The sequence below is a fragment of the Eretmochelys imbricata genome, chromosome 3, assembly GCF_965152235.1.
Source record: "Eretmochelys imbricata isolate rEreImb1 chromosome 3, rEreImb1.hap1, whole genome shotgun sequence".
NCBI lineage: Eukaryota > Metazoa > Chordata > Testudines > Cheloniidae > Eretmochelys > Eretmochelys imbricata.
In genome coordinates this window covers 210,040,854-210,185,032 of record NC_135574.1, presented here as the reverse complement: position 1 = coordinate 210,185,032, position 144,179 = coordinate 210,040,854, and the positions used below count along the sequence as shown (strand labels likewise).

The 144,179-nt window shown below is 49.1% G+C and overlaps 1 protein-coding gene across 1 annotated transcript; it reads right to left on the bottom strand.

Moving 5' to 3' along the window:
* Positions 1–36,890: 36,890 nt before the first annotated feature.
* SYNDIG1 (synapse differentiation inducing 1) lies at positions 36,891–116,910 on the bottom strand. Its single transcript, XM_077812088.1, has 3 exons — positions 116,446–116,910; positions 100,600–100,737; positions 36,891–37,049 (listed from the first exon to the last, which is right to left on the bottom strand). The coding sequence occupies exons 1-3, from the start codon at positions 116,908–116,910 to the stop codon at positions 36,891–36,893; spliced, it is 762 nt and encodes a 253-aa protein (XP_077668214.1).
* Between the last annotated feature and the right edge of the window lie 27,269 nt (positions 116,911–144,179).

The following is a 144,179-nucleotide window of genomic DNA, read 5'->3' as shown; positions in this document are numbered from 1 at the left end:
AGCTTTTGGACACCTGTACAAAATTCTCTCCCCTTTTTTTTTTTTTTTTTTTTTTTTAATTCAGGCATTTTTCCAAATGACTCTAATTTTCTGGTTTTTGCCCCCAAAATCCAGTCCCTTTATCTCTTAATGGCTTCTGATTTAATCAAGCAACTTATCAAAGTCAAGAGTTAAACTACAATTCTCATCAGTATAGCGCAAAAGCCAAATTCCGGTCCCCAGGGTGCATTCTCTGGGCTGGCTTTCTACTCCCAGGGAGCGTACACAGGGCAAGGGGACTCGGACCTGGGCTAGGCTGTGCCAGGTCCTGGATGGGTGCTGGGGGAGAGGAGCTTCCCTCCCGGTGCACCCCTGTAGGGGCCAGGCACAGGGCCCGACGCCGCTCACGCTGGTGCGGGCCTGCCACCTTGCAATCAGTGAAGTCGCTCCGGGGGTAGATGCAGGAGCAGGGAGCAGCGGAACTTGCCCCATGGCCCCAGCCAGGGCCCTGCTGCAGGGGGAGGGCAGGATGTCCCAGGCAGAGCTACCCCCCCACCCCATAGGCTGGGTGGCCTGCGCAGGTGAGTCAGGGGATGGAGGAGCAGGGCTGGCCCCACCGCCCAAGCCACCTAGTGCCACTGCTTGCCCCCTAAATGTTCCTCTGCCCACGCTCTGAAAATCTCTGTGGGGCAGTCATGTGCCCCCTGGAACCTTTAAAGTGCGTACCCTGGGCCCCCCCTCCCCCATCAACTGTTACGTGTCACCTCTGCCCCCTACCGGGTTTTTTTCTGTCTTTTGTCCACCCCATCTTTCTGCCCCTGTGGCTTTGTGCCCTGGGCAGCTGCCCCTCTCCCCCTGCCCTGGTTACAGCCCTCGTGCACTGTACAGAGCTCACATAAGAGGCTTCTGTGCACTGCTCATTTTCCAAAAATATCACTTAGGTAAATGAATATGGAAATCATGCTTGGGATAAAATTTGAATATTTTAATTTCTGCAGCTGATTTATATTATGCTGTAATTAAACTATATTCCCATGACATGTGTAACGTGAGGATGGTAGTAATATGAAAAATTAGTAATTAAATCTAATTAGTTCAGTTAGCAAACGGCAGATTCCAGGTGAGGAAAGGCTTTGCAAGTTGCCCAGGGAAAACAGAAAGGCGAGAGTCTGTTAGGAAAAGCTCCTGGCTAGCTGTATAGACGATGGGAAATGGTAGGAAACTAATTTGGGAGGATTCCAGGGACGGGGGGTGTGGAGTGTAATTTTATTGAAATAGCCTTCACAAAACAAGCAGCCCTGATGATTCTCTCCACCCCCGTCTCAATTACTGCCCCATCCTGTTCTCTGGTCCTGCTGACTGCATCTTGTGCTGGTTAGATCTGCTCAGAATGCTGCTGCAAAGCTGCTTTTCCTAGCCTGGTGCTTTGACCCTGTCGCCCTGCTCTTTGCACCCCTCCATGGGGTCCCCCTTCTCTGGTGCATCAAACAGAAGCTGCTGGTCATTGCCTTCAGGGCCCTTTTCAGCCCATCCCCAGCGTTTGGATCTTTCATTCACTGGCGAGATGTCAGTCCCTGCCTCCGCTCTGCCAGCGAGGCCAGCCTTCACCCCCCACTTGCTCCATTTCAAACAAGCCCCAGCTGCAGTCCCTGGTGCTTTGGAGAAGCTCCCCAGACACCCCAGAGCTACCTGGTTATTCTTCAAATCCTTCCTCCAAACTGTCCTTTGCTCTGGCACCTCCAACCCACTTGGCATTAGGTAAGCTGTTTGGTGTAAAGCAGTGGTTCCCAAACCTCTCTTTTGCGGACCACTTGAAAATTGGTGAGGGTCTCGGCAGACCACTTGATGATCTTTCCAAATGTTTGTACCTGTTGTAAAGCGCTTTGCATAAAAGCGCTATATAAAAAAACCCTTCATAATAATTCACATTTTTTTTGTTCTACAAACAAAAGCACACAACTCATATTTTAATATCTGTAGTCTTACCTTTCTAATGCGGTGGATGTGCCCTCTCTCCCCTGCCGCGGCAGCCCCCGAACTGGGGCTGGGAAGGATGAGGGGGGGTCCTACCCCGCTGCGGCAGCCACCGAGCCAGGCTGGGAAGGAAGGGGGTCACTCCTTCTCACCCCTGCCGTGGCAGCCCCTGAGCTGGGGAAAGTCGCCTCTTTCTCTGGCTGCTGCAGCCCTGCACATCCCAAATTCTCCCCACCTCCTCTTCTCACCCAACCTTACATGTGTATCTAAGTAGGTGGGTGGTCCTTCAGTCTCTCATGTGCGGCCACGCAGGTGTGCACCTTAGAGGGAACTATCCGCGGACCACCTGAGCGGAGCTCGTGGACCACAGTTTGAGAACCTCAGGCTGTGGTCTTTACACCAATCAAGATGACCAGTGTTGTCTCACTGTTTCTTTGTACTCCCCACCTGTATCCATCTATTGTCTCTCATTTTATACTTAGATTATAAGCCCCTTGGGGGGCAGGAACCATCTTTTTGCTCTCTGTACAGCACCTAGCGCAGTGGGCTCCTGGTCTGTGACTGGGGCTTCTAGGTATGTAACTTTGGATTTTAAATGTTTTCAATTAATGTAATTGAATTTGGGTATTGGTGTTCTAATTTCTTTAGGTTTCAGCCTCCGGGGCGGTTACAGAAACTTAATTTAGTGGAGAAGGCTGAGTGGCACAGTGAGTGATAGAATTCAAAACAGTTAAAGCAAACGGGTATCGCAATGTAACCGTGCACTGCATTTTTATACTCCTTTCTGAGATGAAATGGTGCATCCGGAGTGATCGGTACCTGGATGCGACGAATGGGTCACAATCCGTCCTCTAATGGTATCTTGATGGTAGCCGAGCACACTGAGCTTCACTGAGCAGCCACCCTTTTTTAATCCTTTACAATAACACTCTGTAATTAATTAGCATTAAGCCTGCCTTTTACCATATCTGTATTTCTGCTACCCTAATTAAAATACCTTCTACTCCCTCACTGGCTAGTTGATATTTAACATTGCCTTTAATTAACATCTGCATAAATGCCATTCCAATGACTATCAATACAGATCGCATTCTTCCAAAATCCTCCATGTTGCATCTGAAACTCTTGTTAAGCCAGGTCCTGTTGTAAGCATGCTTGGTTCGATCTCCTAACTTATTTCTCACTTGCCCCTGAGCTGGCTCACTTCACCCAGAATTTCTCCTGCCTCATTATCAAGCTTAAACTTCAGCCCAAAAACCTTTACTCTGCTTACATTTTAGCATAATAAGATAGTAAAGAAACATCACTTTTACAGGTTAGCTGCTGCTGTACAATACCAATAATTACTATTGAAAACCCGAGAAAACAAGCAAGCAAACATTCACACGGTTTGGGGGTTTGTATCTCTCTAGTGATTGGACCAGGAAAGACGTTGGAGACTACTGGTTGACAGCTACTAGACTTGGGGCTTGGCTTGATGTACAGTGCTGTCACGCTTTAATGAAGACCCTCTAAGCCAAGGGGAAAGCTTCTCCCGTCAGCGTAGCTAACCCACCTCCCCGAAAGGAGGAAGCTACGTCGACTGGAGAGCTTGTCTTTTGGCACAGTGCTGTCGACACCAGGGGTTAGGTCGGTATAACTACGTTGCTCAGGGGGTGGCTTTTTCACGCCCTCGAGCAACGTAATTATACCAATAGAAGTCTATAGTGTAGACCTGGCCTTCGTCCCCTACCTCAAGTGATGGAGGCTTCTGCTCTTAGACTGAGGTTCATTTCCCTGTGGACAACCCGGCTGGGTTTGTGATGCGTGAGCTAGGCAAAGTAATTTGGAAATCTCAGACCTCCTATGCTACACCCATTTTTCTCTACAAGAGAGTAGCTGCCTGGTGAGGCAATTGAACTGTGTCTCAGAAATAGGTACTAAAGCCAGGTCCTGTGAATTAGAACCGGTAATAGCCAGGCCAGTGAGAGACTGCTTTATCTGCAGTGATCAGGTCAGCACCAGGTTATCCCCAAAAGCAAACTGCCCATTAGAATGGATGCTGGCTATTTGCAGGGCTAGTGAAAATTGTGCTCCCCCAATGAAGAGGTTAGCAAAGGGCAGAAGAAACGAAGTGCATTTAACTGGAAATACCCACCAAGGTATGAAGATGGAATATAGGGAGACACAGTTAGCAGGGACCCCATTTGTGTTTACAAAAAGAAAAGGAGGACTTCTGGCACCTTAGAGACTAACAAATTTATGATGCATCCGATGAAGTGAGCTGTAACTCACAAAAGCTTATGCTCAAATACATTGGTTAGTCTCTAAGGTGCCACAAGTCCTCCTGGTCTTTTTGCGGATACAGACTAACACGGCTGCTACTCTGAAATTTGTGTTTAGTAACTGTGGAGGCAGATACAACACAATTCAAAAGGGTGAGGTGTCATGCTTGCAAGAAAAGCAATAATTTTGCATGTGGGTTTTTCTCTTGCATAAATTGCAGAAGCAAGATATGTGCACAAGCATACCACTGGAATGCAAAGCTCTGACAACAATGATGTGGGAACAGAATTCTTTGTTGGATCCTTTACCACATCTGCAACACTCAGCTAGGGACTTTGGGGATAAACACAGATAAAAGATCCGAACTGATACTCCAGGTCTTAAAATTCCATGGCATATTTAAAACTGATAATTAAGCTTGCTTGATGTAGCAGACACACAATGAATCCAGTTGCAAAGCTGCTATGTCTGTAATTATTATTTATAGTCCCATAGCACTTAGACAGCTCAGGCTGCTATCAGCCCTCATGGTGCTAGGCACTGTACAAACACAGAACAAAGAGATGGGAGGAGCTTAAGGACCTACCGCTCAGTAAAGTGGGAAACCACCCCGAGCTGTGTGTGCTTGGGTTGAAGAGCAAGCTGAAAATGCAGATGATCATCCGAGTGTATAACCTGCCCATGCAGCAAGATGCAAAAGACCTTCCTGAAGAACTCAGCGAGGCTGTGCCCCAGCGACACACGAAGGATGGAACACACGACACTGACACAGATGCCAGGGCACCCTCAACAATCCACGCACCACGTTGTCGTGTCGTTAACACAGAGAAAGCACACCCTGAACTTGACCTAGTACAATTAGAGCTTATTCAGTGACTTCAGATACCAGCTGTATGGTCACTGCCCAGTTTTATTGCAGGCTAAGAAATTGTAGACATTGGCAGGATGCCATCAGCTGGGAGCTCTGCTCTGTCCGATCAGCTGAGGAGGTCATGTCTAGACTTCAAAATGCAGGCATGACTTCAGATTTGGATGCAAGCCAAAGGTTTGTTGGGCTGACTTGCTAGCGAAAGAGTAAAGCTCGGCTCCTTCAGCTCTCCTGTGGGGAAATGTGCTCTCAGCTGCTGCTCTTTGGATCGGTGTCCGGGCACTGGAAAACCCGTCCCCTTTCTGGGACTCCAGTTCCCTTTCCATACGTTGAGTTTTGGGGCAGGGACTGTCTCTTGCTGTGTGTCTGTACAGGGCCTAGCACATTGGGGCCTGTAAGTCCTACAGTAATAATAATAATCCATTACCTGTGCTGTGCTCAAGCATCACGACCCATCTCTGGGAGGATCAGGCTGAGGTGGGAGTAGTTGCAGCCTGTGGGCTGCTCTGTGGCGTTAGCGATGATCACCACAGGAAGAGCAGTGTAATGGGCCAAGGAAAAGAAGCTTACATTGGCCAGGAATGACCGATCCGTTGGGCTGAACGAGATCAGTCTCTGGCATGCAGGAGATAGACGCAGTGACCGAGAAGTCTGGCTGGATCCAAGGAGGGTTGAGGTCATTGTACCCATGGAAATGCCCCCAGAACCAGGCGCTTGGCTGAGACGCAGGGACATGTTAGCATAGCCAAGCAATAGCTTAAAGTGGGAATCGATTTAGGATCTGCTTTAGGGGCTGTCTACGCTGCCCCTGGCAGTGAGCCTCCGGCCTGATTAGACACCTAGGCGCCAGCTCTGCTTGAGCTAGTGCGCTAAAAATAGCAGTGGGGACCGGCTGCCTGGGTACAAGTGCACCCGACCTCCTGGGTCCGCCCCCAGGTGGGCAGCCCCCGTTGCTGCCCACGTGGCTACCGTGTCCACGCCACTGTCTTCAGTGCGCCAGCCCGAGCCAATCTAGAGCATCTCTGCCCACCTGGGCTGCGAGGCTTGTGCCCAGCTGTGGTGTAGACGTAACCGTCGAGTCTGGGATCTGAAGTGGAGCCTGGAGATCCCGTCTCTCCATTTGCATCCCTGCCAATGCAAGGGAAAGTTGTGGGGTGAATATGGAATTGAAGCATTAGAGTTAACTAAGTTTGGTTAATGAAATACGTGTGTGTGTGTGTTTCTAAAAGGAGGCCCTGCCTAGCTACTGGAAGGAAGGCCTAGAAAATAAGCACTAAGGGCAGAAGAAATGAAGTAGGGAAGATGTCTGAGTCAAAGTGTAACTAATGAGATATGGGGAAGTGCCTAATAATGACTCTGATCAACAGGTTTCAGAGGAACAGCCGTGTTAGTCTGTATTCGCAAAAAGAACAGGAGGACTTGTGGCACCTTAGAGACTAACCAATTTATTTGAGCATGAGCTTTTGTGAGCTACAGCTCATTCATCGGATGCATACCATGGAAACTGCAGCAGACTTTATATATACACAGAGATCATAAAACAATACCTCCTCCCACCCCACTGACCTGCTGGTAATAGCTTATCTAAAGTGATCATCAAGTTGGGCCATTTCCAGCACAAATCCAGGTTCTCTCACCCTCCACCCCCCCACACACAAACTCACTCTTCTGCTGATAATAGCCCATCCAAAGTGACAACTCTCCACACACTTTGGATGGGCTATGAGTTTGTGTGTGTGGGGGAGGGGGGGGTGGAGGGTGAGAGAACCTGGATTTGTGCAGGAAATGGCCCAACTTGATTATCATGCACATTGTGTAAAGAGTTGTCACTTTGGATGGGCTGTCACCAGCAGGAGAGTGAATTTGTGTGAGGGGGTGGAGGGTGAGAACCTGGCTTTGTGCTGGAAATGGCCCAACTTGATGATCACTTTAGATAAGCTATTACCAGCAGGACAGTGGGGTGGGAGGAGGTATTGTTTCATATTCTCTGTGTGTATATAAAGTCTGCTGCAGTTTCCACGATATGCATCCGATGAAGTGAGCTGTAGCTCACGAAAGCTCATGCTCAAATAAATTGGTTAGTCTCTAAGGTGCCACAAGTCCTCCTTTTCTTTTTCTGATCAACAGGGGTGACTGCAGATGGTTTTAAATAAGGCAAAGAGAGAATCTGTCTTAAAATGAGCCAACATGCCATTCTCACCCACACGCCAGCGCTAAAGCCTGTGTGAGCCCAGGTACAATGGGAACACTGGGCAAGGAGGAGGGAGGAAAGGCCTTGGGGAGAAAGGGGGTTGTAAATCTAATCTGGATTCAGACTGGAAATAAGGATAACCTGTCTCTGGTCTTCATCTGAAGTCAGTAATTGGCAATGACATAACTTGTTTGTTAAAGGGTATAAAAAAGTGAACTCCTAAAGCATTCATTGCTAACGTCTGCCTCACCACCTTGGGGCCGACCCATATGGCTCTAAGCACCCTGAGTTTAGCTATTTGTAAGTATCTTGATCAAATGATTAGAAATGTTTCGTTACTGTTTGGATGTAGTAAATGCTTATTATTCAGGCATGTTTTCAGCGAGTGTATAAGTACCATTTGGTGTTTGGATTTAATGAGGAATGTATGGTTAAATTAGTGTTTGGTGGTTTCCCATATTAATAATTTCCAAAAAAGTCAATAGAAATTTGTCTGGAACACTTATTCCTCTCGCCCTGTGAGATCCTGCAGTCTGACACTTCTTTTATTTTTAAATGCAAAGGAAAGAAAGGGGTGATTTTATCGTTAGTCCTGGGTCCATAGCTCTGTCTAAAAGTATCTACACTGCAGTAAAAACCCCCTGGCTTGCCCGGATCAGCTGACTCTGGCTCACAGGGCTCGGGCTGCAGCGTGATAAAATTGCGGTGTAGACACTGCAATAAAAAACCCATGGCTCTACAGCATAATTAAACAGCCTCTTCGCCCGAGCCCAAGTCAACTGGGATGGGCCAGCCGTGGGGTCTACTTGGCCCTGTGAGGTGGGAGGGTCCCAGGCTCCAGGCCGAGCCTGGACATCTATGGTTTTGTAGCCCTGCAAACCTGAGTCAACTGACCCAGGCCAGCCGTGTCTGTGCGGTGGGTCTCTTATTACAGTGTAGATGTGCCCTCCGACTTCCAATGGCAGGTTTGTGGTTTCTTCTGTAAAAGCTGGGTGAGGTAATCTTTATTGGACCAACTTCTGTTACATATATTTCTTCTCGACAGCAGTCACATGGGAGACCCCAGCTGGCCCATCTGTGGGTCTCCTGGCTTGCTAGGTCACCGTGGCAGGTTTTCTTGAATGCTCTATTTATAGCACCCAAAATGAGCCTTCCGCATTGGGTTCCAAAAGCTGATTTGACTCTTGGATCCAAATGTCATGGGCCTTGAGGACTTTAGCCATTGCTCCAGGAAAGGAGGATGAATGATGTTCTACAGAGATGCAGCCTGTCCGGCTCTCTCTCACACAACGACCTTTAGCAGTTCAGCTTTCAGGCTGGTCTCTTAGAAGTCATTAATTACAGGATTTTTCTTTGTTCTTGTGTCAGAAGGAGAAGAAAAGACATTTGCTCTAGGGTAGAAAGACTGGACTAGCAGCTAAAGCACTGGGATCGAGGGCTGGGTTTAGTTCCCAGCTCTGCAACAGACCCTGTGACTTGGGGCAAGTCACATCATTGCTTAGTGCCTCAATTTCCCTGTCTGTAAAAGGAAGATCATAGTTCTTCCTTTCTCCTGTGTTTAGACTAAGCTCCATGGTGCAGCCACTGCCTCTTACTAGGGGTGTGTACAGTCCCTTGCACGTGGGTTGATGTGAGATGGGTCTTCCAGGGGCACCCGCAATATAAACAATGGCGGAAAGAGAAGACACTTGAAAGAGGGAGTGAGAGGCCAGGAGTCGCTCTGACCCATTGGCTGGGACTAGCTCCAGGTGCTCTGCCTGGCTTTGGGAAGTGGCCCAGCGGGTCTGTTGGCTGGCTGGCCGAAGGGTACCAGAGGGGAGAGGCCAGCTGACTACATCCAGCCACAGTAGGTGACCCAGCTGAGGATTTGCAGCCCACAGTAGCAGAGCGCTGGAGGGGAAGACTCCAGTCCCCCGGCCCATGGCGTAGGCGATGGTGGCTAAATGCAGAAAGGGCAAGTTCAAGAGGGGCTCGTTGGGAGCTGGATGGCTAATGCGAACTGGCTGAGCTGCAGCAGTCCGGCTCACCCTCCTGGATTCATGTGAGCCAGCCCGCTGGGGAGAATGGGGCGTTTCCTTGCTAAGCTTCGGGTTAATGCTCCATGCACAGCACCTTGTGCACTGGGGGCACAAGCAGGCAGCCTGGCAGCCGCAGACCTGACACTCATGGCGGGGAGACCACTTCCCCCCCAGGCAACAACTTTATTCCCCAAAGCTCAGGCAAGAGAAAAATGAAGTCCCCAAGAACCAGCCTCCCCTGTAACCTAGTGTGTCTCTTCCGCCCCCTCCAACTGGGGCTGGCTGCTGTGACCAGCGCAGGGTCGGGGAAAAGAGCTAGATCTGACTCTTCTCCCCCCCACCCAACCCCCCAATAAAACTGCCTTTCCCCACACCGTCTGCCTGGCTCGTTCAGCAGCCCCTGGGCTGCAGAGGACCCCTCCAGACACAGCAATCAATCCATTCCAGATCAGCACTCTGCCCCACACCCTCGCTGTCCCGCTCTCCCGCAGCCTTTGCTTCAAGCTTTTTCTGTCTCTCCCGGAGGGTGCTCAGATACCGCGGGTGTGGTCATGGTCTGAGAATCAAGCAAAATCCTGCCCTGTTTTACAAGGATACACCAGATGCATAAAGGGACCCAGGGACCATATGGCTGTGATGAGTTTAGCAGAAAAGCCTGTGTCGAATTGAATACAGGTTTCAGAGTAACAGCCGTGTTAGTCTGTATTTGCAAAAAGAAAAGGAGGACTTGTGGCACCTTAGAGACTAACCAATTTATTTGAGCATAAGCTTTCGTGAGCTACAGCTCACTTCATCGGATGCATACTGTGGAAAGCATAGATCTTTTTATACACACAAAGCATGAAAAAAATGGGTGTTTACCACTACAAAAGGTTCTCTCTCCCCCCACCCCACTCTCCTGCTGGTAATAGCTTATCTAAAGTGATCACTCTCCTTACAACGTGTATGATAATCAAGTTGGGCCATTTCCAGCACAAATCCAAGCTCTGCGATACAACCGCATTTGCTCCAACCCCTCAGACAGAGACAGACACCTACAAGATCTCTGTCAAGCATTCTTACAACTACAATACCTACCTGCTGAAGTGAAGAAATGGATTGATAGAGCCAGAAGAGTTCCCAGAAGTCACCGACTACAGGACAGTCCTAACAAAGAAAATAACAGAACGCCACTAGCCGTCATCTTCAGCCCCCAACTAAAACCCCTCCAACGCATCATCAAGGATCTACAGCCTATCCTGAAGGATGACCCAACACTCTCAAATCTTGGGAGACAGGCCAGTCCTTGCCTACAGACAGCCCCCCAACCTGAAGCAAATACTCACCAGCAACCACTTACCACACAACAGAACCACTAACCCAGGAACCTATCCTTGCAACAAAGCCCATTGCCAACTGTGCCCACATATCTATTCAGGGGACACCATCACAGGGCCTAATAACATCAGCCACACCATCAGAGGCTCGTTCACCTGCACATCCAGCAATGTGATATATGCCATCATGTGCCAGCAATGTCCCTCTGCCGTGTACATTGGTCAAACTGGACAGTCTCTACGTAAAAGAATAAATGGACACAAATCAGATGTCAAGAATTATAACATTCACAAACCAGTCGGAGAACACTTCAATCTCTCTGGTCACGCGATTACAGACATGAAAGTTGCGATATTACAACAGAAAAACTTTCAGTCCAGACTCCAGCGAGAAACTGCTGAATTGGAATTCATTGCAAATTGGATAAAATTAACTTAGGTTACCTTGCATAATGACTTAGCCACTCCCAGTCTCTATTCAAGCCTATTTCCCCTTGTTTTTTCCTCCCTCCCCCCAGACATTCTTGTTAAACCCTGGATTTGTGCTGGAAATGGCCAACCTTGATTATCATACACATTGTAAGGAGAGTGATCACTTTAGATAAGCTATTACCAGCAGGAGAGTGGGGTGGGGGGAGAGAAAACCTTTTGTAGTGGTAAACACCCATTTTTTTTCATGCTTTGTGTGTATAAAAAGATCTTCTATACTTTCCACAGTATGCGTCTGAAGTGAGCTGTAGCTCATGAAAGCTTATGCTCAAATGAATTGAATACAATTTGTCCACCCCAGGCAGACCCACGGAGCAGCCAGGCAGAATTCCCAGCCCAGCCCTCCTTCCCTGAGGCTGGGCGAACATGCCCACGAGGGTACGGGCGTGGCAGAAAAGCAGGGCCATGCCTCCAGCCTCCCTTTTCTGGACACTGAGGTTGGTGGGAACATGCACTGCTCCTTCCTTTCTGCAGCCAGCCTTGCAAGCATCTTTGCCTTCCTTACCCACTGTTACAGAACTGAGTCCGAACCCCAGAGGAGAAAGCTGCACCTCTGCCTGCCAGAAGATGTGACCCTTTAGCTCCAGCGTAGAGATGCCAGCTCTTCTCTCTGAAGACGAGTGTGGTCACTGCTGGAGGCAGGAAACTAGACAAGGTGACTCCACTGTGGCTATTCCTGAAAGCATCGGCTAAAATCTGTCTCACAGTCGCGCTGTGTGCAAATTGGGATATCCTGTGTGTGGGGAAATTCCATGATTTTTGTTCTGTTTGTACAGCTCTTAGCACCTTTGGGACTACAACTAATAATAACCATTTCAGAATGTGGCTTGGTTCCAAACTGGAACAAAATATCAAATTTTTGAAATTTTCCACAAAATGAAATTTTAAAAAAATGTTCCTTTCGGGTCACTCAAAACATTTTGTCTCAATAAAACTGAAATGTGTTTCAGTTTGATTATAAAACCCCCCAAAATAAATAGCCAAATACATTTCTAAATGAAAAGTTGAAATGTTCTGTTTCAATGTGATCAAAATGCACCCTTTTGACTCTTTTTACAATGAAATTTCATCAAAATTGACATGAATCTGCAGAAAGTTTTGATTTAAATGGAAACACCATTTTCTAAGAGAAACGTTCTGTCTGAAATTTTTCAACCAGCTCTAATTACTGCTATGTGCCAGGAGCAAGATGGCAGATAATTCCTGCTGATTTTTGCCCATTTTCTGTTAATCCGACTATGCTGGTGAGCAAACTCAATAACTGCTAAGGAACTATTGACTGAACTCAAAGGAAAGCTACAGGAACAATTTGATCAAGCAAGAAGATAAAGATAACCTTTGTGACACGCATTGTCTCTGACTGGTTTCAGAGTAACAGCCGTGTTAGTCTGTCTTTGCAAAAAGAAAAGGAGTCCTTGTGGCACCTTAGAGACTAACCAATTTATTTGAGCATGAGCTTTCGTGAGCTACAGCATCTGATGAAGTGAGCTGTAGCTCACGAAAGCTCATGCTCAAATAAATTGGTTAGTCTCTAAGGTGCCACAAGTACTCCTTTTCTTATTGTCTCTGTCACTCCAAATCCTCTTCCAACACTCTTGTCATTCTGATCCTTACTGAGAGGAGCAATATGTACAAGAACGGAAAAACGCTTTGTTGTCGGGCTACAATAATTAAAACCAATTAGGGTGTTTGTGGTGTGAGCCGTGTGTGCAGCACCATCGAATGTAATGAACATGAACTTATCAGGATGTCAGCACATGTCCTCGAATGTAAATGAGGATTGCAACTGTAAATCATTCTCCCCAAGGGCTTGCAGAGTACATGTGTGTTTCTGTCCTTAAATATTCACTAAGGACATTTACATTCTGTAGGCCAAATGCTGTGCTCCCATTGGTTTGAAATCAGTGCATTGAGGTGATGCAGGAGCATTGGAGTACATGGGGTTGCAGTAGCTCAGAGGAATGTCTTGTTATAATTCTGCCACCCACCTAAGACAGCTGATGCTTAACCTTACCTGATTTCTGCCAAAGATAACTTATTCCTGAGACTCATTGTTATTACTCTTATGACAGGAGTCATCCTGGGGCCAGTTTTGTTCAATATCTTCATTAATGATCTGGAGGATGGTGTGGATTGCACCCTCAGCAAGTTTGCAGATGACACTAAATTGGGGGGAGAGGTAGATAGGATACAGAGGGACCGCGACAAATTAGAGGATTGGGCCAAAAGAAATCTGAGGTTCAACAAGGACAAGTGCAGAGTCCTGCACTTAGGACGGAAGAATCCCATGCACCGCTACAGACTAGGGACCGAATGGCTCGGCAGCAGTTCTGCAGAAAAGGACCTAGGGGTTCCAGTGGATGAGAAGCTGGATATGCGTCAACAGTGTGCCCTTGTTGCCAAGAAGGCCAATGGCATTTTGGGCTGTATAAGAAGGGGCATTGCCAGCAGATCGAGGGACGTGATCGTTCCCCTCTATTCGACATTGGTGAGGCCTCATCTGGAGTACTGTGTCCAGTTTTGGGCCCTACACTACAAGAAGGATGTGAAAAAATTGGAAAACATCCAATGGAGGGCAACAAAAATGATTAGGGGACTGGAACACCTGACTTATGAGGAGAGGCTGAGGGAATTGGAATTGTTTAGTCTGCAGAAGAGAAGAATGAGCAGGGATTTGATAGCTGCTTTCAACTACCTGAAAGGGGCTTCCAAAGAATCATAGAATATCAGGGTTGGAAGGGACCCCTGAAGGTCATCTAGTCCAACCCCCTGCTCGAAGCAGGACCAATTCCCAGTTAAATCATCCCAGCCAGGGCTTTGTCAAGCCTGACCTTAAAAACTTCCAAGGAAGGAGATTCCACCACCTCCCTAGGCAACGCATTCCAGTGTTTCACCACCCTCTTAGTGAAAGTTTTTCCTAATATCCAATCTAAACCTCCCCCACTGCAACTTGAGGCCATTACTCCTCGTTCTGTCATCTGCTACCATTGAGAACAGTCTAGAGCCATCCTCTTTGGAACCCCCTTTCAGGTAGTTGAAAGCAGCTATCAAATCCCCCCTCATTCTTCTCTTCTGCAGGCTAAACAATCCCAGCTCCCTCAGCCTCTCCTCATAAGTCATGTGTTCTAGACCCCTAATCATTTTTGTTGCCCTTCGCTGGACTCTCTCCAATTTATCCACATCCTTCTTGTAGTGTGGGGCCCAAAACTGGACACAGTACTCCAGATGAGGCCTCACCAATGTCGAATAGAGGGGGACGATCACGTCCCTCGATCTGCTCGCTATGCCCCTACTTATACATCCCAAAATGCCATTGGCCTTCTTGGCAACAAGGGCACACTGCTGACTCATATCCAGCTTCTCGTCCACTGTCACCCCTAGGTCCTTTTCCGCAGAACTGCTGCCTAGCCATTCGGTCCCTAGTCTGTAGCGGTGCATTGGATTCTTCCGTCCTAAGTGCAGGACCCTGCACTTATCCTTATTGAACCTCATCAGATTTCTTTTGGCCCAATCCTCCAATTTGTCTAGGTCCTTCTGTATCCTATCCCTCCCCTCCAGCGTATCTACCACTCCTCCCAGTTTAGTATCGTCCGCAAATTTGCTGAGAGTGCAATCCACACCATCCTCCAGATCATTTATGAAGATATTGAACAAAACCGGCCCCAGGACCGACCCCTGGGGCACTCCACTTGACACCGGCTGCCAACTAGACATGGAGCCATTGATCACTATCCGAGGATGGATCTAGACTGTTCTCAGTGGTAGCAGATGACAGAACAAGAAGTAATGGTCTCAAGTTGCCGTGGGGGAGGTTTAGGTTGGATATTAGGAAAAACTTTTTCACTAGGAGGGTGGTGAAGCACTGGAATGTGTTACCTAGGAAGGTGGTGGAATCTCCTTCCTTAGATATTTTTAAGGTCAGGCTTGACAAAGCCCTGGCTGGGATGATTTAGTTGGGGATTGGCCCTGTTTTGGGCAGGGGGTTGGACTAGATGACCTCCTGAGGTCCCTTCCAACCCTGATATTCTATGATTGAGGCGGCACTGTTATACAAAGTCTTACAAACGCTTTCTCTTAGCAGATGAGCTGATGTTCAGTCTTGGGAAGACATCTTGTGGTGTTAGTTTTCTGGTGCAGTTTCTTTGAGGGTGCTGTAGCTAGCAACCAGGAAGAATCCTAGAATATCAGAGTTGGAAGGGACCTCAGGAGGTCATCTAGTCTATCCCCCTGCTCAAAGTAGGACCAATCCCCAATTTTTGCCCCAGATCCCTAAATGGCCCCCTCAAGCATTGAACTCAACCCTAGGTTTAGCAGGCCAATGCTCAAACCCCTGAGCTATCCCTCCCCCCTGCTCCCTCCTGTTTGCACTCTGTGTTACCTGAGGCAAAGGTGCTCTCTGGGAACCGGGTATTGGTGCTGGGCTGAGAGAGCCCTGAAAGAGGGGTTTGTCCAGCATGATGCTTGAATGTTGTGTCTGTGTAAACTAAACAAGCTATACCAAACACAGACCCAGACTCTGCGTCACTGATTTCTTCCCCTGGTGGGAAAGCCGACCTACAAGGCCTGAGATCTGTTACAGCTAAGCAGGGGATCAACATTATTATTATTTATTTCTATTATAGAAGGACCCCATGCTCGGCCCTGTGAAACACGCCGCCCCTGAGGAGCTTACACCTGCAGCCTTGCCTACAGGGGAAGGGTTTTTGTGTATAACCCAAGGTCTGAATTTAAACAGACATGGTTACGCCAGTATAACCCTCTGGCTGGACGTGCATTCTGGTGTCAGTGGCCTTTTTTGCTCTTTGGGAATAGGGGCTAAGCTAAACTGGTGAACGTTATGCTCAGACAGAGTAAGAGCGGGCAGGGTTGCACCTGTATAACTATATTGGCATTTCCCATTCACATGGCCTTCATAGAGAAGACAAAGGTGGGAGAAAGGAAGTGGTGGTATCCCTGTTCTGCAGGTGGGGATTGAGGCACAGAGGTATTAAGTGACTGGCTCAAGGTCACACACAAAGTCTGTGGCAAAGCCGGGAATTGAACCCAGATCCATAGTCCAGGGCCTCGACTGCAACACCATCCTTGTCAAAATCTCTCTCTTAAGGGCTGTGGCTGGGGAATGTCTCCATTTCCCCAGAGAGAGGTGCTCAGGGGAAAGCCAGTGCTCTGGGAAGGATGTTCTCAGAATCCCTTACAAGGTCTTTGACCACCAACGGAGCCAGCTGACCACTGCGTTATACTGCCAGAGGGCAGAGATCCTTGTAAAGGGCCAATTGTCAGACTAACCCAACTAATTTCAATGTCCCCACTCAGCTAGGCCCTTGCCATTGGTGACCTTGGCCATTATGGGGCTCTGACTGTTATAAAACGTTTTGGTTTTGTGTGTTTTTTTTTTTTTTTGGTAAATCCCACTGCTGACCTGAGACCTTTTCATTCCCAGTCAGCATCTCTCTCAGTGCATTTCAATTTTCCACATGCCCCTCTGACTTCACTGTTACTGTGCTCCTCAGCTGTGGGCTGCTGGGGGCAGGGAATGTGGGACATTTGAACTCTCTGCTAGAGGACACCAAACAGTAATTGGCTAGAGATACAAAGGTTCTATTCATGTCTTCAGCAAGGCAGCTGTGTTGGATATGTAGCCCCCAGGCAGGGCTACTCTATGCCATCTGAGGGCAGCAGCCCTACACGGCAGATTATTAGCTAAGGAAATTTTTGAAGTGATGGGCGGGCAGGCATTGGCGACATGCTGCTTTGATAATCAAATCTGCCCAGAGAGTGGAGTACTTTTGTAATGCCGTGTTCCCGTGTGGTGCTGGGAGCAGGGCTTGAACCTGGGACCTCTGATTCCAAAAGACCCAGCTTTTTTAAGCCAACACTATAGCAGGCTAATCTGCCTTTATATGTATCCCAGCCACCAGGAACAGGGGAGAGAGTATCACCTGGAGCTAGTTATACTTTCACCTTGTGTGTGTGTGTGTGATAATCTTCAGGAGCAAAACACCTGCATTCTGGCCCTGGTTTACATCCCCTGGGAACCTGTTCGAGTAATGGTGCCTCCCTGTTTTCACTGTTGTAATTGTGTATGAATTTTTTCATCTTTATGGGAAGAGAAATGAACAGAGCAGTTGAGCACGGGGAAGGTTCCCCCCGCAGCAAATTTCTCTGCTATGAGGGATTGAGCATCAAATTTCAGGGATATGTTTGGGTTAGAATCCTGTGCCAAAATATTGGCATCATGTCCCTGATTCAAGTGGGGCCCTACATACGCGCTGGGGGGGGGTGGGGTGGTGCATGATGTGTAATGAACCGAGTTGGTCGGGAACTTTTTGGCAAAATAGTTTTTCATTTGGAGGGAAAAAACTATTCATTGATACTGAAACTCTGGGTGAGGCCATGCCAGGTTTGAAGAAAGTTTTGTCAGGAGATGCTTCTCGGGCCCAGCATAGACTTCCTGCTCAGAAGGGGAGACAAAGCAGCCCCCTTCACTTCAGAGCAGCCAAGACCTGGTGGTTAGAGTTAGAACTGGCCTTGAAAAGCCAGCTCTCCCACAGCCCAGCGGAGTGCTGGGGCTACCAGCCTAGTCTCCTGCTCAAGCCATTCTACTCAGTGGAACAGGGACTTGCACTGGGATCTCCCAGGGATGCCCAAAGCACCAGGCCCTTGCGAGATCTTGCACTGTTTTTCCCCTGAAAAACTTCAAGCGGTCACTGTTTCATCCTGATTGGGGTTTGCAGGGGGGGTCCACCATCTCAAAAATATTTGTGGGAAGGGAAAACCTCTTCCCGCCCAGCTCTAATCATTAATAGCTGTTTGCTCTCTGTAGTCTCACTTCCCTCACTGCCTCGAATCACCTATAACTCTGTCTCTGCTGTACAAAGTTAGTCATAACCGAAGCACTTTAATTATAACACAAGTTGATTCCTCGTGCATTCACATTTGAAAGAAAATCTATATTACTTAGCCCATAGATTGATTCATCTGCCCATTTATGTCAGTGCTCTAGATCAGCCCGGCATCCTGCGAATGTCTCAAATGGTTAGAAAATAACAAAGAACAGGTCATCACTGGATTGGTAGCTCCAGGAACTATACTGGGCAATCCAATTCCGTGTGCTAACAAGGAAGTCTGGCCCCAGTCCCATAGTTGTTGCTATCAAACTCTCCTGATCTTTCCTATCAGTCCTTATGAGGGAGGAATGTCAAAGAACACTAACACCACCCTGCTCTTTCGGGAAGAGTAGCTACAAAATGAATTAGAGATGTGTGTCTGGGTACTTCTATAGATCCCTCATCATGGTATCATTCTAGAGCTGGAAACTCAAGGCACAGGGAGATTAAAGGCCAGATTCTTAGAGACAAGAAGCCACCTAACTCCCATTGAAAGACACTGAAATACCTTTGAGCCTTGGGCCGAAGTGCCTTGGCCAAGGTCATCTGGGAAATCCACAGCCACCCTGGAATTGAACCACATCTCCAGAGTCCCAGTCCGGAGTCTGAACTACACGGCTGGCTTCCACTGTAGCGCATCATTTCTCATCCGGGAATTGGGCCAGGGCAAACCATTCCCGTAAAACTGATTGTGGGCACTTTTCTCACTTCACGTGTCCAGCACCTCGTGTCTTATGCTCCGCCCAGAAAGTCAGCACCCGTGATATCCCTCTGCCCCCAACCACCATGCGAGGGAAGCATGCACCTCCTGCGCCAGACACACCACTTGCTGCAGTTAGCCGCCGCTGGTCCTGGGATACTGCCCCACAGACTACTGGCCCAGCCTTCCGGTCAGCCAGTGTGAGCGCAGAGGGGTGGATGGGGTGCAAGGGTGTGTGGGGAGAAAGGATTGAGAGGGACGGATGTAGAGAAAGGTGAGATATTTTTAGTAGTATGGTAGCACCTAGCGGTGTCCCCCAAGAGTGGGGCCCCATCACACTAAGGATGTGTACAACCTGCCCTCAAGAGCTTACAATAGAGCGAGCAGAGAAAGGGTGGGAGAGGGAAAAGGGGATGAAGTGACCTGCCCTAGGTCATCCAGCTGCTCAGTGGCAGAGCCAGGATTAGCCCCCAGCTCTGCTGCCTTGGTCCAGGCCACTGGCCATCAACCCAAGAGGACTATTTTGTGGTACCTCTTTTCCAGTGAAGTTTGTTAGTGATCGTTCCAGGGTAGTGTGACTGATCCCTCAGGGTGACAGTTCATCCATTACTGGGAGTAGGGTTGTTTTATTTTCATTAGCCAGCTTGAAAAGCAGCTGCAACTCAAAGAGCTTCCCTGCATGCGTGGTAACTGCATAATTCCCCCCGCCGAGCAGCAGACAGCTCAGCGCAGGACAAGCCGGTGTGCTGTGCTCTGCTGACGCCTTTCAAAAGCCAGAGCTAGGTTACTTTTTCAAAGCTAGCCGAGGCTACCTGTACAACAGACAGACAAACTGCCCTCCTGTCAAGGGGCGTGACGGCGGCCTTTCTACCCGCTGCACTGTTTGCTGCTTGACCATGGGATTCCTGCAACCTGATGAACTAGTTATGACCCATAAATTATGGGTCTCCCGAGACCGCGATCTTGGTGTGTGAGATTTGGCATCGCTGGGAAGGGAAGGACAGGCTCTGGACTAGTAAACAGCGCTTTGGTTTCCTCTCAGTGCTTTGCTATTACCTGGGCTTTGGATGAAACTCCTCGATGCACTGACCTCCAGTGCCTGGTTCGCTCTCTAGTCCTGCTACCCTCCCCTCATCTTCAGTAACCACAGAATTTACGGACAGCGCTGGACTTCATTATTCTGCTTGCGCTTTGTCCTAGCACCAGGGGTCATGTTTATACAGACTGTCAGTCTTCCGGGTATTTGAAGTGTTTCCAGCTATGGCCACGCATCACTCACGCACATGATCGTGCATGGTCTCACACGTGTTGGCCCCTCATCTCGGTTACGCTGTTCCTGTACGTGGGGTGTGAACAGAAGGCAAGAGGGAAAGTGAATTTAAGCCACTGTCAGAACAGCTTCAGGGCTGCTCTAATAAATGTACTGGCAAGCCAAGAATAGTCACAATGCAGTGGGCTCCAGCAACAACCCCCTCCCAACCCTCTCCCCAGTGGGGCCACTGCGGAGCCCTTAGACCTCAACCCTTCCCCTAGGGCCTACAAATAGCACCAGCCCCCCCAGCGAGCAGCACCATGCACTGCAGAAGCAAGTGACCTGATAGCAATAGGAATGACATGAGACCACTCCGGGAGCAAGAGCTGGAGCAGGGGTGGGCATGCCCACACAGATTGCGTTAGTCCAGTGAGCGTGGCCGAGAGGAGGAGATGCTGCTAATTGACAGGTCAGCTTTATGCTGCAGAGAATGGCCTCCTGGTGCTGGAGCGGGGAAAGAGCTGGTGGCCTAGTTTACTGCTTCTCTCGCTGTTCGCCCGTGTCTGGGGAAGGGCAGATGTTAATGCAGAACATTAGTCACACCTCCCCTTGGATCAGGGTTACAATTCATCATGAAAACAGAAGCAGATCGACAGCTTATCCCCGCGCCGTCCCCAGGCTTCACAGTCTGCGTCTCGGTAAACAGACGTGCAGTATCATTTGAAAGCCACTCAGACCCATCGCACGGGCCATGATAAATTTCAGAAGCCACTGCTATTCATTACACCGAGCAAAGCCCTGGCGGTTTCTTTGTTAGTGCTGCGTGCCTTGTTACGGCCGTTTTGCTGCGCGCGTGTTGTGTGCGCCCCCCAAAGGGGGTGAAATCGTCTCTTGGTCCAAGGAACAGTGCAGTTCACTGGTGCTGACTTTTATTTTTCCCTATGGATGCTCCACCCCTGCCCCATCCTGAGGCCCCGTCCGTGCCCCGCTTCTTCCTGCCCCTGCTCTGCCCCCTCCCCCAGGCCGCCTGGGAACTGGCGGCAGGATTTTACGATGCTCGGCCACAAGGGGAGAATGCCGAATGGTCTCGTTTGATGTGTGTGTACTGAACACCTGAAGCCCTGAGCTCACGGGGGGTCCTCAAGGCACTTGTAACAGGGTGCAACATAAATGGGCCATTGGTCTAATCCACTGTGGTGGTTCTGATGTTCTTATGCTGGCCCTTTACGGAGGGGCCTGGGGCAGTATAGGCCTGTTATTGATGTCAGCCCAGGCTGGGGCAGCAGGACATGCTGGGAAAGGGAGTGGGGGTGTAAAGACAGCCTCCTTCCCCAAAGTAAGAAGAGCCCCCAAAGTGGGTAATTTATTAGCTCTCTCCTGGCACCTCTGACAGGCTTTGGAACAGGCCAAGGAAGAAGCCAGACATGGTGTGGGTCTGGGTGCAAAGACTGGCTGATGGATCTCTCTGCTGATGGATGAGGAGCAGTTTGTAGACCCTGCTGCAAAGGGAGCCCAGCAGAGGGTCTACCCGGCCTTGGGAACATTGCTTGCTTAAGGGACACTGGAGTAAATGCTATATGTAGTCTGGAAAGCTGAGATTAGGAACATAAGAGTGGCCAAACTGGGTCAGACCAATGGTCCCTCTAGCCCAGTATCCTGTCTTCTGACAGTAGCCGGTGCCAGATGATTCAGAGGGGCAATTAGTGAGTGATACATCTCCTGCTGTCCACTTCTAGCTTCTGGCAGTCACAGGTTTAGGGACACCCAGAGCATGGGATGGCCTCCCTGACCATCTTACCTAACAGCCATTGATGGGCCTATCTCCGTGAACTTAGCTAATTCTTTTTTTTTGAACCCCACTATGGTTTTGGCCTTCACAACATCCCCTGGAAAGGAGTTCCACAGGTTGACTGTGTGTTGGGTGAAGAAATACTTCCTTTCGTTTGTTTTAAACATGTTACCTATTAATTTCATTGGGTGACCCCTGGCTCTTGTGTTATGTGAAGGGGTAAAGAACATTTCCCTATTCACATTCCCCACACCAGTCATGATTTTATAGCCCTCTACCGTATCCCTCCTTAGTCGTCTCTTTTCCAAGATGAACAGTCCCAGTCTCATTAATCTCTCCTCATACAGAAGCCATTCCATACCCCTAAGCATTTTTGTTGCCCTTCTCTGAACCTTTTCCAATTCCAATAGATCTTTTTTGAGATGGGGCAACCACGTCTGCACACAGTGTTCAAGATGTGGGCGTACCATGGGTTTACACAGTGGTATTATGATATTTTCTGTCTTATTATCTAGTCCTTTTCAAATGATTCCCAATGTTCTGTTCGCTGTTCTGACGGCTGCTGCAATGTGTGGATGATTTCAGAGAACTATCCACACTGACTCCAAGATCTCTTTCTTGAGTGGGAACAGCTAATGTAGACTCCATCATTTTGTATATATAGCTGGGATTATGGTTTCCAATGTGCATCACTTTGCATGTGTCAACATTGAATTTTATCTGCCATTTTGTTGCCCAGTCACCCGGTTTTGTGAGATCCCTTTGTAGCTCTTCGCAGTCTGCTTTGGATTTAATGTAACTAGTCACCTGACTCCAGGAGCTGAGGCTTTCAAACGCACCAAACATTGCAACACTTGGGATAAAATGAGGAGAGTTGGCAACCGTGGTATGTGGAAGTGACGGTATGGACAAAACAGACTCTGTCTGGGTCAAAATCACTGTGGGGAAGGATTTTATAAGATTCTGTTGGGATAGAGTTGGGGTCTTCAATAGACACCCCCTTCCCTCCCCCGTCAGACTCAGCTATGGGTAGAGATCTCTTTAATATTATTAGAGAGAAGTACTATTGGGAATTGTGATCATGGGGTATAGATTGGAGAATAAATGCTACTCAGTTATTTCTGGAGGTGATAGATGACCATTTTCTTCATCAAACTGTCACTGAACCAAAAAGTGGTGATGCAGTTTTAGATTTGGTTTTGGTAAGTAGTGAAGACATCACAGAAGAGCTGGTGATAGGAAATAATCTTGGCTTGAGTGATCAGTGTGAATTAAATGGAAGGATTATCCAAACCAGGTCATCAGCTGTGCTTTTTATGTCAAAAGGGAAGAGTTGGGGAATTAAGGTAATTAATTAAAGAAGTCAACTGGCCAGAAGAGCTGGAGGGCTTAAATTTGGAGGAGGCTTGGCATTTCTTCAAATCAACTCTACAAAAACAATCTCAAATCTGCATTCCAAGCAAGGAGAAAAAAACCTGTAGGGAAAGGCCCCAGACCCAGTTGGATGAATAACCACCGCAAAAAGTTTATTAGGAGTAAGCAGAGAGCCCCTAGGGAATGGAAAAAGGGATCAGCAAAGGAAGCTACATCATGGAAGTTAGAAAATGTAGGAATAAAGTGAGAGTTGGTAAAAGTCAAGCTCTTGCCAAGGCTATTAAAATAAATAAGAGGTTTTTTATTATATAAATAAACAGAGAATAGGGAAGGATGAGGCTGGGCCACTATGCAGTGGGGATGGGCAGGAGGTTAAAGATAATCTAGGTATGGCCCCAAACCGAAATGAATACTCTGCGTCATTTACGGGGTAATGATCATATGGATCATGGGCATGAAGGCGGGACAGCTGATGAAATGGAAATGACCACATCTGAGGTGGAAGAACAACTTTAACGAGCTTAGTGCACTCAAATCAGGGGGACCAGATAATTTCCATTCCAGAATACGGAAAGAACTGGCACATGAGATTGCTAGTAGCAAGAATTTTTAATAAATCTATTCAGGGGTATTACCATATGGCTGGAGAATAACTAACATATCTGTATTTAAGAAAGGGAAGTAAAGTGATCCAGACAATTACAGACCTGTTAGTCTGACCTCAGAAATATGCAAGGCTTTAGAGCAAATTGTGGTGGAAAGAATAATTAAAGGAAATTAGGTAGCCAGTAAAGCAGACATAATGCAACAGGGATTTACCAAAGGCAGATCAGGCCAGACTAACCTGCTTTTCTTCTTTGAGAAATAACTGGTCTTTTTAGATCGGGAAAGTGCAATACACCTAATATACTTGGACTTTAGTGAAGCATTTGACAGGGTACCACCTGGGAAATAATTAGTTAAATTAGAGAAATGAGGATCAGCACAAGAACTGCAAGGTGGATAAGGAACTGGCTAAAGAGGAGAAGACAACAGTTTGTGCTGAAAGATGAACTAGCGGGCTGGCGGGAGGTTACTAGTGGAGTTCCTCAAGGATCAGTCTCGGGGCCAATGTTTTTACTGATGACCTTGGCACGTTCGAGGGAACTCAGATGCTTTGCTTAGATGGACTCTGAGCAAATAACACAGTCAGTTCAGAGACTAATTACACATTACAGCTACTGGTTGATAGGATTTCATAACCACTGAGATACTTTCATTGATTCTCAGTGTCTTAGAGTGGAGACCTCGGTAGCTTAGAGCATCATTTACTGCTCTGTCAGTCGAAGATAAATTCCCCAGTTCTCCCTGGGAAGTCTGGAGTGTGACTCGCTTGCAGAAGCTCTGCTCAGAGGCAGCGAGAGGCCAAGCTAAACAACCAGAAACAAGGCATGAAGCACGCTAACTGCTGACTGTTCCCAGATGGCTGCTGAAGAGCGATGCTGCCCTTGTAGCACAGATCCAGCTTCCAGTCTGTTGTTTTTTTTGTCCCTCCTTAACCTGGGGACACTCCCATGATAATAACGGTGCCAGTCACTGCAGTATCTAGGGCCCAGGTCTTCACAGATATTTAGGTGCCTAACTCCCACTGAAACCAAAGAGGAGTTAGGCACCTAGTTAGTTTTGAGGAGCTTGAATCTAAATGCCTCTCAGAGAGTTAAAGAGACCAAATTCACAAATAGCCAGTGGCCTAGTTCTCCTCCCAGCTTCCACTTTAATCTCTGTTGGCCTCATTTCCTCATTTGCAGAGTGCCTGATGAGAGATGCGTTTGGCATTTCTATATGGACAGCAACGTCCCAGCCTGGAATGTGTTCAGCACACAGCTAGAGTAGGGCTGGATCAGTGGGTTAATCATTAAATAAGAATAGGTCCAAACCTCAGCCTCTCTCCAGAACCAGACTTGGGATTCTTTTGGTTATGCCAGTGAGGAAGCACCAGCCTTCGCTCCAGATCACCTTGAGGCTTCTGTGGTCATAGCCCAGAAGGGACCAGCAGGTCACCCTGCCTGATCTCCTATATATTACAGGCCACCTCCACCTGCACGTTAAACACATCCTGCCCAAAGTGTTGCAGCCCACCGGAGAATAGACTAGTATGGGCCACAGGCAGAACAGGCCTGTGCTTGAGGCCACCGCAGTGGCAGGGAAATGCTGACGTGAGAGAGCCTCCGATATCCCCGGCAAGTGACCCGCACCCCATGCTGCAGAGGACAGCAAAAACTCACCAACGTCACTGCCAACCTGAGCTGGGGGAAAATTCCTTCCCAACCCTAGCTGTGGTGATTGGTATGGCCGTGAACATGGGAGCAAGCACCAGACAGCTCAGCACCACCTCACAGCCCTGGTGTTTCCTGGCCAATGTCCCATCTCCAGCCATGGCCACCTCTGATGCCTCCAAGGAAGGAGATGCAACCAATCAATCAAGAAAGCAGAACACCTGGCTTGTACGCATGACCCTTTGATAGTACTTTACGTTACAAGAGTCAATCAGTGCATTCCCTTGCTGGCAGAGACAGGTTTGTAGTCACTCATTGTGGGAACTCTGCTGAGCAACGTGGAGTCTTGGCGGTGGGAGGAGCGAAGGCCCAGAAACGCCGGCAGGGCCCAGGTGGAGTGCGGCAAGGCAAGTGGTGTTCCAAGGGGTCAGAGGGGAAAGCAGGAGGCATAGCTATGTATGCTAGGGAGGATGTCGCAGCTATGCCATATGAACTGGGGTCTGTGTTCCCTGGGTACTCATATTTGGGGGAGGATTGTTCGGTGGCTAGGGAGGAGATGGGGAAGCTGATGACAATAAGGGATCTTGGTGTCTTGGCACTAGAATTGGAAAACCCTGGCTTCTGTGAATAAGACTCATAATTTTGCCCACTCCTGGTCTGTATCTCGGGTCTGGACCATGTACAGGTGCTAGCCATGTCTCCATATAATACTAGTATTTGGCACTTCTGCAGCAGCATCTGCCACCCGAGTTCCTCAACGTACTTTACACGTATTAATGAGTCCAGGCTCTCTCTCAGCTAGAGCTGGGGCAATAAACGGTTTTTTGTTTGTTTGCTGGAAGTTGAAGAAAAATGTTAGTTTGCGTCAATCCAACTATGAAATGTTTTGGAGTTGTTGGTTAATTGACAAAGTCTGCTTTGGTCCTGGTCCAGAGCAGGGATGTGACTCAGGATCTTTCACACCCCAAGGGAGAGCCCTAACCACTAAGCTAAATGTTATAAATGTGGGGGGCGGGAGGCGGGCTGTGGGTCGTCAGTGGCACCAACATCTCCTACCCCTCCCCTAGCCTCTAACTGGCTTGTGAATTGCTGAAACTATTTGTGTCAAATTTGTGAATAGTTTTGTCCAAAAAATTTCACCTAGCTCTAGTCTCAATGCACTTCTAAAGTAGATTAGCGTTAGCCGGATCCAGCTCACGGCTGGGGAATGAAATGGCATTGTTTAAGCCACACGACAAGCCAATAGCAGCACTCCTGATTAAAATCCAGATCTCCTGCTCACCAGTACGCAGCATAATTATTGGGACAGTCTTTGCTTGGTGTGGAGTCATGGGGCAGATCACTGATGCTTGAAGGCAACTTGGCTGACTCAGGGGCTATCAATATTTTTCTGTAGTAGGCAATTTGTGCGTCTCTCAGTGAGTTCTGTTTGCAGTGGTCCTGGCTATGTATGCACACAGGTGAAGTGTACAGTGACAGGGCATTTGATGCTTTTGCTCGGTGGTGAACATATGCAATGAGGTTAAGGAACAGCTGGTACTATGGGGAGAGCAATCATGCTGCTCCACGTTGCTGCATCATCACTCCAGGTAAAGCTTGTTTGTTGCAGATCATTTACACAATGGAGCTGATCCTTAGCTCATGTAAATGGTCCTAGCTCCGTTGAAGGCAAGTTAGGAACGTTTCTATTTGCACAGCAGTCCCCCGTTTGTTTTTATGTCGTTCTTTGTTCAGTATTTGCTGGCTAGTCTGAACTTGGTTTTCATAATTCGAGTTGGTTGTAATGGTCTCACTTTGATTGTTTGCTATTCATTATTCATGTGTGATTGGTCATGTCAGGCATATGGCATTTCTTAAACAGGAGACTAATAATGAATGACAGAAAGCAAACAACGAAGAATTTTCAGCTATTAATTCAGGCTACAGTTTTGTGGAACTTCTAAGGCTCATGAATATTCTCATAAAGTAACTAGCAGTGGCTCAGGTAGTAACATAATGACTAGTCTGACCCCCATCAATCATAGAATCATAGAATATCAGGGTTGGAAGGGACCTCAGGAGGTCATCTAGTCCAACCCCCTGCTCAAAGCAGGACCAATCCCCAATTAAATCATCCCAGCCAGGGCTTTGTCAAGCCTGACCTTAAAAACTTCTAAGGAAGGAGATTCCACCACCTCCCTAGGTAACGCATTCCAGTGTTTCACCACCCTCCTAGAGAAAAAGTTTTTCCTAATATCCAACCTAAATCTCCCCCACTGCAACTTGAGACCATTACTCCTTGTAATGTCCTCTTCTACCATTGAGAACAGTCTAGATCCATCCTTTTTGGAAACCCCTATCAGGTAGTTGAAAGCAGCTATCAAATCCCCCCTCATTCTTCTCTTCCGTAGACTAAACATCCCCAGTTCCCTCAGCCTCTCCTCATAACTCATGTGTTCCAGTCCCCTAATCATTTTTGTTGCCCTTCGCTGGACTCTCACCAATTTCTCCACATCCTTCTTGTAGTGTGGGGCCCAAAACTGAACACAGTACTCTAGATGAGGCCTCACCAATGTCGAATAGAGGGGAACCATCATGTCCCTCAATCTGCTGGCAATGCCCCTACTTATACAGCCCAAAATGCCATTGGCCTTCTTGGCAACAAGGGCACACTGTTGACTCATATCCAGCTTCTCGTCCACTGTAACCCCTAGGTCCTTTTCCGCAGAACTGCTGCCGAGCCATTTGGTCCCTAGTCTGTAGCGGTGCATTGGATTCTTCCGTCCTAAGTGCAGGACTCTGCACTTGTCCTTGTTGAACCTCATCAGATTTCTTTTGGCCCAATCCTCCAATTTATCTAGGTCCCTCTGTATCCTATCCCTACCCTCCAGCGTATCTACCTCTCCTCCCAGTTTAGTGTCATCTGCAAACTTGCTGAGGGTGCAGTCCACGCCATCCTCCAGATCATTTATGAAGATATTGAAGAAAACCAGCCCCAGGACCGACCTTTGGGGCACTCCACTTGATACTGGCTGCCAACTAGACATGGAGCCATTGATCACTACCCGACGTTGAGCCCGACAATCTAGCCAACTTTCTATCCACCTTATAGTCCATTCATCCAGCCCACACTTCTTGAACTTGCTGGCAAGAATACTGTGGGAGACAGTGTCAAAAGCTTTGCTAAAGTCAAGGAACAACATGTCCACTGCTTTTCCTTCATCCACAGAGCCAGTTATCTCATCATAGAAGGCAATTAGATTAGTCAGGCATGACTTTCCCTTGGTGAATCCATGCTGACTGTTCCTGATCACTTTCCTCTGCTCTAAGTGCTTCAGAATTGATTCCTTGAGGACCTGCTCCGTGATTTTTCCGGGGACTGAGGTGAGGCTGACTGGCCTGTAGTTCCCAGGATCATCCTCCTTCCCTTTTTAAAAGATGGGCACTACATTAGCCTTTCTCCAGTCGTCCGAGACCTCCCCCGATCGTCCTGAGTTTTCAAAGATAATGGCCAATGGCTCTGCAATCACAACTGCCAACTCCTTTAGCACTCTCGGATGCAGCGCATCCGGCCCCATGGACTTGTGCTCGTCCAGCTTTTCTAAATAGTCCCGAACCACTTCTTTCTTCACAGGGGGCTGGTCACCTCCTCCCCATGCTGTGCTGCCAGTGCAGTAGTCTGGGAGCTGACCTTGTTCGTGAAGACAGAGGCAAAAAAAGCATTGAGTACATTAGCTTTTTCTACATCCTCTGTCACTAGCTTGCCTCCCTCATTCAGTAAGGGGCCCACACTTTCCTTGACTTTCTTCTTGTTGCTAGCATACCTGAAGAAACCCTTCTTGTTACTCTTAACATCTCTTGCTAGCTGCAACTCCAGGTGTGATTTGGCCTTCCTGATTTCACTCCTGTATGCCCGAGCAATATTTTTATACTCTTCCCTGGTCATTTGGCCAATCTTCCACTTCTTGTAAGCTTCTTTTTTGTATTTAAGATCAGCAAGGATTTCACTGTTAAGCCAAGCTGGTCACCTGCCATATTTACTGTTCTTTCTACACATCAGGATGGTTTGTCCCTGTAACCTCAATAAGGATTCTTTAAAATACAGCCAGCTCTCCTGGACTCCTTTCCCCCTCATGTTATTCTCCCAGGGAATCTTGCCCATCAGTTCCCTGAGGGAGTCAAAGTCTGCTTTTCTGAAGTCCAGGGTCCGTATTCTGCTGCTTTCCTTTCTTCCTTGTGTCAGGATCCTGAACTCGACCATCTCATGGTCACTGCCTCCCAGGTTCCCATCCTCTTTTGCTTCCCCTACTAATTCTTCCCAGTTTGTGAGCAGCAGGTCAAGAAGAGCTCTGCCCCAGTTGGTTCCTCCAGCACTTGCACCAGGAAATTGTCCCCTACATTTTCCAAAAACTTCCTGGATTGTCTGTGCACCGCTGTATTGCTCTCCCAGCAGATATCAAGGTGACTGAAGTCTCCCATGAGAACCAGGGCCTGCGATCTAGTAACTTCTGCGAGTTGCCGGAAGAAAGCCTCGTCCACCTCATCCCCCGGGTCGGTGGTCTATAGTAGACTCCCACCACGACATCACCCTTGTTGCTCACACTTCTAAACTTAATCCAGAGACACTCAGGGTTTTCTGCAGTTTCATACTTGAGCTCTGAGCAGCCATACTGCTGTCTACATACAGTGCAACTCCTACAGCTTTTCTGCCCTGCCTGTCCTTCCTGAACAGCTTATATTCATCCATGACAGTACTCCAGTCATGCGAGTTATCCCACCAAGTCTCTGTTATTCCAATCACATCATAATTCCTTGACTTTGCCAGGACTTCCAGTTCTCCCTGCTTGTTTCCCAGGCTTTGTGCATTTGTGTATAGGCACTTGAAATAACCCGCTGATCGTCCCTCTGTCTCAGTATGATATCAATGATAGAGGAGTCTCTTGCCACAATGACAATGAGTCATGAAGCTATTCACAACTCGCTCTCTGCATGTGTGACCCAGGCTAACAGAATATGGCTTTGTCCCACTGTAGTGGTAGGCTATGTATATAGGGCCATGAATGTGAGGGGGAAAGGAGTCCAGGAGAACGGGCTGTATTTTAAAGAAATCTTATTGAGGACGCAGGAACAAACCATCCCGATGTGCAGAAAGAATAGCAAATATGGCAGGCAACCAGCTTGGCTTAACAGAGAAATCTTCGGTGAGCTTAAACACAAAAAGGAAGCTTGTAAGAAGCGGAAACTTGGACAGATGACTCGGGAGGAGTATAAAAATATAGCTCGAGCATCAGGGGTGTAATCAGGAAGGCCAAATCACACCTGGAGTTGCAGCTACCAAGGGATGTGAAGGGTAACAAGAAGGGTTTCTACAGGTATGTTAGCAACAAGAAAAAGGTCAGGGAAAGTGTGGGACCCTTAATGAATGGGGAGGCAACCTAGTGACAGATGATGTGGAAAAAGCTGAAGTACTCAATGCTTTTTTTGCCTCAATCTTCACAGACAAGGTCAGCTCCCAGACTGCTGCACTGGGCAGCACAGTATGGGGAGGAGGTGAGCAGCCCTCAGTGGTGAAAGAACAGGTTAAGGACTATTTAGAAAAGCTGGACTCTCACAAGTCCATGGAGCTAGGTCTAATGCATCCGAGGGTGATGAGGGAGTTGGCTGATGTGATTGCAGAGCCATTGGCCATTAGCTTTGAAAACTCGTGGCGATCAGAGGCAGTCCCAGACAATTGGAAAAAGGCAAATATAGTCCCCATCTTTAAAAAAAGAGAAGGAGAACCCAGGGAACTACACACCTGTCAGCCGCACCTCAGTCCTCAGAAAAATCCTGGAGCAGGTCCTCAAGGAATCCATTTAGAAGCATTTGGAGGAGAGGAAGGTAATCAGGAACAGTCAACATGGATTCACCAAGGGCAAGTCATACCTGACCAACCTGATTGCCTTCTCTGATGAGATAAATGGCTCTGTGGCTATGGGGAAAGCGGTGGATGTGATATATCTTGACTTTAGCAAAGCTTTTGATATGGTCTCCCACAGTATTCTTGCCAGCAAGTTAAAAAAGCTATGGATTGGATGAGTGGACTATAAGGTGGATATAAAGCTGGCTAGATCATCGGGCTCACTGGGTAGTGATCAACGGCTCAGTGTCTAGTTGGCAGCTAGTATCTAGCGGAGTGCCCCAGGGGTCGGTCCTGGGGCCGGTTTTGTTCAACATCTTCATTAATGATCTGGATGATGGGATGGATTGCCCCCTCAGCAAGTTTGAGTATGACATTAAGCTGGGGGGTGAGGTACAAACATTGGAGGGTAGGGATAGGGTCTAGAGTGACCTAGACAAATTGGAGGATTGGGCCAAAATAAATCTGATGAGGTTCAACAAGGAGAAGTGCAGAATCCTGCACTTAGGAAGGAAGAATCCCATGCACTGCTACAGGCTGGGGACCGACTGACTAAGCAGCAGTTCTGCAGAAAAGGACCTGGGGATTGCAGTGGATGAGAAGCTGGATGTGAGTCAGCAGTGTGCCCTTGTTGCCAAGAAGACTGACGGCATATTGGACTGCATTAGTAGGAGCACTGCCAGCAGATAGAGGGAAGTGATTATTTCCCTCTATTTGGTATGGGTGAGGCCACATCTAGAGTATTGCGTCCAGTTTTGGGCCCGCCACTACAGAAAGGATGTGGACAAATTGGAGAGAGTCCATCGGAGGGCAACAGAAATTATCAGGGGGCTGGGGCACATGATTTACGAGGAGAGGCTGAGGGAACTGGGATTGTTTAGTCTGCAGAAGAGAAGAGTGAGGGGGGATTTGGTAGCACCCTTCAACTACCTGAAAGGGGGTTCCAAAGAGGATGGATCTAGACTGTTCTCAGTGGTAGCAGATGACAGGACAAGGAGTAATGGTCTCAAGTTGCAGTGGGGGAGGTTTAGGTTGGATATTAGGAAACACTATTTCACTAGGAGGGTGATGAAACACTGGAATGCGTTACCTAGGGAGGTGGTGGAATCTCCTTCCTTTGACGTTTTTAAGGTCAGGCTTGACAAGCCCTGGCTGGGATGATTTAGTTGGTGTTGGTCCTGCTTTGAGCAGGGGGTTGGACTAGATGACCTCCTGAGGTCTCTTCCAACCCTGATATTCTATGATTCTATGAATGTGCTAAGGGCTGTTTTTCTTGCTCAAATGGTAGTGGCTTCTGCTATGAGACCCTGCAGATGCCCTATCCTGTGGTGTCTTTCACATAACCCCATTACTGTTTTTGAGATGAACTTCCATTCCCTGTGTGATGCTGACAGATCAGGTGCCAGCTCACGGCAAGGTCCCTAGGTCCCAGCTGGACATGGACAGATGCATAGCTGGAGTCTGGCCGGCTCCCCTAAGAGTTAATAGTGCTAGGGTGGGTATTAGGATGATAGGAAGTGAGTAGTGATCAGCCTCTACCGAATGCTTTTTTAGTGCTGCCTGGGTTAATTTGACTTGCAATAGCTGTTCCATACGGTCGTGTAATATCTGAGCAGGTGTATTGAGAGCCTCTGGGACCGCATGAATCAGCCACACAGAAGAGTTATTTCGTGTGACACACTGCCAAAATTGGAGACCCTTCGATGTCACACGAGCTCTGGGTGGATCTTACAACTGGAAAATCCCTATATCTGGACTGATAAACCAGCAACAAAAGACTCTCACTGCTGTTCTGCGCCCCACCCTGTGATGAAGAGGCGGGGAAGTGCACTCCTTCCATCAACTCAATTTGCAGCTCAGAGCATGTGGTAGGAGGGGGATTAAAACCCCCAGACAAAATGAACTAAGCATGTCTATATCTCTTGGACTATGTGTGGAGTGCGGGTGCAGGGGGACGGGAAGGTGTTTCTAGACATAAGCAAGAGATCCCCAGCTGCTTAGCCTGGATTAGCCCTGAAGATCAACTAGCCCTTGCTGATTATAGAAGCTGATATTACCTTTTGAATCCTAGGACTGTAACTCATTCGTGTGTCTGTTTGCTTGCTTTAACCTAGTAAATAACTCTCTCATTTTCTGTTCCTATTTAATACATCTTCACATCGTTTACTATAGGATTGTACTATAGCTTTCCTTTTCAATAAATCTCCAGTTTGCAAGAGGTCTGGCTGGAAGCATTGTGTTTGGTGTGAGACATAACGTGCACTTGGCCAGGGGTAAGGGACCGGTCCTTTGAGATCAGGAGTAACCGGAATGTCGCTGTGATTCTTGGGGCAAGGGGCCATCTATCCCAGAGATACACTGACACCCCCTCCCAAGGGAGGGATCAACAGCCTTTCCCTACAACACACACATATGGCCCCCATGGGGATTCCCCTGAGGAGACCACCTCCTTCCACACCAGGGAGGGACCAACAGACCCCTCCCCCTCTGGACAAACGTGGCAAACCCCACTTTGGTCACCAGGAAAGGGGTAGGACCCCAATGTGTGACTCCCCCACCAGCCTGCCCCATGGGGGATTCCCCCTGCTAGGCAGCAGGGAGGTGGTGCAGACCTGAGAGCTCTCCTCCCGGACCACCACCCCCAACTCTTCCACCCCCTCCTGTCCTGCTACTGGGAGAGAATCTCCTGTGCCCCCATTGGGGGGGGAGGTGACACCCCACCAGTCCCTGCCCCATTGGGGGAGGGGAATGTTCCCCCCCACACTGTTCCCTCTTAGCCAAGCGTGATGCCTCCCCACCAGTCCCTTTCCCCTTCCCTAACCTGAGGATGATCCCCCCAGCCCAAGTTCCTGCCCAACCATATGGGGGGGCTGCCCCCTATTGCCCCCCCTATAACCTAGAGATGACCCCCCCCAATAGCTGGAATAATGCTCCCCCCATCCCTACCCCCACAGTGCCTGGGGGGGGGGGCAGCTGAGACGCGCTCTATAGCCCCCCCTCTCCAGGGATGATGTCATCGCTAGGGTGACACCTCTCCAGTCCTCTCTCCTTGCGGCCATCACTAGAGCGTCTCTGCCTCTCCATCCCTCCCAGGGGTGGCAGCCGCCGCACGGGAGCCCCCAAGGGGGCACTGGTCCCGAAGGACTCGCTGCCCAGGACATGGGAGCACAGCTTGCGCGGAGATAGCTGCAGCTGCCGGGCATGGGGCGGGGGCAGGGGTGCGGGAGGGTGTGTGTGGGGGGGGGGTTGCTAGAGCCTGTGGGTGGAGTGGCTGCAGCCCCCCCCTTGCAGAAAGGGTGTTCTGCCACCAGCATGAGCCTCCTGCTGCCTGGGTCGGGCTCACTGTAGTTTGGGGGGACGGGGGCCTTGCCCCCCCATCACTGCCTGTGCGTAAAATGTCAGCAAGAGGCTTTATCACCAAGGCTGACTCCAAAGCCAAACCCCAGCACTGCCCCTTTTGTCTGCCCAGGGGAACCAAGGAGCCACACAGCTGAAAAACCCACCACTGGGTGGGTCAAAAATTGCCATCCCGAGGCGAACATCCCCAGTGTTGGGGTGCTCCGAGCTGGCGGAGCAAGAGGGGCTCCGAGTACGGATGGGCCATGCTACGAATCCTGAGCTGAACGTAGGGCCGGAGCTGGGGGCGTGCATCCCCTCCCGCCTGAGCGCTTTGCGGAGCGTTAATGGGTGTGCTGGGCTAACGCTGGCTCACGGACCACGTAGCACCCAGGGGACACCCGTATGGAAGGGACTCGCCCCCAAGGGTTTGTAGCACGGCTGAACGCACTGTTCAAACGCTACACCTGGAGTGTATGTCAGCGCAGTGCTCGTGGGGGAGAGCCCAAGCCCGGGCTCCATCACCGTCACGCCGTTCGCTTGGCCAGGGGTAAGCCAAGTCTCACTTATTCCCACTTCAGCTTTCGGCCCCTCTTCCTCTGACCTCGCCCTTGCTAACTACCCTTCCTGCCCAAGAGGGGCCACACCCGGTCCCTTACAGCACGCAGTGGTGGTGCTGTTAAGGTTTTGCACCTACACGTTAGGGTGTGTGTTGCCGCACACTCAAAAAATCCATGTGGTCAGGGTGTAATGAAGCTATAGCCTAAACGGCTGTGCGTTTATCTTGCACTCTCACTTTTGTTTTTTGCCCCGCTCTTAGAGTGGGTAAAAAGGACGAGGAAGACACTGCTTTACGCCTCGGGCCTGGTGCAGTGGGAGCATTATCTTGGCCTTCACCGTCTACAGTGCAGAATCAGATCTTCTTCCCTGATTGCATGAACTCTGGCTTGAGAGAGCCTGGGCTGCTACCCCTGCACATTACAGGGCACTGACAGCTGCAGCTGTCCAAAGAAAGCTCCAGCACTTGCCCTAGCTGCTGAATGCTGCGTGTTTTAATGAACTGTAGAACTAGCCGAAAACTAGTCCTGAACGGGGTTGTACTCCTCCCCAACTCCCCTCCCTCCCAAAACAAAGGGAGAAACCAGACAAGAAATACAGAATTGGAACAAATGATCCTCACGGGCCTTCTTCGATAAATAAATGGTGCTGACAGAACCCCAATGAGTGAATATTAAAACAGCCATTTGCAATGATCCATGTTCCGACATTATTATGTACAGATCTCTCGCCAATGAACCCACGCTCTGGAAAGGAATGCGAGATTTGAAAAGGAAAAGGTGGTGGGGTGTCAGAAAGCAAATAAGCCTCTTGTGAAATGAGGAGAACACTTAGTTCCTTTCCCGTGTACCCGTCCAGCTGTCTGGCGGGACAGCACAGTGAGAAAATGATTTCTACAAATGAGCTGGGGTGCCATGATGTAGGAATTTGAGTGTCCTCCTTTGCTGTTCTCTGTCTGAGTCTGCTCCAGGGTGGGCTACAAAGTGTTCTCTCCCTTTGTTAGTCCCCTGCGTGCCCAGGACATATTTCCAAGGGCTGCTCGTCTTTAGCTGCTGCATCATCCCCGCAGGGAGGCGAAGGCTGCCTGACTGCGGTACGTGGCTCAGGAGCGTCACCCATGCAGCATGACTGACGTGAAGGATTAATTTTACAACAGAGCCCATGCTAGACGAACCTCATGTTCCGTGCACTGAGCGTGTTCGTGCTTAGCCGTCGCTATGCACGGCCTCGCCCCATTAGTTTCATTTGAAAATGAAACAAAAGCAGGAAAGGAAAATCGTTTTCTCTTTTTTCCTCTTACGGCAGCCTACTGAATGCAAGAAGATTAGGCAACACAGTTCTATGCTGAGGCCTCAATCTCACCCTTCAGCAAACGCGTCCTACTGTCCAAAGAAAAACTTCCCCTTTGAGGGCTCGCTCCTCTAAGAACCAGTGGCTGAGTGTGCTCCTGCAGAGTTCAGTGCAGTGTGGACTAACGTATTAACGAGCAAGCCGGGGCAAACCAGGGGCGGGGGCAAAGTTCTAGGTCACCAGCAGGAGCTAGATTCTTGTAAACACAGTATTGTGTAAAACAGAGAAGAGTTGGAGGATGAAAAGATGCAGGACTGGTGCATCATAAACCATCAACCCACTTTCCTGTCTTTCCAGTATCCAACACCAGCACGTGTGTCTCATGGGTGCCTTGGAAAATTGCAGTCCCAGCTGCTGTGGTTTTCTGCACTGCAGAGAGCTGCACGGGTGGTTCTTCCTCTCTCCTGAGCCTCACAAGTGGTTGTTCTTGGACAGGTAGGCGATCAGAGCCACAGCAACCCCCACATAGATGCCAGTTCCAATCGTGATTGACAGCACGGCCAAGAAGAGTGCTCGCCGGGAGCTGGAGCTTGCTTGGTGGAAGTCTCCCTTGGCCACTGCTTTGTTCGTCTGCAAGATAAACCGACAAAAACTGTATTTATCGACCCTGAAAATGAAGTGGACACACTCCTACAATACCAAGACAAATCTTACTATTCATAAATCAGCAACAGCTTCTGTGTGGAATGTAATGGAGATAGGCCCAGATTTTGCAAGATATCTGGGTGCTACTGTGGTCACATCACAGCACCTAACTAATTTAGGAGATCAAATCTCATTTTCAAAGGGGGCCTTTTTTGGCTTTCACTTTGGCCTCGCCCTTAACAAAGCAAGGCAAAGCAGCCTGAATGTTTTCATTTCCGTATCGCTGTTGAGCCCAACCACCGGAATGTATTTATTACTGGCAAATGATTACCATAAATGATTACCATAATTAGTGGGTAAAACAGAAAGAAGGTTACCCGCCCCCCATCTCTCTTACAAGTGAGTTGTACCATTCCACAGTGAATATCCACACTGGAGACATGTAAGGTATGGGGGTGGGGGAAGGATTTGTGGGCATCAAATGGAACATTTTATGGGACTCGCCCTGAGGCCATTTCTCCATTTCCACATGCAGTGTCTGAGGGGGAGTTTAAGAGCTGGGAACCCAAAAATCTACCGAAACGTGGAAATCACAACTGGCTCCTCTCGGATGGCCTTCAAATACCCGACGCTCTTCCTGCTTCCCATGCTCGCTGCCAGCTGCCAGACAAACATTCTCGCCAACCTGGCCAAAGCTGCTGCAGACAGTCACTCAACATGGTTTGGGGACAAGAGCCAGAGCCATGCTGCTGAGGGGCAGCAGGTTTGCAGCTGGAGGCTTTGGGTGTTCCCACTAATCACCAAGGTTACTGCTCCTACGCTTAGGTGCTTTGCGGAACTGGGGCCATTTATACATTCAGGGGCATATGGGTGCTTCTCCCTTGGTTTGGCTGCACAAAGCTGTATTTAGCAACTTGATCCCCACCCCCAGGGACTTACAGGATGAACCTCACCTTGATCCCCACCCTGACAGTGGCGGGGAAGGCACGGAGTATGCTCGGACGTCTCGTTCCCTAGCTGACTCGATGGCTCATACACACAGTCCAAAGCTGTCTGAAGCTGATGGGAACCATCCCACTGAAACCAGTCCGTTGAATTCTTCCCCTGTCTGCCCTAGAAAGCTACATGACAAGGATGCTGGATGGGAAACTGCAAGGTTGAAAAGCTCTCCTTTGGTTACTGCAATTCCATTTGCTAACAATGAAAACCAATGTCTCAAACAGCATCCTTTCCCCGTTTGGAGTACTACCCATGTTCACCTCATGCCAGTGACACACGTAGGCCAAGATCCTCAAAGCCATGGGAGTAGACTCCTAGAGACCTGTGATGATGTGGGACTTTGCCTCATTGACCGCAGTGGCATTACTTGTGTGCTTAACATTACACATGTGCTTAAGCGCTTTGCTGGGTTGTGACCCCAGTCAACCATTAGTTTGTACTTTAAAATTACCTTACTCCTGGGAACCCTGGATATGAAATGGTGCCATGCATGGGCTGTCCTCACATGCAGAATGTTAACAATATATTTATTAGTAGAATTCAATTTTGATTTAAAAAAAATTTTGACAGACAATATCAATGGTTATTTTTAAGCATTTTTTTCTATTTTTATCTATTTAAATGTTCACAGTTGTGGGAAATTACTTGGGGGCGGGGAGACAATTATTTAATGACAGGAGATGCTGAGAGTCAAAAAGTGAAAGCTTTATAACTGTTAAAACACAAATTGTCATCATCACGTGTCAAAATATACAAAATAAATCTCCTTAAATCAAACTCTAATACATTCGCAAACAGCATTTTGCTTACTGTGCCTGTCTGTACATTTCAATGATTAGCGATGGAAATATTTTTTGGTCAGTGTTTGGTGAAATTAACATTTACCAATAAAAATAAAATCCTTCCAAGTCTAGTGATGATCACACTATTATTTATACTGCCCTACCACTTAGGAGCAGCAGTAAAGAATGAGACGCTAGACACTGTGCAACCATGGAACAAAAAACCCCAGTCCCTGATCCAGGTCAGTAAATAGTTAGAAAAGGAATAATATCACAGGGCTGATTCATAACAATAGCTACCTCTTATCTAGTGCTTTTCGTCAATGGATCTCAAAGTGCTTTACAAATGAGGTCAGTGTCGTTATCCCCATTACACAGATGGGGAAACTAAGGCACAGCGCAGTGAGGTGACTCATCAGACCAGTGGCAGAGCTGGGAATAGAACCCAGGTCTCCAGAGGCCCAACACTGTATTCTATCCACTAGGCCACCCAGCCTCCCAAATGGCTTCTGTCACTCTGTGGGCTTCATATGGTCACTGGCAGACCTACTCTTGTCAGTTAACTACAATATATCAGTGGGTGGGGGGAAGGGGCATCATGAATGCTTTCATAATATTTCTTGGTGCACAGTCAGTCTGGTTTTGACACTCCTCTGCCCATCTCTAGCTTTCGAACCGGTTCCCGCTACGCCGGTATTTGTCTTTTTACCATCTTGCTCCCCAAAGCAATTTCGAGCAGCCGAATGACAATCCCGGAAGCCAGAAAGGCTGCTGGCCATTACGTAGTGACTCTATTAGGAGAACTGTCTCTTCTGATTTATCAGCCTAATTCTTCTTGAGCATAATGGCTTATGAAAGCGAAAACAACCCTAAACAATACGTTAGCAGGAATCGGGGTGGGCCGGCGGTGGAGGAGGATAATTCTTGGGAAAGAGTGACAAATAAACAGCGGCCATGATGAGATTAACCCCTCCTCCGCTGCCACTCAGGAGAAGCTGCCGCTGACTTCCTGAGCAGCACACGGTATTTCCCCAGCTTTGGGAATCTGGCTGAACACACAGGCCAAAAGTTTCCAAAGCGACGAGTGATTTCAGGGGTCTCCCGTTAGCCCAGCATGGGCTACGGCCAAACAGGCCTGCCTGAAAGGCAGGGCCTGTTGAAGGGTCTCAGGTTCACTACACGAACGTACTAGTCACTCTTAAGGCTTGGCCATAGGACCTGATCCCGAGCTCAGATCCCCAAAGGTATTCAGGTGCGTAACCTAAATTTAAACCAATGTGAGTTAGGTGCCTAAATACCTTTGAGGATATGGACCTGGGAATCTTTCCATTCAATGGACTTTGGAGCTGACCCATAGCAAGAGGAGTTTCCATTTACACGTTACACTTTATTCCTACAGAAAGCTTCAGAGATGGTCATTCCTTCCTTAGGGGACTGTGATAGCTTCAACTTCTTTTCTCTCTCCACCCCCCCACCCCCTGCATGCCCTGCCTATCTGCAGCAGTCTTAACAAATGGCCTGATCCAAAACTCGCTGAAGGGAATTAAAAAAACTCCTACTGAATTTAATGGGCTCTGGCTCCGGTCCATACTCCCTTGGGAAATCTGTCTGGAATGCCCCAACTGCCGTGCTCAGATCTGCCCTCGGTAGCCCTTCATACCCTACACACCCCTGTAATAATCTTTGTACAGAATATGCCTGATGATGTATCATTTGAAAACTAATAACTCGCCAATCATATCATGGTGCCATATGATAGCAATATGATATGTAAGGTTACGAATGCCCCCATAGGATGTCACTAGCACACGTTCCAGACCAGACAGCCCTGCCAAGGCAAAAAGGGTAAAACTGGTCTGTCCTAACCAAGTAGTGTGGGTTTACCTCAATTTATATACAAGCAGTAAACAGGGCCATCAAGCTATCAAGGGGAGGAGATTGCAGGAGAAAGAACAATTTGCATTTAGCAAGCAGGGGATGGGGCACGGAGGAGGGAACATCAGGGAGCTTCCTTCACTGCCAGACTCCACCTGACCTTCCTCACAGCTTGAATAAAACTTTACTGTGAGGGGGAACCTTCGGAAGAATCCATTTCAAAGGTTCACTGGACTATAAAAGAATGGGACAAAGAACCCCAAGTTCTCTCTTTCAGTGAGGACAACAAAGGGACCAGCACATTGGGCTTCTGGAGGAGATCCTGACCGAGGGGATGGGGATGACATCCATCTTCCTGGAAAACTCTGGGTGAGAAAAGCCATCTTGAAGAAAGACTTCTCTTGCTAGGGTAAGCTCAGGCACTAGAAAGCATAGGCAGAGCGCATTATTTTCTTGTCCACACTGTCCTCGGTTTACAGCTCTCCACTGTCACCTTTTAATTTCCGGATGATTTTGGTGTTCAGTTAAAAATAATGATTGCATCATATGGCAGGGTGAGCAGACAAGATCTGAACTCACACTTGGCATGATCGTTGCTCGAATCACATTGCCTGCAGCTTCACGAGTGATCGTTCGCTTTCAAGCAGGTCACTTTTCAACTCACAGGGAAATTCTTTTGCACTGTACACCTCAACTTCAGTCTCTCTTTCTCTGTAGGTGACGTATGTTCCCTTTATCAGGCAGTCATTCATATACTGTTGTGTTTCCTCTTTGTGCTGGATCCTGTTAGAAACTGCCATACCAGATCAGAGATGTTGGAAAGGGTTCAGAAGAGAGCTAGGAGAATGACCTGAGGTCCGCGAAAACTGCCGTATAGCAAGAGACTAAAAGAGCTCATCTATTTCACTTATCCAAGAAAAGGCAAAGAGGTGATTTGACCAAGTACCTACATGGGGCAGAGATGACCGATAGTTGATGGCTCTTTAATCTAGCAGAAAAAGGCATAGCGAGATCCTGTGGCTGGAAGCCGAAGCCAGACAAATTCAGATTAGAAATAAGACGCATTTTTAATAGTCTGGTAATTAACCACTGGAACAAGTTACCTGGGATGTGGAGGATTCTCCACCAGTGGGCATGGTTTAATGAAGATGGGGTATCTTTCTCAAAGATAAGCTCTAGCTCAAACAGAAGTTATGGGCCTGGCGCAGGAATGACTAGGGGAGGTTCCACAGCCGCTCTTAGAAGAGCTCGCTCACGATTAGCAACATCCTCCCCCTCTCCTTTTTAAAACTTAACAACAACAGCTCCCCAGCTCCAAACTCTCACTATATACAAATGATACTTTGTAGCTTTTAAACTAGGAGCCCAAAAAGTCATGAAATGCAGAAGGCGATTGGGGCCAATTTTTGATGGATTAGAATTTGGAAACTTGTGAATTTTCTTGAAACTTCTCCCAAATTCCAGCTTTACCCAGACTATGTGCTGAAACTTTGGGACAGATACACTGATTGGGTTTTCCCCATAAGATGATCAGGTTCAACTCCCCCCTAAGTGTGAATCAGAACGTAACTTTTAGCTACGGCATCACAAAGCCCTTTCACAAATATCGTGCAGTTCAGCTTACTAAAAAAATTATAAATATACACAGAAGTGATACAAACATCTGGTTCTAAGATCAGAACCACCTGGTAGTGTCTGACTGCCAGGATTCAGGAGGACATGTTAAATCCACTATGAAAATAAAGAGAAGCCTGTTAATTGGTATACATCTTCATTTCAGCCTCAGTTAGCCAGAAGTGCTACGTTTAGTAAAGGCAGCCCTGATTTGAAGAAATCTATGTCATGGCTGTGCAATTTTAGCCGATGAGCCCCGGGGGAAGGTAAATGGGCACGTTCTCTGTCTAACTCTGCTCCCTTTTGCCTTGCTCCTGAGGCACAAGTGGAATGGGAAGCTTGTTTCTCTCTGCTGGCTGCTCTAACCTATGCCAGTGTCAGCACAGATCAACCCACAGAATCCGGGAGAGGGAACCAGCTGCAGGTACCCCTCTTGAGGTGTCAGCACAGGAAAGAAGCTGAATGGATCAGACATCATCTCTGCTTTAAGCTGTAAGGGAAGAAGGAATTAAATCTAACACAGGCCAAGGCTTCTAAATGAAGACACAGTGACTGAACCATTTGTTACTGTTCTCGTATACTCTACCTCCGACACTATTAGCTTAAAGTGAAAACAAGTAACTTCCTTACCTGGCAGGCTTTATGGCCACTGTGCTGCAGATCTATCTAGTTCCACAGCCAAGCATCAAAGAGGGATAGAAAAGCACATTCACACCATGATAAACTACAACAGAGACAGGATTCAGGGATAGAATATCGCTCCCCACCCTTGAAAATTTCCACTGGCCGTGAGAATGGGAGCCAACGTCATCGCAAAAATCTAATCTCCCTTTTCGCAGAACCCTCATTATGGTCAAATGTATAAAAGCTTTCACAGCACTGCATTGGTGAAAAACTGGGCCAGATTCTCAGCTGGTGTAAACCACTGTAACTCCACTGGAGTCAATGGGCCAGATCCCCAGGGGGTATCAATTGGGGTAGTTCAACTGAAGTCCCTGGAACGACACTATTTTATACCAGCTGAGGATCTAGCCCACAGCGTTTGTACCTCCCAGCCACGAATGAAGAAAATTGCATTTTACAGGTAAAAGTAAAAACTGCCCCATGTTAGGTTACGCTAACAAGTGACTTCGTCCATCCATGCAGGGGCTACAGGATTGAAAATCATAACTATGAAAATAGCATGATCGGGCCTCTGCTGAGCCACTTGGGCTAAAACAACACAGAGCGGAAGTGCAATTCTTCCCAAGCCACTCAGACTGGCTCCTAAGCTGGTGTAACCTGGCCCAGCTCCCCGGGTAATCAGATACAGCCCAATGCCTCTGCAAGGATCTCAGTGCTCATTTAAGCACAGTTAACAAAGTCTCAGACTGAGGAAGGTATGTAGGCAGGAGCCCAGTTTTAAGAATGTGAGCAGCGCTCTTGTGCTTAAAATTAGGCACAGGCCGAAGTCCCATACTGATCCGCAGCCAAGACAGAGAGAGAATCGTGTCAGACTTCCCTCAGTTTCCTCCTTTCCTCTTGCATGGCAAGATGGGGGTTGGCACCCAGGTGAGTGCTAAGCCAGTTTAACTCCATCTTTAGGCTGCAGGTGCTGCAGCAGCAGGGCCAGCAGGTTTGATAAATAAAAGATGTGACCGGCACAGAACATTGAAAGAATTATGAGTTGGGGATAGTTCTTCACTCATTGGACTGGGCACCATTGCAAAGAGTTCGGAGCCTGGCCCTCCACCGATTCTCGATTGTCCTTACATTCAAGCAATCCATAACAGGACTCGCAAAAAGAAAAGGAGTACTTGTGGCACCTTAGAGACTAACCAATTTATTTGAGCATGAGCTTTCGTGAGCTACAGCTCACTTCATCAGATGCATACCGTGGAAACTGCAGCAGACTTTATATATACACAGAGAATATGCATCTGATGAAGTGAGCTGTAGCTCACGAAAGCTCATGCTCAAATAAATTGGTTAGTCTCTAAGGTGCCACAAGTACTCCTTTTCTTTTTGCGAATACAGACTAACACGGCTGTTACTCTGAAACATAACAGGACTCTGACTCACGTGCCTTGGATTTCCCGGGTGACCGCATGGGCTTGAGAGTAGCTGTACAGTACTGGACAGGTCCCGGAGCAGGCTGTGGACACAGCTGGAAGGACTCCAAGTTGAGGGCAGTGTGGCTGGAAGGACAACATTTAACCACGTACTCCCTCTAGACGCTACGGTGGTTGCAAGGTATTTTCTGCAAAGCTGTGGAAAAGCTATGGGAAAATTCCGATTTTGCTCAGCTACCAAAATGAATGTCTTGTTGTGTCAAGAGACTGTTCAAGGAACTGCTCTGGCATTTCCACCAGAGAGTCTACAAAACATATTAATCGTCTCTCTGGGCTGCGGGTCTATGGGCTTGAGGAAGATAAATATTACATCTCTGTAGCTGCAAGTTAAAAATCATATGCATCATACATCACACCCACATTGCTCACAAATGCCTCTTCTGCGATGCTGGCTTTTAACCCCAGAAACGCATCCATCACAGTTAGCAGTTAAACCCTACATCCTGCCTCCTGCCACAGCCTGAGCAGCTGGCAATGTGCTGGAAGGTCCCTGGGGAGCCGGAGGGAAAGGTCCTCTTTGCCAGATTGCACTGAGTGGCTGTTGAACCAACCTCAGGACTGGAGGAGTCTTCCTCCCTCCTCTGCAGAGGGGAACGATTTGGGGAATCTATGAATGTGATGCATTGACTGCCTCCATGTGTAGCGCGTCATTCATGGGCTGACAAAATCCCCACCATGAATCACACGAGTCTCCCACTCCCTCTGTTAACCATAATGGAAAATATCCAGACAGGAGAACAAAGGGACAGAGGTGACACAGCAGGTGTTTAAAAAGACGAAGGCTGTTTGGGGCGAGAGAGAGGAGCAGGCTTTCGTAGCAGAGGGGACTACAGGGACAGCTGAGGAAGTAAGAAGCTGGCTGCAGGAGAGAGAAGGGCTTCATGGTTCAGAAGAGAAGCTGTGTGCAGGAGGGGCATCCTAGACCCCCTGAGGCCTCTGACTAGGGATGCCACCAAGTGTTCGTCCAGGTTTTCCCAGGTAGCAGTCCTGGGAAATCCATAAGGGTGCTCGGTGCACACTGCCCACTGGCCAGTTTTGTGGGCTCAGGATCATCCTGGATGTCCCATTTTTTTGTGCATCAGCAGTGGCAATTCTAACTCTGCCCAAATCCCAAAGCACACCCAGAGTGGTGAGGAAACTGAGGCAGGGATGGCAAAGAGGTGAGTTATTGCATTTCTTGTGCCAGCTCAATAAACAGTAATTGTGTTCGGAAACCTTTGGAAAGCTTGTGGCATGTGTTTCAGCTACCACACGTCCCTGAAGAGGCAAAATGTAAACTAAATGCTTAAGCTACTGTGAAGTCTGGGGGGTCTAGGGCAGCCAGGCCATCGGGTTCAATTTCCATAAAGGGGTAACAGACAGAGCCTGTGCCAGGGAAGTGTTAGAGAGGACGAAGGAGGAGCCAGTACTGCAACCGTCTCAGAACCAGGGAAACTTCTGAGCGCATGGACCCAGTGTGGTGGGACTCATACACAGCAGCCGGGTGTCCAGAAGGGGGCGCTTTCCCAGAGCTGGGACAACCAGTAAAAAGATTTCAAAACATCCAGGCTTTATCCATCATTTAACGGAGGTATCCACATTTCTTTTGGACTCTGGAGATGTGGCACAGGGCGGCTCAGTTCTGTCTCGGTCTCAGCAAAGTGGGGCCTGTGACATTTTAATCTGTATTCAAGGGAAGATAAAAACTAGAAAGCCCAGGTGAGTTCCTGACACACCGAAAACAAGCGACTCGAAATGGGAATCCCGGGCGCAATAGCGCAGAACTAGCAGAATGCAGGGAGATGTTGTTAGACAAGCACAGCATCAGCACCAGTTCATTTTAAAGCACTTAAAAGAACGAGAACTCAGCCCGACAATGAAGACAACTTGTTTCCTTGTCAGACAAATTTCAGAGTAACAGCCGTGTTAGTCTGTATTCGCAAAAAGAAAAGGAGTACTTGTGGCACCTTAGAGACTAACCAATTTATTTGAGCATGAGCTTTCGTGAGCTACAGCTCACTTCATCAGATGCATACCGTGGAAACTGCAGCAGACTTTATATATACACAGAGAATATGAAACAATACCTCCTCCCACCCCACTGTTCTGCTGGTAATAGCTTATCTAAAGTAATCGTCAGGTTAGGCCATTTCCAGCACAAATCCAGGTTTTCTCACCCTCCACCCCCCCACACAAATTCACTCTCCTGCTGGTGATAGCCCATCCAAAGTGACAACTCTTTACACAATGTGCATGATAATGAAGTTAGGCCATTTCCTGCACAAATCCAGGTTCTCTCACTCCCTCACCCCCCTCCAAAAACCCACCCCCATACACACACAGACTCACTCTCCTGCTGGTAATAGCTCGTCCAAACTGACCACTCTCCAAGTTTAAATCCAAGTTAAACCAGAACATCTGGGGGGGGGGGGGGTAGGAAAAAACAAGAGGAAATAGGCTACCTTGCATAATGACTTAGCCACTCCCAGTCTCTATTTAAGCCTAAATTAATAGTATCCAATTTGCAAATGAATTCCAATTCAGCAGTTTCTCGCTGGAGTCTGGATTTGAAGTTTTTTTGTTTTAAGATAGCGACCTTCATGTCTGTGATTGCGTGACCAGAGAGATTGAAGTGTTCTCCGACTGGTTTATGAATGTTATAATTCTTGACATCTGATTTGTGTCCATTTATTCTTTTAGGTAGAGACTGTCCAGTTTGACCAATGTACATGGCAGAGGGGCATTGCTGGCACATGATGGCATAAATCACATTGGTGGATGTGCAGGTGAACGAGCCTCTGATAGTGTGGCTGATGTTATTAGGCCCTGTGATGGTGTCCCCTGAATAGATATGTGGGCACAATTGGCAACGGGATTTGTTGCAAGGATAAGTTCCTGGGTTAGTGGTTCTGTTGTGTGGTATGTGGTTGTTGGTGAATATTTGCTTCAGGTTGCGGGGCTGTCTGTAGGCAAGGACTGGCCTGTCAGACAAATGCATCCAAGTGTTGGCTGCCTGTGGGTAAGTGATCAGGACTCTTCCCTCAGCTTGGAGTAGAGTTTGTCCCTTAAGGACCAGATGCGTGAATGAAGTGCTAATGGCAGATGCATGCACCTACACACACAGCCCATAGGTAAGAGGCAGCCATATGAATTCCAAGTACGTTGCCAATGGATGTTAACTGCAGGTCCAGTTCCATTGCACTGCTTTGTATTTCCATTTAAGTCGTTGGAGAAGGGACTGTGTTAAGGTCATCTGATTAATCGATCAATCTAGAGGTGATTTACAGGGGGGACTTTCAAAAGCACAAATGGCAGTGAAGTGCCCAGTTCTTCTGGAAGGTCAACGGCAGCTGGGCGCCTCTCTGCCATTTGGGTCCCATGCTCCATCCACAGCCTCGCTAGTTCAAACTGACTGACAAAAAGCCACATCAGCCTTGTGGTGGCTGGGAATTCTTGCTTCAAAAAATCTCCGCTTTCCTGGCCAACTTATTCCAAGTCCTGTCAGCAGGAAGAGACCCCTAATTCTTCTCAGCATTTATATCGAGCTTTATGTTCTCAAAGTGCTGTGCCACAATTAACTCACTCACACACACAAAGCACTCCTGAGAAGCAGGTCAGTTTCATTACCTCCACTGTACACAGGGGGAACTAAAGCGGAGAGCTACGGTTCATGGGAGCTGGCAGATCCTCAGCTTCTGATGTCAGAGGCGCTCTGGCAATTGGCACCATCTGAGGATCTGCCCTGATTTTGAGCCGTGCCTCAGCTGTGCCGTCCTTCCTCCCTGTGCGAGGCTCCAGATCCCTGCCTGCTTGAGGTGAGTGGATTCCCGCTTCCCACACCCAGCCTGGTCAGATACCCGGTAACGTGACTCCTCGCAACTCTGGCAAATCTTTCCATCTTTCTAAACACACCCTGTTGGCTCCGCTGCATGGAAGTGGCACTTCTGATTGTTTCTTGCTTGGCTGACTGTAAAATTTGTAACAGCAACCTGGCGGGCTTTGCTATTCCTGTGATCAATATTCTTCTTCTGAGTGATTGCTGCGGTCCTTGCAATACACGTGCAGCCTGGGCCGGCCCCGCAGACATACACCGGGGGCTGTGCCGGCCCTCGGATCTCCAACTCGGATAGACACATTGTGCTGTAAGACTGGCATAGTTAAGATACTTTTCCAAGTGCACACCTGGCTTCCAACGAACCAGATTTTTCCCCTCATTATGTAGCTTTTCACGGAAGTCATGTCCACAGATCTTATACAAATCAGACTAATCAGACACATTTCCAGGATACATTCAGTCTGTGCATTCAACTTGGATTTCTAGTTTTTCTTTTGGGATAACACCCCCTGCTTTGCATTCGTCAAGCAAATAACAAAGGATGAATTCTAAGAAAGGAAATGATAAAATAACGACCCTATTCCGAATCCGAATCCCCAGCATTGGTGTTCGTAAATTAGGAAATGATCGCACAGCTGAAGGAGGGTTTGCCATTCTACTTCTTTGAAAATATTCAACTCAAATCAAGCCAGTTTCGCTTTACATCGTCTACCTGCCAACTTCCCTCTTCTTCTTTCAAAGGGCTCGAGATGTTCTGCCACAGAGTTTAAAAAACGGAGTCCAGCGCTTTAAAGTTCTTCACTTTGTTTCGGAAAGAGTAAGTCCAGCACTCCCCGCAATTGCAGTATGTTAGTCTTACATGCTGGTTCTCCAGTACATGCGTCTACTTGGTGTTCTTGCCTATCTTTACAGCGAGAACTGAGCCAAAGATCGTTAGCACTATTACTCTCTTCCTGCTTTTTCAGGTGTGTCCATTGTAGTTTACCCCCCGTGCTCTCCAGCCAACAAACTTCTATGGGTCAGTGATCCATGGCTAGGGCCGGGATGGCCTGGGGACAGGCGGGGACTGCCGCAAATCTCACTGCCCCTCAGCTCTTCAGGGGAATCCAGCAGAAAATTAACCCAATGGGAAACACTGATGAGTGCAGCTCCTCAAGCGACACTGTCTTATCTGCAGCCCCCTCGCACACCTGGGAGCCCACCCACCTCATGAATTCTGGGGGCAGCATCTCACGGAGTCCCTGGTGGTGCAGCTGGTTACCATGGGAACCCACAGGGGGCCCACAGGCTGCCTAAGGGCCACAGCTGCTTGAAGGGTGGTTTTGGGGACCCATGGAATAGCTATTTGCTCCCCTGGGCAGGGGCAACTCCATCCCTTTTCTCGCCTTCCCACCATGCAATGTTTTTGGGGGGGAAATTGGAGACAATCCCCTCCCCAGGTCACCTCTCTGATGGGCATTTCTGCGGGCGGTGACAGGCGGTCCCGTAACCAGTAACTCAATAGGTATGTGAGATTTGGAGATTGCTAAAGGGACGTGACCTTTGAGACCAGACCTAGGAGCTCCCCCCACAGACCAACAGTGATCCAGGTTACCCAGCCCAGAGCAAGAATCAGCGACAAACAAATTCAGAATAAATAGCTTGTCTAAATGCGAAAAGGCAACGCTCCGTCCCACATGCGCCTCCAGCGGAGAGAGTCTAAACAGTCACTAAATGCCACTGAATACATGCACAGCTCCAAAGTTAAGTGATTAGATCCTCGGGTCACCACTTGACTCAACCTCTCATTCAACAGAGGAATCTCACTTCAGACCTTTTCATTTTTACACTGAATAAAATTCACCAGCTGACCTGGAACAAAGAACACAAGATTCATTTGTATTCCTCCTCTGAGACTTGCTTCGACAGAGGAGCCTTAGCCTTGCATTAAGCTGTCTACACCCTGGCAGGAAAGATCTATGTCTTCTATGCGTCAGAGCACTCGGCATGACTTCAGGAAAAGCCAGAACTTTATGTCCTCAGCCGGAACACACCAGAGCGTCGGCTCTCCAGCTGAAGTCCCAAAACCTGATCTGTTGCAAGCAGGGAGCTGGCCAAGCCCCTCTCCTGCCAGGGGCTCTGTATGAACGGAGGGAGGGTCTGCATACAATGAATGATCAGAGTCCAAGAGAGATCCCTGAAGAACTGGAACGTTCACTTCTAAAAGGGAGGCCGATGCAACAGCCTCTTCCCCGGGGGAGGCTGGAACCTGCTCAACAGCTGCAGAAGGATGCCGGGTGAACGGCAGTTCTGGCACAGCTGGGTGTGAAGGACGCACAGCTCGGTAAGGAACCGGGGATGGCCTCTGTAAAAGCGTTTACATTTAGCAAAATACAAATCGCAAACCATTGCAACCCCCGTCAAGGAGCCCCAAGTGCATCACAGAATGAGCCTAGCAGGCCCCAAGCCTGCCAAGACTGGGGCCTGTGTTTCATTTTGTGTACAGGACTCGCCCCCGTGAGTCTGCACGATCCAGGGGTGTAGCCATGGCTGCAGCCCCCCTCCCACTTAGCATGCAGGCCCACCCAGCTGTGAGCAGGGGTGGGATGGTGTCACAGCGGCCCGGAGCGTCCCTCGGGCACCTGAGGTGCAGGATGGAGCTTTGAGCCCGCCCATCAGAAAGCCACGCTCCGGCGGCCTGCTTGGCCATGTGCGTGCCCAGCTCGGGAAGGGGAGCCCTGTGTCTGGGGGCACCGGGGCTAGGAACAGGGTGTTGGGGGAGAAGCTGAGCGAGCACTGTCTGTCATTGCCCGGCCACCCGAAAGTCGGGGCCTACCCAAATTTCCTCTCCTAGCTACGCCACTGGCAGGATCAGGGCCTTATAGGCCAACGCTGTCAGCTAGAGCCAGGCTTCTGCTTGTCCCAGGTCCCCTCTATCCATGCCTGAACTTTGCTGGCTAAAGCCTCCCTTGGCTGTTCAGCTCAGCCCTTTGCTAGCAGGAGATGGCCGATACTCGCCTGGCCAAGGACGTAAAAGTTCCCTCTTCATTCAAAGAGCAGAGCAGCAACTCACCCTACCCAAAATCATTCTAACAACCATCCTTCTCTACTGTAAGCCATTACAAACACAAACAAAATGGCCGGCCGACTCCTAAACTACATTTCCCAGAGCTGCCCAGGCCTACTGCTCTCTACCTATGACAGCTCCTGCTGCTGGGCATTCCTCCATTACAGACAGCCCCACTACAGGCAGGACAGCCAGGGTAGAGAACAGTGTTCCAGGTCTCCTGGGCACCCTGTGGTACAATCAAACACACCATCACAGCTTCAGTACAACCACAAGGAAGTGCTACCATGACAGAGCATATGTCGTCTGGATGACCCAGCAGATGTGTAGATGAGCTCGCACATATGTATCCTTGCCCTCAGAGAGCGCCTTAAAATGTGTCCTTTGATACGCAGCCAACACCAAGGGAATGGCCACACTGCCAAAAAAAGCCTGTATTAACCCCCCTGAACTAACTCGGATTAAAATAGCCACGAGGACACAAGTTATAACTCAGAGTAGCACTTTGAGCTAAAGACTGTAGAGGAGCCAAATGGAGTTAAAAACCAAGTTGCTATGCCTTCTCTGCTTAGTTAGCAAATGCGGGTTGGCTAACCCAGGTTAACACTACACCTTTTATCTACAGCGGGGACATACCCCAAGCGGACAAGACTCTAACAGCTACCTCACTCGGCAACCAGGAGCAGATCAAGGACAGCTCTGTATGGTTCAGGATTCCGTCGGTAATATCAGAGCAACAAAACAGTCGGCTGCCTCGCTATGGAAGACACACGTATAATGCCCACCCCTCTTCATACGTGTGCTAGCAGCCAGCTGTGTTTCTGGCCTCATGCAGCTCTGCCACTGATCCATGCCGTTATGAGACACTGCAGTTGTTGTAAGATTCTGTTTTATTTGTATCGCTGTAGCCCCGGCAGTGATCCAGGCTCCACTGGCGTAGGTGTGGCACACACCTAAAAGACGAGCTGCCGCTCTGAGGATCTTATAGTCTAAATGGACCAGACCAACAAGGAATTGTTCTAATCGCTGCCTTACAGATGGGGAACTGTCAGAGAGAGAGAGAGAGAGAGAGATGGGCCCAGTTCATCCCTGCTGCTCTTGCACCCCTGCTTCAGTGATCTCTTGAAGGAGCACACAATGGCCAAGATGCAGGTCTGCCCTGGCATGACCCCCTCTAGTCACTCCTGCAGAGGTGATGCAAAGCAGGTGGAGAGCTAGCGAGATGTACTACAGCCCTCAGCATGGCAGTATCCACCAGGGGTTATGTCTGCTTGGAGACCCTTTGCAGCAGCCTAGCTGGCACAAAGGGGCCATAGAGCAATGAAGAACCAGGCAGCTAAGTGGGGTCGCATGGCCCAAGGTCACAAGGGAAGTCTTTAGCAGAACTAGAGACCCAGATCTTCTGCATTGGTAGCCAGTATCTTAATCACTGTCTCATTCTTCCTTTCTATAGAAAGCCTTGGGATCACAGTGAAGATTCGCTCATTAACTAAAAGCCCCATGGCCTCCCAAGGAAGAGGAGAATTCCTCCATGAAAACCAGAGCTTTCTTCAAATACATCTTAAATATTTCCACTTTTGTTCTTATCACTGGGAAGAAAGGATAACGAACCAAACAAAGACTTGTATATTTCCAATGGTTCCATACAATCTCTTTCTGCCATGTTTTATTAATATGCACTACCTTTTCCCTTAATGGATTACCCTTGTGCTCTGTGTTCCCGAAATCTCTTATTGCCACACTAATAGAAAAAGTATTATTTCACATGAAAGTGAACTACTATGATGGATTCTAAAGTCACATTAGCTGGTTGTGACCCTTTATTTTGGAATCAAAGAAACTGATTGCAATATTGGCTGCCTTGACGCATTTTGGTGGCACATAAAAAATGGCCATTCCCAAGGTTTCTTTCCACACGATAAGGTTTAACAAACTGCGCCATAGGGGTGGAACTCTTCTGTGGTGGAGATCCATTAGCATGCAAATGGTAAGCCAGGAGTGTCGAATCAGGAGTGCTCCAATTGCTAATAATTATCTTCCTTTTATTATAGCTAGTCAGGATTAGCAGCCTGGTAAGGTTCTAGAATATAACATTATTTCACAGGATAAAAATAAGAGAATTAAACAGACCCTTCCCCTCTGCTTGCTGCATACAGGCAGAGAATACCTCACTGGAGACAAATTGATAGGCACCGCTCTCCCTGCAAAAAAATGATAAAAAGGTTGTAAACATCCTCCCCCCCATTTCATTTGTTTGACAGCGGAGGAGTCAAGCTTGAACAGTAGTCACTGAATATGCCAGCTCCTAGTCACTTGGACGCGTGGGCATGTGTTTAAATTCCCCATGCTAGTTGCATCACTTGGAAACTTCGTATAGGGGCAGTGCAGGGAATCCTACACTGATTTTAATACATCGGTAGCAAAAGTAATGCTGAACCTAATAAATGCATTAGCAGAAGATCATGTCTGACATGCCCCCATCTGTCCATGGTAAGGGATAAAGTGTCTCTCTAAAGGACCCACTCCCAATGCCCTAATGAGTTGCACTAATGACTCAGGTGTAACAGGTGAAAGCCTCCCTTTGACTTCACAGAGTTTTGAACCAGTCCTCAGTGACCTTCCTTCAAGGCATTAAAAGACCAGTGGGTTACACTTAGCATCTGTCAGGATACGGGGTTGTTTACACATACAGCGCTGCAGCTGCTGTGCTTAGTGCAGGCAACGGGAAACTTCTCCCATCAGCAGAGGTACTCCACCTCCCCGAAAGGCAGTAGCCGTGGGGATGGGAAAAGCCCTCCCGTTGGCATAGCACTGTCTACACCAGGACTTCAGCTGATATAACTGCGTTGCACAAGTGTGTGGATACCCCTGAGTCTGTAGTGTGCAGACCATGCCTAAGTAACTCAATGCATCAGGTCACAGAGTAGTCTGACAATCATTGCCTCAAAGACAGAAGCTCCTTACAGATGTAAATACCTTTCAAATGGCTTCCTTTTGTCAAGCCAGGCAACCTCAAAGGGGTCCCCACAGGTTTGGAAGAGTCAATCAAGAATAGAGTAAAAGGTGGGTTTTTTCAAAATCTGTGAATATGTTTTAACTAGAGGGTCGCTGGTGTAGCCCAGGAGAGAGAGCAGCCTATTAAGCTGCTACAGGCCCTGCATTCTATGTAGGCTTTTCTGGATCTCCTGGTTTTCACCAAAATCAAAAGCATTCTGCTCATGGATACCTAGAACATTTCCCTGAAATTCTGGAATTGATTTGACACGGTGGTCAAGAGCTACTGTGTTATAGAGAGACGGAGAAATGCTGCCTCTCTTCACCCAGCCAACTCACACATTTTAAACCCTCCCTGTTAGTTAAAATGTGTTAGCGATCGCCTCCCCTTTTAGCTTAGTCCAGGCACACTCTAAGAGGCTAGATTCTCCCCAGGGGTCAGCACACTGCGGGAACCTGGGATACTGAGCCCATGAGAAAACCTGGCCTTTATATAGGTGCTGAAATGGGAACTGAGCACGAATGAAACCTGGCTGCTCATGGGTGCTGAGTCCTGGGAAATCAGGCCTGGAGCAACTTTGAAAATTTGACCCCGGATGTGTAGGGGTGATGAGTGAGTGACAGCCACACTGGTCCGCCATTGCGGGAGACGCGTTCAGACAGGGCAGCACACAGCATGGGAGGCCGCATGCAGGGTGAGGAATCGGACACACACAAACTGCTGGGATGGGACTGGAGCACAGAGTTGCATGCGTGGAGTTCTGAAAGTGACGCCCCGTCGATGAGCTATCAACTCACATTCTAGCTGGCTGCTTGTTCATCAGTGAATACAGGGTCCCGTGGGGAGCTGGCTGAATAATATTCATTGAAATCATTTGTATTTTGTGACATTTGCTAAATATTTTTTGCTTTATTAGCCCTGCCAGGCAAATAATTCTCCAATACTCAAATCCATACTTCATGAATATTTTACTTAAGAATGTGCACAAACAATTGGTTTAATTATTTGCTCATCTCTAATTCTGTCATAGAATCTCAGGGTTGGAAGGGACCTCAGGAGGTAATCTAGTCCAACCCCCTGCTCAAAGCAGGACCAATCCCCAATTTTTGCCCCAGATCCCTAAATGGCCCTGTCAAGGATTGAACTCACACTCCTGGGTTTAGCAGGCCAATGCTCAAACCCCTGAGCTATCCCTCCCCTCCCTGCACTCCTGTCAAGGCACTGTCCCAATGCAGGAAGCCAGCTCACTTTTTCAACGGGACACAGACAATGTTACGCTAGATTGGAGCGCTTGTGTGTTCTTGTGAGTCAGAGATTAGGTGTCTGCGAGGAGTCTTACGTTCTGAGGTATTGCTGATAAAGTATAATACATCGCAATAGTACAACAGTTAGACTTCACGTGAGCTAGGCACTTTGCTTTTTTTAATTTCTGTCCATTACAGAAAAATTGTCTGTTGACTCAGTAAATATTTTCTTTTAATATCACCAGGTTGAGAAATTCGTGCTCAGTTAAATTCCATCATGTTTCCTTAGTCAAACAGCAGGACACCATGTAAAACTGCAAGTGATCTAAGCTGAGCTCTTTATTATTCATTCTGGGAAGCCAGATGCATTCAGGATCCAGATAATGTGTTTCGGATGACCTGACTGTTTCCACAGGCTTCCAATGGTTTGTTTGTCAGACGGCGATGGAATTGATATGCTTCTGTCATGTAAAGATTTGGAGCCAGATCCTCAGCTGGTGTGAATCGGCAGAGCTCCAGGGACTTTGCTGGAGCTGGCTTTGCATGGAACAGCGACTGGGATGCTGGACTGGGTCTCTTCCTGATTCCCCCACCAACCTGGCTCTCTGACCTTGGGTCAGTCGCTTCACCTCTCCCTGACTCTGTTTCCCTCTCAGCCAGGATCAGGACCTACAGCTCCACCTCACCCAAGTCAGCCAGTGCTGGCAAATGCCTCACCCGACATGTGGATGACAATAGGGCAGGGATAGGTGCCAGGGGGCTGAAACTCAGGCCAACCAAGACTGACATGAGGATGCAGCGAGGTTGGGGGGAGCAACCAGAAGACGTGGTGTGGATTATTTGTGCCCCTCTTATTATACAGTAGGAATCCAGGTGGCTTAAACACCCTGCTCCACATATTAGAATTGGCTCCCACACAAGCATTAAAATCGCCAAGGACAATGAGTTTGTCCTGGTGTGGCACCCCTCGGGGAGTGAGTCAAGCTTGCAGGCAATGTCGGACCATATGGCGACCTCTACCCCCAAATATCTTGGTTCACGTTTAGCCTTGCCAATCCAGTAGTAGGTGTAACCTGCTCCCACCTCCTCAAGATGGGACTCATCAGCGTGTCTGGTTTCATTGAGGGCACTGACGTCTATACCTCTTCAGTGTTTTGGCAGTGAGGGCTGTTCTTTGTTCCGGTCTTTGGCCACTGTCAAGAAGAGATCTGACAGTCCATGACCCACAATAAGCTGGGTGTGGCACCTCACCAGTGAAGGCTGGGACAGCACCTGAACTGCGGCCCGTGATGGCGTGAACTCAAGACTTCCTGCTGTCTGCTGCGTATGAGCAAGATGGCCCAGTGGGTACAAGAACCGACATGCGTCAAAGGAAGGATGCAGAAGTGGTGTTACCAAGCTGGAACGAGTTCTATTTAAATGCCCATCTCTCTAGACACAAGCTGATGCTGTTTTGCAGAGCGAGAGGTTTATCTCCAGCAACAGGTTGGGAGTGAAGCACAAGGTCACGACAGGAATCTTTAGCAAGTCTCAGCTGTCATGGTTGTTGGAGTAAACAGGTGACTCACCCTTGCTGTACTTAAAATGATCTTCTTTTAACCCCAAGAAAGGGAGAGAGGGTTTATGTGGGAGAGAATTTGAGCGGCGACACTCACCCCCAAAAAGGGACGCGAGTCCAAGGGGCGCTGGCTGGCTCTGCGTTGTGAAGCTAAGGGGAAGCAGTATTCTTAGGGATGGACTCTTCATCTGTGCCAGAGGATTTATGCACAAGGGACTAGCACTGAAGCGAGTTACTGGGAGGCAAACCAGGGCTGCTCGCTCAGCTGCCCCTCTGACAGAGCTGCGGTGAGTCCCCATTCAGGCATGCGGCAACAACCCAGCCACGCTGACTTCCCCTCCCGCAGAGCCTGCGGTGACTCCACCCTCTGGCTTGTGGCAGCCTATCCCTGAGCAGAGCCTGGGTCAGATGACCCCCAAACAAAGGTATTTCCCCAACTCTGCCCGGCCAGGTACCTCCGGGCTGCCTCGCAGCATCACAGACTCCCAGCCGGCTCCAATCCCTGCCCCAGCCCCATTCCAGTCTTGTTCTTGCCTCTTCCTTCAAAGATTTGGATTGCAAGAGTAGTGTTTTAAAAATTATAGCTCATCAGCTGGTGTAAACCGCCCTGGCTCCATTGAGTTCAATGGAATGGTGCCAATTGACACCTGCTGAGGATCTGGCCCATTGACTCCAATGAAGTGGTTCTAGTTTGCACCAGCCAGGGATCTGGCCCACTATGTCTACTCAGCGGATCTGAGCTAGAGTCTGGAGCTCGGCCCCTCTGTCTCCGACAGGAGCTGACTGCACGGCAAAGGAAGCATACTCAGCTGGAATGTTTACGTGGCCCACTTGGGACATCCTCTGGTCAGATGGAGGCAGGGCATCGATAGTCTCCAGTGGGCGCAGCCATTTGGTGGCCCTCGCTGTTGGCAGGACGATTATTGTGACACAGGGATCTGGGGAGGAGGCCCAGGAAATGGCATCACAGAGCTGCAAGGAGATGATACGGGAAGTCATTAAGATCCACTTTAAGAAACAATAGTGACTCATGAGGGGTCTGATCCAAACCCAGTGACATGAACGGGACTCTTTCCCTGGGCTTTGGATCAGCCCCTGAAGAGGTGCCTTCGATTGGATTTCCTTTGTAGATTGCTCTTATTTTTGGGGCAGCTCTGCTAACTTCCTCTAGCTTCAGCATGGACCTTCGCCCTTTGCTCCAGGTGCGTGCTTTACCGTGAGAGTGCATGGGGAGACAGTAATCCTCTTGAAACACTGGCTAGTCACGCGTGTCTTGAGAAGGCCTGGATTATACATCAAGGAGAATACAGGAGGTCAGAGTAGATCACCACAATGGTCCCTTCTGGCCTTTGAATCTATGAATACTTCATCTCTTGCTCCCCCTTTACGAATTCCTCGGTAATTCAGTTGCTCTCTCGTAACACTGTATTTTGCTATTCCAGCATGCCTAGAGGCAAACTGACTAAGCCAATTACAGATTTGAACATGGGCCCATATTTACTTTTTCTCTTTGGTACAAGCAACTCTTTCCTTGGCCAGCACCACAGAGTTACTTGAACCAGTTCTCTTGTATCCTGCAAATAAGCCTTCTAGTTAAAGTATCAGTGGACACTGTCCCAGTCATCTCACAAGGGTATATTAAACCAGATCCAGCTGGGTGGTTTCCCGCCCCACCCAAATAAAATTGTTTGGTTCTGCTGAAAATTTTCTATGGATTTTTGGTTTTTTTGACAAAACACTGAAAATTTTCAATAAAATTAGACATTTTCCACAAAAATTTCTGTTCTGTCAAAAACGCTTTGATGGAATTTTTTTGACCAGGTCCATGCTGGCCATTTGTAACCGGACCCACATCAGCTGACTCTGGCTAGCAAATCAACGCCAGTCCCTAACTAGGACACCTTGGTGTTGTGTAGGTGCTTAGCGGCATCAGAAGAAAACTAAATCGCTGGCAAAGATGTAGCAAAGGAAGTCCCCCGAGTCCCTCTGCCTGAGAGGGAACCTTGCCGAGGTGCGGGGGAGGTGAGCTTTCCTGGGAATAAGCGGCCCTGAAGAGGAATTGCACAGGATGGCATGCTCCGCCTGTCCTGGTGCTTGGAGCACAGCGATCCGTTCCAGAGGGAGCGGGAGTGGAAGGGGATTGCCGACTGCTAAACACAGTCACTGAGAAATGTGCAGCATTCCATGATCACACCAAATGTCACTTGACAAAGGCACATTGTCTTTGCAACAAGCCAGCCGCCAGATGAAACCACTGACTGGTCTAACAGACCCATCGGAAAACAACATGAAAGCATGCGGAGTTGAACCGGGCCTGATGAGCAGTTTCTCTGTGGTATATACCAGGTTGTTGTGAGAAATTAATTTGACGTTGGTGAGAATGGGGGACGTGTTGTGTTTCCTAAGTGAGTGAAAAAGCCGACGTGCATCGAATTGAAATATGTGCAATAATATCCTGCTAGCTGAGAGAGAGAGAGAGAAGGTTCAATACAAGTGGAACTTGGTGACATGATAAAATTAGATATAGAGGTCTCTATAATAAAACCAAGCAAGTCAAGGCTTTCTACAGAACCAACAGTTGTTCTGAGCATTAGTCCAAATACCTAGCACCTATCTAGTGCTTTGCATCAGTAGATCTCAAAGCACTTTACAAAGGAGGTCAGTACCATTATCCTGGTGTAAGTTGAGCACAGAGTGGGGAAGCGACTGTGCCAAAAACACCCGGCAGGAATACAACCCAGGCCCCTCAAGTCCTAGTCCACTGGTCTACCCACTAGGCCACACTGCCTCTGTTCATTTCTCAGGAACTATGATTATTTTTTCATGTTGTTTTAGAGCCTGGCAGCCCCCGTCATGGTGTAGACCCCCACTGTGCTGGGAGCTGTAAAAACAAAACCAAGAGTTTCCAGGAACAAGCCTCTCAACTGCAAGCTCTCGCCCACGCGAACAGTTAAGCAGGTCACATCTAGACTTCAAAATGTGAGAATAATTTCAGTTTTAGGTGCAAGTCAGTAGCTCCTCTCCTGGTACACAGATGTTTAGCAGCTTGTCTACATGAGACTGTTGCACTGAATTAACTAGGGGGTGATTTTAAACCAATTTAGTTAAAGGGATTCCTAATTGATTTAAGCTAACCTGAAATAAGAGAGTGTCAACACTGTGCTTTGCACCGGACTAACTAAACCAGTTTTTAAAAATAATTTAAGTTAAACCAGTGCACCTTTCTTCTGTAGAAAAAGGCTTAAGTGACTTCCCTTCATTATTGCCTGAGTGTCAGAAATCTAAAGCATCATGGCATTGGGCCATGCATAGTCAAATAAGTTAGCAAAAAAGCCCACAGCGACGGACTGGGTTTTAAAGGGAAGAAAAAAAGGAAAACCAACAGCCTGGGGCACTCCAAGGGTCCCTACTTCGCATTCCTAGAGCATCACTGCCCATCTCACAACGCTTCATTAGGACCACCAGAGCAGAGACTTGTGCACAGATGGACAAAAACCTCCATTCCAACATCTCACAAAGTTTCTTGAGCCAAACAATATGAACTTTGAGGCAGTCACAAAGGTACTATACTTCAGGTAACTAGACCAGAAAACAAAATGCTATGACAAGAATGCAAACCAGAATGGCCCATCTCAAGTGGGAGAAAATATCAGATGCTAAACAGGACATGGCTGGCAATCTGCCAAAGTCACAGCTAGGTCATTGCTACCAAGGTCCCACACATCACCCCCGAAGATCAGCGCTAGAAGAGGAAAAGAAGAGATCCGAACAAAGCCAGCAGGACACTGGTCTGCCTTTCTTGAGGAATGTGGATGGATGCTGGTCTAGAGCACCCGCTTGTGGCCTGGGACAGTCCTGCAGGGACCCTGCCTCAGTTTCCCCTTCTCAGGGCTTCCCAAGCATCATGCTCCTAACGGTGATGGAAGAGTGTACCAGCCTCAGGTGAGGCTGCTACAAACCAGGGCACAAACCCTGCACTAGCTGTGAGTTCCAAACTTAGATGTCATCAAGCAACCGCACCAAGTGCAGACTCCTCCAGCCCTTTAACAGCCTGAACACAGAGTGACAAACAGGCCCCCGGGGTACTCCAGTCTGTCTTGCCATCCAGGTGAGTGTATCTCTGGGATAGATGGCCCCTTGCACCAGGATAAGTGCAGGGTCCTGCACTTAGGACGGAAGAACCCAATGCACAGCTACAGACTAGGGACCGAATGGCTAGGCAGCAGTTCTGTGGAAAAGGACCTAGGGGTGACAGTGGACGAGAAGCTGGATATGAGTCAGCAGTGTGCCCTTGTTGCCAAGAAGGCCAATGGCATTTTGGGATGTATACGTAGGGGCACAGCGAGCAGATCGAGGGACGTGATCGTCCCCCTCTATTCGACATTGGTGAGGCCTCATCTGGAGTACTGTGTCCAGTTTTGGCCCCCACACTACAAGAAGGATGTGGATAAATTGGAAAGAGTCCAGCGAAGGGCAACAAAAATGATTAGGGGTCTGGAACACACGACTTATGAGGAGAGGCTGAGGGAACTGGGATTGTTTAGTCTGCGGAAGAGAAGAATGAGGGGGGATTTGATAGCTGCTTTCAACTACCTGAGAGGTGGTTCCAGAGAGGATGGTTCTAGACTATTCTCAGTGGTGGAAGAGGACAGGACAAGGAGTAATGGTCTCAAGTTGCAATGGGGGAGGTTCAGGTTGGATATTAGGAAAAACTTTTTCACTAGGAGGGTGGTGAAACACTGGAATGTGTTGCCTAGGGAGGTGGTGGAATCTCCTTCCTTAGAAGTTTTTAAGGTCAGGCTTGACAAAGCCCTGGCTGGGATGATTTAATTGGGGATGGGTCCTGCTTTTGAGCAGGGGGTTGGACTAGATGACCTCCTGAAGTCCCTTCCAACCCTGATATTCTATGATTCTATGATAAGAATCACAGCAATATTCAGTTTGCGCCTAATCCCAAAGGACCAAGTCCTTTTCCCAGATCAACGCCTGTGTAAAGGTATAGTACAGTGCTATAGTAAACCATGTGAAGATGTATTAAATAGGAACAGGAAATGAGAGAGTTATTTACTGGGTTAAAGCAAGCAAACAGACACACAAATGAATTACAGTGCTAGGATTCAAAAGGTAATATCAGCTTCTATAATCAGCAAGGGCTATTTGATCCTTAGGGCTAAGCAGCTGGGGATCTCTTGCTTATGCCTAGAAACACCTTACCTCCCCCCCACACTCCATCCCACCCACACAGTCCAAGTGGCATGGACACGCTTAGTCCCTTCCGTAGCACTATGAACCCACAGGCGAGCATGCAGATCTCAGCTCAGCATCTCACAGTATCCAGCGGGGATGTGGGGACCTGGCCTGCCCTAGCGCCTGGCCTGCCAGCATCGCCCCAAGAACTCCACAAAGGCTGGTTTTCTCTTGGCCAATAAACCCCTCATTATCGATCACAGCCCACTGGCAAGGAAGTGCTCAGAGTCTACAATCAAGTCCATCCTCCCTCATGCCTCCTCAAGGCCCTCCCAGACCCTGCTGCCCGGAGTCTGTCCCTGTGTTGGCAGGCCTCAGGAGCCTCCTGCTGCCTGCAGCTCTCTCTCCCGGGGTGTCTCAGAATATGTCCACACTGCAATCTAAGCCTGTTCTTGAGCCCGGGCTCCAGGCTTACCCTCCTTGTGTCTACACTACTGTTGCGCTAATCCAGGGTCCCAGGACCTTGCAGGGCCGGAGGGTCTGAGTTCGAGTGAAGCCAGGATCCCAGGGTCTGAGCTCGATTGCTTTGCAGCTGCAGCCCCGCTTGACTCAGGTCATCTGGGAGTATCCCACAGGACAACTTCCTTAGTCCTCTCTATCCCACAAGCCGTACTCCACTCTATTGAAACCGGAAGCTGCAGGAGTTCAGGCCGGCGTTAACCCATTCTCCTCTGACCGCCGATCTGCAAGGACACTGTCGGAGAGCCCCGTGGGTTTGCAACGGAGAGTGAACTCAGCAAGCCTTTTGCCTTGTCCTGGTAACATGCAGTGCGGGCAGGACAGTTTTCCCCACAATGCACCCTGGGCTACAGTGGCCACATGAGGATTTCTGGCGCTGGGGACTCTGGGATACAGTTACTTTGACTCGGGTCGGCATACAGGAGTGTGGACACCAGAGCCCTCAGTTCGAGTATGGGTCAGAAAATTCTTAACCTAGGGTTACAAAACAATACAGGGTTCCCTAACACGGGTCAGCCTACTCGAGTCCCACTAACCCTGGGCTTCCAGTGCAGTGTAGACATAGCCTCGGAGTCTCCTGCAGGAGCCTTCCTGCTCTCAGCAGCCCTCTCCAGGTCTCTGCTAGTGTCACCATCTCCCACTACCCTGGCTTTTTCCTTATCTATCTGTGTCCTGATTCTGCAAACATTTAGGCAAGTGCTTAATTTTGCTACCGGAATCCTATTGGCTCACAGTAGCAAATTTAAGAGCCTGCATAAGTGTTAGCAGGTCCAGGGCCTAGAAGTGTCCGGACAAGGCTCAGTGTAGTAGACAATCTGGACCACCGGACAGATCAGAAGAATATTTTGCCTCTCTTTGGACTTCTGTCAGTAACAGCACTCTGCATTTCAATGGCTGTTGGATCGCATGGTCACGTCTTGTTCTTCAAACAGTTCCTCCTGCCGTGGGCTGTTTGCAGGCTGAGTCAATCCCCTGCTTAGAGTCCTGGGTTGGGGGAGAAAGCCCAAGCCGCACTGCCCCAGGTGGGGGTGTAGCTCAGGCTTCAGCTTCAGCCCTGGGTCCCAGAAAGTCTTATGCTGTCCCCGGCGACCCCATTAAAATGGGGGTCATGACCCACTTTGAGAACCGCTGCATTATTGTAATTGCCCTGTTAATTTCAGGCAGGTTGTGCTTATCTTGTAAAGGCTAGAGCACAAGATGTACGTCCCATGGGGTGTAGAGGAACACAGGTGAGTGAGTAGTTGGGACGGTCCCACTGGAATTAAAAGGTTCCTTATCTGCTGACTTTCAATACTTCTGCTGTTAAAAGGAATGGGACATTACCGCAGTAATAACCTGATTTGTAAGCTGTGTCAGGAAATTGCTCAGGAATACAGAATACGTGGCATTTCCCGAAGTCACATACCATACTTTCAGCATGTTAGTTACCAGCAGCCTCTCAGAGCATCAGCGTATGAGCTGTAAAATATTACAGAACATGCTTATCACTGTTCACACTTCAACAGCTGAGACTACTGGAGCGATGCCAGCAAGAGCTTCATGGTAGGTGTGATGAATGCCCACAGCTCAAAAGCTTGAGAAGATCTTCCAAGGCATTTAGGACTTTTAAAGCTAGAAATTGGGGCTGACTACTCCAAACACACAGTCTGAAATGAAAGACTGGGAAGCGCCACTTTAAGGTGCCTACATCTGGGGTTTTCTGCACTTTAATAGAAACTGAAGAGAATGACAAGCCTTGAAAGTCTTGCAGACCAACATCCCCCCCCGGTCATTTTCTGATCATGTATTCAGCACACTGTTCTGGGACAAAAGATTACTTGGAATGAGAGGCATCTGTCTGAATTTCCTACTGCTAGGAACAGTAGAACCACTGAGCAAGGTAAGTGCAGGCTGTCACCCCAGGATCATGCATGCATTTGAATGGATTGTTCCAAGAATCATAGACCTTAAGGTCAGAAGGGACCATAATGATCGTCAAGTCTGACCTCCTGCACAACGCAGGCCACAGAAGCTCACCCACCCACTCCTGTATCAAGCCCCTAACCTCTGTCTGAGCAACTGAAGTCTTCAAATTGTGGTTTAAAGACTTCAAGGTGCAGAGAATCCTCCAGCAAGTGACCCGTGCCCCACACTGCAGAGGAAGGCGAAAAACACCCAGGGTCTCTGCCAATCTGCCCTGGAGAAAAATTCCTTCCTGACCCCAAATATGGCGATCAGCTGAACCCTAAGCATGTGGGCAAGACTCACCAGCCAGACACCCAGGAAAGAATTCTCTGTAGTAACTCAGATCCCACCCCATCTAACATCCCATCACAGGCCATTGGGCATATTTACTGCTAATAGTCAAAGATCAATTAATTGCCAGAATTAGGCTATCCCATCATACCATCCCCTCCATAAACTTATCAAGCTTAGTCTTGAAGCCAGATATGTCTTTTGCCCCAACTTCTGTAGAACAGGAGGATTCTAACCCTGTGAACCATCAAGAAACCCTTAGGTGAATAACCACTAGGTTGGGATGAAGCACACGGCAGGAGATGGGGAACAATAGGGAGCTTGAGCTATGGTTGGATACATAGGTGAAGCAGGTAAGGGTACAAGGCTTGTCTCAGCCAGACTGGCACTATAAGGAGAACTTTGGCCCCATCCTGTCTGATCTTGTTCATCACCCTTAGTATCAGAGGCACTGGAGGAAAGACGTCTACCAAGGAATGGCAGCGCAGACCCCCTTTTGGGCAGAAAAGAGGGCATTTCTTGTTCCTGGAGGTGGAAAAGAGCTTCACCTATGGCAGTCCCAATCTTTGGAGTATACTGTGGAGAATTTGAGTGTCTAGCTCCCATTCACAGCCTTGTGAGAAGTGCCTGCCGAGGACATCGGCTGTGGTGTTCCGAATGCCTGGGAGGTAAGCTGAAATTTGCATCTGATGAACTATGCACCAGTTCCATAGTTTCATGACTTTGGCACACAGGGAGGGGAAATCTTGCTTCTCTCTGCTTGTTGATATAGAACATGCAGGATAGATTATCCATCATGACCCTGACTGATTTGCCCCAAATGAGAGGTAGTAATGAAGGCAAGTGTTCCTGACAGCCCTGAGCTCCAACAGATTGATGCAGAGACTAGTTTCCTGAGTTGTACATCTACTCTGAATCATGAGAGCACTATTACATCTCACCTTTGCATCTCACCTATTACAGCCTCCAGTATTTTTCACAGTGCACACCCATGTTCAGTTGAGAGCCCTTTTATACCAACTTCACAAAGGCCAGAAGCAGTGGATTGCTTATGCCCACCAAGATCGTGGTAAAGTAGAGACGAAATATTCAGTTTACAAATGAGAGAGTGTTTGTGCCTGAAACGGGAAGTGACTGAAAAAAATACATGGCCAGTGTGATGGAATACACCCCTGTATTCACACCCTCCACGCTATTGTAATAATCTTTGTACAAAGTATGCCTTGTAAGGTATCATTTGAAAACTCATAATTTTCTGGTCTGTGTTGTCTTGGTACAATGTGTGTGGCAACATTGTAGGTGAAGTAATAGGATTCCCCTGTATGGTGTTATTGACATATGTTCCAAACCATGCAGCCCTGCCCAGGAAGAAGGCAGGTCTGTCCTACACAAAGGAAGGAATGTGTGGCTGCCTTAATTTGCATTTAGGTAAGAAACAGAGTCATCAAGCAGGGAGGGAAAATAAAGGAAGCTCAAAGTAGTAAAAAAGAACCCAAAACTAAAAACAAACAAACAAACAAAAAACAACCAGCAAGGAACATCCTTCTCCATAGATCCTTAGTCTCCTGGCTCTCAGCTGGAAATGTATTTCAAGAGCGGGACTAATACTATCAAAAGGGAGGCAAACACCCCCAGGTACTCCTCCCCTCTGCCTGCCCACCTCATTCTCTCCACCTGGGAATACAAAAGGAAACAGCCATTGGCCTCTAGGGGAGGGGTCCTGACCTGAGAGTTTGGTCAGTAATCTGCTGGAGCACGTGGTGAGAAAGTTTGCTTTGCAACTAAGATAGTTTCTAAAGTAGACAATAGCAAGCTTTTCATCTTTATTTTTCTTGTAACCATTTCTGACTTATTGCCTCATTACTTGTGCTCACTTAGAAGGTATCTCTTCATAGTTAATCAACTTGTTTTATTGTTTAATCTAATCTAGTGTGTTTAAAGTTATAGTGTATGGGTAACTTCATTTATCATGATAAGCTTGTGTATATTATTCCCTGAAAGGAATAACCAACTTATTTCTGGACTGCCTGGGAGGGGACTGGACAGTGCAGGACATACCTTACTGGGGGTAAATCTGGGACTGGGGGTGCGTCGGGGGCACCCTGCAGTTCAACCCAGGTTGGTGAGAACCAGGGTGTAACTTGCAGGCTACAGTTACACAAACACATCTGGGAGTGGGCTGCAGGCTGGTGGCTGGTTCTGAGCAGTCCAGGTTGGAAGCTACAACAGCAAGATATTGCAAGACATCCCAGGTCACAGGGCAGGGGTGACTCAGCCCCACACTGGTCTGGATTATACCCCATTATGTCAAAGCCATCTACCCAGTAGATGGTAAAAGAACACAAGCAGCTCTCTCTGATTTGCCTTGATTTCTGGTCATCTGGGTTCTCATGTACAAGGTGTTCCAGCTGGTCCAGTTGCCTGGCAAGAGGCCCTGATCCAGCAAAGCACTTAAGCACCTGCTTAACTTTAAGCACACGAAGCTTCACACTGACTTCACTTTAGTACCATTTGGGAAGCAATCAAACCTTGATTTAAAGACTCCAAGTGATGGAGAATTTACCACAATCCTTCGTGAAATGTTCACAGGTTACTTGCCTTCACTGTTAACTAATGGCATCTTATTTCCAGACTGAATTTCGATGATGTACATTTCCAGTCATTGGCTCCTGCAATGCCTTTGTCTGCTTGATAAAAGAGCCCTCTAGTATCATACATCTTTCCTCTCTCACGTTAATTATAGACTCTGATCAAGTCACCTCTTCATCTTCTCTATGTGAAGTGAAAAAGACTGAGCTCCTTTAGTCTCCAACTATAAGGCAGGTTTTCCAGACCTTGCAGAATTCTTGTTGCTCTTTTGTGAACTCTTCTCAATTTTTCTACATCCTTTTAAAAGTGTGGACACTAGAACTCACACAGTATCCAGTACTGGTGTCATGAATGGGTCTATCATCACCTCCCGACTTTTGCTCGATGTTGCCCTGTTAATGACCTAAGAGGTCATCTTACATCTCTTAGCTGCCGCATGACAGTGGGAATTTATGCTCAAGTGGTTATCCACCATGACCCCGAGGTCCTTTTCAGAGTAGCTGCTTTCTGGGGTCCAGTCCCCCAGCTGGTTAGTGGGACCTACACTCTTTGTTCCTAGATTGATGAAGCTGCATTAAAAGGCCCTGGTGTTTTGGTTTCACCCACTGCATCAAGTGATCCAAGTCGCGCTGCACCAGTGACCTGTCCTCACCTCTCTTTCCCACCCCGCCCATCTGTGCCACTGAAACTTTATCAGCAATGATTTTATATTTCCTTCAAGAGCCTTGGTAAAAACAGGTTTCAGAGCAGCAGCCGTGTTAGTCTGTATCCGCAAAAAGAACAGGAGGACTTGTGGCACCTTAGAGACAAACACATGTATTTGAGCATAAGCTTTCGTGGGCTACAGCTCACTTCATCGGATGCATGTCAAAAAATGGTAAAAATAGCGACCGGCATCGGGAAAGGAACTGATTCCTGCAGGGCCCACGGGTGTAATAGAAACAACAATACATCTATCGGTGTCAGTTAGAAGCAACATCAAGAGGGTGAGACTGGTATAAAGTCAGTTGGCGCGAGATTGGAATCAGGCCCATTCTTGTTTCTAGATAAGAATTCACAGGTTTCCTCGTGGCACCATCTGATCTTCCCATCGAGCGGGGGAGGTGCTCAGGTTTGTAAACGGGGCCAGGCTATTTGTAAAGAGCTGCGGTTCCTCCTGAGGGTCTCAAGCTTCCTTTGCACAAGTTTTTACCCACCCACGCACCGCACGACACATGCCAGACCCGTTGGCAGCATGTAGCAACATGCTCCTGCTGGGAAGCCAGGCAGACATTAGCAACACCGATTGACACCACTCTTTGGATCTGTCCTGCCAATTCCCATTCCGTAGATCCCACCCGTCTCTTGTAGGGGTTCTGTCCACCACCTCACACAACAGACTTCACCCACAGATCACCAAGTGCTTTGCAGACGAGTCAGGTATCATAACCCCCCCAAATTACAGATGGGGAATGGAAGAGTGACTTGCCAAGAGTCACCCCGGGAGTCAGCAGCTGCATGAAGAACAGAGCCCAGGTCTCCTGAATGCCAGTCTCTCATGCACTAGCTATTGGGCTGTACAGATAGTTAAGTACCTCTTGGTCCTCTGCGTGGCTGCTTCGTCAATTTCCTCGTTGGCTGTTCCTCTGGGGATTAATTTAATCATGATCAGATTTGCAGATGCCAATACAACTGGAGGGGCTCACCCATATAACAGAGTACAGCCCCCAGCCACCCCCACGAGAGGAGAGGCCGTACAAAAGTGTATAAAGCCCTGTGCCTGGGGAGAGGAACCGGAATCTCACTATGTAAATGGATCCTCACAAGGCCCCTGGGAGGTAGCTCGGGACCATGACCCCCCTTTTACAGAGGGGGAAGAGTGGCACACAGGGACTTGCTCAAGGTCACAAGGGAACTGGCAGCCTGGACATAAGCCCAGGTCCCCTCAGCATCAATCTGGTTTTTTAATTTGCCTCTGACGGGCACAAAGGCAGCCAGGAGCAAGCCGACAGCCACCTTCTCACCTCTCCCTGACTGCCATGCACAGGGGCGAAAGACAATCTGGGCCCTGCACCTGGGAGAGCCCAGGGGTTACTCCTGCTGTGAGCCCTGAGGGAGGACCCCACCCGAGGGAAGGAAGAGGATGCTTTGACTGAAGATGTATTGTGAAATCTGAAAATCTTGAGAGCAGCACTGCTCTAGTCCCTCTCCAACAGTGGCCTTTTTTGCAAAGCAGCCAATCCCTTGAAAGACGGAGTCCTTGGAAGCTGGGTGTTCAGTTCTGGAGGGATGTCTGAGTCTCACACACTTTGTTCCCCGCAGATAGGATTTTATTTTGATTCATAAACTAATGGACTCTAGGACCATCAAGATCATCTCTTTTTGATTGTGAAGAGAACACCAGAAACAGCAGCCTGGTAAATACTGTCCCTTGCAGAGTCTAAATACTAATAAACATCTGTTAAGCAGGCAAGATGGGCATCACAATGGATGGGCAACAAGATGAAATTCAATAAAGACAAGTGCAAAGTACTTCCCTTAGGATGGAAAGTCAAATGCACAGCTACAAATTGGGGAATAACTGGCTAGGTGGTCGTGCTGCTCAAAAGGATCTGAGGGATATTGCAGATCACAAACTGAACATCAGTCAACAATGTGATACAGTAGCAAAATAAGTTAATATCATTTTGCGGGTGTTAACAGGGATATCGTATATAAGACACGGGAGGTAACTGTCCTGCTCTACTCAGCACTGGTGAGGCCTCATCTGGAGCACTGCGTCCAGTTCTGGGTGCCCCACTTTGGGCAAGATGAGGACAAACTGGAGAGAGTCCAGAGGAGAGCAACAAAAATGACGAAAGGTTTAGAAAACCTGATCTGTGAGGAAAGGTAAAAACAAAACAAAACGGTATGTTTAGTCTTGAGAAAAGAAGACTGAGGAGGGAGATGATCGTGCTCTTCAAATACGTGAAGGGCTATTCTAAAGAGGACAGTGATCAGTTGTTCTCCATGGCCGCTGAATTAGGACAAGACGTAATGGGCTTAATCTGCAGCAAGGAAGATTTAGGTTGGGTATTAGGAAAAACTTTCAAGCTGTAAGGGTACTAAAGCTCTGGAACAGGCTTCCAGGGGAGGCTGTGGAATCCCCATCACTGGAGGTTTTAAAGAACAGGTTGGACAAACACCTGTCAGGGATGGTCTGGGTTTACTCGGTCCTGCCAAAGAGTAGGGGACTGGACTTGATGACTTCTCACGGTCCCTTCCAGCCCTATGGTTCTATGAAAATAAAGGCTGGGTAAAACACAGAGTTCCCTAAATAAAACAACATCACCATATTCCCAATTCAAGAGACTGACTCCAATGGAAAAGGAGGACTTGTCGCACCTTAGAGACTAACAAATTTATTTGAGCATAAGCTTTCGTGAGCTAATGACAATGGGGTTCTCCAAGACCGAGGCCTAGAATTCACTACAGAAAACCATTGGGGCTGGTTGTAAATTCTTTTTTTTTTTTTTTTTTTTTTAAAACAGGGTTATTGCCAAAATGTGACTGTTTCTGCAGAAAAAAATTATGTTTTTGTTGAAAAACAAACACCCCAAACCAAAAATGTTTTGATTTGGCTATCCTGCCACAGTGTCTCATGGGAGCTGTAGTTTGGTTTCCACATGTTCCTTTCTTCTCTGAGGGCCAGGCTCCCTGGCCAGACTACATGCCCCATGATGCAACTGTCTCCCCTCACCATGAGTAGACATGGTGATGCATTGTGGGAGATGTAGTCTCCAACCAGGACGCCAAAGCATTCGACTACAACTCCCATAAGGCACCAAGGCAGCATTTCCAAATTGAATTATTTAGGTTTTTGGTTTAAAAAAAAAATGCTTCTTGATGTTGTTGCTGAGGAGTTGAACTTTTCCATGGAAAATGTTGACAAAAACCATTTCCCTGTTTTTGTTGAGATGTTCTACGGGAGAAGCAGCCTACCTTCTGAGTAGCGAGAGAGATTACGACTGAAGGAGAGAAACGTATGCGCGTAGCCGCTAGAATGAGTAGCATCTATTCCTACGGTTCCATGGCGGTCGTTCAACCCTGAAACACCCACGCTGCTAACCGTTTGCCCCCAGCTGATTTAAAAGGCCGTTTATTTTAGAAGAATTTAATTCTGAAGAATAAAGCACTGAGAAAGGAAATGTTTCCCAAACTGAGAACAGCTTTGCAATCCGCAACCCTGAAAAAGGTGCAGTTACCCTTCAGGACCAGAAACCACGGCAGCGTATTAGCGCCCAACCCTAAAAGATTCCTTGCCAAGACAAGCTGGGCGATGTGGTATTGTTGGCTTAGCTGTCCTGTGAATGTGGAGAGATTACATCCGGGCAACAAATGAAACAGGAGGTACAGAACAAAGACCTGCCCTGTATACAAAAGAGAGAAGAAGTAAAATGAACACTGGCTGTAAAGAATAAGCAAAGAAGAGATAGCGGATAAATAAAATAAATCAACAGGGTAGCAAGAACTGGCCCAGCAACTGGATTCATTCCATTGCTTAACAATACGGGAAGAAACTACAAATCGTCTAATATCAGTCACTGTTAATACAGTGTTGAAATCATCCACAATTTCTCCCTAGTTACTGTGCGACTAGTTCTGGGTATCAGCCCCTTAAGGCTGTGTCTAAACCGTGAGCTGGGGTGTGATTGCCCTGCTTGTGCACACGTACTCACGCCAGCGAAGTGGGGCAGCCGAACATGGCAGCGGAGGCATGGCTGAACTATGCTGAGCACAGACCTGCCCTGGGCAGGTACTTGGCCTGGCTCAGGTGCTCAGCTACATCTCCGCCCTCAACACCCAAACCACCGCGTCTACACTGCTCCTGCTACTCGCGCGAGCTCAGTGAACAGGTGTACACGAGCAGGGAAATCACATCCCCAGCTTACAGTGTAGACCTAACCTAAGAAACAGTCTCCTCCCTAAATCCAAACCCCTATTTGGAGATGGGTGGCCCTGGACTTTATTGGGTTTTAGGGTAGCAACTAACAAGGCCCCAGCTAGACAGAGACTGCAAAAGTGCCATTTCACAAAGGATTTTGGAATGTCAAATTCTGACGTCATTTCCGTTCAGAACAAAACCCCAAACGTTTCAAAATTCTCCACAAAGGAAAATTCGGGGGAAAAATCATTAAAATCGAAACATTTCATTTTGATTGTGACTTTTCTTTAAATTGTGTGTTATATTATACAGCACATAATAAATAATAAAAAAGAAACACAGTCACTTTAAAACAAAACATTGAAACATTTCATTCCAAAAACGTCAAAACCGTTTCGACATTGTCAGAACTCTCTTCCGCTTTTCTTCCACAAACACATTTTGGCAAAACTTGGCCCAATTTTGTGAAGAGTTTCAAATTTCAAGAGAATATGGTTCCATTGAAGTTTCTCTGACCTGTTCTAGTGAGAGCCGCTGAATGCACATAGCAACAGGGGGCCCTTGCCACAAACAGCTTCTGAATTTCAGACCCAAATGACTTCCTTTTGCTGATTTCTCCACTACTTTGTGCTACGTGCGTGAGCCGCATCTTATCACAACGCCTAAGTTTCAACTGACTGAAAAACATTCCCCTGGGGGGTTCGATGCTCTGAAACAAACCAACAACAAACATGGGTGATGACTCCTGTTTTCCTTTCCTGCATACAGGGCCTTCCTTCCTTTACAATACACACAAGCAGAGGTATTCTATTAGTAGCATCCGCATTAAAATAGGTTTTAGAGGCCCCAGCCAAATTTAGGTTCCATTGTGCGGGACACTAGGTAAACCCACAGTGAAAGACAACCTCTTCCTCAAAGAGCTCACAGTCTAACAGACAAAGGGTGGGAGGGGAAACCGAGGCACAGAGCCAGAAAGTTTAGTGAAGTCCTAGATCTGGTTTAATTCTGAGAATCCATGAATCTCTGGGGTGGCCCCATGGGTGGCCCCAGGTAGGGTTGATGTGTGTACCGCTTCACCCATTGATGGAGAGTTTAATAGCATGGTGAAGATTTAAATAATACCACGATCAAATAACCTCAGATCTTCACCACAAACTTTACCCTGCCCCTGAAACTAGCATACCAGTTTTCAGGCCAATCTGACTAATATAGATTTAGAGAGGATTCAACATTCTTCTTTTAACAGAAACCAAGTCACAACCTTAACTAAAGAGCAACCACTGATCGCTCCATAATTTGTGCTAACACAACAGGACTACAAAGGGGAGACTGAGAACAGGCTAGGAGGTGGACCACAAAGACTGATCCCAAGCTTGATACTGGTTAGCGCTGTGCTGACTGCAGCTGCTTGGGAATTTTCATGGGACTGTATCGTTCCAACGAGACTTTAGGTGGGAAAGTTTCTCGGGCCCAGGATGGAATTTCTAGTCGAGAGAGACAGAGAGAGACCCTCTCCTGAGCCACCAGCTGTTCAGGACACTCACACGGGATCTGGGAAAGCGCAGGCTCAAGTCCCTGCTCTGAATTACAGAGACTTGATCCTGGGTCTCCCACATCCCAAATGAATGTTTGGCCCAGCTGGCTATTCTGGGGTGGGGATGTATGGCAAGTTGCTAACCCAGCACCTCCCTCCTGGCTGGATGTGTGTTGCAGCCACTTGCCTCAGTTTCCCCCTCCCCTTCTCTCCTTTTGCCTATTCTGACCATGGGCGTGTCCTGGCTCTCTGGCCTGACTACTGTACAGAGTCCTGCCTCTTCCGGGGCCAAGGAATCCTTTGCTAAAGCCCTAATGTGTTGTATTTAGAAACCAAACCTTCGGCTGGCAGCCGCCTCTGCTGCTTTAGCCAGTCCTCCTGTCTAGCCACAGGCTTCTAGGCCTGGATCAACGCCATGGCCTCAGGGTTCAGGCAGGCTACAGCACACCAGGGCCTATCAGACTTCCGGCTCATCTCTCCTTGTCAGTATTTTTTCCAGGATGCTTCCCAGAGAGAGGGAACTTGCTGCCTTCCCTCTTCTGGGTCTCTCCCATCCAGCTGGGCTCACCCAGCTCTTCATGGGGGGAAAAACCAGCTCCCCACAGCTGGCCTGTAGCTATTATTAGGCCTGGCCCAACCTCCAGCTGCACCCAAGCTGGATTTGGCCTTTCAGGCCCATATTAACCCTTTCATGGCATGTGTGGGGTAAATACCCCATCACAGAGGATGTTTCTCTCTCTCTTTCTGGTTTTCACAAAAGGTCTTGGGTTCATTCCAATGTAGAACAAAAGCAAACGTCAAACCTCAAATGTTTCACTGAATCCTCGTTTTCCAGCCAGTCCTGCAGCTGAATTTCACAAAGCTAGGATTTAGTTCTCACAAACCGATAGTAGTTATCATCCCGTAGTCTGTTCTCTGACCTGCAAAGACAAGCCAATCAGCGGGTATTTTAGTGAGACATTTCTGCTCTGTTCTTCTGGGGAGGGGATGGTCACTTGGGGGACTGAGGCAGCAGACCCTGACAGAAGTTCTGGAAGCGCTAACGCTGCTGTACATGGACAAGAGCAGGGTTAATACGTAACATGGTGAAGTTTATGTCAGGACCAGAAGGCTCTTCATGCCATGATTTTCTTCTTTATTGCTCCCAACACAGCTGCAAAGACTTATATTAGACTGTAAAGTTCTACAATGCAATCAATGTAAATCACAAACATAAAGCCAGGAAATGTTCCCTTGTGGCACTCACAGACCTCCATGATCAGCACTATAACTTCCCCGGGTCCCCTAATTGCCTTCTTTTCATGGCTTCTCTGCAGACCAAACAGCAGAGCCAAGAGGAACGTCTGGAAGCACTTTTTCCTTGCTTGGAATATGTCCAGAGCCACAACTCTGAATGCACCAGTTCAGGGTCCAGCTACATCTGATAAACCAAGGATGGACATTGACTGGTCAGAAATCTGTGGCACGTGTTACCACACAGACGCTAGACAGAATGCTGCAGTCAGCCACGGAGACTATACTCGGGAACTTGCAGGGATTGCTTCAACAGGAGCCAGCAAATTCATCTGACAGAGGAATAACCGGTCTCTTCTCAGCGGCTCTTTTGTATTGGGGTCACCTCTGTGACCACGGCACACGGAGATGTTTATGCCGGTGGAAGCCGAGGCCAACACAAGCTGTGGAGAATGGGAAGCAATTGCAAATCACACCTCTGCCAGAGAAACAGGACTGCCGTGATCGATTCTCTCTGAGAAAGCGCCAGAACGTGGGTTGGTGGAATTGCTGCCCTGAGAAGACTGATCCCTGGGAAGAGGTGCCGCCTTGCAGGAGTTTCTCATGCAAAGAGGAAATCAGGGTGCTGGAAAGCTCCAGTTCTGGCTTTGGCTCTGAAGATTCCTGCATTCAGGAGAAGTCAGAGGCTCAAGCAAAGGAATTTTCAGAGGTTTGGGGCCAGATGGACGGCAGGACCAGCATCCTGCCAGCGAACCTGGCACGCTCTTCCGGATGGTAGCAGAAACTATTCAAGCCGTTAATGGGGCATCACCACTCCTGAGAATGGGAGCTCAGAGACCATGGGCCACATCCCGAGTTCTCTATGTGGGTGCAACCCGAAGCCAGCCCCAAATCATGGGGGAATCCTCAGTTGGCCTAGAGGGGGCATAGCGGGCTCGCTGCCCTCCACTCCGGTGTAGGGGGCGTGACAGGCATGGGGAGAGGCGTGCCAGAGTGGAGCAAGGCTGGAGTGTGCACGGCTGAAAAGAGAGCTGGTGGAGGAAGAAATCAAAACAGCACAGCGGGTAACACCTTACAGTTCTCCCTGGCATGGAGCATATTCTGGATGTTCGACGCACCATTTGCTCTTCAATCCAACAGAAATCAGTAGGTGAGAATGGATCGTTATTGGGCTCAGTACAGGAGTAACCAGGTGAAATTCTCTGGCCTGTATTAGGGAGGAGGTCAGACTAGATGATTTACTTGTCCCTTCTAGCCTTAACATCTATGAATCTGGGTGCTTCATTCAGCAGCATGGGGATTCTGCCTTGAGCTCGTGGGTGCTTAGTTCTCTTATTGTTCCCTCCTCCCCCACCCAAGGTGTCAAGCTGGGAGAAAGTGGAATTAATAAGCATGAAACGGCAATTTGAGGAAGCTCCACTAGACGAGTTGGTTCATGAGCAGCTTTTTCTAGGTCTTGAAAGCCCACCAGGAAGGACTCATCACCGGTGAAATAATTGGTGGCACATCATTTCCTGGTAAAAGGCATTCATCTCCACGGGGACAGGACGACTAGATGCTTATTTGGCCACTCTCAGCAGGGAGGGATTAGAGCTGAGTGACGAATGGGTTTTTTGGTTTGACAGCCAAACTGAAAAATCCAAAACAACGTGGTTTGGTTGAACTGAAACTGTCTTTTTGCAGGTTTTCTTGCTGATATAAAAAGAGATGCAACATTTCACTTCACCTGGAGTGAGTTTTTGTTTTGTTTTGTCTGAGGTCAAATTACATTTTTGATTTTTTTTTCTTTTTTGGTTATTCTCTGTTTTTTTCCCCACCCTTTTTTAAATTTGCGTGAAAAAAAAGGATAGATTTCTAAACAGATCACTGTTCTGAAATTACCATTTGAACTGCTTCATTTCAACAGGGCCAAAACAAAGCACTTTACCCCCCCCCACCCCGCCCCCCAGCTGAACCATTCATCGAATTCACTGATTGTTACCGTGCCCCCCAAACTGCATTTCTGGGGGGCAAATTGACTATTCACCAGACAAAAAGGAGAGAGAAGCCCTGTTCGAGTAGGGCTGTCACAGATTGCATCCCCGGGGGAGGCAGGCTGTGCTGAGCGACCCTTTCAGAGAGTCCTAGGCATTGCCAGTGTCAGACAGCTACGCCCCGGCGTCACCGTGACCCCGGACGCGTGGGCGTTGCCGGACTGTCACCCCTCAGAAGTGACATTCGGCGGGCGAGGCAGCGCCTAGGAGCCCCAGCCATGGAGCAGGACACCAGGATGCTGGATGCTGCACACACACAGACGACGACAGCCACTGCCCCAAAGGGAAATACGACTATGACCTCACGTTGTATTTCAACAACCCCGAGAGGCTGCCAGACACGCCGCACACACACAATGAGAGACAGCCCCTGCCCTGAGGCATTCACCCTCAAACAGCCACCTTTCCCAGACCACTTCGGCCGCCTCCAGGCTCGGGTGCCAGCAGGAGACACTTGGAGCATTTGCAGCTCCTGGGGAGCTCAGCACCTGTAGAAAAGAGGCCAGTTAAGCCCGTGGCGGAAGCGTGTTGTGAATGGGGGACCAGAGGGACAGGAGGGGAGAATTGCCAGGGGGTGCAGTGGCAGTTGGCTGGGAAGGGGGGGGGTCCCGGTGGGTTCCTACCTGCTCCCCAGCCTGATGCAGGACATCGCGGCAGTTCCTTCAGCTCCTCCACATCCTGCTTGTGCTTCCCTGGCCACCCACATTGGCCTGAGTTTATGTGGGGGTAGACCCCCCCAAATATATCCACTGCAGGAGTGCTTAGCGCCCCCCCCCCCCCCACCACCACCCATCTGGTTCCACTGCCCCTGAGCTGGGCACCTGGAAAGAGAGGCTTCCAAACTTAAATGGGGAGAGGGGAAAACTGGCTCCATGGAAATACGGACTCACGTCACTCCATCCAGAACAAGCCAGGGCTATTTCAGTATCTGGCAACTTCCAGCCTGATCCCAGCCCCTGGATTTCAGTGGTTCTTTCCACTGACTTCAGTGGACTTCGGATCCATCCCACGGTGAAGGACAGAAACAGTCAGAGCATTGTTTAATACGGATACTCCTTGAAGTGTGGGAGCAAAGATCCTGTCTGTCTCTACTCTGTCTTTATTATCCTACACAACACTGCAGTGGCAGACAAACTGACAGGTCTTTCCCATCTCTAATGGCTCTGATTTTCTGAAGCATGTGAGCCAGGAAAGAGGAGATTAAATGTTTGAAGGAAGATACAAGACATGACAGCATGGGTTTGTTTCCTCTCTCTGGAATTAGTAATCAACTGAATTATGCTGCACCATGTATCATGGACAAAAATCTTCCACTTGCTTTTCTTGAAATATGTCATCCCCCTCCCCCACCCGCACTAAATCAATCCAGTAACAAAAATGAACGTGCAGTTTCTTGCACACACAAAATACGAGTTTGCAACCTGAATGAGTAACATACTTGCATGCATTACAAAACAGGCCTATTTCAGCCATATGTAAATCTAAGTGGAAACTGAAATGCCTCATGACACTCTTTGGCAGCATTTTCCTCTGGCTGTTCAGCGTAAGAATGCCTCGTGTCGGCTGCAAGGAACAAATCTCCTGCCTCTGGCTCGAACACACAGGGTTCTACTACCAGAGCGAAAGGATCAGCTCAGTTAGCTCCGAGGCAGTAGCCAAGACTCATCAACTTTTATATGTTGTCTAGCTGCTAGTAGCAAACAGAAAATCTCACTCGGGGAAGAGGCTGCAGTCGGCATGTGCTGTGCCTTGCTTTCTTTTGCTGTGCAAAGAACTACCAACTGCAAACCAGTGTTTCCCGGTTTGGGGGTAAGCGTGGCTGGGTCTGTCTTTTCTTTCCGTGCCTGTACAGCAGGGGAGCCCTGCCCATGACTAGGGCTCTTAGGTGCTACTGCAATGCTAATAATAATCATTATAAATCAATTAACCACAGACAGCATTAATTTTCATTGCCATAAAAACAATAGTGTAGCCGTCACACCTAATGTGGTGTATTGAAAGCTGTGTTAAAATGGCACGCTGTCACTAAGTTTTAAGAGGTTTCCTGGTCCTGCTGGCAGGCTAAGGGGCTCTGTAGGGAAGCCCTTATTTGGGTCTTCAATAGTCCGTCTGCAGACAGGCAGCTCATGTAAGGAGGGCTGAGCTGTGGCTCTCTGGCTCAGGGAGCAGCCTGCTTTGTCTCTGTACGTGGCTGTTGTGTGTTAGAGTCGGTGTTCTGTCACAACCTTGCCAGGAGAGTCCTGCTGCTGAATTTCTAACTCTCTGTGTGTGTGCCCTGAACATAACACCAAAATGTCACCAGCCTCCCCTTTTCACTCAAATGGAGACAATCCATTTTTTCCATACATGGCCGTTGTTTAAAAAACTTTTTCTTCCATTCTTTTTAGAGACTTCTCCCTTCAGCCCTGCTGCCTGGATCACCTGGTGCCAATGGGGTCCCTTCAAATGGGATTCCAGCCCTGTCCCAAGTAATTTTCTGGCAAAGTCTCTAGAACCAAGTCAGCTGGGATGGCAAATGTGAGTGGCAAATTCAATATCTTACGACACATTTTGGCCGCATTTTTTTTCTGATTGTTCAGTGTGGTAATGCCCTTTGTCAGTTCAACTGCAAGAACGGAACCAGGAATCTCAGGGTTTAAAAACACAGACTTCTGTGGCTTGACCGAAAAGAATTTTAACTTCAAAGGACCAGCAGACTCAAACTCTTTGCATAGTGCAGCCACTAGGCAAAAGGCCATTCAGTGCTGGGACGGGCTACAACAATCCAGCCGTTTTAAAATCCAATGATTTTAACTGAATGAGAACAGCACTCAAGGACACAAAACAACATGAATCAAACCCATGTAGCTCACTGGTGGAGAATGGGTGTTCTGTGCCAATCCACAGAGGATATGAGTTGCAACAGCGCCCACTAATAGCTCATGCTTTAAGATCTGGAGGCCACTGGCTCCAATGGGAGTTAGGCACCTAAATTACTTTGAGGCTCTGGGCCGTAGTCCTTTGTTTAAGCACGCTGCTAGCGTGACTAACAATAGCAGGTGGAGTATGGTGCTGGAATTACAAATCTCTGAGTAACTTTGAAGAGCTGCCCTTATTAATACATGCTCATCACCTCCCAGAAGAACATTCCTTCCTTATTCCCTTCGCGGTGGAATTTTAGCCACGAATTACACTGGCCTGAGGGTATAGGTCTAGGAGGGTGACCGCTCCCAGCCTGGTGACAGGAATAGGGGTGTCTTGTAACCCTGCTGAGTTAGGAGCAGTTTCCATGGACCATTGTGAAGCGAGGCTCAGCGCTTGCTGCCAGCCCTGGCACGTCCCAGGATACCAGACCTGAAATCAGGTCATTCTTATATATGGACAAATCTATTTCAAGTCAGTGTTAGAGGTTCCTAAAATGTCATCAGTCAGCATCTTTCTCTTCTCTTTACAACCTGTCCGGCTGGACTCTCAGCGGCAGAGCCTGAAGGGGTGTTAATTACTACCCCTCAGTGGCACTCGAATGATTCACACCAAAGCAGCGGGTCCCTAGGGAGCAGAATGAAAAACGACCCTAGTAAACGCACCAAAGCGCTTCTACAGTGGTTTTCCCCTCACGCCCACGGCAGCAGAGGGTTCGTAGTGGCCGGGCGCCACAGGAAAGCTTTCTGGATATTTGCCATCACCTGACCCAGGTCATTCACTCCTGACCCCGCTGCTCGTGAGCGACACGGACACCCGAACTCACGCTGCTCGAGTCTTGCCTGCACCCCCCACCGCACAGCCCGAGGGAACAGGAGGGGCTGACTGGCCGGGCACTGGCTTGAGTCGCACAAGAGCAAGGGTCTGGTTTTGGCTCTGCCACCCATGCCTTGGGCCAGGCGCTTAGGCCCGGCTTTTTAAGTGCACGCAGGCATTGCTGCCCTCAACGCTGCAACGCTGCAGGTCGGAGCCTAAATCTTCTTTTCAAAAGCGAGTTAGACACTGAGGAGCCAAAACCCTATTGACAGGCTTAAATCCCTTTGGACAAGGAGATGCAGGCTCTTAAATCAGTGAGGTGGTGTGCTGCTGAGCACAGCAATGCCTAACGACCTTCAGAAATCTGGGCCTTCATCTCCCCGGGCCTCCCCTGGCTCTAGAGTGGGGTAAGAACAGTCCCTTGGATTATCTTGTCTATTTAGATTGGAAACTTCTTGGGGCAGGCCAAGCAGGCCAAGCACCAAGCATCGTCTCTTGCCAGCACCTCGCACAATCATCCCTTGAGCTTCGTTGTGACCGGTCGTATTCTGACACTAGACCGCTACGAACAATGCCAACACCACTGCATTATCCTTGTCACCTGCTAAACTACTAGAGACGATCAGCTGCCGCATGAAGCTAATTTCAGACTTCATGCAAGTGAAATGAATGTCACCGTCGTGTGACTATGCTCTCTGACCAGCTCTTTCCATCCAAAGCTCAGAAAGTGCTTTGCAAAGCAGGGAGGTCGGTGGCAGAACTAGCCCGTGGATCTCCCAAGCCGATTTCTGTGCACTGGCCCGCACTGTCTCCTCTTTTCTTTTTCCATGGCATAGGAAGCAGGTGAGCACAACTTGGAACAACACTTAAAAAGACGCATCAGAGGCCAAACCAATGTGAAGACCCCTGGGAGAGAGGTTTCAGAGTAGCAGCCGTGTTAGTCTGTATCCGCAAAAAGAACAGGAGGACTTGTGGCACCTTAGAGACTAACACATAGAATCATAGAATCATAGAATATCAGGGTTGGAAGGGACCCCTGAAGGTCATCTAGTCCAACCCCCTGCTCGAAGCAGGACCAATTCCCAGTTAAATCATCCCAGCCAGGGCTTTGTCAAGCCTGACCTTAAAAACCTCTAAGGAAGGAGATTCCACCACCTCCCTAGGCAACGCATTCCAGTGTTTCACCACCCTCCTAGTGAAAAAGTTTTTCCTAATATCCAATCTAAACCTCCCCCACTGCAACTTGAGACCATTACTCCTCGTTCTGTCATCTGCTACCATTGAGAACAGTCTAGAGCCATCCTCTTTGGAACCCCCTTTCAGGTAGTTGAAAGCAGCTATCAAATCCCCCCTCATTCTTCTCTTCTGCAGGCTAAACAATCCCAGCTCCCTCAGCCTCTCCTCATAAGTCATGTGTTCTAGACCCCTAATCATTTTTGTTGCCCTTCGCTGGACTCTCTCCAATTTATCCACATCCTTCTTGTAGTGTGGGGCCCAAAACTGGACACAGTACTCCAGATGAGGCCTCACCAATGTCGAATAGAGGGGAACGATCACGTCCCTCGATCTGCTCGCTATGCCCCTATTTATACATCCCAAAATGCCATTGGCCTTCTTGGCGACAAGGGCACACTGCTGACTCATATCCAGCTTCTCGTCCACTGTCACCCCTAGGTCCTTTTCCGCAGAACTGCTGCCTAGCCATTCGGTCCCTAGTCTGTAGCGGTGCATTGGATTCTTCCATCCTAAGTGCAGGACCCTGCACTTATCCTTATTGAACCTCATCAGATTTCTTTTGGCCCACTCCTCCAATTTGTCTCGGTCCTTCTGTATCCTATCCCTCCCCTCCAGCATATCTACCACTCCTCCCAGTTTAGTATCATCCGCAAATTTGCTGAGAGTGCAATCCACACCATCCTCCAGATCATTTATGAAGATATTGAACAAAACCGGCCCCAGGACCGACCCCTGGGGCACTCCACTTGATACCGGCTGCCAACTAGACATGGAGCCATTGATCACTACCCGTTGAGCCCGACAATCTAGCCAGCTTTCTACCCACCTTATAGTGCATTCATCCAGCCCATACTTCCTTAACTTGCTGACAAGAATACTGTGGGAGACCGTGTCAAAAGCTTTGCTAAAGTCAAGATACAATACATCCACTGCTTTCCCTTCATCCACAGAACCAGTAATCTCATCATAAAAGGCGATGTATTTGGGCATAAGTTTTCGTCAGCTACAGCCCACTTCATTGGATGCACAGAATGGAGAGAGATCGCACTATCCTAGACAAACCTGATTCAATGATGTCTGCCAGGAATTCATTGTGTTCAAAATGCAAATATGTATGCACTAGTGAGGGACTGTCTGTATTTCCAGGGGGGAGGACGACGACAGCCCCCAGGAACTAAGAGTGGGGGGCAGTTAGGCAAATTCCCTCAGGTTCTAACAGCTCCTGAGAACTCCCACCAGCTGGAGAGAGGCTCTCACATACGGATTCATATTGGATCCTTCAGGGTCCAACAGACAAAGAAAGGATTTTTGGTTAAACAGCCCAAGTTAAAACAGACATGATCCCCGAACCAACGGGGGGGGGTGCGGCGGGGAAGAAGAGTTGGAAAGTCTTGGGCCCGCTCAGGCCCCATAAGACTGGGTGCTTGTTCCGAGCAGAAGCTGTGATGAACTTGTGACTACGGGAAAAATGCCTGCATGGGGTGGGCAAGACTAATCACCAGCGTGGGCCCTTGTCGGAGGGAGGGGCTGCTCTCTGGTACGCTTGTGAACCTGCCCACTGGTTTGTTCACGTGTTTGCTCTGTAAAGGTTTTGCCTGAAGAATACGAGTGCTTGCTTGGAACGAGCTGGGCGGTAACTCAAACCTGCGGCAACGGTGCCGTGTACCATCTCGGAGGAGAGAAGCAAAGCGGGCCAGCTCAACCAGTCTGATTTCTGCTGGGGAAAAACACCGTGGAGGCAGGGAAAAAATCCCAATCAGAAGGGGGAGAAATGCAGGTCTGGAAGGCAGCTGAGGAACTGGGAGCCTGGAGCGGGTGCCCCGGCTGGAGCAGAGAGGGGGGAGACAGGTGCAGTTGCCCTGAACTGTGACGCCCTCAACAGAATATGGAGGATAAATGATCTTAATTCTTCTGTGATAAAGATATCAGGCTCTGTTCTGCTACGTCGGGGTGTCTTTGGATGTAGCTGATGTAATAAAGCGGTCTCTCCTCTTCTACAGCGGCGGCCCCCTTTTGCAAAAAGAAAGCTTCTCACGCCTGCTGTGTAATGCAAAGAGTGATAAAATTAACGGATGTCTTCAGCAGAAAGGACTTAACACTGACCTTTCCGCAGTCTGCAGAGGTATTTTTCTTCCATGCTAATAGCAATCAGAGCTGTATATCAAAAAGACCAGGCCACGATTCTCAGATATGCAGCATGTGTCTCCACACATCTTGCAACGGCTAATTTGTTTTGGGTTGTTTGGTTGGCTTGGCATCTTTTGTTTTCGTTTCGACACCGCCATGTGAACTGATCACCTGAGACAATTCAGACACCCCTTTCAAACGACTGACAAAAGAACTTCTCAAGCAGGAACTGATTCTAGCAGCCTTAAATGACAAAGGATGTTGGCCATACACTTATAGCTCCCGGCTGGACTGGCTGCTTCCACTGTTCCCAAAGGTTTTCATGGTGCATCTTTGGCCAAGTTGCCAAATGTCTAAATGTACGTGCACAACTGCCTGGTTTGGATTGTAAAAGGCTTGGGCACTATTAGATTGTAAGCTTCTGGGGGCAAGGATGGTCTTTTTATTCTGTGTCTGTATCGAGTGCTGGGCCATGACTGGGATGACCCAGCACTCGATGACAATAAAATAATAAATAATGAATAAAATTCCCACTACCAATGTGGGTTCCTCAGAGGTTCCCATTGAGTTCAGTAGAAACAGCAGGGGGCTCAGTGCTTCCAAAACTTAGTCTATTAATCAGGTGCCTAAATATGGATTTAGGAGCCATGTGTTCGCCTCCTGTGTTTTGCAAATCTCAGCCATAGCTCTGAGCTAGTGGCTGTCTGAGGTCCTGTTTGAGCCATGGCTGATTGAAAGCCCTACAGCTGAAATGCCGACAAGAGCCCAAAGAATTAGCCAGAGATGATTGAGCTTTATCGCCCTGACCTTGATCATTTACCAGGCCACCGCAGGAATAGCGAAGATGCACTGACCAATCGGTTCGGGAGCCAAGTGTTTCCCTGAATCAGTGCCTTCGCCTCTGGTCTCTGAGCAGCCATCAGGTGCCAATTACTTTTAGCCACTACCAGCCTTGGTCAGTGATCTAGAGATTAAATCTCCCATAGTCTATTACCAGTCTCCTGGGTCACCTAATTCCACCACTCAATTCATTTGTGCCTTTGGCAACTGAAATCTGTGCAGCCAGAGGTGAAAGATTAGCCCATTAACTAATATTATGGCATTGTTCCCAAAGACAAGGGCTGTTCCTAATCAAAATAACCCTTTCACGAGACTCAGCCTCCTCGCATCTCTCAGAGGTACGTACGGCACTGAAATGCGCCTACGGATCCACATGATGCTAATGTATTCTCGGTAATAAAACTAATGGAATATTTTACGTACACTGGAGAAGAGTGCTATTGACCTTTTCCTGCACCTTCCCCTCACTCCACACCTTCCCCATTCTCACACGGTGGGAGCATTACACTCTGCCCAGGTTCCAGACTGATCTGAGAGGAGTGATGAGCGGCATTTTACACAAGACCTTCTCGGACTGGAGAAATCTCAAAGGGTCAGGTGTGATTCCAGCGGGAGGAGACTGGCTGCCTCTGAACAGCTAGGGGCACACAGGCTTAATTCTCACGTGCACTAAAAGCGCCAGCCGCGGACAGATGGGCCGATGGCTGGGGCGTCAGCCTGGAACCTCAGAGTCCAGCTCAGATCCCTGCTCTGCCCCAGGCCTGCTGAGTGACCTCAGGCCAGCCAGGTAGGTCTGGATCCACAAAGGGGCTAATACGCCTAACTGCCCTTTAGGTGCCCAAGTTCACGGAGAGCCTCAAACCCCTTGTTTAGCTGGCACCCAAATTCCTGCCAATGGGGACACCCAAGTCCCGGCAGGCTTCTCACAGTATCATTCCCCTGCCTGTGGGGCCCAATCCAGCAGGTGCTGTCCAAAGCAGGCCTACCAGATGGGCCTCACGCCAAAGGAGTGGATTGGACAGAGAGCATGCCCTAGCATACCCAATAGTCCAGTGGTCAGGGCACTCACCCAGGAGAGGGGAGACTCCAGTTCCTGCTCCAAGACAGGTCGAATAGGGATTTGAAAACAGGTCTCCCCCATCCGAGCGGAGTGCCCCGGCCATGGGGCTGCAGGCTATCATGGAGGGAGGTGTCTCTCCCTCTGGTTTCTCATAAGGAAGGTCTGACCTGGTTTAGGTGCCTAATTCCAGGGACTGGTTTACAGCTGGAACTCCCCACCAGTGCCTGCAGACTCCAAGGGTGCCCTTGGGCAGCCCATGTCAGGAATTCCCTGAACATAGCTCTGGGCAGTAGGCCCTGGTGGGGAGTGCCGGGGTCACAAGGGATTTACTGGGAGGTGGCTGCCGAGTTGGGGAGGGGAGCAGCCCTGATTTTGGGGGGGAGTATGGAGTAGAAGTCCAGCGCGAGGTGATTGATTGGAGGGACAAGTGTGCCTAGCACCAGTCCATTTGTTGGGGGGTGGGCAGTACCAGTTGTGGGGTAGAAAGTTCGGCCACTGGCAGACTGGGATCTTTGAGCCTTATCAGTGGGATAGCAGGAGACTGGGAGGAGTGGACATGGCCCGTGTATTTTAGCTAGACTGGTGCAGGATTGCAGAAACTGGCGCCTAGGGAACTTTTACTGCAAACATTCAGGCCCCAACAGATTGGGTGGCAGCTGAGCTGGGTTTTGGGAGCCCCAGTGGGGGCTGATTCTAGGATTTGGGCCCCTGATTTCTTTTGAGAATCAAGCCCTAAATCCTTGGATTCCGGCACTTGCACCCAAGCCTGCCACGCCCCTGCTCCGCCATAAACTCCTGGTGTGACCGTGAACAAGTCACGTCTCTCCCTGTGCCTCAGCTCCCCACGTGTACAATAACGGCACCGCCCGACCTCCGGCTGACGAGGCGCGTGACGCCTTCTACTGGACCTCAGGAGGCTCCGGTGGTTGTTACGGGGATGAGGGCCACAGAGCGGGCTGGGAGGGCAGGCGTTTGAGGCCTGTTCTCCACTCGGATGAGAACAAGACACCACCGTTTGAAGGACGCCCCTTTCCAAAGCACCAGTGACAGAGCAGCATGGACTCCAAGATCAGGGCTTGTGCTCCTCAGGCACTGAAAATCCCGCCCATCATATGGACTATACTACATGTCTTATCTCCCTGCTTATTTGGAAACAGAGGGCAAAGGACCCCAGTACGTCTCTCTGCCTTGGCTGGGAGAGTACGGACCAGGAGCCGTCTGCTTTCTCTAATTTATTTAAAACTAGAAATCACTGCATGTTCCACAGTCGTCAGTGCTGGATTCAGCACAGGCAATCGGGAATATTATTGGCTTTTCCAATCCCCCGGGGAGGATTCATTTCTCCACGTGCTTTTTCAAGCCACTCCATGGAAAGACTGAAAGCAGAGACAAATGAAATGGCTGCTAAGTGAAATTTGTGGTGGGCTTAAAGCACATAAGGGAGGATAGGCTGGTGGGTAAGGCAGTGAGAGCAAGTATTCAGGAGATCTCTATTCAGTTCTCGACTCTGCCCAGAGCTTCCTGCGTCAGCAGAAGCAAATCCCTCACTCTCTCTGCCCTGTAATCCCTCCCCTGTAAACCAAGGCTTACGCCAACACTCCCTTTGTCTGTTGGGGTTGTAGCTCTTCGGGCAAGGACTGTCTCTCAGTGGGGTCCCGGGTCTTGGCTGACACCACTGGGTGTTATCAATGTCTGTGAGCACACAGGAAATCACAACCATTTAACGTTCATGATGTTTGCTAGCACTGGCCCGGACATCCTCTATCACGCAGCCTTGTAAATGTGTCAGAAGTGCAGTGCTCAGGATGGAGGCAAGAGCAGGTCACATTAAGGGTATTCTAAAAACCACGTTCTCCCTTGGTGTCGGAACAACCCGTTCCTTCACCGATTAACAGTGTGACACAACCTCTCTTATATGCCACGAGAGCAGCACCCGTTGAAATTGCATTTGTTTTTATGGCCTCAGAGCATAAAGCATTCATCGATAAATCCCCAGGCTGGACCAGCCCCTGCCACACTGGTGTGGTTGTAAAAGACAACTCTATCTCTTTGAACATTTCAAGCTGGTTTATTTTCTGGGCCACAGCCTTCTCATAATTAAACAATGACATGTAGTAAACGGAACTGTGATGAGACTGTTCCTTGCAAGCTACCTTTCCAATTATTTAAGATCAGCTTCAGGGCCGAGGCAATCAAGTGGTTCATTAACCTAACCTCCTCTTCTGAGCCTTGGTTCCTGACTTAGGAACCTGACCACAAGATCCAGGGGACAAGGGGGCCTTCTACAAGGTATTGCTAAGGTTTCCTGACCCACAGCCCTTTTTAGCCAATAGACACCAGAGGGCAAAATGACCATAAAGACAGCTCTTCCATCACACCATCACCAGCCCTGTTGAATTCTCTTCTGTGTACAGACTCCTTTCAAAGGATGATGGTTTTGTAACCCCAATGGGCTAGATCATCTGGAAGTCTGCAGCATGGCTGGGAATTAACCCCTGATCTCCTGCATCCCAGGCCAGTGCCTTAATTACCAAACCATTCTTCCTCTCCAGGCACCGCAGTTCAGTTCCCTTATGTTGGGAGAGATTTCCAGCGAGGTCATTCCTCCCAGTAGCTGTGCTGAGAACAGCTGTCATGTTATTTAATGTTGGCACTGGCTGCCGTCATTCTGTATTCACCCTCCGCCCACCCAATTATCACCTGCATGATCGGGGTGACGATGAGCAAGAGCAATGAGAAACCAAAGGCTTTCTGCAAACACACTCTGGATGCTAACTTTCAATCTGGGAGCCCTTCAATAACAGCCCGTACATACTTGATGGCCATACATTCGTCCCAGCACCGTCAAATTCATTAACAAAGGACCGATCTGTATTCTGGCAAGCACATGCCCTTCTCCGTCAGTTCTCGACATCCAGAGACGTGCAGACACACCCAAACTCAACTTAATACGCAGGCACCACGTGGCATTATCACCGTCATGACAGCCATGTCTGCTCGTTGCGTGCAGCCAGCCGACTCCCTCGTGAACATCCACACGTGTGAGCCATCTTGCTGGAGGGAAAACGTTTCTTCAGTGAAATCTGCAAGTGCATAATCTGGCCTTCATTCCTCCTTGGTAAGGGAATGATTGTTAAGGAATCGTCTACCTGATCTGCTTCCAAGCACTTCTGCGGCACACACGGGCTGCTGTGTTGCGTAGTCCCGTCTCTTTGCCTTAAGGGGCAGCAGATTAGATGAGAACGTTGAGAGGAGATCAGCCAGGGATGCCTACCCGCTGTAGCAAGCTGCCTTGCCCATACTCCGAGTCAACGACCGGCATGGAGGGCAGGGCATGCTGTGCTTCTGGAGGAGTGTCAGTCAAACGAGATGTTCGACCAGTGACCACTCGGGGTCATTGAAAGGTGCCCCTGAGACCAGGGATGTGGGCAGGACCGGTGTCCTGGGCAAACACCACCTGTTGCAGGAATTGGAAGTGGAATTCTCTCTGCGTCCTCCTGGCTTGCAATGTTGCTGGTAGACAGAACTCCACAGACGTCCCGCTTCTTACGAAGAGCTGAAGGGAGCTCCCCAGAGTGTCTGTTTAGCTGGTCACGGCTCTGAGCTTGGAATTGCATCCTCACGTGTGCACTCACGGTCCCCAACTCAAGTCAGTGCGCTTGCGGGGGGCTGAGGCCTGATGCCAGGGTTATTAGGGGCTGCGCTTTTCCAGAGAAGCTCCTAAACTGGGAAGCTAACTCGCTGCAAACTTGCGTGGGCGCTTTACGCCAGTCAAGTCCTAGAGTCATAGACTGCCAGGCCAGAAGGGAGCAGCAGATCATCTAGTCAGACCTCCAGTACCTCATAGGCCACCAGCACCACCCAGCACCCAGCAGCCAAAATCCGACCAAAGCATCACAGCCCACAGGAGATGCGCCGCTGGCGGAGAACAGGCGGGACCCAGGTCCACCAGTGCCCGAGGCTCCCGCAATGGCTGGGCAATGATTGAGACACACCCGAATAATCCTAAGTGACCCACTCCCCAGGCTGCAGGGAAAGGCAAACGCCCCCCAGGGTCACTGCCAAAGGGGCAATATTGCTCTGCTTCACCGTCGATTTCATTTCCTAGGGATTATTTTCACATCAGCTGCTCTGGTATCGCACTCTGGCCTGAAGAGTCCTGGCACCGTGCAGCCGATCAATCCCCAAATGTCAGAGATTCTTCCAGGTGTCAGTGGGCAGAACCCTATTGACTTGGGGGGAAACTAGATGGCCAGACAAGCTGGATTTCTACTACTTTACGTGAGATGAAAATCACATGCACAGAGCAGAGCTCTTCAACCTGACCCAAGGGTCACAAGGCAAGTGTCAGAGTTCCCAGTCATGTGGGAAAACAACTGGGCCTTCTCTGGCTCAGGCTCTCTCTCCTCTTCCTGCCCTCGGGGTGGGTGCCGGGAGAGGGGCTGCAAGCCCGGCTCTTGCCAGCTGCTGCTACTCCTTTGCACGGTGCGTGGTGCGGAGCGAGCGTGCCATGGAGCAGCCGCGCCTCTCGCGCCACAGCAGATACAGAGCAGCAGCGGATGGCAGCCAGCAGCTCCCGCCATTCCAACCCCACGGCAGGAGGAGGAGAGACGACCCCATAGGCAGCAGGCGGTGACTCAGGTTCAGCGGGAAGGCTTGGGGGTAGGTCAGAAACTGACTCAACGCTCTCAGGCCAGGTGGGCTGGGGCCCCAGCCGAGATCAGGATGCCATTGCACGGGGATCCGTACATGCAGCACAGTGAGGGACAGCCCCTACGCCAAACAGCTTACAGCCTAAATAAACTAGGCAGACAAAGGGTGGGAGAAAAGAAAACCACCGTCATACAGAGGAGTACACGGTACTGGATGATTGTACCCGTGAGCCGACAGCTTTAGAAAGAGATCAGATGATGCACTTGAGAAACAGGATGTGAATTGAAAAGTGTCACGTAGCAGCCGAGGGCAGTGCCAGGAGAGCACCTCAGTGTTGTCACTCCCCAGCTTCTGCGCGCAAGCCCGATGCTCTCACAAGCTGGACACATTCTACAGGCAGAGCTGGTGGAGCTGCCTTCATAGAATCATAGACCGTCAGGGTCGGAAGGGACCTCAGGAGGGCGTCTAGTCCAGCCCCCTGCTCACAGCAGGACCAGTCCCCAATTTTTTTTCTCCCGCCCCCTTGATCCCTAAATGGCCCCCTCAAGGATTGAGCTCACAACCCTGGGTTTAGCAGGCCAATGCTCAAACCACTGAGCTATCCCTCCCCCCTAACCCTTGACTTAAGGTAGCCTCAGCCTAGCTGTTTCCCTGCTTATCCTGCCGGTGGGAGCCTACCAGATCGGACTTCTCAGTCGCGGCCCACTGGATCAGGCCCTGGACAAAACAATGCTGGAGGAGCCACTGGGCCACAGGATATCTGGGTGTGGGGCTTTCTCGGTCTTTCCGGCTGGATCAGTTCCCCTGTGTGTAAAAGGGCAGAGACAGAAGGACTTTACAGCCCAGTGGTTAGTGCACTCACCTGGGAAGAAAGGAGATGCACAGTCAGGACCCTGCTACCTAGCCAGAGGGGGAATCAAACATGAGCCTTCCATAGCCTGGATGAGTGTCCAAACCACTAGGCGAAAGCCTATAAGGGCACCTCTGGTGCCTTGGATTTGTATGAGAAAGGGCTTTGGTGCCAGACTCCAGGAGAGGACTCCTGGCTGTGAATCCTGAACGGAAGGAAGTGTCTCGGACTTAGCTACCCAAGTCACTTTAAGAGGTGGGGCGTAGGCCACACCCCTCTCCTTGGCATTTCCTATTGGCTAGTTTAGGCGGTGCCCCGCTAGGAATGCTGGCTTTTGTGGGTCTCACAGCACCTCTCCCCCCGCAAGCATTGTCCAGGGAGCCTGGACGCCTAACTCAGAGCTGTGGATTCCATCTGACGGCGGGGCACCTAAACGTTCGGTGTTGCTACGCTGTGTCTGAGTCCCCTTTGTGGATCTAGCCCTCAGACACACTGGAGAGAGCACTGCCCGGGAGGATGTGAATAATTCGCTGTTCTGGGCAGGGAATAAGGCTTCCAGCTGGGCTTTGGATGAAGAGGTTAAAGAAAGACAGCTACCCAGTCACTGAACGAGTTTGGGGTCCTGGGGAAAAACAGTATGGGATTGTGTAATTAAAGCCTATCCTAACACGTAGGCAGAAGGGGACCAAATAAACAGAAAGGGGCAAATTAAGGTTACACAGGCAACCTTAATGCTGGCATTTCCTAACTGCTGAGTGCTTGATCTTGGCCACCTTGGCAACATGCAGTGTGGGGCAAATGCTGAGGTTATTACTGGTGCAAACTGTCACTGAAGTCAATGAACTGGATCCTCAGATGGTGTAAGTTGGTGTAACTCCACTGAAGTGGCAATTTACACCAGCTGAGGATCTGGCCCATTGGGAGCTTCCCTGAGTGATTTTGAGTATGGACTTCAAGATTTAGGCCAATGTAAATACAGCAATAATATGAATTAAACAGAAGCAATATTAACTAACTATTAATATTTAAACAGTTTAAAAAGAACCAAGACATCACTGTGTCTTCTGTATGGAGCCTGGAAAGCCTTGACAGGAGGGGTTTTTAAATCACAACACTAAGTACCAATTCTCCTGGGGAAGTGGGGTCTGAGGCGTGAAGGATGGAAGCGCAGCCTGGGACTGCTGGATTTGGAGACCTGCACAAAGCCCAGCTGCAAAGATTTCTGCCATGAACCTTCTCGTCTTTGAAGAGCGCCTTCCTCACAAGAGCTTTGCGCGAGGAGACTGAAGAAATGTTTCTAATTTTGACTCGATCCCGAAACAAAAGGGTTTGTCGCAGTCATTCATTTGCAAAGCCGTTTAAAGCTCAAGCCTTCTAAAATATTGCTTTGTTACAAGGACAAAGAAAAGGCTCCTTTTCTGAGTTCTCAGGAGGGACACTTCAAAGCACTCACTCTCACTCGCTCTCTGATGATATCACACTATTTTATTGGAACGTGAATTTAATGCTTACATAAGATGTCGGCCTGAAAGGATGGAGAGGATAAAGCATCCACAGAATAGATACTGCATAGGCCAGGGCCATACAGGCCTCTCCGCACTGCCCCAGTGCGGCACTTAACCCTGAGCTGAAATGTTGGTCTACATTTTCAAAGCAACTAGGGACTTTGGGAGCCCAACCTGAGACCCCCGCAAAGGGGCCATGTTTTCAGAGGGCGTCTTAGTGAAAGCCATTCCCCTTTTTAAGGTGTCTCAATTTGGGTAACTAAAAATAGAGACACTGAAAAGCCACTCATCGCTTTTGAAAATTTAAGCCAACACTCCTACGTCCTTTGTCTCATCCCTTTTGCTGCATGGGACAGCAACGTCCTCAAGAACCAGAGCTGTTCCTGTGATGGTATTTGTTGTGAACAAGTTGTCTGATGAATTTAGTCTTTTGTTCTTTTTCTGCACATTTGTTTGTTGCACATGAGTATTTGCAGAATTGTCCATGCACACAAATCTCAGTAAGCCTGGCTGCAAACTACCCGCCTTGACTCTGCCTTCAATCGTTTATTTATCTGTCAGACGTGATATGTCGCATGACATGATAGGACAGTGAGGTCTAAAGGACAGAGCATTGGACTGGGACTCAGTTGACCTGGGTTCTAGTCCTGACTTTGCCACTGGCCTGCCAGGTGACCATGGACAAGCCACTTCAGTGTCCCATGCCTCAGTTTCCCTGTCTGTAAAATGGGGCCAGAAGAGAGTGTTCAGGAAAGATTTCTTTCTGCAGGGGGTCCCCATCGAGTATGTGTTGTAGCTGTTTGATGATACCCTGTGTGGGTTCCACTATGGGGTGGTAGGTGCAGCTCCCACGCCCCCCCGTATTAAGAAGTTCTCGTGGGGTATATTTGGGTGGCCCATTCCATGATGCAGTCTCTCCTGACCTGCAAACTTCCCCCCCTCCACCACCACCACCAACCTCGCCAAGTTCCTCATCAGAAGCAAGCTCCCCACAGACCAGGAACCACCAACTCAAAGCGGCACCAGACCCTGCCAGAGCAACAGATGCAACCTGCAGACATATCTCCACCTGCTGCAATGATCAACACCCCCCACAACACACCTTTCAAGATCCCTGGATCCTACACAAGCCTATCACAACGTGTGCTGTACTTCATCCAGTGTACTAAATGCCCCAACAACAACTATGTGGGGGAAACCAGACAATCACTGCGCTCTCCAATAAACTTACACCGGAAAGCAATAAAAGACACAAACACCACATCACTGGTGGGTGAACACTTTTCACAAAACGACCACTCTATGTCTAGCCTCTCAGTCCTCATCCTCAAAGGAAACCTGCGCACCACTTTCAAAAGGTGAGCCTGGGAGCTTAAATTCATAACTCTGCTAGCCATTAAAATCATAGTTTTAATAAAGACACTGGATTTATTGATTACAACAATCTGCAATGCACGAACATCCCTTTTTAGACCTATGACTATAGGGTGTTAACAGGCTTCCTCACCTAGAACGGTTCCTTAGGATATGCGAGAGACAAGGTGGGTGAGGTAGTATCTTGCACTATGTGTTAACTACGTATGCCAAACAATCTGTTCCACCTTGGATTTAACGTGACACTCGGGGTACCTTTCCCAGACTTGAAGCAGAGCGCTGTGTAACTCGAAAGCTTGTCTCTCACCAACAGAAGTTGGTCCAATAAAAGACGTTACCTTCCCCACTTTGTGTGCGTGTCTCTCTCTCACCACTGCCACACCAAAATAATGGATGGAAAACATTCTCAAACACTTTAAATTCAAAAAAACCCCAAACCTCTCAATAACCATTCAGAGACCATTTGTCTGGGGGTTTTTTTTGCGGGGGGGGGGGGGGAGAAAACAGCTTTCAAAAATACATTTTACATTTAAAAAGGGAGTTTAATAATACTAACATTTCACAATATATTTAAATTAAAAAACAAAAACTGTTGACTCCTTCCCCCCAAATGCTTGTCACCCTGCCCTAGAGGTAATATACAACACACTGTACCTTCCTTTCTGACAATCAAGCCTCTATTCATCTATCTGAATTGCAAGGATGCCTTCTGGTAGGACCATTTTCCCCAGCAGGCCCTCTGAAATTTGACAGAGCCAGGTAATTGTAATGGTAAGTGGGCTCTTGTCTTCTGCAACAGGCTGCTGCTTGCTGACCACTTGGTAATAGTTAAAAAAAAAAAAAAAAAGTAATAGCAAAAATTCAAAAAGTAATAGCAAAAATTTTTTTAAGTGCATCAGAAGCAGGAAGCTGCTAAACAACCATTGGGGGCCCTGGACGATCGAGATGCTAAAGGAGCACTCAAGGACAATAAGGCCATTGCGGAGAAACTAAATGAATTCTTTGCATCAGCCTTCGCGGCTGAGGATGTGGGGGAGATTCCCAAACCTGAGCCAGTCTTTTTAGATGACAAATCTGAGAAAGTGTCCCAGATTGAGGTGTGATTAGAGGAGGTTTTGGAACAAATTGATAAACTAAACAGTAATAAGTCACCGGGACCCGATGGTATCACCCAAGAGTTCTGAAGGAACTCAGATGTGAACTTGCAGAACTACTAACTGTAGTTTGTAACCTATCATTTAAATCAGCTTCTCTACCAAATGACAGGAGGGATAGCTAATGTGACACCAATTTTTAAAAACGGCTCCAGTGGTAATCCTGGCAATTACAGGCCAGTAAGCCTGACTTCAGTACCGGTCAAACTGGTTGAACTATAGTAAAGAAAATTGTCAGACACACAAATGAACATAATTTGTTGGGGGAAAAGTCAACATGGTTTTTGTAAAGGGAAATCATGCCTCACCAATCTACTAGAATTCTTTGAGGGGGTCAACAAGCATTTGGACCAAGGAGATCCAGTGGCTATAGTGTACTTAGATTTTCAGAAAGCCTTTGACAAGGTCCCTCACCAAAGGCTCTTACGCAAAGTAATCTGCCATGGGATAAGAGGGAAGGTCCTCTCATGGATCAGTAATTGGTTAAAAGATAGTAAACAAAGGGTAGGAATAAATGGTCAGTTTTCAGAATGGAGAGAGGTAAATAGTGGTGTCCCCCAGGGGTCTGTACTGGGACCAGTCCTATTTATCATATTCATAAATGATCTGGAAAAAGGGGTAAACAGTGAAGTGGCAAAATTTGCAGATGATACAAAACTACTCAAGATAGTTAAGTCCCAGGCAGACTGTGAAGAGCTACAAAAGGCTCTCTCAAAATTGGGTGACTGGGCAACAAAATGGAAAATGAAATTCAACATTGATAAATGCAAAGTGATGCACATTGGAAAACATCATCCCAACTATACATATAAAATGATGGGGTCTAAGTTAGCTGTTACCACTCAAGAAAGAGATCTTGGAGTCATTGTGGATAGTTCTCTGAAAACATCCTCTTAGTGTGCATTGGCAGAAGTTGGGAATCATTAAGAAAGGGATAGATAATAAGACAGAAAATATCATATTGCCTCTATATAAATCCATGGTATGCCCACATCTTGAATACTGTGTGGAGATGTGGTCGCCCCATCTCAAAAAAAGATATACTGGAATTGGAAAAGATTCAAAAAAGGGCAACAAAAATGATTAGGGGTATGGAACGGCTGCCATATGAGGAGAGATTAATAAGACTGGGACTTTTCAGCTTGGAAAAGAGACAACTAAGAGGTCTATAAAATCATGACTGGTGTGGAGAAAGTACATAAGGAAGTGTTATTTACTCCTTCTCATAACACAAGAACTAGGAGTCACCAAATGAAATTAATAGACAGCAGGTTTAAAACAAACAAAAGGAAGTATTTTTTCACACAGCGCACAGTCAACCTGTGAAACTCTTTGCCAGGGGATGTTGTGAAGGCCAAGACTATAACAGGGTTCAAAAAAGGAACTAGATAAGTTCATGGAGGATAGGTCCATCAATGGCTATTTGCCAGGATAGGCAGAGTTGGTATCCCTAGCCTCTGTTTGCTAGAAGCTGGGAATGAGCGACTGGAAAAGGATCACTTGATGATTCCCTGTTCTGTTCATGCCCTATGAAGCACCTGGCACTGATCACTGTCGGAAGACAGGATACTAGGCTAGATGGACCTTTGGTCTGACCCAGTATGGCTGTTCTGATGCTCACCAATAGTATGGAAATCATGCATTTAAATAACCTCCCTCTTGGTGCATTTATAATCACAACTGTATCAGTACACGAACAATGGGGACGTTTTGCATTTAATAGAGCCGGCTGTAGATTCGCTGCCTGGATGAAACCAGTTAGTACTTTTCAGCCTTACTGGAGTAACAGTCTTACAGCAACATATCCAAAATAAAATTAGGGTTAGGACCACAAAGCTGGATCCCAAACACACCACCATGGGACAGTTCTCAATGGTAGGAAAACGTTACGTATTGTGCTGAATCTTGTCTACTGCCAGCTTTGGCTGGAGGGCAGAGGTCTTGAAATATGGGGCACCCAAATACTATGTTTCTACACAAGGCATGCAATCTCCACTTTTAGCTTTCTCCTGCAAATTCCACTGATGCAAGCCTGGAGCAATCAATACCCCTCAAACAAGGCAAAACTTGTTAAGCTCTCTACTGAATCAGTCTTAATCTTCTCTGCAGTTTGGAGACAGCTAAGATAAAATGTCCAGTGATCGATACATTTAAAATAAAGTAGCTTCATACCTCTTCCCTCCTACTGTAACCTTTTGTAACCTTTATGTTGAAATGTTCTCAATATTACCTTGTTCAAGATAAGGGTTCAATAAAACCCAACTTGAGTTTTTTAGATAGGTCAGTTACAGATAATCGATGTAGTAGAGGCCTGCTAGGTGACACTTGGAATGATACAATCAAATGTTATTAAAAAGAAACAATGATTCATTAGGCAAACAGCAAACGGCTTACACAAATGCTACTATTGTAGTGACGCTCAAAGGTGAAATGCGTATCGATGGGTCATCAGCCACAGGCACAGCCATCTCATCCTGGAACCCTGGATGTGAACTGGCGCTCTCCCACAACTTAGCCAAACCGCTCCTTTTATACGCCATTATAATACGAATTAGCATTAAACTCTCCTTTACCACGATGAGAGTTCCACCACCCTCTTGTTGGCTCTTTACATTACACATGATTTAAATCAACATCTGCCCCAGTGTCCCTCCCATGCTCTCAATATAGACAGCATTTCAATAAACCAGTCATAATTCTCAAAAACAGGAATGAAAAATCTTGCTCAAACCGGTTAGAACCAAACCATAATGCTAACACAACCCCAGGTCATGTGCTTGCCAACTCTGACTTGCCCAGAACACTCTGCCTCCAACTAATCTCTAACTATTCTCACACTAGCAACTTCAATTTCCCATATTCCTCTACACTTAGGCTCAAAACCTAACTTCTATGAATTTTAATTTTAAGCATCTTCTTGGCCAGAGGTTCTCAAACTGTGGTCCGCAAGCTCCATTCAGGTGGTCCACGGATAGTTCCCTTTAAGGTGCTGCGTAGCCATGCACAAGAGGATGAAGGGCCACCTAATTAGTGGAGACGTGCAGGCGTGGCTCCACTAATTAGGTGCCCGGACCCTGGAGAAGACACACATGTAAAGTGAGTTGGTGGCCTCGGGGGGGGGGGGGGGGGCAATAGGGGGTAGGTAGGGGGGGCAGTGGGGTGAGAAGAGGGGGTGGGGGGAATTTGGGATGTGCCGGCTGCGGCAGCCAGAGAAAGAGGCGACTTTCCCCAGCCCCACCTCGGAGGCTGCCGGGGAGAGAGGGAGAGACCCCTCTCCTTCCCAGCCCCAGCTCGGGGGCTGCTGCGGCGGGGGAGAGAGGGAGAGACCCCTCTCCTTCCCAGCCCCAGCTCGGGGGCTGCTGCGGCGGGGGAGAGAGGGAGAGACGCCTCTCCTTCCCAGCCCCAGTTCGGGGGCTGCCGCGGCGGGGGAGAGAGGGCATATCCATCACATTAGGAAGGTAAGACTACAGATATTAAAATATGAGTTGTGTGCTTTTATTTATAGAACAAAAAAAAGTTTTTTATTATTAAGTTTTTTTATATAGCGCTTCTATCCAAAGTGCTTTACAATGGTTAGGTAACGGTACAAGCGACATTTGGAAAGACTAAGTGGTCCACTGAGACCCTCAGCAATTTTCAAGTGGTCCGCGAAAAAAAAAAAGTTTGAGAAGCACTTCTCCAGGCGACACTACACAATAAACCATATTTTTAGGTTCCTTTGATCTTAAGGCCTCAGAGGAACATGGGTACATACAAACATGACAGACACACAAGACTGGTAAACTTTAGAGCTGGGAGATTATAAAGTCAGACTTGAGTGTGAGTGATCTCAGGGCTGTGAAGCACACAGATGGCATGCTCCCATGTGCTGCTCCATTTCTCTTATATTTTTGCCTAGTGTTGGCAGCTCACTTCATTATGACCACTGACGAGCCCACCAATGTGATTCCAGGCCTGTAAGTTACATGACCCTCTGTTCTGAGAGATTTCAGGCTTTATGAAGATGTACTGGAGGGAGATGTAGAGACGTTCAGTGGATATTAGTCATACTGTGGCTAGAAAAGGGAAATCCTTCCTGAGAAAAATTTCATGTTTTTGCAAAATTTTCCATCCGAATGGGGTTGAAAAGTCAAAAAAGCAAAAAGGTTCTCAGGAAGGGATTCCCAGAACAAATCCATTTTGGAAAGAACCAAAATGGAGTTTTTCAGCTTTCCCTCTGCCTGTCTGGAATGCTCTTGTCAATTTCACTTTTCTCCTGGACAGAAAATGAAACTGACAGAGCCTTCCAGGTGGGCTGTCTGTTAGTGGTCATTTAGAGTTTCCCTGGGAAGGGGGAATGGAAATTTTTCAGCAAAATTTAAGTTTCTCCCTTGCAAAATTGAATTTTTCCAAAAAGGATATTTTCCAACAGAAAATTCTTGACCCTCTCAGCTATGAAGCAACATAGGACTGGACCACAAGAATCAGAGCTAAGGACTTTTATAGCATCTGCACTCAGTACAAAGGAAAACATGTAGGTATATACCACCATCGATATATGCATTTACACAGAAGGAGACCTGTAACACACACTCACCAGTGGGTTATCTATACTCTGAACCCCTCTCTGCTTCTAGCTACCCACAACGTGTGTGTGTGTGTGTGTAACCCAAAAATATATGCCCAGTTGCCCCCTTCCACATCACACTGGGTCCATCCAAATCCTAGGCTACAGTGTTCTGAGTTAGCAGGAAAGACTTTTACATTACCTCGTGTGACAAATAAAAGGCAGCAATCCCCAGTGGCCAAAAGCAGCAGAGCATGGAGAATACGCTGAGGCCGAGATGATCCCTTGGGGGCATCATGAGGAAATTGTCTTCACTCTCTGTGTCACTCGAGTAGTCGCTCTGGAAGAGCAAGAGGAAGCAGGAAGAAAGAAAAAACCCCGGTTAATGATGCAATTACTCCTCCCCTGCCAAAGGCGCAGTCTGTGAGCCCCTACGAGAAGAACCTCCCCAGTAACTTTCAGCGTATTTTTAAAGCACAGACAGGGTGATCACCTTTTCAAAACGCAAAAAAAAGGGTCACATACAGGAGCCCCACCCCCTTGCCATGAGGCCCCGCCTCCTCCTCTTCCCCCGGTGGCCCCGCCCAGGCCAGAAGCCAGAGCTGAGCCATGGTAAGAGCTGCCCAGGGAGCCCGGTCCGTTGTGGGGAGCCCTGGTCCCTCCATCTGCCCTGGCCGGGGGCCTAGGGTGCCCCAGAGAAGCCCCGGCCTGTGTCCCCGTCCCTGGGGTGCGCTGACCAGGGCAGGGGGAGGGTCCGGGACTCTGGGGCTGCCTGGGCAACTCTTACTACTGCCCGTCTCCGGCTTCTGGCCAGAGGGCGGGGCCACGGGGGGGAGAGGAGGAGCAGGGGGCGGGGCCTCATGGCGATGGGGTGCTAAGGCTCCCCTCAGCCCCCCACGGGGAAGAGGCTGGCACCACCCCGAGCCTCAGGCGGAGGCAGAGCGGGGCCACAGGGCATCGGGGACAAATGCTGTCCTGGAGTCATTCAGCCCAGGACCGGGACTCGAAAGGTACATTTCGGGACTGGCCTGCCCAGTTAGGGACGGGGGGGTCACACTAAGCACAGACCCTGTTGCTGTTCCCTGTTCGGGGGAAGGCCCGACGTGTAAACCTTGGTCGAGCCCTAGTGACGCCGTAGTAACCATGTCAGTCTCTTACGATACGGCCTCTTGTGCTTTCGTCATTTCTAAGCACTTCACCCGGGTCTCTATCAGTACGAGGCCGCCTGTTCCGGCCCTGCAAGGAGCATCAGCACAACGGCTATTCACTGGGGCCCGGGCATCCCTATCAGATCCCCCAGACATTCGCCTTCCTACAGGCTGCTCACTTCATCCCGGACCTACCCCTTCCGGCGTCGTTGGCGCAAGACGAGCGTGACACCCTGCTGCAGCAGCATGGCGAGCAAAGCGCTCCCCGGGGACAGGTAAGGAACGCGGCTGCTCTTTCAGCACTGGTGGCGGAGGCAGCCACGTACCCCGGGCAGGGATTGGACAGCGGATTTTTTTTGCCTTCCCAAACTCTCCCTACTTCACCAGCCCAAAACCCGGCTGAATCTCTTACTCTGTGAATAACACTGACTCCTTGGGGGGAAGTCACCCCTTAATACATGTTGGGTGAAATCTTAGTCCCGCGGAAGTCAAGCGGAGTTTCCTCATGGGCTTAATGAGGCCAGGGTTTCACCCAGTCTGGTTTTATGACCCAGGGCACAGGTTTTGTTCCTGCTCATGACCCCACAGCTTTAGCAGCACTTGTCTTGTTTCACCATGAACATAGCCAAGGGCAGGGGTTCTGCATGTCCAGGTTCTGCTCGCGTGAATGGAAGGTGCACGCATGCATCTTCACGGAGAGTTAGGAGAGAATGTATTTTTAAAAATGAACTCATTTGTCCAGTCCAGCTGTACTAACAGACACTATTCCTTTTACAAGGCGTCACTGTATCCCCACGGGCTCTGACACTGACTGGCAAACCTCCCCTGGTGCTCACTCACCCTGGCACCACCCACACCAAATCATGTGGGACTTATTGAAGACTTTGGGGCTCTTGGTAGGGCGCTGAAGAAGAGGAAAGCCTCTGATCTTCTCTGAGGTCCTTCCAGCACCAGGGGAGGCACCGGTGATCGTGGGCTTAATTGGGAAGCTCTACGGAGGGACAGTGTCAGGGGGCTTTGTAAGAGAGCAAAATGGATTGGGGAGCATGTGGACGTGTTTTCAAATGACCTGGCTCTGCATATGCCCAGGGTTCTTGATTAACGGGCAGCTGTGATTTTGGGCCCTGGCGGGGCACTGAATGAAAATGTGGGGGGGGAGGGGAAAGGGGGGAATGACACTTTAAAGAAGGTCTGTGGTGGGGGGAAGAGCACAATTAATTGAGGCCGGTAGTAACCCCTCCTCCCCCTGCCGCCATTACTTTTCCTTTTGAATCTTGCTCTTCACTATTTGTTTGTTCAAAAAGACCTTGCAGAAGATTTTAGCAGGATAAGAAGTGGTGGATTGATTGTTATTCCCCTGTCCACACAGGCACCAGTAGATTACCTGTATAACGTGTTTCGGCCATTGCCACGTTTAACGAGGGTGTGTTTTATCACCTAGACTGGGTCTACGACAGCGCCGAAATACTGCCGGTGGCCTACAGCTACTGGTGTATTAACACTGCACTGAGACGAACGTGGCAGTTAGCATCTCGCCCAGCTCACGCCTGGACTGGTCACCCACAGAATCATAGAATATCAGGGTTGGAAGGGACCTCAGGAGGTCATCTAGTCCAACCCCCTGCTCAAAGCAGGACCACTCCCCAACTAAACCATCCCAGCCGGGGCTTTGTCAAGCCTGAAGACGATATGCCAGACAGTCATAGGGGAAAGCTTGTCTTCAAACCTAGAAACTTTTTACAAGGGAAAGCTCAAATTGAGATGAACACCACGAGAGAGCGAAAATCTGTAGGGAACCCCATGTGAGATCCTCACCCCTGTGCCTGCCCTTTTGCGCTGGCTTAAAAGGGCTGGGGCAGCCTAATGGGGCCCTCATGGCCTCTTATTTGGCTAGGTAAAAATCCCTCCAGTGCAGGCATGGTGGGAGAGAGCTAGGAGGCTGCTCTCTAAAGAACCCCTTGCAAGCCCCACATAAGGAGGAAGGTGTCTGGGGCCACCAGACACAGTGGTGTGGAGATTAGGAGATGCAATGCAGAATCTTGCCCCTGCGTTGCCAGGGGATGTTGTGAAGGCCAAAAGCATAACTGGGTTCAGAAAAGAACTACCTAAGTTCATGGAGGATAAATCCATCAATGGCTATTAGCCAAAATGGATCACTTGATAAATTGCCCTGTTCCGTTCATTCCCTCTGAAACATCTGTCAATGGCCACTGTCAGAAGACAGGATACGGGGCTAAGTGGACCACTGGTCTGACCCAGAATGGCCATTCTTATATAGCAGCACGATGTAGAGAAGAAACATTACAGAAGGCACTGTATTTCTGATTTACCACTCTTAAGGGCCTCTGCTGTGGACAAAGTAACAAACTTTGACTCAAAGTGAAACATGAATGAGCAGAGCAGATTTCAGACACTTGTGCGTCGCCAGATATACTGCTTTCCCCATAAGGCTTATTGCTGGAGCTGCAAATATCGGTGTGCACGACTGTACCATGGAATCAATGAGAGATTCTGGCTGGCTCATTGATTGCACTGTAGGTGGATTTATTGCGTTCGAAATGATCTTTTGTAAGAAACATGGTTCCAATGGCACAACTTTCCCATTTAACCCTTTTCTATGCTATGATAATCTCCAGACCATCACCAGCACAGTTCTGCTGCTGTATCTAGAATTAATCCAGCCCCTTTCCTTACAGTACCTGCCTAAGAAAGCTTGAGGCCGTTCCTTGCTTCATGTGGACTCTGAATCCAAAACCAAGCAAGCTTTTGATTTTATCCTTGTAAATCCAAAACACAGCCAAATGCTTGAACCAAAGTGTGGCTGTCTGAGCCCATCCTTGCTCTTCCTGGATTTTGAATGTGTATATCTAGACACCAAGAATTACTATGTCTCAGGGTGAGCAGTAACTTACATTCAATGCATTGCCTCTGGAACAGGATTTTTCAGATGGCAATATACAAATCGACCTCAGAGCAGGATGGAGAGTGCCACACCTGGCCAAATCATGCCCTCTTCTCGGAGGGCAGTAATTGCAAGTGTGAAGATACTGTCTAAATATCCATATTCTTTGGAGAATGGCAGGGAGCTAATCCCGGGAGCTTTCAACAACCTCTCCAACTCACAAGAGCGGTATGTGTGCAGTAAAGGGGGCGTGTTTATGTCCCTAAAGATGGGCTGAGAATCAGTGATGAATTGCCCTTTACTTTCTAAAGCACACTTCAATCAGAACCTAAATGGAAGCTCAACGTAGTTGGTATTTCACATACTTTGCTTCTGAAAAACCTGCTCCAGAAATCCTTGCTTTGAAATGCTTCTATTCTGTACAGGCTGGAGTGCTGTCCCAGAAACACAGCTCACTTCCGGGCAATGGTGGAGCCCTCTAGGTGACCCTCACTTAGGATGCGTAGACCCAAACTCTCAGCTCCTGTAAATGCTTGCAGCTCCATTGGTTAAGACTTGCGGAGCGTTTGGCCCTGCACGTCGACCGGCACGGTGTGCCAGTTACAACAGTAAAGAAGCACAACGACACCGATGGAGGGCACTGATTAGACTACGAGGAGTTCTCCCTTTTTTCTCTGCTTCACTATAGAGCTGCCGCCTCCCATCTCCCCCCAGTCTGGTTTCCTCCTCAGTTTTCAAGAAACAGTGCACACATCCTCCCACGATGGAACGGTTACCAGACAGCTCATTTTACCATCCCAGTATAGAGCCCGTCTGGCCTTGCTGTGGCTATGTACAATGTACATGGCACAGGCACCAGGAGGAGAGGAAAGTGATCAGGAACAGTAACATGGATTCACCAAGGGCAAGTCATGCCTGACCAACCTGACTGCCTTCTATGACGAGATAACTGGCTCTGTGGATATGGGGAAAGCGGTGGACGTGATATATCTTGACTTTAGCAAAGCTTTTGATACGGTCTCCCACAGTATTCTTGCCAGCAAGTTAAAAAAGTATGGATTGGATGAATAGACTATAAGGTGGATAGAAAGCTGGCTAGATCGTCAGGCTCAACGGGTAGTGATCAACGACTCGATATCTAGTTGGCAGCCAGTATCAAGCAGAGTGCCCCAAGGGTCAGTCCTGGGGCCGGTTTTGTTCAACATCTTCATTAAAGATCTGGAGGATGGTGTGGATTGCACCCTCAGCAAGTTCACGGATGACACTGAGCTGGGGGGAGAGGTAGATACGCTGGACGGTAGGGATAGGGTCCAGAGTGACCTAGACAAATTAGAGGATTGGGCCAAAAGAAATCTGATGAGGTTCAACAAGGACAAGTGCAGAGTCCTGCACTTAGGACGGAAGAATCCCATGTACTGCTACAGGCTGGTGACTGACTGACTGGCTAAGCGATTGTTCCCCTCTATTCGGCACTGAGAGGCCACATCTGGAGTATTGTGTCCAGTTTTGGGCCCCACACTACAGAAAGGATGTGGACAAATTGGAGAGAGTCCAGCAGAGGGCAACGGAAATTATTAGGGGGCTGGGGCATGTGACTTATGAGGAGAGGCTGAGGGAGCTGGAATTGTTTAGTGTGCAGAAGAGAAGAATGAGGGGGGATTTGATAGCTGCTTTCAACTACCTGAAAGGGGGTTCCAAAGAGGATGGATCTAGACTGTTCTCAGTGGTAGCAGATGACAGGACAAGGAGTAATGGTCTCAAGTTGCAGTGGGGGAGGTTTAGGTTGGATATTAAGAAACACTATTTCACTAGGAGGGTGGTGAAGCACTGGAATGGGTTACCTAGGGAGGTGGTGGAATCTCCATCCTTAGAGGTTTTTAAGGCCCGGCTTGACAAAGCCCTGGCTGGGATGATTTAGTTGGGGATTGGTCCTGCTTTGAGCAGGGGGTTGGACTAGGTGACCTCCTGAGGTCTCTTCCAACCCTGATATTCTATGATTCTATGTCTGGACCCCAGGTGTAGTAAGTGTGACTCAGAGGAAGGCTGGTAAAGAGACAACTGAAAAGTATCCCCAAGTCTCATGCATGGATAACAAGTGTTAATATCCCTATGGCTTGGCAGAGCTCAGTGTCTACAGACTCCAGTGGCTTCTATTAACATATTTCCTTTCAGGGGGAAAAAGATTGAATGCAAATAAAACATAACTAGTACAGCCTGTTAATTAATTGCCTACATAGTAGAACCATGAAATGTGGGGAGGGGGTCTGACCTGAACTTCTCAATCTGTCTCTTCTGCCTGTAACAGATTATTCCCTTTCCCACCCTAAAGCCCCTCCCCCCACCAGCTATAACCCACTGGAACGATGAACATTTCACCACAGCCAGCGCATGTGGGGGACAGAATATCTGTGGGGCCAGGACTTACGTTATAGACCTTGCTCCTGCAGGAGATAAGGATGGCTGCGGACCTCGCAGTGCTGGGAACTAAGGCTGGGGCATTTCAAAGGGCCCTACGGGAGGTAAGGACCCAAATTGTCATTGACAGTCCCATGGGAGTTGGGCCCCTTTGAACATCCCAGCAAAACTTGTTGTTTTGATTTCGCTTTTCACAACACACTTCACACTGTTCTATGCAACTGGGGTGGCAGGGAGGGTAAATGGGGAAGGACATCACTGAATCTGGGTCAAGGTCACAAAAGTCCTATGATCGGATCAGTACCATAGCGTCCAGGAATGCTGCTACCCCAGGTGCTTCTGTTAATGTTAACAGGTCATTCGTTTTAAATGGAAAGACAAATACAGCCGCAAAGCTCGATGGCACCTGAGAGCTGGTACCTTGCAAACATGCATTTCAAACATCAAAGCTAGTTTGTGGATGGAGAACTCCCAAACTCACACGTGAAATCAAAGAAAAAAGGAAGAAAAGAAAAGCAGTTTGGTTTTCATTAACTAAGAAAATAAAACAAGATGACAGGGACTGAATGCAAACTGTGTCAAAGAACAAAATTCCGTTTCTCAGCTCAGGCGCTGACTGACGAGAATCGGCCGTTACCGCTAAGTTCTAGAACCCTGCAAACTGTATGGTTTCTAATGAAAACCCAGGAGAGAGTTCGCTATTCTGGGACTTGGGGCTCTACGATCGGGTCAGATTCTAGAGACCTGTACACACGGGCATAGCTTGGCTGCAGCATGACGAGGCCAGGGAGTAAAGTGTGTTTGCAGGCTTCGGCCCATAGGTTTGCATTTGCATTAATATTCCAGAAAGAAAGATGATCCAGTGGTTAGGGTGCTGGCCTGGTGCTCAGGTGATGGGAGCTCAAGTCCCTACTCTGTCACAGATTGTGTGTGAGAGACCTTGGGCCAGTCACTTAGCCTCTCTGTGCCTTAGCTCCCCGTCTGTACAATGGGGCTAAGAGCTCTTCCCTATTTCATTGGGCATTCCGAGGATAAATATCGTCAAGATTGTGAGGTGCACGAATACTATAGCAATTGGGGGGCACACAAATACCTGAGATAGATTCTTCAGCTCACATAAATGCCATAGAAACTGCAAAGGTCTGTTAAGTACCAGGTTTCCATCTCAGGTGCATGTTGCATTATTGTTTCCTAGGTCTAAAATCCCATTCGTGTGCAAGCCCTATAGGGTTTCTTCCAAAAAGGGGATTCTGTGCATCCGAGATGAGAATTGGACCATTCCGCTTTCTGCATGCTCTGAAGAGGCATTGCTGGAATATTGAGCCATCTCAGCACGAAGTTCATCACTGCATTAGGGTGGAAGGCAATTCATTTTCCAACATTGGATGAAACGGCTCCCCCCACAGAACCAAACTGTATGTTTTTCATGGTAGCTGCACTCAAAGGAACATACATGGCTTTAGCATGCGCCAGCCTGTCCAAGGAGAATGGAAACAACCTTGTTCACTGGTGTTTGTTCTGGGCACGTGTTGTACAAGCTGAGCTCTCACCCAGGAATTTTAGAATCAATATCCAAGTCTGACTTCAGTCATAAGAGGCCTTAGAATCCCGTCAACCGTTTCATCCTCCACGTAGATGCCACACAGTAAGTAGAGTTTGTTAACACAGAGACCAGGGGTGAAATCCTGTCTTCCCTGAAATCAATGACAAAACTCTCCTTGATGGGACTTTGGGCAAGTCATCGAGGCCCCTCGGGTCTCAGTTCCCCACCTGTACAATGGGAGCAGAGCCCTGTGAGGCTGGAAATCCAGGCACGAGTCCAGGGCACGTAGACACGATGGAGAAAAGGGCCACATAAGCACTGAGACAGATGTAGCAATTTTCACGAGACTTGAGCGGAGAGCTCAGGTGCAATAGATCCACCTCTAGGCTCCTTGGCCTTGTGCTGCGATTCGTCAGGCAAAGGGACAGCTTTTGGTTTTTATTCACTCAAACACTTTTTTTTTTCATTTTACAGAGAATATTTCAGTCATCGGTGGATTTTTTTTTAACAAGAGAACTCAAATCCATTCTCTTATGCTCTATGTATGAATAATTCACTCTCTCACTCCTGTATTTCATCAATAACTTGGGTTTCTTTAATAAGCTCATTACTAAGACGTTAGCATAGCAGAGCGAGCGTGGTATGACGAATGATACTCCTGGAGTAGAGACAGCAGCCCAGCCACAGAAGAATACCTCAGTAAGGAACTTGTGCCGTATTTTAATAAAGCCTTATTTGGTGGGTTGTCTAGCCATTAGCCCTGACATAAAGACCCGCCTGCCAGGTGCAAAGGTTACAGACACCTCGAGACATCTAGACAGAGTTATGTACAGTTCAGGGATGGCACCGGTGACTGTGGTACAGGTTGGCACCAGAGACACAGGGATAGGGGAGTGGACCCGGAGGCCAAATTTAGGCTGTCAAGCAAGAGATTAAAGTCCAGGACCTCCATGGTAGCATTCTCTGAAATACTTCCAGTTCCATGCACAGGGCCAGGCAGAACAGCAGAGTCTCAGTGTATGGATGAGACAATGGTGTAGGGAGGAGGGGTTTAGGTTTAGTAGGAACTGGGGAACCTTTTGGGAAAGGAGGAGCCTATACAGGAAGGATGGGCTCCACCTAAACCAAAATGGAACCAGACAGCTAGCATTTCACATTTTAAAGGTCACAGAGGAGTTTATAAACTAAGGGCCGAGGGAAAGCCGACGGGTGCAGAAGAGCACATGGTTCAGACAGAGACATCTCTGAGGGGAGGATTTATTAAACGGGATAATCTGTGTCCTAGCAAAGAGGAGAGGATAGAAGTTGATAAAGTACAGACAGGAACTCAAGAGAAACAGTCAAATGAAAAAGAGTCCCATTCAATTACATCACAGGAAGGCAGACAACTAAATACAGACAAATGTTATAAGTGCTTATTACAAATGCTCGAAGTCTAAATAGAGAGACAAAGTAGGTTGGGTAATATCTTTTAATGACCAACTTCTGTTGGTAAAGCAAAATTATAAAGGAACAGCCACAGGCAGAGAAACCCTTTAGAAACAGCATATGGGAGGCTCAAACCCAAATTAAAAAACAAACCCTAAGAGGACCAAAGCAGTGCTGCTGTGGCTACACAACAGAGTAGAAGAAGCGGTTAAGACAAAAATGAACCTTTTAAAAACTACCTCACCCACCTCAGCTCTCCAACATCCTGAGACCAACATGGCTCCAACACCACTGCAAACAGACGGCTAGATACTAAACCGGGTGAACTTGAGTGTCAGGTATTCACTGAGGATACAGATATAACAGCTATCCAAGAAACGTGGTGGAATGAGGATAAACAAGGGGACAAAGTTGTCCTAGCGTATAAAGTATACAGGAATGACACAGCAGGTTGTGCTGGTGGGGGAGTGGCACTGTATGTGAAAAAAGCAGAGAGTCAAATAGAGTACGAATCTTAAATGAATCAAATTGTACCATAGGATCTCTATGGAGAGAAATTCTGTGCTTGAATAATAGGAGTATAGCAGCAGGGATACACTACCGACCACCTGACCAGGACGGTGACCATGACGGTCAAATGCTCAGGGAAATTAGAAAGGAAACAAAAACAGAAGGCTTAGTAATAATGGGGGATTTCAAGTATACCCATTATGACTGGCTGGGTGTCATCTCAGGACAGGATGCAGAGATAAAATTTCTAGACATGATTAATAACTGCTTCTTGGAGCAATTAGTCCCACAAGGGGAGAGGCAATTCTTGATTTAGTCCTAAATGGAGCACAAGATCTGATCCAAGAGGGGAATATAGCTGAATCACTTGGTAACAGCAACCGTAATGTAACTGAATTTAACATCCGTGCAGGGGGGGAAAATACCAAAGAAACCCACCGCAGTTGCATTTAACTTCAAAAAGGGAACTACACAAAAATGAGGAAGCGAGTTAAACGGAAATTAAAAGGAACAGTCACAAAGGTGAAATGCCTACAAACTGCAAGGAAACTGTTTTAAAAAAGCAGAATAGAGGCTCAACCTAAAATGTATGCCCCAAATAAAAATCAATCAAATTAAAAAAAGAGTAAGAGGACAAAAAAAAATTACGCCATGGCTAAACAACAGATTAAAAGAGGATGTTAAGAGGCAAAGAGACATCCTTTAAAAAATGCATGTCAAATCCTACTGAGGACAATAGAAAGGAGCATAAACTCCGGCCAGTCAAGTGTAAATGTATAATCAGGCAGGCCAAGAAAGATTTTGAAGATCAATTAGCAAAAGACACCAAAACTAGCAGCAAAAAAATTGTTAAGTACATCAGAATCAGCAAGCCTGCTAAACAATCTTTGGGGCCACTGGACAACCAAGGTGCTAAGGGAGCACTCAAGGAAGATAAGGCCTTGCAGAGAAACTAAATGAATTCATTGTACCAGTCTTCACTGCAGAGGAGGTACAGGAGATTCCCACACCTGAGCCATTCTTTTTAGGTGACAGATCTGAGGAACTGTCCCAGATTGAAGTGTCAGCAGAGGTGGTTTTGGAAGAGTTTGATAAATTAAACTGTAATAGATCATCAGGACCAGATGGGATTCACCCAAGAGTTCTGAAGGAACTCAAATTTGAAACTGTAGAACGACTAACTGTGGTACATAACATATAGCTTAAATCAGCCTCTGTCTCAGATGAGTGGAAGATAGCTAATGTGACACCCAGTTTTAAAAAATGCCTCCAGAGGTGATCTGGCAATTACAGGCTGGTAAGCTGAACTTTAGCACCAGTCAAATTGGTAGAAACTATATTAAAGAACATAATTATCATAAATGAACAAAATAGGTTAGCGAATTGTCAACATGCCTTTTGTACAGGGAAATCAAGCCTCACCCGTCTATTAGAATTCTTTGAGGGTGTCAACAAGCATGCGAGCAAGGGTGATCCAGCTGATCTAATGTACATGATAGAGTGTACCTGGACTTTCAGAAAGCCTTGAGTCTGCTCTTAAGCAAACTAAGCTGCCATGGGAGAGGACCTTCCCTCTCCTGGATCAGTAACAGGTTAAAAGACCGGAAACAAAGCGTAGGAAGTAATGGTCAGTTCTCAAAGTGGAGAGAGGTAAATAGCGGGGTCCCACAGAGGTCTGTGCTGGGACCAGGGCTGTTCAACATATTCACAAATGATCTGGGAAAAGGGGCGAACGGTGAGGGGGCAGGGAGGTCTGCAGACAATATAAAATTACTCAAGATCATAGGTGCCCATCGGAAAAAAAAATTAGCATGTGCTTAGCAGCCACTGGTAGCCAAGCACCCTCCCATGGATCAACTCCTCCCCCTCCCTCTCAGCACCTTGGGCCCACCGCGATCAGCTGTTCTGCATCATGCAGGAGGTGCTGGGGGTAGGGTTGCCAACCCCTCCAGGATGGTCCCAGAGTCTCCAGGAATTAAAGATTATGTTACATGGATGTATTCTTGAAGGTTTCATCAATCAAAATTGGCAACCCTAGCTGGGGGCGGGGAGAGGAAGGAGCAGGGACAGGGTGCGCTCAGCGGAGGGGGTGGGAAGAGACAGCGTGGGCCTCGGAGGAAGGGGTGGAGTGGGGGCAGGCCTGGGGTGGAGGTGGGAGAGGTCGAGCACCCCCTGGGTAGAGAGGAAGTTGGTGCCTATGCTCAAGATAGTTAAGTCCAAAGCAGACTGCAAAGAGTTACAAAGGAATCTCACTGAACCGGGTAACTAGACAACAAAACAGCAGATGAAATTCAACGTTACATAAGAACGACCAGACTGGGTCAGAGCAAAGGTCCATCTAGCCAGGTGTCCTGTCTGCCGACAGTGGCCAATGCCAGGTGCCCCAGAGGGAATGAACAGAACAGGGACTCACCAAGTGATCCATCCCCTGTCACCCATTCCCAGCTTCCAGCAAACAGTGGCTAGGGACACCATCCCTGCCCATCCTGGCTAATAGCCATTGATGGACCTCTCCTCCATGAATTTATCTAGTAGTTCTTTGAACCCTGTTATAGTCTTGTCCTTCACAGCATCCTCTGGCAAGAAGTTCCACAGGTTGCCTGTGCGTTGTGTGAAGAAATACTTCCTTTTGTTTGTTGTAAACCTGCTGCCTATTAAATATTGTTGATTCAATATTTAGCTAAACCAGTTTAACCACCAATGTAAATTCAAACCGGTATAACTTTCCCATGTAGACAAGGCCTTGGCCACACGTTGGCCCGCCTAGAAAGGGTCTACGGCGGGGGGTTAGCCCCAGAAAGAAGCCACAACGCAGATGTGTGGGGAAGAGAACGCTTCCCTTGCAAATCTGTGCCTTGAATGGGCACTGGGCCATGCAGCTCACATCTAACTGTCTCTTGGCACAGCAGCTGATTCTCCCAGATACACAGCGATGTGCCGCACATACGGGATGGCAGGATCAAATTTTTTGAGTCTCTCCAAAGGCTGATGAAAAAAGACTTGGATCTCTGCTTACATTTCCCTTTACTGCTGATCTGCCTTGACAACTCTGCGGCACAGCCAGGGAAGCCGGTGGGATGAAACCCTTTCCCGTCCTCCGTGTTATTGCCAGGAGGAGGGAGACTCCTTCGCTCACCAGTAACTGGTGATGAGCACTGTTAGTCTGCAGGGCTCCTGCGGTGTCATTCAGAAGCTCTTTTCTTCTTTTAGACAGAGACAGAGACATTTTTATGTCATTAACAACCCAGCGCAGCTCATTCCCCACCTCAGCTGCTGCTGCGCTAATGTTTTCTTCGTTCACACTGTGGCAACTTCCAGCCTAGGATTAGCCACGTGAACCGATTCTCGTGAACGGATGCAGGGACCGCACCCAGAGAGGCTTGTTAGGGCTACACGTTCCCATTGCCGGGGACCCCCCCAGGGAGACCTGCACTAGGGTCCCTTTGCAGTTCCCTCTCTGTGTCACATTCAGAGGCGAGGCATTAGCACCGTAAGGGAGCAGGCAGGGGGCGAGACACAGGAGCGGCTGTGAAGATAGGGTGTGGGGCTGAGGCACCAGGCCAGAAATCAGGGCTCTGCATTCAAGTCCTCGGTCTGCCATAGCCTCTGACCTTGGGCTCCTCTCCTCAGGACCATTGAGGCAGCTGAGTTTCATTGAGCTCACTGGGAGCTAGGTACCCAACTGCCTTGGAGAACCTGGGCCATAACCTCTCTGTCTCAGTGCTGTGATACTTCGCCCTCTCACAGGGGGGCTGGGAGGTCACCTTCGCTCTCGACTCGGAGGTGCTCGGTTGCGATAGCACTGGGGGGCCCAATGACCAGGTTGATCCAGGGCGCGGTGGGTCGAGGTTAGCCCGTTCATGCTCTCCCCTTGCCGTCAGCAGGGCTCAGGGACCCTCCCCCGTGGCAGCTGCTCTCTTAAGCAGCATGGGGTGTTGCGATTGCTACCGGAGCTGGCTTGACATGAAGCGTTCAGCTCCCACCAGCAGCTGCCAATTCTGCATAGCCAGCCGCGCTAAGGCAGCGTTCTTCTGGCTGAGAGCCAGCCGCCTGGGGGCTCCATGACGCCGCAGCCCTGGCACGGGCCTCGCACTGCGTCTCTGCGAGTGGGATCATGCACAGATCTACTCTCCCCCCCACGTCTGCATGTGCCATTGTCTCAGCCTGGGCTCAAGGCGGGTCAAGGGCTTATCGCAGCCCCAGTGCCCACTGAGCACCAAGACAATAGACCCCCGCGGTGTAGAGAGACGGGGCCCCCACAGGAACCTGCCCTGCCTGTTTGGGCCAGGGGGACAATTGCTGTGTCTTTGCCGTATTAGGGGCCTCAACCGAGACCAGGGCCTCGTTGTGCCAGGTGCAGACAACACGCGTTCTTCCCCACCTCTCTCAGACACGCAGACTCCCTGCCGCTCTTCTCTCCTCAGATGGGCACCTCCGCCGAGCATTTCCCCTGGAGCTACTCTGTCCCAGCTGGGGTGACCCAAACTCTACCCAGGATCCAAGGGGAGGACGTCCCATGGACCGGGGCTGCTCGAAGCACTTGTGCTGATGCAGCAATCAGCCCAGCTCCACCCCTCCAGCAGAATTGTCTCTGTGGTAGAACAGTAGCAGCTGGAGCCCCCAACTGAGACGGGGGCTGGGTTGTGCCCGGCGCTGTCATGCGCCTGGCGTGCGACGCGCGGTGCTCCAGAGGCCGTGCAATCTAACCAGGGCACAGAACGCTTCAAGGTCACATTGAAGGTCGGGGCAGACGTGGGAACAGGACGCAGGTCTCCTGAGCCCAGTGCCCAAGCCACCAGCCAGTGCTGCTCCCTACAGTGACGGAAGGGGAAAGAGGGCGTCTCTCCTACCTCCTTGGAAAGCAAAGAGGGAAAGCGTGAGGCTACTCCCCCCGCCCCAGGTTTTGCAGAGAGCTTTTCAGAACCACGCGGCCCCCTTTGTGCACAGTGACACAGGCCAGACCTGACCGAACAGCCATTAGACTTCTCAGGAAGAGCCCCCCGGACCACAGCAGGCCCCGTTTGGACTGGGCTCCTTTTGAATATTTTGTTGTTAAAAACCACAGAATCCTGTGAAAGAGGGAGAAGCCCATTCAGTGCACACACAGGCCCTCCACTGATCCCCCCGGCATGTCGGTTCCAGGGGCGGTCTGCAGCTTGCTCCAGCCAGAAATTCCAGGTGGCCTCAGAAGGCCTGGCTGGTTTGAGTTCACCGAAAGGGAGGGGCTCTTGGTGCAGGATTTAGGGCCAGATGTGTCAACAACAGGATCATGCAATTAAACACCCATGATAATTATCTACATCGAACCCTACATGGAGGAGCTGGCTTTGAAGGGGACAGCTGGGCAATTTGTTGTCCTAAAATCCCAGTCCCCAGAGCTGACTGGCAAACGCCGCAGGACAGGGTTCTTACAGCAAACTCCTCTGGCATACCTTGTTAAGACCACGTCTCTCGCGTGGAGTTGGTACCCAAGACAGCCTGACGGCTACTAAACCGGACATGAAGAATTCCCCTTTCCCTGCTCTATCGGTACAGAAACCACAAAGAAAAAAAACATTTCTGCCTTTTGTTGCATGTCAATGAGCCAATCAAAGGGTAATGCTAGCCCTAGGGAAACCAGAAGCTTGCAAACTCTTCCCATCTGGGCCTTTTTGAATGGAGAAACCCCCTGGCCAGGGAACAACATAAAGAAATACTTAGCCTCTTAGGTTTTATTTGGACCACGTGAGGCTACAGTTCAGGGCTGATAACACAGTAACGTCTTACATGGACACACTTCTTAGGGCAGCTAGTGGTAGCCAGATCCAGGCAAGACGATCCAGGCCGCAGCCCAGCAAAGCACGTGCACAGTAGGGAGCCTCACAGGCTTCCAGTGGAAGTGGACGGGTGAAATTCTGGCCCCACTGAACTCAATGTGAATTTTGCCAGGGGCTTCAATGGGGCTGGAGGTTTCACCTGAGAAGTTACAGTCATGTGTGTGCTCAAGTGTCTTGCAGGATCGGGGCCGCACCAGTGCTCGAAATGAGCATCATGCCCCTCCCATATCATTCAAAATAACACCCCCCTGCATCCCTCTCCAACAGGCAACATGCAATATCTGACCTCCAGCTCCTGGAAATCCTCATCTTCCTCCACGTCATAGGAGAGGGTGTGGATCTTGATGTCGTCACCGGAGAGGTCGATGAACTTGCTGTCGGGGTACTCCAGGCTGTCCTTGGTGGGGGAGCGGTCCTCGATGAAGGTCGTCTCACAGCACTCGGCGCTCACGCTCTCCCCCCAGGAGCGCAGCACGTTCTCCGAGTAGAGGATGAGGTTGGGGCGGTAGTGGGACTCCACCGTCTGTTGGAGCGTATTGGGGTCCAGCAGCTGCTGCACCGGGTCGTTCCTGCTTTGAGCAGCGAGATTGCCCACAATGTGGCTCTGGTACTGTGGGGCTGGGTACACGGAGACCAGGCCATCTCTGTTCTCCGCCATTAAGTTCCTGGTGTTAATTAAGCCATTCTTTTTCCCAGCTTCAGCGATTTTCCCGTGCATTAGCACACTGGTCTGTTCTAGGAGCCCATCCATGCTGGTTTTTTCCTTCCTCCCACAGGGGTCTTAGCTGGTCACTCGGAAACACTGCTCACACTGCAGTAACGGCTCCCATTTTCCTGAGGGGGTGTGTGAAATAAATACTAACATGAAAATTAAACATCAGACCTCCCAAATCTGCATCCGACCCCTGATAGCAGGTATAACGACGGAAGCAATAAGAAAAGAAGTACTTGTGGCACCTTAGAGACTAACAAACGTAGGCCCCGATCCTGCCAGCCGCTCCACGCAGGGAGATCGCCCGGCCCACCGGAGCCCCGAGTGGGGACGTCCCTGGCCTTTTCTAACCCAGTCCTTTTAAAGCAAGACCTTAACGCAGGGGTTCTCAACTGTGGGGCGGGACCCCAAAGTGGGTCGTGACCCCGTTTTAATGGGGTCACCAAGGCTGGTTTAGACTTGCTGGGGCCCATGGCCGAAGCCCGAGTTCCACTGCCCAGGGCCGAAGCCAAAGCCTGAGGGCTTCAGCCCTGGGCGGTGAGGCTCAGGTTACAGGCCCCCTGCCTGGGGCTGAAGCCCTTGAGCTTCAGCTTTGACCCCCTCCTCCCCCCCGCCCCCTGGCCAGGGGTGGTAGTAACTTTTGTTGTCAGAAGGGGGTCGCGGTGCCATGAAGTCTGAGAACCCCTGTAGTTTAACGCATGGAACAAGAGGGAATGCCCAAGCGACGTGCCAAGCCGGCCTGGGGTTTATGTTTTCGCACTGGGCTGTGCCATGCCAAAAGGAGGATTTCAGCTAAGCATTAACCCTCAGGAGAAACTCCACACTCATGGCACAAAACCCCATGAGCATCCACCGCACCTTCCCCTGGCAAATTAACAAAGAATGGGAAGAAAACACAAATCTTGGAATCTGGCCTGTACTGTTAGCACAGAGAGTGTCAAAGACTCATCTCCCCCCCCCTCCCACGCTTCAACCAGGATCAGGGCCAGTGAGAGACACTTTGCTAGGAGGGATCCCAGGCTCCCCATGGCCCGGTAAGCTGCCCGGAGCTTCAGAGGAGTTCAAAGCTCCCTGTGGGTCACCACCTACCAATGACACCACTGGGTGGATCATCCTAGCGGACCGAACCCTCAACCTAAAAGCAACAGCAGCTACCACTTGGCTTGAGCCAAAGCACCAGGCCTATTAGCTCGCAGCCAGTAGCAGGCTTGTAAACTGAACCGCCATTAGAGGGACAGAGCCATGACACAGGGTTTCTTGTGCCTCTCGCTGAAACCACTGGTGCTGACGGCCATCGGAGACAGGATAAGGGACCAGATGGACCAGTGTGGCAATTCCTGTGTGCCAGGCATGACATGTATGGCATACAGGTCGATTCAGGTCCTCCCACGTTGCTGACAGAGCCAAGACATCAGGTTCCAAGAGAAACAGCAGGGAACGTGGTGGCGTGACAGGGAGGGATGTGAAAGGCAGGGCCCGCACCCACTGCCTGGCTGGGGTCCATCACCCAGAATGTTTCACGCAGCGGTTGCATGGCAAATGCTTTTCACTTCACTCGCATGCAGCCCACACAATGCCTGCACCTCACTCCCACTGGATGGAGAATTTCCTATCCTGGTGTGCACTCGGCACATTCAAAAACACAAATCCACAAGCAGGGTGAAGTGAAAGCATCCATTGTGCTTGCCCAGACCTGACAGCAAATGGATTCTTGTAGAGCTCTCAGGGTTCCTGGAAGGGGCTCATTATCTGTTGAAATTTCAGGCTTTTGGTCTGAGGAAAAGGGAAATGTGTGTGTTTGTGGGGCAGTTTCCCTTCAAACTGACTGAATACCACCTGAGCGCAAGGGATTACATCTATCCCAAGAAGCTAATGGGACTCAGTTCCTCCAGGGATCACTGCAAATCTATAGCGCGGGTTTGTGTGTTAATATTTCCAGCGGGACCTCTGCACTAGCAGTTATTTTTTCACCCATCTCCAAACAATTCCTCATCTAAGGAGGCTGCTGTTTATAGATGGAATGTGGGTTTGGGGAGTTGTTTCAATCAGAACTGGCTTTCACTTCACAAAGGGTATGTCTACACCGCCATTACACATCTGCAGCTGGCCTGTGCCAGCTGGCTTGGGTCACGGGGCAGTTTAATCGCAATGTCGACACTCCGGCTGCAGGCCGAGCTCTGGGACCCTCCCACCTTGCAGGGTCCCAGAGCCCGGGCTCCAGCCTGAGCCCACATTACTCCAGCCTGAGCCCGTGTTACTCCAGAATTCGATAGAAGTGCAGTCAGCAATTCTGTATGTTCAGGCACTGCCAGCCCAAACCAAACCGCACAGAGCTAGGGAACCCTTCGGCCCTAAGAGGCAAAGCCGTACAGCTGCATGTTAGCAGCTTTGCGATCAAAATAAAAAAATTAAAACAAAAAATTATATAAAAAAGTAAACATAGAGCAACCTTGGTTTTAAGTGCCCCTAACATATTATTGTTATAACTACAAATACTAAAAATTCTTTAAAACAACAGTTCATTAAAATTTAAAAAATTGGTAACCCACTAAAATCACTAAATCCGATAAAGTGAGCTGTAGCCCACGAAAGCTTATGCTCAAATAAATTGGTTAGTCTCTAAGGTGCCACAAGTCCTCCTGTTCTTTTTGCGAATACAGACTAACATGGCTGTTACTCTGAAAACTAAAGGTTATGTGCTTTGTTTAAAGTTAGCCATAAAAATTAAATAAAACATATGCTTTAAAGCAGTTTGGGGAGCTTTTCTTTAAGCAAAGAGCTGACATCTAAGCTCCCCATCAGCTGGGCAAGAAAAGGGCCCTAAAAACCCGGCTGGTGATCACTCAAAGCCATCTCAAACTGTAAATAACTATACCTAAAAATGTCCTAAACCTATTGCGTATGTGTGCTTAAAATCCAATGAATAGCAGTTTTCAATAAAAGCACACTTGCTTGTATCAATCATTTATCAGACGGATGAGCTGTGCCCGCCATTAATTTATTCCCCACACCACCTTTAAAAAAAATAAAAAATAAAAAACAGTTCAATTACCACTGCTTTGGATTCTAAAAAACCCTGGGTAACACCAGGGCATCTATGGCACAATTGAAGAGCCCTGCAGCCCAAGCCAGCCGGCACAGGCCAGCCGCGGTGTCTAATGGCAGTTAGTGTCAGCGTCATCAATGCGGCACGGGCCAGCCAGTGGTGAGAACACAGGACCTACAGACCTGAAAGCAAACACGCCTGCTGCTGGAGCTAAAGGACGAATGCCCTTTCATGGGCACAGTCATAGCCTGGTCAACCTCTTACGCAACTCAGCCTCTAGAAGAGACCTAATCCATCCCGTCTAGCTAGTGGGGTTACATCAAGGCACTAGAAATCAACAGGGCGGCTCATCAGGCTAAGAACACTTGTTTCTGGCCCAAACCCCTCCTTCTAGGGAGACCTGTTTGCTTCCAATGCAGCCTGTGTAAATTGCTACTTGAAGTTCACAGGTATCCAGTAAATCAACAGGAGCCCAGATGATCTCTCCGCCGCAGTCTGATCCAAAGCCCGGAAAAATGTATTAACTTCAGTGGGCTTTAGAGCAGGCTCTCCAAGACAACCCACCCTACTGGGAGGATTTCACTCCTGTGGATTGTCTAGAGACAAAGCTGAATTCAATATCTTTCTAATTAGAGCGTCTTTGCCCTCTCTCTCCATCCCACGTGAACAAGGGGAGTGGGGAAATCCTGTCATGGAGTGACCATGACAAGCAAAATCCCAGTCTTTCGTGCTGGTTTCCTCTAAACAATTCTAGATTTCAAATATTTGCTGTCCTCCTGCCTACTTGCTGGAGATATTTAAAACACTTGTAACAGCTGCTCTACGGTTCTTTCCACTGGGGATGGTGCAGGAAATTTGTGTACAGTACAAGAAAGCTAATGTAAATAGGTTCCAATTGCTGCCCGCTGCTTGGTTTCACGGCACGGAGACCCTCTTGGTTTAACATGTCAAGAATACACTTTATTCCCTTGGCTAACAGTTCTGAACTTGCACTCACAGAACTTGCATGAGGGCAGGGTGGGTAGGATTCCACCCTGGTGGATGCCCATGGAGTTGCAGCAGGAATGAATTTGGCCCTAAACCTGTAGAACCTAGTGAGAATATTTAAGCTAGTTTCCAGATTAATTTAGCTCGGGATTTGAGGGTCAGTTTCACCGAAGGATTATTTAAAACCCTTTTCAGTACAACTAACATGAGACAATATTAGAGGAGTCAGAAAAGGGGCCTCGTCTTTATGATTAAAACTCGTTTAAATGAGTGATGCTCATCATCCTGCAAAACAATCAGCCAATTTTCTCCTCTAGCTCATGCCAGTGCAAAGCAGGAGTCCCTCCACCGATGCCACTGCAGTTACACCAGGGTAAAAGTGGCATGAGTGAAAGGAGAATCGCTTCCTCAGCTTGTAAGTAAAGCTGGCGATTTGAGAGCAGCAATTATGGCAACCTTCATGGAACCTGCAGGGCAGAGCACAGGTTGCAGAAGGGAAGAGTTTGAGGAAAGCACCAGGAAGTCAGTCTGTGTGCACATGGCTGGAGCGCTGGCTGAAGCATCTCTGTAAATAGTTATTTTAATAAAGAGCCAGTTTAGTTTTACAGGCATGAAGTCATCTTATGTTCTCACCCAGAATGCTGTACATGAAACAGTGATGGCGAATGGCACATTGGAGACCCACCTTTGAGTCCGTTCTCACTGAGCTTCTGGACAACAAATGTGTCTTTAAGAGATCATTATCAGTTTGAGACAGCCCTAAAATTGAACCTCTCTTCAGTATTTGATATTCTGGGGGGCCTCTGAATTTCAAGCTACCCCTTTGCTGTGGGGAAATGAAAGGAAAAACGCCAACTATTGGTAACACACAAAGCCTCAATATTTCTGTTCAGCTGCTTTGTAAAACTGCCCCTTCCCTCCCCTGAGGCTGTGGGACCTCCCTTAAAAGGCATGGGGACAGCCATCAGCTGGGGAAACACTTACTGGATATCTGCCAGGGAGCAGCGAGGTAGGTAGCAACAGGGTCCCAGAGCTGGCACAGAACTCCTGTCCTGGTGGCCCTGGTCTCTCATGGGCCCCCAGGCTTTGGAGCCTGCTGTACTGGGGGGTAGTGGAAAGAGGGCCTGGTCTCTCCAATGGAGATTTCTTCCCCCTCAGATTCCACCCACGTTTTCCTGTGAGAGGAGCCAATCGGGCCATCATTTACTGGGCAGTTCTCTAAAGGGACCTCTTGGACAGGAGTCCCCAGGCTTGCCTTCTATAACAGCAGTTTACTTGGGCATCGGGCTAAACGCATGGAGGGACATCGGTGTTGAATATCCCTTCCCTTCAGGAACAGCCAGCCTAGCTCCCTCTAACTTCCTTGATAAGAATATTCATCTAAGAGGAACTTGACCATCATTGGGGCCAGGACCCGGGTGCCAGGTCTGCAGCTGGCCCTAAAGAACCAGTTTCAACAACAGTATAATAGTCATTCACCGCAGCTCTTCCAGAAGGTCCTTCTCGACCAGTGGCAACCTTTCCTCCAGCTGGCTCAGGCAAGGAACGTAAACACAACAGAGCCACGCGTCGCCATGAGCCAAGCAAGTCACCTGACGTTTTGCACCAGTCTCACCTTCTGTGCTCAGCAAGGGACATCTCTGAGCCTCGGATGGCTTCAGAGGAGTTCCAGGAGCAAGCTGGCCAAACAACCCTCTGATGGACGCCATATGGGGCGGTAGAGAAGTAGCATGGCCTGTAGTTAAGGCACTGCCCTGGGACTCAGCAGACATAGGTTCAAATTCTGGTTCTGCCACAGAATGCCTGCATGACCTTGGGCAAAATACTGACTGCCTCTGTTCCCTGACAACGACACGATAATAAATAATCACTCGCCTGTTCACACAGTAGCCTCCAAAGAGCATGTCTCGCACTGTATATATATATATATACACACACACACAATGCCGAGCACACTGGGGCCCAGATCTTGGCTGGGGCCTCCAGTCGTTACTAAGATACAAGCAATTTCTGATTGAATAAACCTCTTTCTACAGTACAGGATATCGTCCAGAAGCTGCTCTGAATGGTTTTATAATCTGCCTTATACCACTTAATACTCCTCTAGCATCGGCATGTTTTTGTGTCTTCAGTTAGTGACAAAGGAAAGCGAGACAAGGAAGGCACAGAAACATTCTCACTTTCTGATTAGTTCTCAGTATCAGACATCATATGCTGGGCTAACCATTGTTCCCTGGATAGTCCAGCTTTTCCCATTCCCTTCTCAGATAGAAAAAGTGTTCTGGTTCTCGGTAGAGCAGAGTGAAATTTTTCAACCAACCCTTGCCCTCTGCCCCGTGGCTGGCGCCCTGACACGCATTTGTCCACACACACAGAGCCACCATGTAGAAATGCTGACAGGAAGCTCCACAACTGGGGCATTATTTAGGATAAAATGTGTACGTCAGGCCGTGCCCAAAAATAACGCACGGGGTGGCCGCTGTTGTGCCAGTCATCTGAGTGGCTTCACTAACGTCGGGCGAGCAGGACCCACACCTCCGGGAGGTCACGCCGCCCAACAAAGAAAGTCTTGTCTGTGTCAGTAGGACTTGGGGAAATGCAATTTCAAACCACCCTTATCTCTGCCTTCAAGTTCACCTGTCAGATTCCCTGCCTGCTTGCTGTAGGCGCTAATATTGACCAGATAACGCTCAGCTCCAGGAGCCGGAGTCTCATCCTGGGTTGTTATTTACAACAGCGCAAGCAAGCATAAAACGTTCGCCATCTGGCAGAGTGTTAAACACACTTTGGATTTGAGTGGGGACACAATGCGGTGGCGAGTTGGGCCACTTACAGCAATGGCAAGATCAGTGACATTATCCTCGGGAAAGCACCCAGACTAATCCTGCCTCCAGCTTCCTGGGCCCGGTCCCCCGCGGTGGCTAGGGAGGGCTCAGAGAAGTAGTGGGACTGGAGAATCTGGCAGTGCACAAAGCGGCCTAGATTTCCAAGGTGACTAGTAAGGTCTGAGGACCCAACTTGAAACACCATAAAAGGTCCTAACAGAGGCAGGGTATTCAGAACCTTCCGAAAACTAGAGCCCTTAACGGGTCTCAAATCACTTGTCACTTTTGGAAATGAAAGCCATCCTCCAATTCTTCTCCCATCCCAGGGGAGAAAAAGAGGTGTGGTGCTGGGGAACACAGAACAAAATTTTCCTAAGTGCCTAAGGGCCAGATTTTTAAAGGCATTTAGGCACCTATCTCCCCTTGAGTCAATTATAATTTGGACCTAAGTGACTTAGGAGCCAAGTGACATTTTCAAACTTGACTTAAGCACCTACATCTCATTGAAAGCCGATGGAATTTTGGCTGTAAGTGCCCTAAATCTTTTGAAAATCGGACTTCGACACCTCAGTCACTTAGCAGAGGTGTAGCCATGTGAGTCTGTAGCCACAAAAACAACGAGGAGTCTGGTGGCACCTTAAAGACTAACAGATAGCTAGCCTTTAAGGTGCCACCGGACTCCTCATTGTTTCAGTCACTTAGGTGTTTTAGAAGGAAAAAAAAAAAGAGGCCAAACAATGGCCACTCTAGTTGCTACGGGGATCATGGAGGGTATGTCTACACCATGGCAGCACAGCAATGGCTTTATGGCACCATAACGTAAACACTTCCTACCTCAGCCAAAGGGGTGTTTCCATCAACATCGTTAATCCACCTCTCAGAGGCAGGAGCGAGGTCAACAGAAGAATTCTGCCATCAACCAAGCCATGTCTACCCCTTGGGTTAGGTTGACCTAACTACATTGCATACGGCGTGAGATTTTTCACAGCCCTGAATAGTGTACCCAGGCTGATCTTGTTTAAGCGTAGACCAGAGGCCAAGTTTGGTCTCCAGCTAGGAATGCCACACCAGAAGTTCCAGACCTTAAAGGTGAAGTAACACGTACATTTCTTAAGGCGCCACTCTCCCAAGAGCGTTTTGCCACTGATTTCAACACACCCAGGGCAGAGCTAATAACTAACTGGCTGGTGGCCACCCACTTGAAGTAAGATCCTAAACCAACAGGCATTTTCTTAAACAGGAAGGATCACGTGGTTGGTCCACTTTGAAATCTATGTCTGAAATTACTGCAAGGATGAGAAAATGAGCCGTATTTCCACTCAGCATTCCTATAGTAACAGGGCTAATGCGTTCCCCTAATTCAGAGGTGATTCTCAAGTAAAAAGAAAAGGAGTACTTGTGGCACCTTAGAGACTAACCAATTTATTTGAGCATGAGCTTTCGTGAGCTACAGCTTACTTCATCGGATGCATCGGATGCATCTTTTTGCGAATACAGACTAACACGGCTATTACTCTGATTCTCAAGTAGTGATCAGCCAATGTTCTGAGCACAGACTGGGTGAGATGCTTGCCTCTCTTTATTTGAATACAGTGACAACAAAATAATAAAAGGTGTCACTGATTGCTTTTGAGGAGAAATTCCTGAGCTGCAAGCCTCTAAGCTTTAATCAATAAGCAACTTGAATGCCAACAAATTTTGTTGTGCAATAGAAACAAGGTCAATAGACACCAAGGGACTCAAAGAAGAAACAGAGTTATCTATTCATTTTTCAACAGTAAAGCAGCAAGGATGAGCCATCAGCAGACAGTCTCATTCCAAACCCTCACAAGTCCTTTGTATTTCTGAGCCACAGGCTTAGCAGAGTTAAACCAGACATATTTCAAAGGCATATGACGACAAACATTTTGAAGCAAAGATGAAGCACCTGCCATGGCGCTCACCCTTCCTGCTATGCATGTGCAAACAGAGTTACAGACAATTTTCTTAGCTGTGCGTGTGTCGCTTTGTGAAGACGGAGTCTGGCAGGTCTAGCCCCCCACCCCGTATTAGTCCATTGGTCAAAGGAGCCTTGTGTGACATTATGGAAATTCTCAGCCTATTCATACAGCTGGATGTGAATTTCTTTTTACGAAGAGCTTTGTCATCAAAAAATGCTGATTCATGAACACTTTTGGTTGTGATGATACGGGGCCAGTTGGCAGAGATCTCCAAGCTCCAAACAACGTTGGGAAAAAAGTTACTAAGTTGTTGAAATACTTTGTTTTGTTCAAAACAAAAACGCCAGGTTTCGGGTTCGCAGTGACTTTTCATTGAGAAATTTAAGCTAATGAGTTTGGAAAAAAAAGGCAAAACACTTCAAAATTATTGAAACAAAACGTTTTACCCTTAAAAAGGTGGGGTTTTGAATGAACGTTTTCAATATTTTTGACCTTTTCATCTCTAAATGATCGACTTTAAGGGTGTGAGTTTCAGAAGCACTCATTGCTGGCCTAGCGCCCCCCCCCCCCCCCCGCCGCTGAAGTTGATGGGAGTTTTACCATGGATTTCACTGAGGGCAGAACTCAGCCAGTGCTGAGCACTTCTGAAAACGCTCACCACAATAAATAACCTTCTACATAGATTTGGTTCTTCTGGGGGGTTTATTAATCAATTAGGATAGAGTTCCCCAGAATATGGAGTGCACCCCGGGAAGACTAGCTAGAGCAACACAAATAGGCCTCTCACCTGTTCTCCAGAAACTCAGCTTTCATTTACAAAAAAAGTAAGTCTCTAGCTGTCGTGGTTGTGAAAAAAACCTTGAGACCGTAGCCTGAATGTAATCAATGCAGGTGTCTCCCTGAGTTTGCAGAGAGCCAGAAACAATCTCCCTCAGAAGCATGAACTGCACCACTGATTTCAATGGGTCTTAGTGATTACATCAATCAACATTAACTATTTCATGGCTCAGCGGAGCATGTGAGGGCTTGTCTACAGGGGGAAATTCAGTGGCTTAATTATACCACGATAGTTATACTGGCATATCTCCCCATGTGGGCATGCTTCTTCCAACATAAGAGAGCCCTTTTCCAGTTTAGCTTATGTCACTTTGAAAGCAATATAAACTGAACTGGGAAAAGGCTCTCCTATTCTGGAGTAAGTGTGTCACACAGGTCGTTAGCCTGGTAAAACGACAGCGGTACAATTCATGTAGGCAAGCCCTAAGAAAGGGGAAGATGTATCCTATTACCAAACTCAGCCCAGGCTACCTGCACTTTCGGCAAGGGGCACAATCAGTTTCATTTGCCAACCTTTGGAAAGCTGGGTTCTACAGCAGGACATCGCTGCGTTAGGGATGGGAACAGGGCTGTTCGTTGTTTCTGCACCTCTCTGATGAAAGCTGAGTTTCCTCTTCAAAATTAGAATCAGAGTTCGCTTCTAAAATGCACACAGATGAATCAGGGTCCCAGCTAGGATGGAAATAAGGGTCCAAATGCAAAGCTAAGGGGGGTGCTTGGGTATGAAATAAGAAGCGTCTACGCTGGGCCTTCACTTGGGCTTTAACACTGACACCCTGTGTGCCGCAAAGTGGCTTTTATTTCAGCCTGATGTGTCACCTGGAGCGACCATAATGACTTCTGCCAAACTGCAGGTCAGGGAGAGTCTTAAAATTCTCACTCGTTGGGCCAGGGACGGTCATTTCCTCAGTGTCCATACAACGCCTAGCTCTGGCTGGCCTCTCAACGATGCTACAATATAAATAACAACAATTATCAGAGCTCATTCCCTTGCTAAAAACATATTGCTTTCAATTCAGATCCTCACAGCCCTGACCCCACGAAGCCAGCAACCAGAGCTCTGACATCCCGGCTGAAGATCTCTTTATTGCCCCTTTATCCCGTCTCCCCATGTCACCAGCTGATCCTCCTTTAGCAGAAAACAGCTGGACGTGTTTCACCCCTTTGGTCGTTCCTGCTCCCTATGAAATCAATGCTGAACTCCCCACCGAGCTTGATGGGAGCAGGATCAGACCCTCCATTAGCTAGGGGGGCTGTGAAAAGGGGGCACTTGCCCCTTTTGCATGGAGCATGCTCCCCGAGCAGGACTTGCAGCTTCTTCTGATGGCGCAAGAGTGCAGAATCAAGCCGGGATGGTAAGCTTGGATCCGCTGCGGGGCAGGTCGCTGGGCTACTGACAGGTGGGGCTGAGCCTTGCCTGGACTTTTAATGCTCAGTACTTGTTTGGTGAAATTCTAACTTTGGTAGGATGGTAAAACCGGAGGCAGTCTGATGTGCTTGATTTTGTTCTAGGTGTGCTGTTAGAAACACCCCCTGGGGCTCGGGCTCCTGGCGTTTAATTGCATTCACTCAGGATAATGGAAGCACACTGGCACTGCGGCTAATTTATCATTGACATTGGCTCCTCTGATCTCCAGAGCTCCCCAGCCACAGGGGAGTTCGCTGCCCGGATCGTAGGCCAGGATCACATACTCGCGGCTCGCTCGCAGAGCCGAAAACGCTCCTTGCCCAAGTCCCTAGGCCAGGCCACAGCGCAGGCTACTTGGGCTGGCTAGAGAGCTCAGCGGACAGCCCTCGCCCTGAAGGAGACTCTTAACGTACCTTCACGGCCTGGCGCTGCTCGCAAAGACTGGCTGCTGCCTGGAGTCCGAGCGAAGCTGCCGACGGCGGCTGTTCAGAGCTCTGCCCTGGTCATTAACACCGCCCTGACGAGCGAGTCACGTCTGCCCATCGAGGATGGAGGTGGAGGGAGGCTCAGCGGGCACGCCGCACGCCCGTCAGTACCCAGCCCGGGGACGCTACTGACCCAACCAGCGGGCCAAACTGGGCGAGGAGCCCTGGCCCCGTGCCGCCTGGGGCACATTGTGCAGACGTGAAGAATTGCTGACAGGCTACTCTAACTACACCAACCCAGGCTTCGTGGCAGTCACTCTGAGCCACCCCCCAAACACACACATCTGGCAGCGTCCCTCATCCCAACCTGCAGCCCCCGGCCAGTCCAGGCCCCTCACTGACCACGCGTGGCCTGGCTCTGCGAGGCTGATAAATGGAGGCCATGAGGCCAAGCAGTTTTTTGCTTGTGAAGGCAAAGCGAGCCTTACCCCGGCGCTCCCGAGGGGACAGCGGGGTTGCTCATGAGCGCGCGGTTGGCTTTTCATAGCTGCTACCGGTTCAGACATTCAGGCTGAACTGCTGTGTTTTGTCTTGATTTTATTAGTATTTGTATGACAGAAAAACCTAGGGGCCCAACTGCACTGGGGGCCCACGCGCTAGGCCCTCAGCAGACCGGTAACAAGGGACAGGCGCTGGCAGTCTAAATGGACAACGGGTGGGAGAAAGGGTCACCCAGAGCCAGAACCCGCCTCACCCGCGGCCCTGTCCAGCGTCTCACACACGAGCCCAACCTGCCTCCCCTCTTTAGTCTGGGCAACAGTGACGCGTGTCCCACTTGCAGCTCTCACATTCCCCAGTCTGAGCGCGTGCAGAGCAGAACAGCCCGGGCACGGGGACCAGCGGGATGCCAGCCGAGGATCCTCATGCATGCAGCCCCCCTGAAAGGTGCAGTATGACCTGTGTCTAGACAAGGTAGGACTCCACTAAACAGGGGTGAAGAGCAGAGGAAGGCGGAATCAGTCCAGCATGGCAATCCCTGGCTTTTCCCTGTGGTATGCATCTGATAGAGGGGGAGCACCACAGAGACCATATGCCCAGAAGAGAAGGGAGTGCCCTACCTTGGTCTCAAGACTGTAGCTTGCAAGCTTTATGCTCTGCCTCTTAACAATCAAACCACATTGCAACAGCAGCAGCTGGTGCTGCTAAGTTTACAAGGCTCTGAAGATGCTACACAACCTACTCTGGCTTGGCTGAGAAATTAAACTGCCCTTTGCTTTTCCAGCACAGGTAACAAACTCTGACCTACCTGCCTGCAGCTGAAAGCCCAGACCCATTCATGGCAGACCCCTGATCAGAGTCTGAAGAGAGACAGTCCAATGGAGGCTCAGGTACATTCAGAAAGGTACCTCCCTGCTGCCTCCCCCCGGCCCCAAGGTATTATTGCCATCAGCTAGTAGGGTGACCAGACAGCAAGTGTGAAAAATTGGAATGGGGGTGGGGGAGTAATAGGAGCCTATATAAGAAAAAGACCCAAAAATCAGGACTGTCCCTATAAAATCGGGACATCTGGTCACTTGATCAGCTAGGCTCATCCTTCTCTTCACTGATTGGCAGCTCAGTTCTACTGCTCTGCTCACACCTCCCCTTTTCCGATCCCGCCCCCAGAGACAGTGTGGGCCTCTTAGCCCCGCCCACCCCAGCCACGCTCCTCTCTGGCTAGGCCTGGGGTCACTCAAACACTTGATGGAGGTGTTAGGGGGATGCGCTTTGGAGCGTCCTGAAGAGAAAAGTATTTCTTTTTCTTTGGGAAAACACAGGTATGCTCACTTTATACGCTGGAGCCTTCCCCTTTGACTTCGCTGGGAGCCCCACTTAGGTCTCTACAGCGGAGTCTGCCCCCCTGGAGATCTCCTTTATTCACTATTAGCAGATTTCCAGACCGGAGGCAAGCACGAGGCACTGATGTACTCTGAAACCCGGCAGGACACCCGTCCTTCGTGTGAAGGAGGCCATGCACAGGACGGCCAGGAACACCAGAGTCTTCCTGCAGAAAGGAACCTCGCAGTCAGCAGCTGAGGTCACTTAGCCAAGCAGAAGGAAAGCAAACTGCCCTGCCTTGCACTTTTGGAGCCTGCAGATACATCTGTTCTCTGGTGTGGATAATTGAATTCTTAATTGTAGGGAAGGACAAAGTGCTGCTCTCATTCAATGCAGTAGAAATCCAAAGTGACTCCATGGGCTCCTCTGTGCGTAATTAAGAATTCATCCCATACACCAGAAAACAGGTCAAATGAAGTAGAAAAATTCTACCTTGATCCCAGACTTCACCTCACACATTCAAGGCCAATCTGACCCTTGCTGTAGATTTTAGCAAGGGCCAGAACTGGGCATTCAATGACAATTCAGTTGCAACCTTAACTCTGCAGCGTCACAATACCCAGCACTTCTCAATATCACTGAGAGATAAATTCAGATCACAATTACACTGATGCAGGGCCCAAAGAAACTCTGCTGTCTTTCTTCTACTCTATGCCAGTGCACCCATCACTGTAGTATTTGAGCAGCTTAAAGGGGAAGCAGTGTGGCCCTGTGGCTAGGGCACTGGATGAGGACTCAGGAGACCTGGCTCCTACTCCTGGATCTGCCAGTAGGCTGCTGAGTGACTGGGGGCAAGTCATGTCACTGCCCTGTGCCTCAGTTTCCTCATCTGTAAAATGGGGGTTATAATACTGACCTCCTTTGCAAAGCACTTCAAGATTTAATGATGTGAAGTGCTAGATAAGAGCCAGATAGTAGTAATATGGAACTACCCTGCACTTACATTGTTCCACTGGAGATGGACTTCCCTGCTGAGACCTTGAGGGCTGAGTTACCAGGGCTTCTCTCTTCTCTAACTATTGTTGTGATTTGTGTTACAATAGCACCACTGAGATCAGAGCCCACAGCGCTATACTCTGTACAAACACACAGGAAAAATCCGTCCCTGCACCGAAGACCTTACAGTCTAAACACACAAGACAAAGGATGGGAGAAAAGAATTGCTATTAACTGCCATCTTGCAGATAGGGAAATGAGGCAGAGATAGATTGAGGCCCAGGTCCTCAGAGATATTTGGGTGTCTACCACCCACTGCCATGAATAGAAGTTAGGGCTTATATGTTATCAAGGGTCTCCTCCTGGGTCTCTTCTAGAAGAAGTGGGGGGTGGTCGCGGCTGTTCCCCATCGTACAGGATCAGCTGTGACCTCGCACAATCTGTTTAACCAGCATGAACACTGAGACGACAACGGTGATAATTCTCCGGGGTAATCACGTCTGTGGTAACCACTCGACCAGAATGTTTAGGTTGATTGACAAGGCATTTAAATGAATGATGTCGTATCAGATGACACCCCGAGCAAGATCACAGTTTGCTTCAGAGATGACATACACAGCAGGTCAACCGCAAGCCGACAGAAAGAGGCCAATTTAATATGCGAGGTACCTTTCCGCCTCTTCTCCAATTGGTGCTCTAGGGGCTGCTATTGCACTACAGCTGGCCTCACGCCTTGTGCACGACTGCCGGGCTCAGTCCTGTGAACTCCTACCAAGAGTCTCCAAATATACACTATTTTCTCAATTACATTTTCCAAAGCAGCCTATAGAGGCAAATCCACTGTCACTTGTAACAGAGCCGGCCCACGGAACGGGCCAAGGTTTCTAGAAACTGGAATGGGACACAGGAGACCTGGATTCTATTCATCTCCCTGCCACTGACCTGCTCTGTGACCTTCACCCAGTTATGTCACACCTCTGTGCCTCAGTTTCCCCTCCCACCCACCCCATTTCTGTCTTGTCTATTTTGACTAGAAGCTCTTCAGCACAATGACTGCATATGTACAGAGCTTAGCACAATGGCTTAGCAAACCCTGATCTCAGCTGGGGCCGCTAGGTTCTACCGTAATACAGGTAAGGACAGAGCAGAGGATGGGAAGCGCCAATGGAAAAACAGGGAGACAATTCAGAATTAATGCTCCCTCACTGGCAAAATACAAATGTATGAACTGACTTTGCCAGTGAAACAATTCACTGGTACAGTAAAATAGCTAATATCAGTCTATCAGGGACAGGAGAATTAGATTAAGCTGACACAGTCAGGGCAATAAAACAGAGCTTGCTTTATCAGGTTTTTAAGCAATTACGGAGCCAGAAAGAGACAATGGTGCCAACGTGCCATGCAATAGGAACTGAAACGGGGCTGGGCTGTAACTGGAGTGTGACAGGACAAGCTAGGGGAGGCACAAGGAGAGGACGCAGCGAAGAGAATGGGACACAGACAGAATTAACCAGAGTCAGGTTGAGTGGGGCCTGGGCACAGTCTATAAGGCACAGGTAAACGCATTCAGGGGCTGGTCCGAAGCCCACTGAAATCAATGAGAGACTTTCCATGGATTCCGCTGGGCTTGGGATCAGCCTTTATGGATGTTTTGTAGCTCCTATACTGAGCATGGGAATGGGCCCTAGAAAGCCGAGTAGAGCTGACATCAATCCAGAGTTATCGTGGAGCCAGCCTAGCAGACCCCACCACGAGAGCAGAAAACAAGGGCCTACGCACCTTCCCCCGCCAGCATGGCCAGACGGGATGAAAATTGGGTGGGTTCCCGGCTCGGAAGATGGGCCATGGGAAGATGGTGGGTGGGATTGGCAGGAGCAGAGCGCACATCGTCCTCCCCTGCAAACCAGTGGGAACCCCACGAAAAAGCGATGCTATCTTAGGGCTGCACCCCCCTTTGGAGCTGTGCTGGGGGTACCTGCAAGCAGGGGAAGCCCTGTCAGCAGCAAGATCCCCTAAGATCTCTGCAGGCCTTGAGAATAACCCCTTGCTTCTTCCCTGGGCCAGGCAAGCACCAGCCACCCACCCACCAATCTAGTGGAAAATGCACAAGGAACCCTGTGGAGCTTGCAGCCACTATGCAGGTTTCTCTGGGAAGAGAAGAAGAAACAGGCCCAGTGCTCCAATTCAGCAAAGCTGAACTCCCCCGACTTCAAATTAAGCACACACTCAAACGCTTTGTTGAATCGAGACTTCAGTGCTTAAAAATAAATTAAAGAAATTTTGCAGGTATGTGTGTGGGGAATAGGGACCTTTACAAAGGCTAATGCATAGATATATGCAATAGGGACAAGGAGGGGTCTGTATAAGAATAGCCTGTGTCCTGCAGGCACACAGTGACGTCCCACATGCCCTGCATTGCTATTTTGAAATGCAGTCTTTGCAGGTGCAGTGAAACCCAGTGCCGTCTAACACCGCTGCAATGACACTCAGCACGCTTTGCTGAGTCCTTCTGGCCAGATCCTTCGCACCGCCCCATCTAAAGCACTCGAGCGACACTGATTTGTGCCAGCTGAGGATCTGGCTTTTTGTTTTATTACCACCGAACAGACTGTAATAGCTCTAAGGTTCCACTGCGTTAATTACACCTAGGGAAGTTTGGCCAAAGGATGTATTATTTATTCTGTGTGTCCGTACGCCCAAGCATATACACAGGCTTATTGCATCTTGGTTGACCCAAAGTTATTAGTTATTTCTAATATTAAAACTTCACTTTGTTTTTTTCTCCCCCCACGGGCACAATGAAAATCATGACCTGCCCAATTCCTGTTTCCAAAGAAACACAACAAGGATGCACACAAAAATTCTGAAGTCAGCAACCCTCATTGGCTTTGCAGTTTTAGTTTAAGAGCAGATCAAACTGGTTTTAACACTGTCCTGGACTGAGACATTTATGGCTGAGTTATAAATGCCTGCAGATAGGAATCGATAATAGAAAGGAAGAGAAGCATTTCACGGCACTAGTGGGCATTGCTAGAATATGTGACACCTTCTGATACCATCCTATGAAGCCAAAACATTAGGGATACTGAATGCAGAATTCATTAGGTTAAATGGAATATGCTGCAGATATACAGTTCAACTGCATTATACCTGCATTTGTGTAACTAAGAGTTTTAGTTCTGTGTATGATTTATTAAGTAGGTGGTGGTGGAGGAATGCAATGTTCTTTTGCTTGATTTAATTTATTACAAATGCATTTATCTTCCATAAACACACACACGAGCTGTAGATACAAAATTGTGGCTAAAATGTCACCTTGACCAGTAAAATGAGAATTAATTTATCCTGTGGCGCGGCTGAGCTTCCAACTAGTATGAAGAGGCTCCAAAGGCTGCTAGTTTGAGGTAGACAACTCATTAACAATAATTAACACTAACTAATTCATACAGAATGGATACAAATGTATTCTTCACCCTGGCTGCACAATAATCCCCTGGAAAATGCCAGTGAGCACATCTTCCTGGGTTTGAGACCAGCAAAGCATCTTTCAGTGATTGTTCATGCCCAGTGTCAGAGGGGTTCACAGCTCATTTTTGAACTGAATGTTTAACCCCCTCAAGTTAGTTTAGATTTTTCACAGGTTCTTTCTTGCCTCCCCTTTCTTTACTTATCCTTAGTTGTTTATCTTTTTTTTTTTTTTTAAACTTTTATTCTTAGGAATCAGAGCCCATTAAGAAAATACAACTGGATATACCTTTGCACGCCTCATTGCTACAGTTTTTGTTGCAAACAAATCGTGCTTTGCAGACGACACAGTATAAACTATACCTACAAACCCTTCTGACAACACCTCAGGTAGCTGCATTCCCATGTTACCGACAGGAAACCGAGGAGCGAAAGGGTAACAGACTTGCCCTAGATCACACAGCAATCGGTGGCAGGAGAGACCCACATTTCCTGACTCTCAGGGGCTGGCTTTACCCACCCGCTTCCCTCCCCCGAAGGAATCGGTTCCTACCTGCGAACGGAAGGAGAAAATCTCTTCTTCTTGCAGAATTATTCTGCTTGCCCAGCAGCCTGGGAACACTCGCTCTGCTCACACGATCAAAGCCCGCTCCACCTTCCCCTTAATCAGCCACCTCCCGGACACCTGGTCCGTTGTGCATTGAGCCCCGGGGCAGACACCACCGCACTCCCCGCTGGCAGGGGCGATCCGCAGCCGGGAGCCGCGTCTCCCCAGGCAGGGAGCCCCCCGACAGGTGGCCTGGCCGGAAAACAAACTTCCCCTGGGTGTTTAGCTGGACAGTCTGGCGTGTCCGCCCCGGGCGCCGCGCCGCGCCCTGCATGTTCCGGGCACCGGGCCGGGCATCGCGGGCACCAAGCTGCGCCCTGCGCCGCCCCCCCCCCCGGCAGCCCGAGCCCCGGCGGGTTTGGTGCAGAGAGCTGGGGCGGGGGCCCCGAGGGAGGGGCCCAGCGCTTGTGCCAGGGCTGAGCCCCCCCTGGGCCGGGCAGTTCAGAGCCTGGGCGCCTCCGCTGTGAAAACAAAACCGCTGGAGCCCAGCGCCGCTCCCGTTACAAGGGGAGCCCCGGGGAGCCCCCGAGACAAGGGGGGGCAGGAGTCAGAAGCAACACGTGCAAACCCCCCCGCCCCATACACTCACACCAGAGCTGGGGCAGCCCGGCGGTTACAGGCTCCATCGCCCGGGGAGCGGGGCTGGGATCCTCCCTTCGGCCCCGGCCCGCGCGCTGCCCCGCCGCCCCCGAGCGCGCAGCCCCCGCCGGGGCGCATCCCTGGGGCGCGCCCGGACCCGCGTCCCCCGCCTGCTCCCCGCGGGCTGCGGTGCATCCTCCCGCGGCCGGCGGCGCTCACCTGGTCCGCAAGGTGACCCGCCTCTAGCTGCCCCGCACACGCCGCGCCCCGCATGGCGGCGCCCCGCGGGAGGCCGGGCTGCGGGCTAAGGCGCCCCGGCGCCGGGCTGCGGGCGCAGGGCAGAGCCGGCGGGGAGCCTGGCTGCACCGCGGGCGCCTGCCGCGGCACTGGCGGGGAGGAGGCGAGGGCGGCCCCGCATGGCAGAGCGGGCCAGCCGCCCCCCTGCTGCCGGAGCGCGGGGTGCCCCGCCGGGAGGAGCCGCGGGGAGGGAGGGAGGGAGGCAGGCGGCGGCTGCCCGCAGAAGCGGCGGAGGTTTGAGGAGAAGAACCGCGGCGGCCGCTGGCGAGGCTGGCCGGGGTTTGACCGCCCTGCGCAGCTCTCCCTCCCGGTCCTAAAGGCAGCCCGGCCCCGCACCGGCCCCGGGCGAAGCGATCCGGCTGCTTTTCCTACCAGCTCTTCCTCCCCGCGGCTCTGGCCCGGCGGGAGGCTCCATGCTGCCCCCCCAGGCGGCCCCGGCCGGGGGGCTCTTGCAAAGGATTTCCCTTCCCCCGGGAATTCCTGCTGCAAAGGGCACCCGCAACCAGCCCCGTCTAATGCGGGTTAATTGTTCTCCCCCTGCAGTCTCCTTGCAGAGCCCGCAAAAACCGGGGGCTCGCTCTCCGCACTCGGCTGGTGTCACTTCGGTTTGGCAGGCGCTGAAAGTCCCGCCTGGAATCGGGGCTGGGGGAGCTGACAGTGTCCCCCCCGCCCCGCCCCGCCCTGCCCTGCCCTGGAGCAGAGCCAATGTGAGCTCCAGAGCTCGGCTCTCACCAGCAGCCGTGGGCCACCTCCGCCGCCGTGCCTGGCTAATCTCCGGGCCCCAACGGGGCTCCAGCCCTGCGTGGCCTGTTCGTCAAACACAGGCAAAGCTCCGCTTTTAATTTCACATCTGCAGTGCAGCTCACCTGTAGGGCTGGCTGCCCTGGCTGCTCCGAAACACGGACCTGCCTCCCACCTGGGCGAGGTGCCCGGCCTGTCCTCTGGGAACGGAAAAGGGCCTGCAGGGCTCCATGCTACCGAGACATGACGGTGCTCCCGGGGCCAGGGTCCACAGGGCGCTGAAATCAGTGAAATGACTCCCCTTAGCTTCAACAGGCTTTGGCTCACGCCCAGACGCCGCTGTAAATCAGGGTAAACTCTGCCGAAGCCAGCTGCATTACACCCATGTCAAACCCCTGTGAGGCCAGAATGAGCCTGGCAGGCTGCTCCCCAGCCCGGCGGTGGAAATCCGTTAGACCGGAATAGCCGGCAGCCCCACTGCTTGAGAAACCCGGCTGGGCCGGGCACAGCAGTAGAAATAGGCCACAGGGAGCTATCCCGCGCCGGCAGCTGGCTAGCGGGAACAACCCTTCCGGGGAGATCTATGATGGAACCGGTTTTCACCGCTACTTTCTAGGACTCCTTCGACTGTAAACTCTTTGGGGCCGGGCCCAGCTCTGTTCTGTTTGTACAGCGCCTAGCACCACGGGGTCCTGGGCTCTGACTGGGGCTCCTACACGGCATGAGAATACAAACATAAGGATAGTAGGAAAGTATCAGGGGGTAGCTGACAATGAGGAGTCCGGTGGCACCTTAAAGCCTAACAGATTTATTGGGGCATGAGCTTTCCTGGGTAAAAAAACCCACTTCTTCAGATGCATGGAGTGAATTTTTTTAAGGGTAGTAGGGTTCATTGATTCCGTTGCGTGTCACGTTCCATCACTGTCAGCATTGCTAGACCAGCCACTTGGGTAAAAGCTTCTCTCACCACTCTGGACGCTTCAACTTTTGTGGCTTAAAATTCTAGCACAAGATCCTGCCCATTGTGTGTGTTTCATTTCTTTCTTTGCTCTTTCTTTGCTTTTGTCAACACAATTGGCAGTTGTACCAGCTGCAGATATCATCCGCACCATGATAGTCATCAGGCTAGCCCCCCTGTGGCTCCATACCCATTCTGTGCCTTGGAAATCTTTAATGAGGAGCATGATGGATTTTCTATTCTTGCAAGCAGTCTCCTCATTAGTCATACTTGCAAAAGCACTAGTGACAAATCATTAATGAAAGATCACTCTCAATATTTAATTGTATTTTAAATCTCTTGTACATGGCTTGGAAATTTACACTCGGCACATTTTTCTTTCTCCATTTATACAGTTTTACTAATTTGTTTGCTCAGTTGCTGTTCTTGAAATGTGAAAAGTCGAGCAATTCCGTTATTTCTACAGCTGTTCAAAGCATGGAATTTCTGTCCCACCTGAAATTCTGATACTGACATTTATTTACATCCCAAGTCGGGACAAAAAGTTGAAATGTTGAAACTGTTGCTGGAATGAAAAGTTCAGAAAAAATCTACTGAGAAATATCAAAATATTTTGTTTTGATGTTTTTGATCAAAACATTTTGATGTTCATACATCGATGCATTTCATTTTGAGTTAATTTTCCCAACCGAGAATTCAGCTGCACTCAGTCTTTTCCCTTGGAAGATTTTTGTTTTAATAAAGCCCCATTTTTCTGAAGGGTAAAAAATGTTTTATTGAAAATTTTTCTTCTCATTTCTTAGGTGACATCGGGGCTTGAAAAACCCACTTGCCCATCATGGCCTCACCTGGAGTATTGTGTCCAGTTCTGGACACATTTTAGGGAAGATGTAGAAAACTTGGAGAAAATGAGGAAAGGTCTAGAAAACATGACCTATGAGGGAAGATTGGAAAATTGGGTTTGTTTAGTCTGGAGAAGAGAAGACTGATGTGGGCGGTGGTGGTGGTAAGGGGTGACAGGATAACAGTTTTCAAGTCATAGAAAAGGTTGTTACAAGGAGGAGGGTGATCAATTATTCTCCTTAATCTCCAAGGGCAGGACAAGAAGCAAGGGGCTTAAACTGCAGCAAGGGCAGTTTAAGATGGACGTTAGGAAAAACTTCCTAGCTGTCAGGGTGGTTGAGCACTGGAATAAATTGCCCAGGGAGGTTGTGGAATCTCCAGCATGGGAGGTTGTTAAGAGCAGGTTAGACAAACACCTGTCAGGGATGGTCTAGTTATTATGTAGTCCTGCCTTGAGTGCAGGGGACTGGCCTAGATCACCTCTCGAGGTCCCTTCCAGGCCTAGACTCTGTAATGAGTAGGAACTTTCCTGGGCAAATATCATCCACTTCTGCAGAATCTCAGGGAGCATTAAAAAAAAAAAATTCCAGTCCTGCTAGTTGTGACAAAAATCCCCTTGCAAACATGACAGCGTAACCCAATACAGTACCACCTGCCTGAGTCTGCAGGGAGCTGCCCTCCAGAGAGGACGGCTAGTCCACTGGTTAGAGCACCAGCCTAGACCCGGGGACACCTTGTCTTCAATTCCTTGCTCTACCACAAGTCATGCAGCCTCTGTGCGTCAACGGGGCCAGTAACACGGGGCTGCTGGGTGGGTGGGAGGTGCTCGGTTAGCCTGGGGATGGCAGGTAGCAAAGCACTATATCTAGAGAGTCACTATGATCTGCTGAGGAGAGGGAGGGGCTGGCTGCATCTGGACCCAGCTGTCACCACTGGTAGGGTGGGCGTGGGTGGTGTGGTCCAGAGGATCAGGCAAGCCATTGCTGGTAGGAAGCACTGGCCAAACAGTTCTGCATGTCTCAGGGGGCTATCTGCCGACACCACCCCGATAGGGGGAGCAGTATGAAGCAAGACAGGGCAGGAGGATCTCCAGTAGTCAGTGTATTGGGGGTGGGGGACAGCAGCATTCATCCATTTATTTCCTGTTTTGCGAGGGACAAGCTGCCTCCATTGATGATAGTGATGGGGGGCAGCGTTAGTTGATGTAATTCGTGTTTGGGGAGGGAGCATGCCCTGAGGTCCAGCCTGCAAAGAGCAGGACACCGTGATCTCTGGACCTAAGCAAAAGGCCTGGAGGGGTATCTGCTCCGCAGGAGAGCTGGCAGGCAGGGCTGGGACTCAGGAGGGGGTATGGCATGGGGCTGGTGTATAAGCTTAGTTCCTGAGCCAGTGGATACTGGGTAAAGTTTCCCGGCTCTGATGAACATACCCTACGGTCACACTCATGCAGAGCTCTACAAACCGACATGTGCTGCTTTCTCAGTTCTTCTTAAAGACCTGGCATTTGATTAATCTCAACAGCTTGCCCAGTGTTCTCCTTTTAGCTGTTATCAGCTGACATTTCTGAATATTAGCCACAATAACACAATGCAGGTATTAAATGCAGGACTTATTTTTAAATTCCTTCATTTATGAATTGAATGCAGAAGATGTCCATGAGAAAAGCTGAGAGTACAAAAATAGGGGTATTCTCAGATACCTTAATATCTTCAAAGCCAGTTCAGAGTATGCTTCCATGGGAACAGCTGTCATTTTGCTATCATAATTTGCATCTACTACAACACTCTGTACAATCAGACACACAATATGATTCTATTAATATCAGAGATAAAAGACAGATCGAGAAGATTAAAATGGAGTGAAAAAGGAAGTTAAAGAAGAGAGGGATGTAGGCCACAGATTATATGGAAAATACACTCTAGCCAGGTTTCAGAGTAACAGCCGTGTTAGTCTGTATTCGCAAAAAGAAAAGGAGTACTTGTGGCACCTTAGAGACTAACCAGTTTATTTGAGCATGAGCTTTCGTGAGCTACAGCTCACTTCAGTTCACCAGTGTTGTGTGTCTTCTGCTACCCTCTGCTGGACAGAACCACAGTCATTCCGGTACTTGTCAATGGCCCCACTCTGCTAATCGCGATAGATAAGCCTCTTCTAGTGCAAGCAGCAGAAGCTGGGTGTTTGCAGAAGGAGCAGCTGCGTTCTGTTCCCCGCTTGCTGTGAAGCTGGGTGAGCATCTTGTACAGCAGAACAACAACCCTGAGGTCTTAACTGGCAACTGGCGTCTTACAGCCTGTACCTATACAAACCCACATCTTTGGGTCTGCTGGTATAAGAGAACAATGCGGCATTCACACCCACCGTCTCGCTCCGACACTGGTCAGCACCAGCTCTGCAGTCAGCAGCAATGGCATAACCTGCCCTCCGGGAAAGCTCCCTCCTGACCCCCTTAGAGGATTTTCTTAACCACTGAAGCATGAAGGTTTGAAGCCTTCCAAACTCTGGTTTATATTTGAGTATTATAACTAGATATTTTTGTTACCCATTGTGATGTGGAGGGAATTTACTATTTTTATGAGTGATATGTATGGCAGTGACTTACTTGAGTAGGGAATGCTACCCAGAGGGGGGGAAAGGGTTAAAAAGCTACCCCCGTGGCATACCAGGTGCCCTGAGTGTTGAGGTATGCAGCTGTGCGGGACGGAAGGAATGCAGAGCATTAAAGGACTGGCTGAAACCAACCCTGTCAATGTAGGATTTGGAAAGACAACGGGGTCCCCAGGGACTGAACCCCACACACCTAACAAGGGGAAATGCCAGCAGGCAGCGCATGTGAACTCAGGACAGGAGGACGGTGGGCCCCCAGGTGACAGGAAGCTAATAGAAGAGCTGGTGTCTGGACACACGGGGAGACAGCAAATGGATTCCATGACAGCATGGCTGGGCAGAGCACGGGCTTGGCCAGCATGAACTGAGTCTTAACCCTTGCGCCTCGGTGCTGACTCAAGCATTTCCCCACACTGCCTTTCTGTTGACGAGGTAACCCCACTCTGCTTTGAAAAGGCTGCCTGGGGTCACTGCAAACGTGGGGTGAGGTGCACTGGGCCCCGGAGAGCGTAGACGTCTCGGGCCAGGAAAGGGAGCTGGGATTGCCCCCACTGGATTTCAGAGCAGGCTGAGCGGCGCGGGACAAGCCTCTCTTTACACCAGCATGGTTCCAGGGGCTTGGCCAGGTGTCTGCAAAATCCCTGAGCTGGTGCTTATAAAACATACCTTTTGTCCCCAGGGGGCCAGGCTCTAAAAGGCTGGAGCGGGTACAACTCCAGTTAGACTGACGCAATGCAAACTCCAGGGTCGACACACCCGGAGCGCGTGGGGGATGGAAAGTTAGCAAAGGGCGGGATAGAAGGAAAAGGCTCTGCCCGCTCTTACAATGACAGGTTAAGAGACCGCGCTCCGGCTGGTCTAACCTCCCCTGCAGCCTGCTGTGAAAAGCTACGTGACAAATATCCCGCCCTACTGTTGGGGTTAGGGCTGCGAAGAACCATCCAACCCGCTGAACACAGGCGGGGCGGGCAGCGGCCTGACAGCTCATCTGCGTTGAGCGACGGTCTAAACCCACAGTGCTGAGTGGGGAGGCGAAGGGCGTGTGAGCAGAGGTGCAGGCAAAGGGGGCAAGGGTGGGGAGTTCAAAGACCTGGGAAATACTGTCTGGGACTTCCCGCCAGAGAGAGGAAGCCAGCAGCGCAGAAGGAAAGAAGTGGAGGCAGATTGGTGCAGCTTGGCATGGTGGGTACATTGAACTCTTCCTAGGGGCCCAGGGCCATTTCAAGGAACAATATTTCAAACCACTAGGAAGGAGTCCCCTGAGAAATCCCAGATCTCCAGTGACATTTCCCAGAGAAGGATCTGAATTCAGTGAAGCAGTGCTGCTCACCCCAGCCCCTGACACTATTCCCCTTGATCCTTTGCTTTTCCCCGGCTTTGCCCTGGTTTCAGTGACCTCGGCCTAGAGACCCGTCAGAGCTGGACCCACAGCTGAAAGCTTCCCCGAATCTCAGCTCCGAGGCAGTAATAGAGTCCAAGGAGTTTGTGAGGCCCTCAGCATCCCTGAAGCCAGGCTGTAACTGGCGTGGGAGGTGGGGGAAAGCAGGTCGGCTGTAAGGAGAACGCCCTGGGTCTGAGCCGGGGGGTGGATACCACTCGTTTTTCAGCACCGCTGTTACCGAGTGTTAAACTTGGTAAAAAATAAAAATTAAATAAATAAATAAACAACAACAACAAAACAACCTCTCAGCAGCTGGTTTAATAAACATTGGCACTTACACCTCAGCGGGGGCTCCCGCTCTGCCTGAGCAGCTGTGTGTGTTCTGGTAGCCCTGAAAAACACCAGGGAGCAGAGCCCCCCTGCGCCAGGTGCTGTACAAACACAGTCAAGGACAGGCCTTGTCCCATCAGCGCTGAGGCCCAGCTCCACAAAGGCTGCAATGGAGACTCAGTCCAGTGGTTAGGAGACCCACTCAGGATGGGGGAGACCCTGGTTTAAGCCCCCTCTCTGTCTGCTGAGGAGAGGGGGGTTGAATGAGGATCTGCTGCCACCTCTGGGGTGCAGGCCCCTGGCTAAGGGCTACACGGATGTGGGGCTCACTCCAGCACCCCTCTTGAAGTTGATTAATTCAATCTTCATTGGGCCAGGGAGAAAGAGACGCCTCCCAGCCCTGTTTTGCATGGCGCACGGCTACTGGAACAGGCCCCACGTGCTAGCTAGGCAGAGAAGCACCCATCGCCCCTGGTTCATGGATCACGCTGGGGTTGTGTAGGTCACGGTGGCACCTAAAACTGGGCCTTGGGTGCTTCACCCCCAGATTTAGGCTCCTAAGTGCCTTTGTGGATCGGGGCCCTAGAGCCGACATAATCAAGACCAAGGGATACAACGTTCCAGCAAAGGACTGGGAAGAGAGGCAGAGATTAAGTGGGTTTTCCACAGTTATGAAGTTCGCTGCCATAGCCACATGGCCATCCTTCCTCCGAGTCCCAGGCTACCGCAGACAACAAGACACTTCCTAGTCCAGACCCGCAGCTGATGTAAGTCAGTCAATGGAGCGATGCCCGTTTACACCAGCCGAGGATCTGGATTCCATTGTATTCCTTAGATTACACCATCCCTGTGGCATGTGAGCTTCTAACTCAGTACTTCCTGCCCCGACCACTACAGGTATGTGGAGAAAATACTGTACTGAGGAGAAAATAATGAAGCCCACTTAGTTTCACTTGGCTGGCATAGCTCCTCCAGAAAGTGGAAGCAGAAGTTGCTTGTGGTGTCACCTGCAACATGGGTCCTGTGGGGAAAGACCTTCAGTCTTTGTGGCAGAAGGAAGCAGCTGGGAGGCAAATATGACCCTTTCTTAAAAGTAAAATTTTAATCAACATGCAACAAAACCTCTGAGTTTTTAAAGCGATAAGTTGAGCGGGGGGGTGGGGGGGGAGGGGTGTCACACTCCAGGGTCCAACGTTCTCTGACTTACAGGGCAGAAGTGGA

Bases quoted from the DNA above. Each gene is read 5' to 3' on its own strand.
- SYNDIG1 (XM_077812088.1), bottom strand. From the start codon at position 116,910: ATGGATGGGCTCCTAGAACAGACCAGTGTGCTAATGCACGGGAAAATC. The intron at 100,738-116,445 runs GTCAGATATTGC...TTGCTCTTCCAG, and splicing joins AGGATTTCCAGGAGCTGGAG to AGCGACTACTCGAGTGACAC. The intron at 37,050-100,599 runs GTAATGTAAAAG...TTTATCTTGCAG, and splicing joins CCTTTTATTTGTCACACGAG to ACGAACAAAGCAGTGGCCAA.